A 144179-nucleotide genomic window follows, 5' to 3' on the forward strand; every position below is an offset into this window, starting at 1 on the left:
AGGGGAACCAGAGCTGGCTTGATACCAAACTTGGTCAGTTTGGCTGGACTTATTCTCCTTATATTCTGGGCACAGACACCCTAGGGACTTAAACAGTGGTGTGCACAGTTTGGAGAATTCTGGATCCTGGCCATCTCTCCATTTCTTTCTACCATGAAACATGAACTATCAAAACAAATCCCTCTTTATTATTAGGAAATCAACACAAAGCCTATGCCACACCATTTCTAACTCAGAATTGTTCCTCTTTTTCCATCCTTCTCACCAATGTCCTGTTTCAGGTCCTCACATCCCTTGCCTGGGCTGCGCTGTCTCCCAATGGTCCACATGCCTTCCTCTCTTCCTCCACCCTGCCTGCTTGGGTCAAGCCCTTTTCTGTAATTTTAAAAATATTTTCTTTGTGTATTTTATCTTTAATAATAGAGGTTGTACCTGCTCATTGTAAAAATACAGACAATAAATATTTAGAGAGAAAAAGTGAAAGTCCTTGTGACCTGGCTCCAATCATTCCCTAGAGGTAACCACAGTCAATAGTTTATTTTGTGTCCTTCCATACATTTTCCTATGTATGTACAAACACATGCACACACATATGTATATATACATGCACACTTTGGTACACAGTTTTCTGCAACTTGACCTTTTCACTTAAGAATATATGGAGAGATCTTTCTATGTCAATACACATCAACCTACCCTTTATTTTCAAAGGCTGTGATATAGTCCATTTATTTTATGGATTTACTGATATTTATTTAACCAATCCCCTATTGATGAACATTTAAGTGGTTAATAGTTTTCCCTGTTACAGATTTTGTTCTTCAGTGAATAGTCTTATATCTATCTATGTATTTTTTAGATTTTTAAATGCCTTCTAACCCTTGCTTTCAGACCCATAGTATTTTCAAAAATTAAAATTATTTTCTGTTATAAGTGTACAGTTTAAAATATCAAATAACACTATGAGATTTATAACAAAAGAGAGCAGTCCCTTGCCCCTCCCCAGTCTGCATTCCCAATTTCAACTCCCCATATGCAATTTCCTTCAAATCCTTTACCTGTACTATGATCACGTTTCTTTTCTCATACAATTTATTATTTTCTCTGAATTATTACCTTGTTTTCTCATTTTCTTAATTTTCCAGGTATATATCACTTATTCACCCCAAATATGTCAACAGAAGTGAAAATCTTATTTCTATACTTTCAAACTCTTTGGACATCCCAATAATATATCATTTTTTAATGAAATATTATTTCATTATTCATCCATCTATGGACACTTAGCTTGTTTCCCCAACAGTTTAGTTTAATTTTATTTTTCTTGGAGGTCTTTCTCTACAGATTTCTGCCTTTTCTCCTAATCAGGTATCATTTTTTTTCTAGAACTGCTGCACAGCTGTCTGTTGTTATCCTGGGACTTGCATTCACATCAACCTGGTACTCCCTCTGTTTCTGTCTTGTGTTGAATTTCCTGTTTCTTCAGGGATAGATGTTCCTTTTCCTTGTGGACCACTGTATCCAGAGCAGCTAACCCAATACCTCCACCGAGGAAGCATTCAAATCTTTGTTGACTGACAGAATGAATAAAGGCGTGAATGAATAATGTCTTATTGCTAGGCTAGACCACTGCTTGAGACTCCAAAAAAATAGCATATCTCTACATTTGCTAAGGATTCAGTGAAATTTCCAGAGAGTAAACTTGAGGTAACAAGTAAACACATGTGTGTGAGCTGCATGGTCCAGCTTAGTGGTGGAATCCACAGCAGTGGAAAAGTATAAATCTAGCTGGTCTGTGCAGGAATTCAGCCTCCCAGGCCTTATTAATGCCCTACTCTATCCGACAGAGCCAACCAGCCATAGGCAAGCAGCTTGTGAAACAGCCTGGTAAGCTGGCCTCCATATCATAGTCCCTGGCTTTCTGGCCCTAATGAGGATTGCTATTGTCCTTGAATTTAGCCCAATTCCTCCCAGCAGGTTTCCCTTTAAGGATGCTGTCTAATCAGCAGCCCCTGGCCCAACAAGGTGAGGAGGGTTTCCTTCTCTCATAATGACTTTCTACGTGTTTTGTCCAGACCAATTTACCACTGCAACCCACCTTCACTCAGTAGAGCTTTGCTCTAAGCTCCAGAGGTTAAGGTCAAGCTTTCTTCAAATGTCTTTCTTCCAAAACCTTAAATCATTTATTTGTTTGCCTTCCCTGTACTTTTTCAAGCACAGTTGGCACTACCCTTTCTTTGCCCGCAGTTCAGAATTGCAGGGCCCTTGGTGAACACAGACTGTTGATGCCTTTTAGACCCTCTTTGACTCTCAGATTTTCACAAGAGCAGACAGCCCCCACGTAAAAGCCATTCTCTTCTGGCTGCCACTGAGTATTTCAGAATTTGGGGTTGTCAGAGCCTGTTGCTTTCATCTGATTGCACAGACCTGGAAACTATCCAGTGAGCAGGTAAAGGTGAGAGGTCACCTTTAAAAAGGGGATTAAGGGCAGGTGTGAGGAGGCAGGAGGCTAACCAGAGTGGGGGGCTGCTTGAGGTAGTCTTCTCTCCCAATTACCAAGGTGGGAGACTTTCCACCAAAGATAATGTTGACTCATCCCTACCAAGTATGTACTCTGTGCCAATAAAACAAATGTGTCATCTCATTGAATCTTTACAATAATTTCACAAGATGGGAAACAGGTTTCAGAGGTTGACTTGCCCAAGGCCACATAACTAATGAACAGTTATGGGCTCCCTGAATGTGGGTTCTTATAGTGCTGAAAAAGGGAAAGTCTTGTGCAGGCCAGGACAAATTGATCACCCTATGACAACACTGATGGACAATATTGACTCCACAGTTCCCTACTGGGTTGGCCAAGGCTTTATCTGACCTCTGACCTGAATCATGGTTCTATTTTTCCAACTGTCCAATCTGTTTCTTCCCCTACCTTCCATAGGTGTTGATCTCTGATAAGCATCATGCACATCAGATTCTTAGCTTTTGCTCCTGGAGACCCCCCTGCCAACTCGCACAGCCACAGAACATCAGTGCCTTGGAGGAATACAAAAGAACCCCAACTAGCCAAAGCCCCAGACACAAATGGGTACCATATGTGGGAGGGCATTGAGGTAGAGGATCTGACATTTCCACTCTCAGACACAGAGACTATCCAATTGCAAAAGTCAAAGTACACAGGACCAGGCTGATGATATTCTGACTTGCTCAGCTTTCATTGGTTAGGAGACAGGAGGAAACAGCCTGCAGGTAACTAGAGACATCTGGAAGAGTGTAAGGGGTGATGGGCAACACCAATTTGCACAAACATTTATACAACTATTCCTCCTTCCCTTTGCAGACATGTTCTTATTACTCTCTGGCCTCAGCTGCCTGTTTAATTGTGGTTGCATTTTAGTGTGGATGTTTTTTAACTGACTGAAGGGCTTTCTAGGTGCAGGTTTCTTAATTTAAAAATAGATTTTGGTTTGGATGTACTTTTTTATTCCTACTCCTAGAAGTGATCTTTGTCTTCCTAACTATAAGTCAGAGATGATTGATGCCTTTCCTCTAGGAAAAACCACCCCCATGTCCCAATGTATTCATGTATGTTCACCCTACTAAGGTGTGCCTCAAGATGGGACATTCTTCTTTGCACTTCAGGGTCCTAAGGCCCCTGAAGTTGCCCAGACAGGATGATTTGGGACAGGTGTTTGGACAGGAAGATAGACAGTAGTTGAGGAGTCATTTCCTCTAATAGTCAAAGTCCTCTCTATGTGACAGCTCTGCCACATCCACATCCCATACTTCTTTACACTTCGTCACACCTGTTCACACTTAGGGGCATTGACAAATCAATTAACAGCATCCTCTTGGTGCTCAAACATCACTTTGCATCAAGCTGGCCATTCTTTTGACAAGGGCTGACATTTACCTTCCTTGTTGGAAACTTTCCAAAGAATGAATCAAAACACAACCAAACTTGATTGCAAAATCATTGAGAGGATTAGTAAGAGCCACAGACATTTCACGTTGTAAGTGGGAGTGAAATCTCTGTTATTTTAATGTGATAGCCGTTGCAATGTGTGGAGTGCCAACTGCCACTTGCTATGCATTTGACCTTGGGGAAAGAGGATTCCCGAAAGAGGATTCCCTCTGAACTGAATTGATAATTAGGAAAATGCAGATAATAATACCTATCATGATTTTCACCTCATAGGGTTGTTGAGCTTCTGATGAAATATTGTGTGTGAAAGCACTCTTGGCAAACAGCAAATAGCATAAGCTGATATGCTACAAAAACATAAATTATAAAACAATCAATTGAACAATAGTAGATTGATGAAGAAACTCATCAGAAAGACTGGCAAATAAACAAGCAAATAAACAAAACAGTGGTAATGGCCATTATGGGTAGCACAGCCAGATAGAATTAAGTCATACAAAGAGATCATTCTGTTGAAAATATTTTTTACTTGGTTTGCTACAATTCAGACACCAAAACTTTGATTAAAACAGTCATACAGGAAGTTGTTCCTAAAGACTGGTCTGAAAAAGGCACAGAGAGATTAAGTGACTTATTTGAAGTCACACAATACCCAAACTGCCTCTGTGAGAGAGAAGGAAAGAAGGTGAAAGTAAGGTGGGTGATTGACAGGCTCTGAGTGGGGCAAGGAGAAAAAAAGTATTTTGTGCAGAATGTACTGTGATATGAAGCTCTGAGCACTGTGGCAGGAAGCTGTGGAAGGGGAGACCAGGGCAGCTGCCAGTTCAATTTGGTAGGCAGCAGAGTGAAGAAGTGCAGCTTATTTTTAGCAAGAAAAGCTCAGCAGCAGCATAGACAGCCTGAGAAATGCTAAAGTTGATCCTCAGACATGAGATCTACGCACATTTGGTGGAGTGACAGGCTGAGATCATGGGTGTCTGGAAGTAAGAGGGCCTCTGGGCAAGTTTCAGATTTTCAAGACACAGCTTCACACATATAATAGCAATGACCACAGCAGCATCACCAAATGGGAGACACCAGTAATCTTGCACTGGTATTCCTGTGTAAAATCCTAAGACTTTCTAGAGAGCTCTGAGCAAGCCCTGAGTCCTCACCAAGGCACATGTGTGCCACAAAGACCAGAGAGGATAAAAGCCACTAGTGTGCAAAATCCATGTCACCCCTTGACAGTACAATGCCTGCCCCAGGCACCCACACAGGGGGTAAAGCCTTCTCCTGTATTCAGTGTCCGTGCTTTAATTGAATTTAATCCTTTGTCTGAATTTGAGGGAAACATGCAAATGGATCCTTCATTCTGTTGCTGCTTTGGGGTTTCCCTGCCAATCTTTTCTCCCATCCTAGGGAATTGGCATGGGAGTTGGACTGTAGACTGACTATCTATCATTCTATTCCAAGAATGGATTTCTGGGATAAGAAGGATTTCTCATCCCTTAATATAGACCTTACTCTTCTCCTGAATTAGGGATTCTGCTAGGCCCACTGGACAGGAAATTGGTTAGCTTGCTAACATTCTGCAAAAGCACCATGAAGGGGTCCCTGTTCTCCCTGGTGGATGAAGTTTTGAATAGTTGGATGAGCTACTGTGGTTCTTTTCTTTTCTTTTACCACCAGCCTTTTCATTCCTTAATCCCTGTACTTTGCCTTTATCCAGCCACAGGAAGAGATTGCCTCAAGATCACTGGTGACCTCCCAATCCATCTTCCTCCCCTTAATCCACATGCCTCATAATATCCAGGCTGCATTCACCACAGTTCCCCACCAGCTCTTCCTTAAACTGTCTTCCCCCTTGGCATCCGTGATTCCACTTGGTCAAGGTTTTTCTCTTTTGTCCTTGGCCGTGGCTGCTCTCCCTTCCCTATGCCCTTCTCCTTACCACACACAAGGCCTAGCCCTCAGGTGAGCGCTGGGCCTTGCTTTGAAGCACTGAGAAAAACAGGCTGCTTCAAGGAAGGTTTCTCAGTATCTGGAGCAGAGAATTGGGGGAGGAAATACAGGGACAGAAGTACAGGGACATGCAGAATAATTTTGGCCTCTAGCAGAATTTTACTTTTAATTGGGGGATCAGCCTCATTGAGAAACAATTTTACTTTTGCTTTTTTTTCAAAAGAAACTGCATCTTCTGACAGTTTGATACAGTGTATGAAATCGCTGATTTATCTTGTTGTGAGAACAGATCTGGCAGCAAAAGGCCTATGGTGCTTATTTTTATAAATATAAATATATCAGTCAAGTCACTTTAAAGCACTGGTATCAAGGGACAAAAAGCCTCCATCCTTATTGGTGACCACTTTATATGAAGTTATGTTTTAAGAGATGGTGCTGCCTTATGGTAAATCTGAATCAACATAATAACGGGGCATGTTATAACACTGTTCTTCAGCTGGATAATAAAATACGGTATGTTCAGTTTAAGATACACCAGGGTGATTTTAAGTATCATTTTCTCCATGAATGCTGTTAACGTTAACTATTACCATCCCTCTCCATCTCTCCTATGAGGTTTCCCACAGTTGCATCAAGAATGAAAGCAAATGAAATTTGTGTTAAGACTCAGTAACCTTTTGATTAGCTTGAATTAAGGATTTCTCAATTAGAGGCAAAAGCCAGATCTAGGAAACGAAATGTGTGAGTATTTACTTTCTGTTTAAAGACTTTTTGTATTAAAAGATATAAACAGATAACACTACAAAATTAGTTTTTTCTGTGATGACAAGGTAAAGACTTCTGCTGTTGCTAGGATATACCTCCCTATCACAGCTGATCTTGATGGTGAAAATTGGTGCCTTAATTTCCCAGTGGTCCGTGCTACTTCTGACTTAGGCCTCATTCTGGTTAATCACGCTGTCATTCTCACTGCAGATTGCCTTTTGACATCTTCATCTGCACAGGGGTCCTGTAGCCAAGTCTCAGTGTGTAGAGTCAATTCTGCAGTCTTCGGTGGTCAAGGCCTGGTCTCTGGGACCTAGTACAGATGAGGGAGGAAAGGGGGAAGAACAAATGTGTGCCATTGCTGGAAGCAAGGTTGGAAGGAAAACAGTATTTCTCTTTGTGTACATGCAGCTATAATGGGGAGCCATATGCAAATGAAATTATGGAGAGAATCTTAATGTGCAAAGTTAAAGTCTGAAAAAATCAGACCCAATAATTTCTAGTGACATAATAGTAATAAAACAAAATCTATCATTTACATTTTAGAATCCAAGGAAGATGGGAAAATAAGGTTTATTGTATTTGAAGATCTAGCTTTTATCAACTCCTTTTAATGTCTTTAACCAGTTAGTACGTAAATAAAAAAACTTTGATCCAGGACCTCATTTCCATGTCTATCAATACAATGGCTTATCCAAAGTATGTCCATGTTGCCAGTTATGTCAATATTCAAAAATGTCAGTGATAGATATTTTTCATTAGAATGTTATCCCAGTAGAAAGCCCCAACTTAAATTATCACTGGCATTTATTTAGCATCCAATTTTAGGTCCAATGTGTACCAGATAGACCTCTTAAACTCACACAAGTCTATAAGGAAAGTATGGAGGAACTAAAGCTTGGTGATGTTAAGTCATTTGCCTGAGGACTCAGAGATGGTAAGGGCAGAACCAATCTGAATCCTTGTCTCTTAGGTCCCCAAGCCCATAGTCTTTTCATTACAATACATTAAACTGCCTCCTTACCACATTGGAAGTTGTATCATACATTTCTGGAACCATATGTCTTACAAATTATGTTATAAATAGTAATTATGGTAAAAATAGACTCAGGGTGTATTTATGCCTGTGTTTCCATTGCAATTTTTATGTGTATGATTATGTTATAGAGAGAATCCTGGGCTGGGGCCTCCAAAAGAACCCATACCCTGTTAGTAAGAGGTTGCAAGTAGGAAGGGGCAATAGGAGGTAATTGTGCAATTTTGTCCATCACCAAGAGTAGGGCTGTAAATGACATCCCTCCTTCTGATACACAACTCCCACATGGATATTGCTTGCTGAAGAATTTTTTCTTCTAGAATACTCACTGTTGTGTGGACATTCTGCTGGGGAAAGGAAATCCAGTACTTAGAGTCTACCAGGGTTTCTATGGGTGACCCACACAACTCTTACGCACAGGGAACTTGGGGTATGTGGCAGAGAGTATCATTCTGATTGAACCCCACAGTCACTTCACTGGATGTAAAGGCAACAGAGATCACTGTGGGACAAACCAGGGAATCCTGAGGCTGCAGCCTGGCCAAAGGATAAACTGCAGAGACCTGAATAAGGAACACAAGCTTGAGTGTTAGGGGAGAATTCTAATAGGTTCTTGGTCATATTTCTCAAATGAGGAACCATAGACTATATACTTTTTCTTTAAGATATTTGAATATTCCTGTAGTTGCTTGAAATACCATGCAATTTCTTCTTAATATTTATATACTTTTTTATAAAGAGTTCTGGAAAATTACCTAGAGTGAAAGAGAGATAGGACTCAATCCACTAACTCAACATGTGACCTTGGACAAGTCACTTAACCTCCCTTAGAGTTTCCATTAAATGAGTAGGTGAGGCTGTGTGTGCTCTAGAGTTCTGTTCCCGTCAAAAATTATGTGATGAAAACACTGGAGATTCACCATGGTGATATTTAGTTCTTCACATACTGGCATGTCATTTCCATCCTGATTATACTTCACTCTTCATGAAGAGGGAGGCCTCACAATTCAGGAAACGGTGCTTCCTCAAAGAAAGTGCAGATACATACACTGATATGACAGAGCCTTATCCGTTCTCATAGAGTGGCCCGTTTCCTTTCCCCTAACTTATAGCAGCTCAGGTTCCATACAATAACACTAACAAGAGCTCACATTTTTGAGTACTTACTCTCTGTGTCTGTGTTTAATGTGAATGGTCCTTTATCATTCTCCCAACACGCTCTATGAGTCTGTTCTCATCCCAGTGTGCAGATGAGGAAACTGAAGGACAGAGAAGCAAAGGGACTGTACAATTTGGAAGAGCTGGTAAGAGGCAAAGGCCAGACTGTAACCCCAATCTGCCTGACTCCTCCTGGTCTGTGACTGCCCTCCACAGCACTGCCTCCTGCTAGAGGGCTGCCGTATACCAGTTCTGATTTCAATAACACCAGATGTTAATCTGATGTGTTCATTTTACTCTGCAGATGCTAGCATGAAAATACTCACTGTTCTTTTTAATAGAGAGCTAATTTGAAAAACAAACTGCTGGTTTTCCTCTCCGGAGTACTAATGAGTCACACCCCTGGGATGGAGTATGCATAGGGCCCTGGCTGTGACTAGACCTCACCGCATAGTGGGGCCCTCCCAGCTACTTGTCCTCCTTCCTTATTGCCCTATTGATTGGCCTCTTTCATTTACAAAGAAGGCGGCACTTGAAGAACAAGATAAATGGCTGTGAGTGTCTGCCCTGATCCCCTTCCTTCTTTCTAATGAGGGGAAAAAACCTGAAATACTGGGTTTTGGGGCCAGTGGGTAGACACACCTTCCAATACACAAAAGTGAGGAGTCAAAATCAACAGAGAAGAAGCAAAAGCAAACCTGAAGCAGCTGCCTCCTCTTCCTTTGCCTTCAGTTAAGGAAATACCTCCTTATGGTCTTATCACTTTTATAGGCTAAATGGATTTCTCAGTTATAGAGAAAGGTAGACAGCTATGTTGCTTGCCCAACTTTTTTTGTTAAAATTAGCAGATTGGCAAGTCAAAAGAGTACTACAGGGCATATTTTTTTGTTGAATTAAAGAAAATATTCCCCTAGAACAGACCATCTCCATCTTCTTTATTAACCTTATCTTTCTGAAAATGTCCGTTAGGTCCTTAGAATATACAAGGGGAATTGACCTCTTTCCTCTGCAGGGCCATGTGCAGCATTTAGCATGTGCAGCTCAGAGATAAAGGTTAACTCATCTGTAATAACCCCTAAAATAACATACACGATGTGCTGATGAGGGCTAACATACAGCGAAGAGACCCTTTTAAAGGATGATGGGAATCAGTCCCTTCACAAACAGTATGTAGGGTGGAAACAGCTGAGATCATTAAAGAACTTTCAGAAGAGGATGCAAGCTGGTCCTCATCCCAGGCAGTCAGTCCACTTTCGTTTGTGTGTTGAGTTTGTCTTTGCTTGGACACCTTGACTGAATGAATACCCCACCACCAAAATAAATCTGTTTTTCACTGACACACATTTTGTAAGCCAGATCCAGTCCCTTCTGGGTGTGGGAAATTCAGAGGCTGCTTCCAGCTAACCTCGTGTTACCATGGTCAGTGCCAATCAGGTGGACAGAATCCATTTTTCCACTACATCCCACCCATGTGCGCTCCAGTTTTTAATCCATGGATCCCCACAGAACAAGCTCCTTTAACAGTTTACAAACCACACACTCTGAATAGATGTAAAAATCAGCATTGATTTTTTTATTTGATGCTTAGAGAGGGTTCACTTGCTCTTTCTGAAGTGGATGCTGCCAATAATTATACTTGCGGCAGAACTGTGCCAAGTATTCCAGATCAACCAAGGCATCTCAAATAGCAGGAATTACCTAGAATGGAAATGAGCAGTTTATTTTTCCCTCACTCTTTAGTACAGATTTCAACATTTATATTCACCTTTCTACACCTTTATAGTAATGTATGTAGCATAGAGATTTTCTTCTGTGCCTTTCTTTCCTTTATAAAATATTTGACTATAGTACCAATACTAATGACCTCTTATATAGCACTTTTTGGCACATAAATTACATAGGATTTTTTAAATAATCTTGAGAGGTAGAGATTTATTCTTTTTTCCCTACTTGCAAAAAGGAAAACTGAGGCCCAGAGAGGTTGAATGATTTACCCAAGGCTACACAGATAGTAAAGGGCAGACCTAAAACATGAAATCAGGCCACTTAATTTCAGAGTCAGGGCTTTTTCCATTTTTCTGTGCTGCCTCCTGAGAATGCCTTCCTGGAAGGAATTTTTGCTTCTAAAATCCTTTCCAACATTCTGAAGTCCGAGTCAGAGGATCTGGGGGCATATACTACCCAGGCCACGTCCACAAAAAGCAGACAGTCACAGAGGGATGCAGAGCATACAAATGGCTGCTCTAAAGCCCAGCCATCAATATGGATTACTGCACAGCTGATGGCGTCCAAGGAGAGCCGCATCAAGTTAGCAACGGGCAGTGATGAACAGTGTGAGCTCTGCCGCCGTCCATTTTTCACGTGCCTAGAGATGGGCAAACCTGCCATTTGAAAAACAGCGGGGTACACAACCCAGGCAGCTCCCCAACAGCACACAGAATCCTCTGTTCTGGTCTGTTCTATTGTGGCTCTGTGAGAGGGTCTGGACAAGGCTCGGATCATTATTGCCTCCCTTTGGAAGGGGATATGCCTCAGCAGACCCGGCTCAGCAAGGGCCAGCCTCTATTTACGAGTTCTGAACCTTCCTGCCCTCTCTGTCCTTCGCCTTCCCATCCCCCACAGCTGCCGTGGCGCTGACAATAAAAAAACGATGCCCGAGGCTGTCCTGTTTTTATTATTAGTTATATGGCATCATAAATGTACATAGAGATGTTCAGTAAATGAAATTGTGCCAAACACCAACCAGGGCCACTGCCCCAAAGATCTGTTGGCCTTAGGGCAATGGCAGAACAATCTAAGAGGAACAAAGGGAGCTGAGAGCCAGATGAGGTGGGGTTTTAGTACTGTTTGGCTTTTCAGAGTGGGAGGAACAGGCAGTCCGGCAGGCTGATGGAGAAGTACAGCGTGCAAAATGCATTGCAGCCGCAAAGGGACTTTGAGGCCAGCAGCCCATGCTCCCAGGAATGGGCTGGGGATGATATCAGAAAGTCAAGGGAATCAGGCCCTTCTGTTATTTAATAAGATAAATACAAGAGGAGGAGAAAAGGTGCGATTATTTGCTTTTGATCATGAGCAATCTGACTTTGTTAGGAGAGGCATAAGCTGTGGGCTCGCCCTCTTTGTAAGTACCCCTTCGGATTCCACACAGTATTAAATTGCACACACTTCTCCGGCAGATGCGATGTGTAAATATAGGACAATAACTGGAAATTTATGAGGTTAAATACTGAGGAATTGCTGAGTAGTAAAATGAAGAGACATAAATTACAGGAAATGCTGTCCTTCAATGAATGTATTATACATAATACTGAAACTTTTAAAGGCAACAGTAACCAAATATCAGAAGAGGGTCTGAAAGGAGGAAAGCCAAGTAAGAAACTAGGACTAGGACAGTCCAAAGTCAGAGCTGCTTTATCACTGTTAAATGGTCATACCAGTTGCCTTAGATTTCTGTGGCTCTTTATCCTCAGAAAGGTGAAGTTATTTGGTATAGTGAAAAGAGTACAGGTAGTGAGGTCTGAAGAGATACTGTTCCTCATTACCTGTATGATCTTGGCCAAGTTAATTAATCTACATGATCCTCAATTTTCCCATCTGTAAAAACCCATTTTATAGAATTACTATGAAAATTAAAAAGGACAAACATATAAACCACTTAGTTCAGCATATAGTGATGTTTTAAAAAATGAGTTCCTTCTATGACCTCTATCAAATAATAACCAAAGTGTTAGCAAAATACAGAGGAGGAAGATGAGTTCTGTCCAGAGAGCTTGGAAAAAACTTCTTAGGTGGGGAAGCATTTGAAAACTAGGTTAGGTTTTGATGAAGAGATGGGAAGGGAATGCATCAAGGCAAGAGAGAGAGAAAAGACAAGGAGGATTGTGGGACTGGAAGGCAGGTGGAATGGAGGGGAGTAAGCAAGATGGGCACAGGATCAAATCCCAGAGGGTCCTGACTGGCATACTTAGTCATCTGGCCATTGTTCTGTAAGCACTGAGGATATATTAGAGATATCAGAACAGGGAGTGACATGAGCAGAGAGGTATTTCAGGAAGATGAGTCTGGCACAGTGTGAAAACTATATTGGAGTGGGGAAAGACCAGAAGCAGGGAGGCCAACTGGTAGACATGGCAGTGGTCCAGGCAAGCACTAATGAGGACCTGAGTTAGGACAGTGGCAGTGGGAATGGAAACAAGGGGCCAACTGTGGGACACTAAGGAGGCCAATGTGGCAGGGTTTGGCTATTGACGGATTGTGGAGTAAAGGACAGCAAGGAGCATAAAAAGGCTCTGAGGTTCCAAGTATAGGGGACTAGGGATTTAATTATGTCATTACCAAAAATGAGGATTGAGGAAATCAGTAAAAGTGAGTTAGTTTTAGATTTCTTGAGTCTGGGCTACCCACAGCATTTCCAAGAAGAACTGGAAATGATAAAGCTTCTGGCAGCGCTGACCTCTGGCTTGGGTCTGGACTAATACCCAGAGTTAGGATCGTTGACACTGTAGTCCAAGTTGAAGTCATAGCAGTGATTGGGTCCACCAAGGGAGAGAGAAAGGGGAGGAGAGGTCAGAGCAAGTGCTAGAAAATGTATCTGTTTCGGGGCAGGACAAGGAGGCTGCAAAGGAGTTGGAGACAGAGAGAGAGATGAGAGACACAGGGCCGAGGAGGGCATCTCTGGGTGACAGAACTAAGAGCCTCAGAAATCAGAGAAGAGCTGAGGTGGGTAAGAGCTAAGAAGCCATAGGTCTTGGTGACCTTAGTAACGAGGATTTCTTCCCTGCCTTCTTTCAAAAGGCATTTGAAGAAACTTAAAACATTAGGACACACTTCAAACAGTACAAATGAAATAGGTATTTTAAGAAGACAACTCAAAAGCCAACCAGAAGGAGGCACTAGGGGTGTGGTAAGTACCGAAGCTGCACACATATAATAATAATAAACATAATAAATAATAATAATATAACAAATTTAGCACAGAACTCCTTGGCACATATGTAGATTTTGAGGTCATAGTATGCCTTTAAGAGTTGGGTTTCATCACAGGTAGGAGACACACCTGGGTAGGTAGAATGCAAAGGGGTGTGGGGCAAGGTGGGGAGGAAGGAGGTGGAAGAGCAAGTCCAGACACCCTCCCAGAGTGGTTTTGTGGTGCAGAGGAGGGGAGAGGAGAACAGTATTGGAGTCTAAAACCAAAACAGTTATTGTTACTGCTTTCTTTCAACTGGAGCCCCTGGTCATTTTTTCTTTTTTAAAGAAAAAGGGGTTATAGGAAACTGAGAGATAACAGAAATGACCATATTTAGAATACCTTCTATGTGTTGGGCACTTTGCCTCTATTAATATTTTTCAATCTTCAAACAACCCTTGAAGGTAGGGTAAGTATGAGGCTCAGGAAAGTTAAGTGACTTGCTCCAAATCCAGCAATAGGGTCAGGAATGGAGTCCAGGAACATCTGACTTGAGAATCTGTCTTCCTTCCATGATATCACACTCACTCTCACAGCAGAAGACATCTAGTCAGGGTTGGAGACGTGAATTGGGCTTCTTCACCCTTAAGTTCCCAGAATGGTTCCTGCTGTGGTTCCAAGTGCCCATCAGCTTACCTATGCCTCAAACAAACTGTATATGTGTATCTCCAATGGGAATTCTTGTCACCCAAAAAGTGTTATGTAGAAGAGGGAGTTGACTTGTTCTGAGCTATTCAACAGATAGACCTTGGATTAATGGATGACGTTGAAAGGGGACAGATTGTAGAGGAGCACAGGATGAGCTTGCTGACAGAGTAGCCCATTATATGTGAAGGCATGAAAGAAAAAAATCACATAAAATGTGTCCAGAAATGAGGTAAACAATAATAGGTAATATTATACTCCCATTTTACAGATGAGGAAACTGAGCAATGGTGCTAAAGTAACTTGCCAAAGATGGAGCAGGGATTTTTCCCAGTTTGTCTAAAGGCCCTTGCGGGTGATGGAAATAGGGCAAGTGAGATGGGGCAGAGGATCTGTTGCACATCAGTCAGTTTTCTCCCATCCCATGCCTGAATTCTAACTTCCAAACAAAATGGTTGACTGGGGCAAAAGGCAAATGGGCAAGGATAACTTTCTCTACTTTTTCACAGTAGTCTTTTCACCAAGAAATTGCATGAAGTACCTTTGAACCATGACCTATATAGTTCACCTGGCTATTTCTTCATGACAATTTAGTTACCTAATTACTCATCTGACAAACATTTATTGAGTATTTCACATTCTAAAAATGATGCTAAACCCTGGAGATACAATGATGATTAAGACATGGTTCCTGCCCTCAAAGGGCTCGCATTTCTCCCGAGAGGAAGCTAGTCAGACCCACACGTAATTATCACAAATCAGAATGTGATGAAATACCCTCAGAGAGGCAGGCACAAGCAAAGTGTTATGGGATTTGAAGAGGGGAAGAAGAGGTAATTTTTAATGGAGGTGGGGGATCTAAAAAGACTTCATGAAAATAAAACCACCAAAAACCTGTTTTGAAAAGTAGATCAAATTTCAACAGAGACTGGAAGGAAAGGTCTAAACCAAGGTCTTAATAATTAAAAAGCAAAGGGTGTGCTGGAAAGCTGAGAGTAAAGATATTCGAATAGGGATGGAGAGAGGTGAGGATGAGAAGTCATGCTGGAACTGAAATCTTAAGTATGGTGGACTTTTGACTTGGAGGATAGCTGGAGGTATTTGCAAATGAGACCCCTCAGGCTAAGAGAGTCACAGGCTGATAAACAGCATACAGATGAAAAGCACGGAAAGAAGGCCATGGTACCTGGGAACAGAGTGAGCATTTAAGCGGGCTTGGGAGTCAGCCAGACCCCACTCTGAATCTTGACCTTCCCTGCTAGTTCTGCAGCTGTGAGCAAGTTATTTCTTCTCTCTGGCCCTCAGTTTTTACACTTGTAAAATGGAAAACAATTACACCTCCTTTTAAGTTTGTTGGGTGGACAGAATGAAATACTATGTATACATCTCTTAGTAGATAATAAGCATCAATTAATGGTAGCAAAACCAAACTTAGGAACAGCCCGTTGAATTGATATGTCTGACTCACTTCATCAGTTTCTCTGGAAAACCTGTTAACTGTTTTGTGCCTGGGTTTTTATAATCTTCCACATGTTTGGCATACTCTGAGGAAAACCACCATCACATCAGAAGATTTTGCTTCTGTTTTGCCATGGTGAGCATCAGGGCATTGTGTGTCTCTGTGGTAAGCTTTCTCTTCGGGCTTTCTGAACTTTTACCCAGGAACAACCATACCACACAGTCCGGATGATTACACAGGACTGATCCCAAGGCCTCACCCAAGACCCAGAACAAACTCTGTGGGAGAGGAAAAGCAATTAACTGCTTTGTGTCTACAGGGCAAAAATAATGGGAAGAAAGCCATCTTAAGTGACTGTCCATGAGTTGGCCTGAGACACACTGACCAAGGTGCCATGCCTTCATGAGAGAGTGATACTTCTGTGAAGTTATGCCTTTTTCAGATTTGATGTGGCTTATAAATGCACAGCACAGCCCGTGCTTTCCTTCATATGCTGTGATTGTGTGTTCAGTAAATAGCATGGAGACTATGAAGACTTTGTTGTGAAATGAAGCAACATTAACTCATTAAGTCAATAATTCATGGACTCTTTTATCTAAAGTGGCAACATCACACCATCAGTTCACAAAACAGCCACTTCTCTGAAGTGTATGTGATGATAATAATGGATTTTTTAACAGTACCCTCTCAAAGCAAGGTCACTGCGCCCAGATGCTGTGGACATGCCAGTCTGACCTAGGTCAGCAAAACAAGCTTTATTATTGAACCTAATTATGAACTATCAAGATAATGGTCTAGACTAAACTGTTTCCTAGGGGATTATTTAGAAACTAGTAAGCCATTTTAGTTTTAAATCGACTGTACTTGGCAGTACCTGTGATCACACAAGAAATGTGTTTGCTTTGTAGAATGGACTACAACTGGTGCAAATACTTTGGAATCTTAGGAATATTAGTGACATTATACAATGTTATATTGTACTTGTACATAATTTGCAGGTTACTGTCTATACTGTTATATACCCATCCTACAAACAAATAGCTGTATAGGTATAGCTCAGATAATCAAAGCTCATAATGAAGTATGCAATTCTGAGTATTTATAGTCCATTCTGTGACACATAGGGACACATAGTTTGCTGTGGCAGCTTTTGTATCTTAACTTGGAAACTGCTTGTAAGGATATTTATTTCTGATATTTACTGAGAGGTTTTCTTCTGCCCTCAGATTGGTGATTAATATATATGTTTTATTCAGATTCACAAACTACACTTCATGATTGTCTGACACTGGCTTACTTTGCCATAAGAGTTAACATTGGGGATGACATTCTGGCAGCAGGAGCCAAAAAACACAATGTTTCCTGGATCGCAAACTTACCAGTAGGTTTTTAACAGCTTTTGAAGGAAAATCCCAATTAACAGTAGGCAGTGATTATAAGATAAACCACCAAATCAGAAATGTTAAATTGAGAAAAAAAATGCATCTTAGAATTGAGGAAATAAGATATGTCCTATTTGACTGGCGACATCCTGCTAAAACTATTCATCTCACATGAATGAAGACTGCATTTTCAAGTATAACAATAATACCATGACCAATGAAACCAGTGTTTTGTGATTTCATCCCAACATCTTCATCTCCTCACCAATTCTTTAAAACACTTCAAGGTCATTCCAAGTCGTCTTTGATGATGTACAAAGAGTATGTCTTTTTTTTTTTTTTTTGCCTTTTTGGCATTTTAAACGCAAGTCTGAGAGGTTACCTGAGAAAACGTTTTCACACATTACTACAACTAAGAGCCATATCAACCTATAGAATTTCTACTTCATAATTTTTGCATGGAATTTTGCAGTAATCTTTGAATCTCTAAAACTAGGAAAGAGGTAAGCAGTGTGGTAGTTGATAATACAGTGTCTTTAATTAAAGTGATGGGTTTCTATTCTGCCTTTCCCACTTTCTAGAAGTGATTTGTGGACAAATTACCTTAGCATCTATAAGCCTCCGTATTCTTAGCTCTAAAATGGTGAGAATAAGAGTCCCTGTATTATAGGCTGGTTGGGAAGATAAAATAAATATCCATAAAGTGCCTGACACTTAGTAAGCACCACTAAATATAAATTATCATTATTCAATATAAATTGCCTGAAATTACCACTTATAGGATTTTTCCCTTGGGTTGTTTCAAAATTTTTCTTTCTTGGTCTAGATCAAGGAGCAGGATTCCCACTACACTTATTTTTTCCTTACAGTCTTAGCAGCTTAAACCTTATGAAGCTGGACTTTGATCAGACTGCAATGATTTGTTTTACCTTGCTTTTTTCTTTTTGCTTCTCTGTATTTCCAACACTTTTTACAGTAAACATGTTATTGAATAATGGATAATTGGGGCAGGGGTTAGAAAGTAAACTTTTCATGCATAGATACATGCACACACACACAGACACACCCCAAATTTAGAGCTATTTCAATGACAATGATTCTGCTGAATTTGGTCAATAAATTTGCCCAGAATAAATAAATAGATTAAAAACTGGCTAGTGGACACATGTAGAAACAGACAATAGACATTGTTAAAATATTTGCTTGCCAGGCATATTATTTTTTCCTGTCTCATGGCACTTGTTTCTTCATTTCATTTGATTTTGAAATTTAACAGTAGTTAATTTGGTACAGGAAAAAAATTGTAATGGAACTTTCACAAGAACTCAGACAATGACCCCACCTAAAGTCTTGGCCCCTGCTCAGGTCATAATGAAATGGTTTTACATAATTAGGACATTTACTATAGATGTTGTCACCACAAAGGTAGTTAAATTATATTAAGTATGTTGAGATAGGAAAAATATCATATTTAAGTAAAACCATTTCATTTATTTTCTATTCTAATTTTAAAAGGATAAAATTAATATCTGAAACTTTGTTAGTAGAAATATGCCTCTGTTTCTAATGTAAAATAATTTTGCTGTATTCTTTTTATTCCCTTTGTCTGAGTTTTCAACAGTAATGATAAAAATAACAACTGCTGTTGAAAAATGTCAATTTGCTTAATGGTTGGGAATTCTTTATTTAACTGCAAGTAATCTTCTTATGATTCAATTAGTATAAAAAGACCCAGGATCAAGAGAATTCTTAATAAATGGGCTTCCCCCAAATAAACAGATGTTTCTATGTTAAGAACTAATCAACCCTATGGGAGTTAATCACGAAATTCCAAAATAGTGCCAGACCATAATTAGCCACTTGCTTCTGTGAGAGACCCATTATGGTGAGGGTGCAGGGTTTGATTAGCACCACTTCACTCAGAAGGTAGCTTCCAGGCTGCATTTAAACAACTAATCTGCACCATCGCTCTTGGCTTTGGTGGCAGTTGACCACATGTAAGGGCTTCAGGATGGAGAAGATTAATTACTCTGACACGTAATTCACAGGAGCGCAGGGCCCTGCAGCCTTGATAACAGGGCGGTGTGAGATTGATTAGTGGTGGCTCTGGCAGAGAGGTCTGGGCGTTGATAGTGCCATTGTCAAAATGGCATGATGGGGTGGAGCCAACGAGAGTTTTGAAAACCACATGGATGCAGAAGACCACAGACCCACAGGCACACATTCCTTGAGTGAGAATTTCCTAGTTCTCACCTCCTGTGCTCTGGACAGTTTTTCTTCTATGACTTGTGGATCACTTTGAGTTTACCTTTCTCATCAGCCAAAGTAGGTGGAGACCAGTTAGAATATTAATAATAATTATCCCTTATAGCTGGTGCTTAAAAGCACCAAAAGTGAATGAATGAATGAATAAGTGAGCAAATTAATGGATTAAATGTATCAAATGCTTGTAATTTACAGAATTTACATATATTAACTTAGCTGAGACTTTTAGCTGATGAGTTTGGTATCAGTATCTTCACTTTTAAAGGTAAATTCCTATTTCTTCTACTCTCAACACTTCTGACAGCAAATGTATGGGTTATCCACACTAAGCAATTCTGACACTAGCTACATGGAGTTAGTGCAAATCCCACAATTTAAGGACACAGTCCCACAAGACTGCCCCACTTCAGATGCCAATTTCAAGTCCCAGGCTATCCCCTGCACTTCTGACAAACCAGCTATAAATCAGGGGTTCCCGTGCCCCCTTCCTTAATAACTTGTTAGAATGACGGCTCAGGAAGGCTCTTTACTTACAATTACTTTTTTATGGTAAAAGATACAACTCGGGAGCAACCAAATGGAAGAAATGCATAGGGCAAGGTTATGTGGGAAGGCTCTCAGAACTTCCAGGCCCTCTTCAAGCATACCACTCTTTCAGCACCTTGATGTGTTCACCAACCTGAATGCTCTCCGAACCCCATCATTTAGGGGTTTTAATGGAGGCTTTATTACACAGGTGTGATTGATTAAGTCACTGACTGTTGGTGAACAAAGTCAATTTCAGCTCCTCTCTCCTCAGAGGTCTGGTGGTGGGACTGAAAATTTTAACTCTTCTCAGTGGTTGGTTTCTCTAGCAACCAGCCTCCATCCTCCAAGTGTCACTTAATTAACAAAAACTCAAGTATGGTGAAAGGGGCTCATGATGAATATCAAAGATGCTTTTCTCACTCTTACCACTGAGGAAGTTACAAGGGTTTTAGAACTCTGTGCGAGGATCAGGGGCAAAGACCAAATATCACAACTTTGAATGTGGGAAAACTAAAATTCCAAGCGGTACAATGCCTTGTTCAGACAGGTGTTGATTGGATTTAGCAAAGCCAAGTCCAGAACCCAGAAATTCTAAATACTAATATGGTGCTCTTTCTAGTCTACCAGACCAGGGTGGCTGGGAAGAGAAGACATGGATTGGGGGCAGCAGAGGAGGTTAAAATGAGGAAAAAGGAGAAGGTCAGAGGAAAATTAGATGAGGAGCTGGGTGAGGTGTTTCTCTGTTTGACTCAGTATATAATGCGTAATGAAACTATAATAAGGCAGATTTTAAACCAAACACTGGAAAGTTCACTTGCAAATGTGTGGGGGGGTTCCCTTCTGAATTTCACCCTGGAAGGGGAGAAGATCATGGTTGAACCTGCAATTCAGAGAAGGAAGGCAGCCTGTGATCTCCAAAAGAGTATGGCCATGCCCTCTGACTGCCAATCTGCTGTGGCTTCTAAGGCACTGCTGAGTTGCTGGGGGGAGCCTTCTTAGGGCTAAGGCATTCTGTCACTTTTATGACACAATTGCAATAACTCTTTTTGAATTTGTGGTGTACATTTTTGACAGTCTTCCTGATCAGACAAAACATTGCAATAAAACACTACTTCTTTTAATGCTTGAATAGTCCTGTAAAGTATGTACATATTATTTTTATTCTCGCTTTATAGGTCATAAAATAAGATTCAGAGAAGCTGTATAACTTATCCAAGATCACACAGCTAATAACAGACAGGGTGATGATTTAATTGATTGATTCATTTATTCAATAAATAAATATGTACAGTATTGAATACCTTCTATACACCAGACTCTATCTTAGGGGATATAGAGGTAAACAAGACCAACAAATTCTCTGCCCCCATGGAGCTTACATTTCAAACTTTTTTTTTTTTTCTTTTTTTTTTTTTTTGCGGTATGTGGGCCTCTCACTGTTGTGGCCTCTCCCGTTGCGGAGCACAGGCTCCAGACGCGCAGGCTCAGCGGCCATGGCTCACGGGCCCAGCCGCTCCGCTGCATGTGGGATCTTCCCGGACCGGGGCACGAACCCGTGTCCCCTGCATCGGCAAGCGGACTCTCAACCACTGCGCCACCAGGGAAGCCCACATTTCAAACTTTTGATGATAAATCCAGTGTTTTTCCCAAAAGCCACAACTGTCCAAGAGTTCTAGGAATTCATTCCAGAGCATAAATTCTCTCTATGCTGTATCTTCCTCCAGATGTGTTCTCTTCCTTCATTCCTCTTTCCCTTGGAAGGAAGGCTTTCTTCCCTCTGTGTTCATGGGATGTGGGAACTGCTCCCATCCCTCTTGCATTGGTCCCTGACCAAAGACTTAGCAGCTGCCCATAGTAGAAGCCTGAGGCCCATCTCCCTGGGTACAGATGTTGGCGCTAAGTGTACCTTCCATCTAGGCCAGATGTGACCCTGAATGATAACCTAACCACAACACCGTTTCTCAGGTACTGACAATATCCAAGCACTGTGCTCAGCATGTGGATTAATGCATTTACTCCTCACAACAACTTTATGAGGCAGGCACTGCATTTTCCACTTGAGATATCTGAGTTGCCAAATATCTATCCCAAGTCACAGAGTAGGATTGAAAACCAGTTCTTTGACTTTGGAGCTGGGCCTCAACCATCATCTCTGGAATGTGGAGCTGCCACAGTACCTAGGCCTCACTGCAACCTGACTGGCTAGACTAAAAGTAGTTTTTCTGCTGTCAGACATGTCTCTCGAGTTACATGAAGAGATATAGCACTCTACAAATGATCGTTGATAAATATTCATTAAAGCAGTTTTGTAATATACAAGTTTCCCAATTAACTATCTATTAGTAAGGCATAAATGTAATTATTTCAGAACTTAAAATTTTTTGCTATGGGACTTTTAAGGAATACCAGATTACACAACTTTGACTCAGCAGAGAATTTGCATTCTCTTATGTGTAATATTAATGTCTTCTTGACATAGAAAGACTACAGATTCCTTGAGAACATCATTCCCTTGGATGCAAGGGAGAACTGAGTACAGGGTAATGGAGGGTCAAAGCAAATTTGTGGAGAATTTTACTATAATGATGCTCATTTTCTGGATAAGAAAAATGAATGAGTCCTTTGGGTGGCAGTGAGAAATCTTTCATTGATACAGGGAATTGAAGGATTCTGGGTATTCAGTGACATTATTTCTTTAGGTTCTTTTCAAAGAATTTTAATTTCAGAACAGAACAATACACTTATAAAAATTATAGCTTTTGTTGAATTTTTTTTCCCTTGGAATATTTGTTGTTCTTATGTGATTCAGTTCTCCAAGGAATTTTATATAACTTTACACAACATGGACATTTTCAGGCAATGGGATGGTGTATACCAATCTTGCTGAGGTATGTACGAGGATGCATGAAGGCAAAAGTTACATGATCTGAGTATATTTCAATTGATTTGAAGGGAGGGAGGAAACTAATGGCACCACCAGGTTATTTAAATCTCATCTGTTATGAAGAAATAGATACATTTGAACAAATCATATTAATTTTATCTCTGACTTAGCTTGCCTAGCATGATCTGCTGTACCTGGTTCACTATCTTGGCTTCTTTTCTAGAAATGGGGGAAGAGGGGAATCCACAAGAAAATCTCAGAGCCTCTTTTATAGGCAGGGACAATTATGATCATTTCCTGACAACAGAGAACAGTGAAATATGTATTTTTTTCAGTTGTTAAGAAAAACTATCTATCAACCTTTCCCCTTATTTACCTTCAGTATTTCAACCATCACCTCTAGGTGCTCAAATGATAAAGCCTCTAAAGACCCAGGATCTATAGAAGGAAAGGGCTGGAAGGGCATGGAAATATCAGCTAAAGGAAAGCATAAATCAAGTCTCCAATCTGAAAATGAGATGACCCTTTCTGAGTAGCAATGGCATCTATGCCCAGGTGCTCCTCTGGACCTCTGCTCCCCACTATCATCAGACAGGTTGGACTTCAGGGCATTCACTGTGTTGCATGTGCTTCTGGAACTTCAAGGATGTTACTCTCTATGCGTGGCATCCAGTCATTGTAGAGACTGAGTAGTTGATTTAGATTTAGGTATTTCTGCAACAACAGTGGTAACACTCACTGAGAACTCATGATGTTCTTGTTACTTAATACGCGCCATGTCATTGATTCCAACAATAACCCTATAAGGTTGATACTACTGTCATCATAATTCTTCAGATAATTAAGTTGAAGTACAGAAAGTTTAGTAGTTTACTCACTAACATACAAAGAGTAAATGATCAGGCCAGGACTCAAACGCAGACATTCTAATGCCTAAATCTGGGTTTATAACCACTATAGTTTACAGTCCTATGACAGATGTTATCTGAATGATGTTTTAAAATGTGAGTTTAGAAGCAAAGATATTATTTAGAAAAACACTCAGAATACCAAGGATAAATATTGAACAGATTTTCTGAGATTTTTACAGTAAGCATTTCAGCTAATTACAGATATTTAATGAAAGTTTCATTTTGTCGTCATGATTTTTGCAATTATATTCATTGTTTGCTAACTTCTTCTAGTTATATTAATAATTTTCTAGTCACATGTGTGGCTCTATTTCTGTTCCTTTATATATAAGTTTGCTGTTTACTTCTATTTACTTCTTCACTCTCATATGTATGTTCTGAGGGATTTACAGATTCTGTCTGCACTTTCTTAGTACCCCATAATTATATTTAGGGTTCTCACTACCCTATCTATAAATACTCTGATAGGGTATTTACATCTGTTAATGCATCTGTTAGCCTATTTTTCTTCTTTGTTCTTTTTTAGTCTTTGAATTTAACCTCTCTGTGTGTAATATCACACTGTATCAGGCAAATCTTCTTACATGGTTCTTTCTCAGGCTGAGTTGTCTGCTTATTTGCTCTCAGGATATCCCTGGTTCTGACCACTTATCCTCAGTATCATAATGCAATAAGCTACAAGAAATAGAAAATCTAACTAGCTAAAGCTTAAAAAGGGGGTGGGGTGTTCTCTTACATGGCACAAGTCCAAAGGTAGTAACTGTTAATATTGGTCCAGCAGGCCATGAATGTCAGGATAGATTTTTCTGCCATTCCTTTGTCCTTTCCTCATGGACATACAGCTTCAACTATCACATCTGCATTCCAGGCAAGAAGAATTAGGAAAGGCAGCACTAGCTGTACCTATCCTCCTTTATCAGTGAAATAAAAGCTTTATCTAAAACCTCCAGACGACTTCTGTTTTTGTTCTTCTTGGCCAAAACTATGCCATATGGCATCTCCTAACTGCAGTGGAAGCTGCAAAAGAAGCATGATTGCTTCTTTAGACAATATCGGGCTTCTATTAACTACAAAGGGGGAATGCAGAATGGGCAAACAGTTTGGGTATATAGAAAGCTATTTCACAGTATCTGTTCTTGCTGTCTGCCATGGTAATAGAATATTACTTGGGCATATGGCCACCCAACAAAAGACTATATTTTCCAGCTTCTCTTGCAGCTAGGTGTGGCCATGTGACTACGTTCAGGCTGGTGGTGTTTGGGTAGAAATGATGTGTGCTTTGTTCAGGTCTTGCTCATAAAATGATGGCTGTGCTCTTACCTAGATCCACACCAGATCTCATTCCATTGCATGCCTTGTGAAATTCTACCCTGGCCACTTGCTCAGGTCATGATCTCTTTGCTCATGCTGTTCACCATGGCTTCTGTGGCCAGTGATTACGCTGGACCCAACAGATAACCAACTCTCTAGTCTTACACATGGGTTTCTTTCAGTCTGGCCAGTTTAAGGGAAAATGTACTTCCTTGGTTTGGGGAAGAGAAAAATAGTCACTAGGAGCCATTGTTCCTCCCACCCCCTGCCCCCACCTCCAACCTGAGTGCAGGAAGCAAGGAGACAAGGCTTCTAAGAGATTTCTTGTTTCCTACTTTCAAAACTATCCTTTATTGAGAAGAAAGAGGAGGGAACAAAAGATAGTGCTTCAACAGCTACCAACTCAATCAAAGGGCTGTCATCTTGATGAACAATCTTTTGGCACTTGTAACCTTCAAACTCCTTCCTGTTGGTCATCTCAAGTCACTTTTGTCTTTCTTAGTCCTAAATTTTATTGAGTTTTATTTTTTGGCTTGATATTTGCCTTTTTTTTCTTTTGAACTATTCTAGGCATCAGTTTAGGAGAAAGTGATATGATTTGATATAAATGAGTGATGTAAATTTTTAAAATGTGGTTTGCATCCATCTTTTCCATACATATATTCCACAAAATTAGTTTATGGTCAGGGTTGATCTTGTAAAACTGAACAGTCAATAAACTTTTTTTCCTGCCTTTATATTTTCTTACATTTTTCTGTCCTTTCAAACTTTCTTCATCTTCTTTCTATCCAGAAGATGTCTGGTTTCATTATGCTTCCCTGTTCTCTCTTGCTGTTAAAAAGCACCTTCCTCAAAACTATCAAGGTCATCAAAATCTAGGAAACTCTGAGAAATTGTTGCAGGCCAGAGGAGACTAAAGAGACATGATGACTAAATGGTATCCTAGATGGGATATAGAAAAAGGACATTAGGGAAGAACTAGTGAAGTCCAAAAAATGTGTGGAGTTGAGTTAATAGTAATGAACTAGTATTGGTTTCTTAGTGGTGACGAATGTATCACAGGAATGTATGATGTTATCAATAGGAGAAACCGGTTGTGGGCTCTAGGAGAACTCTGTAATATCTTTGTAATTTTTTAAAAAAATTAATTTCCAAAACTTACAAGCAGCTCATGTAGCTCAATATCAAAAAAGCAAACAACCCAATCCAAAATGGGCAGAAGACCTAAATAGGCATTTCTCCAAAGAAGATATACAGATTGCCAACAAACACATGAAAGAATGCTCAACATCATTAATCATTAGAGATATATAAATCAAAACTACAATAAGGTATCACCTCACACCAGTCAGAATGGCCATCATCAAAAAATCTACAAACAATAAATGCTGGAGAGGGTGTGGAGAAAAGGAAACCCTCTTGCACTGTTGGTGGGAATGTAAATTGATACAGACACTATGGAGAACAGTATGGAGGTTCCTTAAAAAACTAAAAATAGAATTACCATACGACCCAGCAATCCCACTACTGGGCATATACCCTGAGAAAACCATAATTCAAAAAGAGTTCATGTACCACAATATTCATTGCAGCTCTATTTACAATAACCAGGACATGGAAGAAACCTAAGTGTCCATCAACAGATGAATGGATAAAGAAGATGTGACACATATATAAAATGGAATATTACTCAGCCATAAAAAGAAATGAAATTGAGTTATTTGTAATGAGGTAGATGGACCTAGAGTCTGTCATACAGAGTGAAGTAAGTCAGAAAGAGAAAAACAAATACTGTATGCTAACACATATATATGGAATTAAAAAAAATTGGTTATGAAGAACCTAGGGGCAGGACAGGAATAAAGACGTGGATGTAGAGAATGGACTTGAGGACACGCGGAGGGGGAAGGGTAAGCTGGGATGAAGTGAGAGAGTGGCATGGACTTATATATACTACCAAATGTAAAATAGATAGCTAGTGGGAAGTAGCCACATAGCACAAGGAGATTAGCTCGGTGCTTTGTGACCACCTAGAGGGTTGGGTTAGGGAAGGTGGGAGGGGCACACAAGAGGGAGGAGATATGGGGACATATGTATATGTATAGCTGATTCACTTTGTTATAAAGCAGAAACTAACACACCATTGTAAAGCAATTATACTCCAATAAAGATGTTAAAAAAATACTATTCTAAAATGAAAAGTTAATTAAGGAAACTTTAAAAGCTAAAAAATATGGGTGGAAAGCACTTTTCAAACTGCTTCACAGTAGGGATTTGGGGACACGATGTGAAGCCATCCCTGGAGTGTTCCCTAAGTCAGAATTTCCCAAAGGATGTCGTCAGAATGTAATCCACTAGTAGCTTCATGACCAAATGGTCAGTGGTGAAATGTTTTGTTAACATTATTATTCCTCCCTTAGAAATTCCTAATATATATACACATAATTCATGGTACATAATTAACTCAGAAATGTCCTGAAGTCAAGAGACTTCATCTATTAGAGGATTTCCCACATTTATTTGGCCATGTGAACTTTTTTTGCTCAAATAATATATCACTTCCTATGGAAATAATATGGTACAGATACACCCTGGGAAAGCTGGCTCAGAGAAAGCAATCCTTAGCTTGGAAGCTTGAATGGTAGAAAGGGATGGCATTAAACCTCAGGGGGCAGTAACTTCATGGTACTGTGTTGCTCATGTCATCCCTCACTACTCGACCAAGCTGTAAATGTGACTCCTCAGGGAATGATCAAGCTACAGGAAAATCATTAAAGTTTTATTATAGATACAAAGGATGCAAATTATACTTAGAAACACACAATGTCAGTCTCCTGACTCTGATAATTGACTCCAACTTTAATGGTGCTAGGCTCATTATTCCCCTTTTAGCAGTGTCCAGCATCAGCATTTGGGAGCCTTTGAAACCATATGCATCTTGAATAGGTTGCAGTTTGATCACCTAAAGCAGCAAAGATCAATTGTCCAGGCTCTAGCTATATGGGGTTGGCAAACCAGACTGCAGGATGGCTGATCCTCTTACTTCAGCTGCCATCCAATTGATACTGATGGCTGCATCCACATCTATCAGTCAGTGATCCACATCTATTAAAGCCTCTCAAAGGTGCAGAGAGAAGTTGCTTTATCCAACTTCACATCAGAAATATAGGAGCAGCTAAAGCGGGAGAAGGTTTTTGTGTGACTTTCAACAGAATATGAAGTATGCTGATCCATAATCTGTCGTTTCACTATGAAGAGGATTCTAATGAGCCGCTTTCTGACTTACTAGGAAAAGGAGTGGATTTTTGCTACTTGGTCCCCATTCCTCACTCTCTCCTCCTTGGGCTGCATTATGGTGAGTGGCTGCACTTAGTCATACCTCATTTGACATAAATGAGTTTATTAAGCAGTATTTGATTTAAATAATACTAATTGAGTACACTTACTCTTTGTCAGCACTATGCTATGATATATCAGTGAAGGAGATATGCTCTCTGCCCTCAAGGAATTCTGGGACTGGCAGCAAAGACAAACAAGAAAATAGATTACATTATAAAATGTGGGAGCTTTGATAAGGGGAGGTTCGAGGTGCTTTAGTAACACTGAGGAGGAACTGTGACCTGCCTTGGAGCAGGGTAAGGGTTGTGGGGTGCTCAGGGAAGACTTCCTGAGAGAGGTGACATCTGATTTAACAAAATATGGGGAGAGGATATATACCATTAGGACACCTACTGAGCCATGGACTTCCTACATGAAACAAAAGTTATACACCATGGGGAAACTCTTGAATTTTATTTTGTTTAAGTACCAAATGGTCTTTAACCTATTTGACAAACATTTGTATGTCATCTCAAGCCAGAGTCTCACATACATGTGTGACAATATGTTGATCAGCATAATTTCTGATGTAATCAAAAGATTACTGCTTTCTTTTCCCACTGTATTACGTATACTTAACTCAATGTGAGGAGCCAGTCCCTGCCCCCAAAAGAAACCCAGGCAGTGTCTAGATTTTGAAGCTCAGTCTAAAGTAATAGAGAGACCCAGAGTCCCTTCAAGTCACAAACACTGCCTCAGTTCAGAAAATCAGATGTCCAGAACCATGTAGTAATAATATCTCCTAATGCAAGTTATGGTCCCTGCACAGGGGTCAGCTGCAGCCTGAACACCTGAAGTGGGTGAGGAGAGAGTGGGCTCCCCACTCTGCTCACTTTATTCCTAGCTCTAGCTGGTGATATTTTGCACCCTGTCTGTGTGGACAGAGGGGATGGGCGGGGAGAAGAACTGGGTGGGAGAGTTTGTACAAGGCTAGATGACTTCTCACCTTCTGGGCTGGGGAGGAGATTGAAGCTGACTCTCTTTGGAAAGAGTGATGGTAGGCTCTTGAAGATGCCCTGTTTACTTTCTCACAGTTTCTGACTGTGGTAGATGCAACTCTGTTCCAGGCTGTGGCTCCTTTCTCAGCCCCCGGGAATCTGGTGCTATTTTCTCCCTTTTTCCTACTGAAGCCAAGTCACCTCATGTAGGTGACTTTCTTGAGTGAGAATTAGTTCACCCCACATTTGCACCTTAGGAAACACTCTCATACACCATGCCCTAGCGAATTCTGGGAAAGCAGTTCCCAGTGTTTCCATGGAAACTTCTTCACCGGGCAAGAGGTGAAAGGACAGTCCCCTCCTCACCTCCCACACACATAAACATACGTTCCTGGGATGGGGGCAGGGTTGATGGGGCTTATTGCCATAAAGGGCCAGATAGTAAATATTTTAGGTTTGTGAGCCATATGGTACTGTTGCAACTATTCAACTCTGCCATTGTAGCACAAAAACAGCCATAGACAGTAAGTATACAAATGAGTATAGTTGTGTTCCAGTAGAATTTTATTTACAAAAACAAGCAGCAGATAACCCAGTTAAAAAGTAGGTGAGGGGGCTTCCCTGGTGGCACAGTGGTTGAGAGTCCGCCTGCCGCTGCAGGGGACACGGGTTTGTGCCCCAGTCCGGGAAGATCCCACATGCTGCGGAGCGGCTGGGCCCGTGAGCCAGGGCCACTGAGCCTGTGCGTCCGGAGCCTGTGCTCCACAACGGGAGAGGCCACAACAGTGAGAGGCCCGCGTACCGCAAAAAAAAAAAAAAAAGTAGGTGAAGGATTTAAATAGACGTATCTCCAAAGAAGACATACAAATGGCTAATAAGCACATGAACTGATGATCAACATCATTAGTCATTAGGAAAATGAAAACCAAAACCACAATGAGATATCACTTCACACTCACTAGAATGGCTGTAATAAAAAAGACAGACAATAACAAGTGTTGTCAAGGAAGTGGAGAAATTAGAATCTTCATGTCTTGCTGGTGGGAATGTAAAATTGTGCAGCCAATTTGAAAAATAGTCTGGCAATTCCTCAAAATGTTAAACATAGAATTACCATATGAACCAGCAATTCTACTCCAAGGTATCTACCCAAGAGAAATAAAAACATATGTCCATGAAATTGGTACAGCTTCTATGGAAAACAGTATGGAGGTTCCTCAAAAATTTTAAATAAAACTACTATATGATCCAGCAATCCACGTCTGGATATACATCCAAGGGAAATGAAAACAGGATCTCAAAGAAACACCTGTATTCCCATATTCATTGCAGTATTATTAAAAATGCCCAAGATATGGAAACAACAAATGAAATGTCCATCAAATGTTCATCAACAAATGAAATGTCCATATCTTCAATGGATAAAGAAGTTGTGGTATATGTATACAATGGGATATTATTCAGCCATGAGAAAGAAAGATCCTGCCATTTGAGGGCATTACGCTAAGTGAAATAGGTGTGGCAGAGAAAGAGAAAAACTATATCATATCACGTACATGTGTAATCGAAAAAAGCCAAAATTGTAGAAACAACAAGTAGAATGGTAGCTATCAAGGGCTGGGGGTAGGGAAAATCTGGCGTTGTCTTATAACTTCCAGTTATACAACAAATAAGTCATGGGGATCTAATGTACAGCATGATAAGTATAGTTAATAATGCTGTATTATACTCTTGAAAGTTGCTAAGAGAGTAGATCTTGAATATTCTCACCACAAAAAAGAAATGATAATTATGTGATGTGATGGAGGTGTTGGCTAACACTACTGTGATAATAATTTTGCAATATATTTGTATTCAATCAACATATTGTACACCTTAAACGTACCCAATATTATACATCAATTATATCTAAATAAAACTAGGGGAAAAAGGAAAGAACACATATGTCCATGCAAAAACTTGGGCACAACTGTTCATAGCATCATTATTTCTATCCAAAAAGTGGAAATAACCTAAATGCCCATCAACTGGTGAATAGATAAACAAAAGATGATATATTCATGCAAAGGAATATTATTCAGCCATAAAAAGAAATAAAATACTTATATATGCTGCAACATGGATGAAAGACCATGTAATGCATCATCTAATTTATATAAAATGTTCAGAATAAGCAAATCCATAGAGACAAAGTAGATTAGTGGTTGCCTTGGGCTGGGGGCAGATGAGGAGGCAGTGAAGAGTGACAGCTAATGGGTGCAACTCTCTTTTTAGTGTGATGAAAATGCTCTAAAATTAGATTATGGTTATGGCTACACAGCTCTGTAAATATGCTAAAAATTTTACACTTTAAATAGGTGAAATTTACAGTATGTAAATTATACCACAATAAAGTTAACAAAAAGTACCGAGCTGGATTTGTTTTGAGAGTCCAATTTGCTGACCCCTGGTCTACAATGTCTGTGCTCTACCCACATCCCTTCGAATGCAGTTTTTACCTTTTGTTTCTGGCTTTGCTCCCCTTCAGTGTGTGAACAGTGTACTTGCAGCTTACTTTGGAGGCCTGTCCTTGGGCTATGGAGCTGCCTTGCCCTGGGCACAGTTTAGAGCCAAAAGTGCCTGCAAGTTTTCATCCCAGGGGAATGGTTAACCAATAACTGTCAAGTTGGGGATTATGAAAGGCCAGACTTCTTGCCTCAGGATGGAACAGTCTGAGATAAAACTTACACTGAGTTCCCCTGGGGGAATCAACCCTCCTCAGGACCTTTTGCCTGAGATGACAGCTTTGCTTGGTTTACTCCCATCTCTGTTCCAACTCCCTCACTCCCTTTATAAATAATTTTCTGAATAATTGCTTGCATATCCTTGTCTTAGCATCAGCTGCTGAGGACTTAGTCAAGGAAGCTCTCTCTGAAGAGGTGAATTTAAGAGGTGAATTTAATTGCCTGCGCACCGCAAAAAAAAAAAAAAAAAAGAGTAGCCTAAGGAGACACAACAACTAAATGTAATGCCGTATCCTAGATGGAATCTTGGAAGAGTAAAAGGATGTTTGGAAAAACTATGAAAATCTTAATAAATTATAGACCTTACTAATAATATGTCAATATTAGATCACTGACTGTAACAAATATACCATGCTAATGTAAGATGTTAATAATAATGGATACTAGGTACAAGATGTGTGAGAACTCTCTGTCCTATGCTTGCATTTTCTTTTCTGTGAATCTGAAACTGTTCTAAAGAATAAGGTTTATTTTTTAAAAAGTTGAAGGAGGAAGATGCACATCACATCTTCCTTAAACCGCCTTCTCAGATCCCATCCAAGCTAAGTCAGTTAGCTTCTGGATTGGCAGACCACCTGGGTTTTAATCCAGCTCTCTCCTGTATTCTATCATGGTATAATCATCTGTTTCTTCCCCCACTAGACAACCATCTCCTTCAAGAATGGAATCAGGCTATATTTATTTTTATATCTCCAGTACTCAGCACTGCTTCTGTTGATAAAAATTGCTCAATATGTGTATATTATATTGAAACATACTGTTCAATATTAGTTGATGTAAATACTTTATGTAACTTATAGTTTCCCTTGTTAGTATTCCAAAGAATCAGATGAATGTTAAATATGGTGACATCATCCTCTTTTTGATTCTTCAAAGTACTTTCTTTTGTTGGGACCTAAGAAAAAAGAGAGAGCAAAAGAGTAAGCAATATTTCCCCATCCTAAAACCCTCTGTATTTTTTTTATCTCCTACTGAGCAATAGGTTTCTGATTTTGACACTTTCATCTGCCTTTTCATCTGCATTTGTGTCTGTCTTCTGTAACAGCATGTCAATCTAAGAAATCAAAGTGGTTCTAAATAATCCGTATGCCCAACATCTAAGTACTTCTTCCTTGAACTGATGTGTTCCATTTCCAATGTCTCTTAGGTGACCCTTCAGGCAGGGAGCTCTAGTAGTGTGCTGTTTGCAAATGATCACTTTAGCTCCTCTCTGGACACAAGACTTGTCTTCTGGTTTATCTGTATTGCTTATCCCTAATCCAAACTTCCCTCAGGACGTAATAAGTTGACCAGACTGCCTGACTGATGGAGGTCAGTGTGGGTTCAAACATCAGTGCTCACTTTCTCATCAAAGCAGTTAATTTCAGGGAGAAAATATTGGCAGTGGGACACTTTTCATTTTAGAACAGCTGCCAAAACCAGGAAACCATATGAAGACAGGTAGCTGGAAAGAAACTGTGATTCCTCTCTCATTTAAGAAGAGAGAGAGACTTCATAATGATGTCATTTGGAAAAAAAGAGAGTTTGTATCTTTGTTAGGTTTCATGTTCAGTTGAAATATCAGATCGTAATGATGATTTTCCATAAGTATACATAAATAATCTCCAAGTGACCTAATAGGCTGACATAACACAGAGGATTCAACCATAAGATGAGAAGTTGGACCCAGTGGTCTTTAAAATAGGTCTCTTCCAACAAGAGCAGACCTGATTCTAAGATTCTGTATATAGTCAGGATATGATAGAGTATATCTGAATCAAAATTTGAGGCAAGATTGGTAGAAGGTAATATTTTGAAACTAGTAAAATATATACACATAGGTAAGAAAATCAGGAGTCAACAGAGGTGACCTTCATTGGAAGACTGTAGATATGACCCTAATGGAACCAGAAACCAACATGTATCCAATCACTGCCCTGAAACTTGCAAAGGAACTGTGTATGTGACACAGAAATGTGTGTCCTGGTCAATAGATAATGTGTTCTTAGGTAGACTATATCTTGGATAAAATACAACAGCTTTAATTTAATAGACATTTATTCATATTGGACAAGGCACTGTAGGGATTAAAATAACTTTGTGCCATCCAATTATACTTGCCCTGATCCCATAATGTAGAAACAGTGTTCCTGTTAATTGTTCGGTCAGTAGAGTACTTTAACACAGAAAATAGGACACTGTTCCAGTTCCCCACACTGGAAAAATGTTCCACATTGTAAGCAACTTGGCATTTTGGTTTACAAACCAACCTCTTATGAGTTTGGTTAACATGAGTCAGGCATTGAGCGTATGGTCATTCCTAATGGAACAAATTAAAACAAGTTTTTGAACCTGACAAGCTTAGGTGAGACCTTGAACCCATGGTGATCCTATGAAGGATATAGGCACATCCAAAGCTCACTTTAGAGTAGGAAAGTCACCTCACTCTTTAATATCACTGTAGTACAGCATAATCAGCTTCATCTTCAGTGGTGTCATTACCCCAAAACACACTCTCTCTCTCAAATATATCTGTATTTGACTTTGGAACATAATAACATTCTGGGGAGTTCACTTTTCATTGTGGTTTAAATCTATAATGAAATTATTTTTCCATAATGACTATTATTTCATTAGTAATCAGAGAGAATGAGGAAACAAAATAGGAAATGGTAGAACAGAGGACATTGTATTAAAATAAAAATTCATTCCAGAAAATCTGCAAACCTAGTAACACTCACAGTGAGGGACAATGGGTACCTGTATGTATGTATTGTCTATTGTGCCTGAGTGTACTTTATTTAAGCACATTTCTTTTAGACTTCATAGACTTCAAATTATAGTTCAGAGTCTCCTAGATCAATAACTAAAACAAAAGAGTCAAGAGGCAGATATTATTTGGATAAAGGGATGTATGCTTCCTATCTTTCAGATCAGAGCCCACAACTCTTGAGTTCTTAACCTCATGACAGTATTCAACATACTACAGAGGAGAAGAATAAATCCTAAACCTATGTGATATCACTCCTTCCAGCTGCTCTCTTCATCTTTCTGTACCTACATTATTTATCAAGGGAAAGGCTCTCTGAGGATTCAATGCAAGTTTTTTTTTTGTGTGTGATGATCTGGACACTGGTTCAGGAAAGAAAAATAATTTCCTTGTTGATTCAATCTGGGATGGATGAGTCGCTTTGAAATATGTCTGTCTCTGACTACTAGTCATTTTCTTCAAAGATCCTCACCATCAATCAGAATTACAACCTCTGAAGTGCTTTTCCCTAATGAAAAAGTATTTTCATTTTGATAATGTAACGTGATTAGAAAGACTCTTTAATTGACTTACTTTCTGGAGGTTTTGAAATGGTTCTGAAATTTTTCTCAGAGAGGAAAATTTCATTCATCAAAATAAAAGCTGGGTTGACCCTTCCTGTGCAGGTTCAAGCAGTTAAGCCAGTCACCAGTGGCTTCCTTTTGTTGTTCTTTTGGGCAGAACCCCTTTGGGCAGCTGCCCTGAAAACAGCCTGTGAGTGGGGTTACATTGCAGATTGCAGGCAATTATATTAGCTCTCAATCCCTGAGTATTTATTATGCTCCAGGTGTTCTGTAAGCACTTCATATGAATTATCTACCTCAGTTATCGCCCCAACCCTATGAATATTATCCCTGTTTTATAGGAGAGGAAATTGAGTCTCAGAGAGATTCAATGATTTGTCCAAAGCCCATAGCTAACTAATGCTAGGGCCAGGATTTGAACTGAGGTTAATTAGTATCTAAAACATATACCTTCAGCCAATGTGCTGTACTTTCTTCTAGTATACTGCAATGTGATAGGAGCATTTTGAAACCTAGAAAACTTGTTTTTCTTCTCTAAGAATTTTCATTTTTCCTTCTCTGACCCTGCACATTTTCCCCTTGAAACTGACCAAAGCAGGAAGCTACCGTTCTGTAAAAGTTGAACCTTTTCTAAAAACAAAGTGTCCTTGGCAAAGACAAGAACCTGACAAGCAGGGGCTAATGCTTATGTGAATTATTGTATTTCATCAAACTAAGAAGCATCGATTTTGTGATGTACCATTATTTCATTCACACTAGGAAGGAGAAATGGCTGCCAATTAAACTGACACTATGTTTTCTTATCTCTTAGAATTTTAATTTTAAACTTATTGAAAAAGCTTATTTAAACTCCACTGAACATTATTTTTATAGTTTATCATCCGTATGTATACATGGAAAGAAAAATACTGTAAAATGTCGATATGTCTCAAACTTGCTTAGTTAAGAGTCTTACTCTCCTAAATTTCTTTTTTTACTCAGTCAGCTATGACTATGCTTTTCCATACAATATCATACTCTATGCCGTCAAGTACATTGATGATATAGCATCTCTGAAGGAAATCCATAAATAAAATAAAAGCCATTTGTTCAGGGCTCCTAGGCTGGCTTTGCAATTATGTAGAGCTAGCTTAGCTTTGGGAATGCTCCTAAACATGTCTGATGCATCCTCTTTCCCACCACACAACCATTTGGGTTTTAGGGTGCTTATTATTGTCCCCTGGATTTTCTTCCAAGCTCTGATACCTGTTCTATAGGTTTGGTGTTAGTGCTTTTATGTTCTTTCAGCCATGCAACCCAGTGGTTCTAAAACCTGAGTGTGCTTTGGAATCACCTGGAGGGCTTATTCAAACACAGATTCCTGAATCAGATTTTCTGCTGCAGTTAAGTCTGGGGTGGGGCCTATGAATTTGCATTTCTAACAGGTTCCCAGGTGATGCTGATGTTGCTGGTGGGACACACTTTTAGAACCGTTGGTATAAGCAATGTCAGCCAAACCACTGCCATGTTGACAGTTATGGTAAGACTTTCTTGATTTTAAGAAGCAGTCTGATTTCAGAGGTAATAAAGTTTGAAAAAAATACACATATTTAAATTGATAAAATATGGTAAATTCCTTTTTCCCTTTAACTTGAGCTATAATATCATTTTCATTCTAGTTTATTGTCAACTGAGTTATATTTAATATATTCCACTTTTTCATAATATTTGCCACTTGTTCCAAAGATGAATTGAAATGGCTTTTATGATTTTAGCTAAAGTTTTTTCCTCCTAACCTTCTAGGTAAGAAATGGTCTGTAAATATCTATATCATCTGTATTTTAGGTGTGTTTATATATGGTTATATGATATATATGTTTATATGTATTATGTATGTTTATACATGTATAAATAAACATATATAGAAGAGCTCACGCTGTGTGCCAAACCCTAGAGGCTGACATGAACTGTCTCTGATAGGGAACTCACTGCTTCATAATGGAGTCCTCTTTATTTCTTATTACTAGAAAGTACCCTTTATATGTATGACCTAAAGGGCCAAGTAACCAACCCACATTATGAGGTGATTTAATAAAGAGTCCTATGAGATACATGACTATACCTGGTCATCATATACTTCTCTCATTTTGAGAAAACACACGAGAAATACTTCTGTTTAGTCTTAGTATTAGGAACATTTGTGTTTGTCCTAAATAACTTTTTTTTGGTCCTTATAGGTAAATTTGTAATTGATGTTTTCCTTTTTCCTTTTGCTCCCTGGTAACTTAGAGTCAAGTTTCTTGCCAGCTTTTAGCAACTGGCTGGACTGTGCTCTCCCTCTGTCCCTGGACCACTATGACCACTCAGCTCTTTACTCTACCCTCTGATCAGGATGGTCACTACTGAATAGATGTCAGTTCCTCTGAGTGAGGCTGAGGCTCTCTTGCTGGGACTCAGTCGGTCCTAGAAGAAAGACTGAAGTTACTTTATCCCGCTGATCCTGAGACCTTCTTAGAGTACAATATTTGCAATCTGCATATGACTCCTGGGATGCCTGGATGCCCACTGTCCACCAAAGATGTGGTGACTGCACTCATTCTGTTGGCGACCTTGAGCTGGTTGCACCCACTATGTTCCACATTTCTGAATAACAGGTAGCTACCCTGAGCACAGGTCTTCTGGCTACCCATCTTCTCCAGAACCTCCCGTGTTTCATCTGCATCCAATCTTCTTCCATCTCAGTCTTCTCACTGTGATTTCAGGAACCTTGTTCTCTGATTAAGGAGTTCCTTTGCCATCTTCACTGAACATTTCTTTCGCCTCCTTTCCCATCAAAAAACCTGACTTCTCCTTGAGGACTTGGCTCCCATCAGCCTCTCAAGGAGAGGCTGCTTTTTCTCCCACTCCCAAGTGCCTCAGAATTAGGAGGTAGGCTCAGCATTCTCCTGGTAAAAACCCCTGCTCATTGTTATGTGTATTATCAGCTTAACCACTCTCTATATCTCCCATTACTATCACCTACCAATATTCCATTACTCCTTTTTTACTGAAAATAGGGGCACCTAACTTACAGACTTCTTCCCCCCTCCCTTTCCTGCTGTTTTTCTGGGTGACTTCAATTTGATATTGATGTTGTACTCAACACATTTGCTGCCTAATTTTCTGACTGGACAGAATGAAGTAGTAGAGACTGGATTTATTCTTCTACATGAAAAAATTAAAAATAGTGGTTTTCAACACATTAGCCCATAGGCAGCAAAGGACAGGGATCCATGAAGGATGGAAAGCAAATGAGGTAAGCTGTATAATTTCCCCTACTAACTTCCTGGAGAATGCTTCCAGGTTGTAGTTCAGGGAGAGGGGACCTAGGTAGAGCCCAGTAATCTCTCTGAGTTGAGAAGGTGTAGCTGGGAATCCAAGTAGGCCAAGGTAGCTAGAGGTCATAAGACAGAATACCAAAGGGGAGGGAGTTTTACAGAGAAAGAGTTCTGGAGATCTAAAGGGGTCCCCCATCAAATCTTTAGCTGAGTACTAATTAGCATGTACAAATCACAAAACTACCTGAGGCTTGGAAAAGAACCAGCTGAAAGGACTAGAAGAAATAATCTTCAGAGTGCATATGGGGTAGCAATAGTTTCTGATTCCATTCCCATGAGCCAGAAAAGAAAATTTCACAACTCATGAGGCATTAGTGAGAATGCTCAGAAGGAAAAATTAGTCTTAGACTAAACTCTACTCTGGTTCTGCTTAACAAAGTTTAAAAGCAAGATCCCAAAGGATCAAACTGTTTACAAGAAACTGCACTGTATCCCAGAATAAATTTCAAATATATTTTTAGCAACATAAAAATATCTAGCACTTAAAATATAAAATTCATAATGTTTGCATTCTGATCAAACATTAACAGGTATGCAAATGAAAAGGAAAATATAACCCATAGTGAGGAGAGGAAATCAATAAAAAAATCCTAGAAAAAACTTAGCTGATGAAATTATATTCAAGGACATGAAAATAGTTACTATAACTGTATTTCGTATGATCAAGTAACTAGAGGAAAGATAGAACATGTTAAGTAGAGACATGAAAGATGTAAAAAAGATCCATATAGAATGTTGAAAGATAAAACCCCCAATGCCTGATTTCAAAAAAAGGCACTGGAGGAAATTAACAAGCAGATAACACATGAGAAAAGGGGAACGTTATGAACTTTAAAACAGCAATAGAAACTACCCAAAATACAGACAGAGAAAATTTCAACATAACATTTTTGGGGGACACAATTCAACACGTAACACAAGATCTCAGGATATAAGGACAATACACAATAATCAAATATATTTCTATATACTAGTAATAGAAATTAGAAATTGAAATAATAAATACATTTACAACAGCATCAAAAATATGAAATAGGTATAATTATAACAAAATATGTATAAGACCTCTACACTGAAAACTTCAGAATACTGCTGAGAGAAGTTAAGGAAAACCTAAATAAATGGCAAGATACACCCTATTCATGGATTAGAAAGCTAATTATTGTAAACATGTCAATTCTCCCCCAATTGACCTGCAGAGTCTATATCCCGCTTCTTTCCTTTTCCTCAACACTTACATCCAATTGATCAACAATTTCTGTCAATTCTACCTTCCACTCTAGCGTACTCTCCTTTTCCTCATCTTCACTGCTACTCTCCTAGTTTAGACCACCATTGCCTACCTTCTGGATCAACCCCAACAGACTTCCAACTGGTTTCCTTACCTTGAACCTTTCCCTTTTTCTAATTCAGCCTGGTTTCTGAAAAATTATAGATTAAGATCAGGGCACTCATCCTTGAGTGTTACTTATCAACTCCCTTCACTGACCTTGGGACTTCATTGTTTCCACTTACGAAAGTGAGAACTTGAAGATCATAATCACTAGGAACATGAAATGTACTAAAAATAATAACTAATAATAAAAAATAATATTAACTCTTCCTTTCTATAGAATGTTAAGCTTTAGAATGCATTGTCACCTACATATTTAATCCTCAAAGATGTTCTTATCCACATTTCGAAGATGAAGGAACTGAGGCTCAGAGACCTTGAATCACATTTGATGTTCCTGTATTAGTAAGGAGATCAGGGATTTAAATTCTTCTATTTCCCAATCCAATGTCCTTTCCTGTGCTCCAAGCTATACCACAACAGAGATTGTGTTTTACATTCAAAATGCCAATGACTTAGTTCTTAAATGGAGAAAACCATAGAAGCAATCAGAATCTGTCCTGCACAAAGCTGCACATATGTCCATTGGAATGAATGGAGTAGAGGAGCCTTTCTCTGATGGATTGGCCACTTAGATAGATGTGATGGGAGTGTTAATGCAGCACCAGGAATGCAGTTTCACACATGGGAAAACCAGAACATCAGTTATGCCTATCACAACAATATTTAGAAAAAACAATAGTGGCCATCTTTGCTTCTTAGCATTTTTTTCTCATTTTCTTTGAGTGTTAAGGAAAAAAAAAATCAACGAGGTCTATCTCATTTGTTTGAGAGAGAAGTTGCTTTATTTTTGAAGTTGCAATCAATAATCTTGAAAATAGAAACAATACTCGTAAGTGACTAACACATCACATTTTTTTATACAAGTAAAGAAATCCAATGAATGCACTCAAAGTTTAGTCCAGAAGCAAGAGTGATATTTATTTATCCCTTTATTTGAGAGGCCTGGACTGTACCACTACCTGAGGTACATTATGAAGCTGGAATGGAAAGATTGTCTGTGCTTAATTGAGGGAGAAAAAGTAACCTATACCCTGATCTGCTATAGGTGACATTTGCCCTGTTCACTAGGGAACAGCTCTTTAAAGCGTTTCAAGAAATAGCCGCCAACAGCCTTAATTTAATATCTGTGCTGAACTACTAGGGAGCATCCAGATGCAGAGCCATCTGTGGGAAATAAAATCTAGCCAGTGAAGGAAGCTAATAGTTACCCTTTGGGCCCAAGATTCCTGGGCTTAAGAGAACTCAGTGTGTCCTCTTGTCTTTGTTTAGGGAGGTTATCCTCCTAATTACTCATACACAGGCCAGCAGATGTTTTCCCAATCGGGTCATCTTATACTACATTGTCTCCTTCAAACTGCAGTTATTTGTCATATTATAGAAAATATTGAGAGGCAGGAGTGTTTGTAGGTGTAAACTTAAACCTCATGTAACACTGAAGCTTGGTAATTTGATGAACGGAATTTTGTTTCAATATTCTCTTTCTTTCTCTCTGTTCTTCCTCACTTCAGCTATTACCTTCACCATAGTGAAGGTAATAGCTGGATTCTAATTATACAGACTTATATTATTTTGCTAGAGCATCTAAAAACCAGTTTAGCTATTAAAATAGCTCTATTCCCTAAGCCATATTTTCCTCCCCTGCAATAGCTTCAATACCAGAGTAAATAATCAATGAGTAAACACAAAGTGGTGGCAACTATCTCTGTGCACTTTGCTGGTGTGCATCGAATCTCAGAGAAAGGCTGAATTCCCCCACCAATTAAAATGATCCTGAAGTACTTCAGACTTCCCCTTCAGAACTACCAATTGTATTAATTGTCCAATTTGAAATTCAAAGGCAGTACTGCTCTGCCTAGAAATTCAAGGCAAACTCAAGGAATAACTAACTTAGCAAAATATACATCATATTTTTTGCATAAAACATGAATGTTTTAAAGTGTGTTTTCTTCTGCAACTGCATAAAGAAACTAAACCTCTCACTCCAGATCAGAAGCAAATTTTCAGAGATACTTTCAGATTTGCCAGCATGGGTTATACTTTCTCATGTTTGTCTAACAGACTCTAAACCATAAAGTGATTATTTCAATGCACATTACTTTCTGCAAACAAGTTGCTGGGACAAGACTTGGGAAGGGTGGGAGGGATTTAAGAGAAAAATAAATGTAACCATGATGTGAGAGGCAAATACAGAGGTCCGAGGACCTGGAGAAATGGGCTCCAGTCCTAGCTCTATCACTAACATTGAGGCAGTTTGCTTCATCTCTCCAGGTCTCAGTTTCTCCATTTCCTAAATGAAGGGTTTGGACCAGATGAGCAGTCAGGTCCTACCGGCTATGACATTCTACATTTTTGTGGGAAATGATCAATTCTATAAAAGCAGGTAATGATTACAACCAAGGATTCCCTCAAACACAAGTCTGTTTTCATGAGTGAAACTAGGAGAACAAGTAGCTAACCCCAGAGAGCGTCAGAGCCTGGGGAGGTGACCATCTCAGTAGACAGGCAGCTGGACTCTAGGGAATCATCATTGCCTTCAGACAAGCAGTGGAACTCTGGGGAAGAGATCTAATCAGAAGAGGCAGCTCAGGCAGCTTGTGAGGAAGTCATGGCCAAGGAAGTGACAAGTCTGTACAAGGGACAGACACACACACATATACACACACGCCCGCACACACAGAGAGCAAGATTTCAAGCAGGCTTCTTTTCATGTAGCTCAAGCTTGGAAATCAAACTTATTGTTCCCCAGAACAGATTTTTTTTTCTCTCCTTCAATAATTAGGAAAGCAGTTTGCTAGTCTATACTGCTTATTTCTTTACTACACCCCACTTACAGCCTGAAACTATTAAATGGCAGTTATGACTGGTAAGAAATCACACCCAGTGAGTTTCTAATTAGCATAGACACCCATTGTTGGGTTAGAGAGGAGATGTTCAGGAAAAAAACTACACAGTAAATTTCCATATCCACCCTCATTTATTTTCTTGGGTGGAAGGCTCACTGGAGAATCATTTTCATTTGCTCTCATCAAACTTCCATGTACCATATTTGTCCCAGTCTCTCTTCCTCCACTATTTTAAAAAGCTTATTCACAATATTTTCCTTGGAAGATTCTTCTCCTTTCTCCACCTGTTCAAATCCAGGAACATTTATTTCTTTTTTCTTTTTTCTTTTTCTTTTTTTGGAAATAGCAGCAGCAGTTACAGCATCTTTTTCAGGAGTTTTATGCACAAGTGGTCATGCATGTTTGTCTTTGCAAAAGTTGAGTTTAAAAAAATTTATTGAGGGATAATTGACATATGATATTATATTGGTTTCAGTTATACAACACAATGATTAGATATTTGTATTCATTGCAAAATGTTCACCACAGTAAGTCTGGTTACCATCCATTCCCGTATAAAGTTAGCTTTTAGGATTTATTCTCTGGGCAATTTTCAAGTATGTTCTACAATGTACAGTCATCATGCTGTACATTACATCCCTGTGACTTATTTTATTTATTTATTTATTTATTTATTTATTTTTTTAAATAAATGGGGATGATAATCACACTGATCTGTATGGCTGTTGTGAGGCTGCAGTGAGATAAATGCATCTCAAGTACTTATACCAGGGCCTTCAAATAAACTTGATGATATTGTAGCTGATAGTTTCTAAGCATTTTTTCTTTTCTTTTTTTTTTTTTTTTAGATGCTGGGGATAGGAGTTTATTAATTAATTAATTTATTTTTGCTGTGTTGGGTCTTCGTTTCTGTGCGAGGGCTTTCTCTAGTTGTGGCAAGCGGGGGCCACTCTTCATCGCGGTGCGCAGGCCTCTCACCATCGTGGCCTCTCCCGTTGCGGAGCACAGGCTCCAGACGCGCAGGCTCAGTAGTTGTGGCTCATGGGCCTAGTTGCTCCGCGGCATGTGGGATCTTCCCAGACCAGGGCTCGAACCCGTGTCCCCTGCATTAGCAGGCAGACTCCCAAACACTGCGCCACCAGGGAAGCCCCCCTGTGACTTATTTTATAACTGTAAGTTTGTACCTCTTGACCCCATTCACCCATTTTGTCCACTCCCCAATCCCCCTCCCTTTTGGCAACCACCATTTTGTTCTCTGTTTCTATGATTTTTGTTTTGTTTTGTGTGTTTGTTTTTTAGATTCCACATATAAGTGAAGTCATACAGTATTTGTCTTTCTTTATATGACTTATTTTGCTTAGCATAATTCCCTCAAGGTCCATCCATGTTGTTACAAATGACAAGATTTCATTCATTTTTAACAGCTGAATGGTATTCCATTGTGCATATATACTACATCTTCTTTAACCATTCATCCATCAGTGTACACTTAGGTTGTTTCCTTATCTTGGCTATTGTAAATAGTGGTGCTATGAACATAAGGGTGCATATATATTTTCAAATTAGTGTTCTCCTTTCCTTGGATATAAACCAGAAGAATTGCTGGATCATATTGTATCTTTATTTTTAATTTTTTGAGGAACCTCCTTACTGTTTTCCATAGTAGCTGTACCAGTTTACATTCCCAGTCATGAGGGTCCCCTATAAAAGTCAGGTTAAATTAAATAGTCAGATATTTGCTTCTGTTTGGTTTGTGCAGTGAGGTGAGTGATCAGTACTCTCAGCTGTCTGCTTCATGAATTCCCTTTCCCTCCTCCCTGTCCTTCCTTAAGTCCCCTAACCCTCAACATTTCTTGAACAGGCACTTCATAAAAACAGTTATCTATATCGATAATTTGCAAATGCAAATGGATAAACTTTATTATTTATAAGAGAAATATAAACTAAAATCATAATGAGATAACTATCACTAATTAGAATGGCTAAAATCAAAAGAATTGACAATAGCAAGTGTTAGCAAGTTAGCAAGTTGATGGAGAATGAGGGGACTCTCGTATAATACTAGAGGGAGTGTAAAGTGATAAAAATTACTTTGAAAAACTGCTTGGTAGTATCTGCATATATATATGTGTGTGTATGTATATATATATATGAATTAACTACAGCTACATGCAACAATATGAATGAATCTCACAGACAACATTGAATGGAAGAAGCTAGGTGAAAGAGTACATATTGTTAATTCATTCATATAAATTAAAGACAAATCTAATTTATGGTGATGAGTCAGAATAGTGGTTATCTTTTTAGGGGAGGGGTGGTTACTGACTGTGAAGGAACATAAGAAGCCCTTCTACAATCTTGGAAATATTCTCCATCTTGATTAGGGTCATAGTTACATGTGTATATTCATATGTAAAAGTTCATCCAGTTACACACTTAAGGATAGTGCATTCTACCATTTATTGCCAATTATAGAAAAGGCAAAAAAAAATAGTTTGCCCTAGGCAGTGAATGCAGAAGAACCTGATCATTTTACTTATGTATCATGCTGTCTAAATCAAGTGTTTCATAATTGTCTCAACAGCACTGTTTTAAATGCACTGGATTTTACCTTTTGATAACTCTACTTCTTCTGATGTCTTGTGGATTATATTTAGAAGATCATAATACACTGTAAAGAAAATCTAGGAATAGCTGCTCTACACATTAAGATACGCCTTTAGCTTGAGGACTCAACTAGGTACCTAAGAGAATCTTTCCAAAGGATTTGACAGCAGGCTGGCACCTACTCCCTAACTGTGAGCACACTGGTTCCACTTACAAAATGAAAGAAAAATTAATAAAAAGAAGAGTGTCAGATGGTGAACATCAGTTCAGTCAAATCAACTACTTACTTTTACAGAAGGCAGTGTTTTAGGAGTTAAGTAATTCAGAGATGAATAGGACACGCTCCTGTTCTCAAGGTGCTTACACTTGTTGGTCATGGGAAACAGGTGTGCACAGAACTCAGTATCATTTAAAGAAGAGAGGGTAAGAGCTATGAGAGAAGCATAAAATATTACAGAGGCATAACTGATAAGATGGGGGAAGCCTTTCAGGATGTGTAGCATTCTCCCTGAGCCTTGAAGGATGGGAAGTGAGACCCTGACACTGATGTAAGTGAGAAAATGGATGGGGAGAAAGATACATTGCTATAGAAGGAAAATGAAGCCAAGTTTGATAGGACTATCCTTCAGCTACTCTCAGTTTGAAGGTCTCCGTCTCATGTATTGAAATGTTTGAGCTGACAAGTGTTCTAGTCTGAACCTGGTAGCTGCCTTTCCAGCAGAAACATCTGACCTCACTGCTTCTGCTCCAGATGTTGATATACGAGAGTCTGTGACATGGGCAGTGATGGGTGCTCTGTAATGCCACTTCAAGACCTACAACAGATTAGTGAAAAGGAGACCTTTGAACATGGACCCCTGGCACCTCTGCAGCACTTAAGAGCCCTCACTCTTCTGACTTGGAGATAACTTACCAAAAGGCCAAGCATGGGATTAATTTATTGCCAAACTGGTTTAAAAGTGAGAGCAAAAACAGACTTTAGCATTTGTTTTTTCTAATTTGCCATGAGGTTGAAGTCCACCTCTTGCAATAAGAAATCACTCTTATGGACAACTGGGGTGAGAGTTGCATCCTGTGTCACATTTTATGGGCTCAAAAGCATGAAGATAAGAGTAGGTCTTTCACCTTATCTTACTTGACTGAAAAGATATTTGATCTTTTATCAATCTCAAAGACTCTGCATTTCTTATTTTCCTTTTTTCAAAAAAGATCATGAAAATTCACATGGATAAAGTTTCCCCTGAGTTATACAGGGTGATTGTTTATCCCTGAGACAGCGATACTTTTGATAAGAGTGTTGGGTGCTCAGTTTGGGTGAGATGTCAGGACATAGGCATAATGCAGGATGCCAGGATATATAGGCATCCTAATTACCATAAAGAGAAAAAAATTGAGGAAGTAAAGTAAATTTTCAAATTGTGCCTTAAAATAAACAATAGATTTGGGAATGACCGTTGAACATCACTAATGCTGTTAGGCATGGTATTTCTGTACAGTCATGGAAGAGGAGGGAGCAAGTTTCATCTCTCACACTATATAGTTCATTAGAGAATTAGAATCTTATTTCCTATCCTTAGCATATTTCAGTATCTTTGTGACAGTGAAATATGGGTGAAGCTCTGAAATTGTGATTTCTGCTGCTTTCCCTTTGCACCCTGAAAAAGATCTCCTATCAGTCAGATGCTTCTCATTACCAGAAGTTTTGGTTGGGAGGTGAAAAATACAGGGCATCACACATAAAAGGTTTTCCTAGTACAAAATTCATTATTTAGAAATTTGGAATCATGAATGCTTGACTAAATTTACTGTTATATACTAACCATGTGTTTGATGCTTTATACTCTTCTTATTAAAAAAAAGTGCACTCTATATGTGGATGCATTCACCAGCTGACAACACATACTAGCTCATGCACACACACACACACACACTCGCACACACACACATACACACACGTGTCATTTGTTGTAGAGAGCATGTGGGTCACTGTGGATCACTGTAGATCACTCTGTATCCACAGTAGTATGAACTTGAGCCCAGACTTCATGGATCATCTGACCTCCATAAGCGCCTACTTTGACTGGTGTCCTATAGACAGGCATTTTGAGTCTTCAGGAATTAGTGTCAGTTCAGAGCTATTGTCCGGTAATCCCCTTGCTCAATGCACAGTCACTCTGGTAAATGGCCACAGCCCCTTTGGAGAAGACTGAAGGGGAAGATACACAGTATAAATTGTTATGGTTTAATACGGTCCTTCCTCCAGGGGATCAAGCTCTCATCATACAAGGGGCTTTGTATTTGTGAACTGCTCCAGTCCTGGGAATTCATGACTCTATTTGGTAATACAAGTCAGACTTCCTTTTTACCAGACTTAGAGCTTTCCCACTTACACCAATCAAATAAAGCTTTAGTTGTTTAGTAGCTCAAGGTAAGAAGAAAATTTTAAAAATCATAAATGCTTAAATAAAATAATAATAAATAATAAAATAATAAATATTTAAATAAGTAACAAATGAAATTTGAAACAGATAAGCAATTGAGAAAATCAAGAAATGAGTACTATGCAGCTGTAAAAATGAATGAAGACTATCATTACATACTACAATGAAATAATATTTAAGATACATTAGTAGTTAGAATAAATGAATGTCAAAAATGTGTATATATTATGCTATCATTTATTTAATAGGGAGGGGTTTATAAAAATATACATGTATTTTATTATGTTTTATAAAACAATGGAAAGAAAAACCATTAAAATTGGGAAAGGACAGAATAAGGTGCAACAGACAGGAATAGAAGGTAGACTTTTTGGAATATACCTTGCTTTAGGGATTTGACTTTAGAATCTTGAAAATAATTTATGTAATTATAAAATATAATTAAGTTAAAAGAAATCCCTTTTAAAAATGTTTTAATGATTGTACTTTTATTGATAGTGTTGATGCTTTTATTATTCATGCTTTTATTATGCTTTTATTATATATGTATACATATATATATGTGGATAAACCAAATGAGTAGTTTTCTTGGTGTCACTAAGAACTATGATTTTTGTTATGGGACAAAAGGAGATACAGATATAAGATTGATGAAGCTAAGTAAAAATACCATGCTTCTGAATTTGAATTGGAAGTATCAATATGAATTTATTATGTTTTCAGCTTTAGTAAAAAATACAGGTTTCTAAAAGACTTCCACTAATGGTGGAATCACTTTTCGTAAACCAAACTTCTTATCAATTACAACAAGAAAAGTTGGAAAAAATTCTAAGAGCATCAATTTGAAGACATCAGAGAGCTCCCGAGGCTGCCAGGATTTAAGAGGAAAATATTTCAGAAACCAGAAAAACACATGACATGAGATATTCTACAGTACTGATCCCTTTGGGAAATTTGCTCATTTGTAGTGGGTTTGGGACTGAGAGCAAACCAGAGCAAAAATGTAGTAGCTCAGTGGTTGGGAAGCTGAGATGCAGTTTTTTTCAGCATTGTGGTCCTGGGGAAACACAAATTAGAATTCAGCGTGGGCCAAGGAGGAGGAATGCTCTTAATAATTTCAGATTTCTATTTAGAGAGCTATGCCCTAGAAGTAAGGGTGAACCAGAAATAGACCAGGACACAGAAAAGAGTACAACCAAATTTCAAAGAAACTCAGTCCAAATTGTGGACTAAAGTGAACTGTTCTTATTTTACCACCTGAACGAAAGCAAAGCAAAAATCTCTGGAGAAGGATAACACCAACCAGAACCTCTAATTAGCTCTATAATTTTTTATAAACAATGTCTGGCATTCAATGAAAAATTAATTGGCATAGAAGAATACAATATCAAATGGCTGAAACTAAGAGAAAATACCAGATAGTAGAATTAGACCCACAGGTAATGGAGAGATTAGAGAAATCACACATGACTTTAAAATAACTCATTAATACATCAAGAAAAGAAAAGACAAAATAGAGAAATTTTCCAGAGAACTTGAGTCGAAAAGTTAGAGAGACCTTCAAGATGGCAGAGGAGTAAGGCATGGAGATCACCTTCCTCCTCACAAATACATCAAAAATACATCTACACGTGGAACAACTCCTATAGAACACCAAATGAACACTGGCAGAAGACCTCAGACTTCCCAAAAGGCAAGAAACTCCACACATACCTAGGTAGGGTAAAAGAAAAAAGAAAAAACAGAGACAAAAGAATAGGGATAGGACCTGCACCTCTGGGAGGGAGATGTGAAGGAGGAAGAGTTTCCACACACTAGAAACCCCTTCACTGGCGGAGACTGGGGGGTGGTCAGGGGGAAGCTTCGGAGCCACAGAGGAGAGCGCAGCCACAGGGGTGCAGAGGGCAAAGCGGAGAGATTCCCGCAGAGGATCAGTGCCGACCAGCACTCACCAGCCTGAGAGGCTTGTCTGCTTACCCGCTGGGGCGGGCGGGGCCTGGGAGCTGAGGCTCGGGCTTCGGAGGTCAGATACCAGGGAGAGGACTGGGGTTGGCTGCCTGAACACAGCCTGAAGGGACTAGTGCGCCACAGCTTGCCGGAAGGGAGTCCGGGAAAAAGTCTGGACCTGCCTAAGAGGCAAGAGACCATCGTTTGGGGGTGCGCGAAGAGAGGAGATTCAGAACACTGCCTAAACGAGCTCCAGAGATGGGCGTGAGCCACGGCTATCAGCGCAGACCCCGGAGACAGGCATGAGACGCTAATGCTGCTGCTGCAGCCACCAAGAAGCCTGTGTGCAAGCACAGGTCACTATCCATACCTCCCCTCCTGGGAGCCTGTGCAGCCCGCCGCCACTGCCAGGGTCCCGTGGTCCAGGGACAACTTCTCCAGGAGAACAAAAGGCACACCTCAGGCTGTTGCAATGTCACCCCAGCCTCTGCCGTAGCAGGCTCACCCCGCATTCTGTACCCCTCCCTCCCCCATGGCCTGAGTGAGCCAGAGCCCCCTAATCAGCCACTCCTTTAACCCTCTCCTATCTGGGCGAAGAACAGATGCCAGAGTGTGACATACATGCACAGACAGGGCCAAATCCAAACCTGAACCCCAGGACATGTGCAAACAAAGAAGAGAAAGGGAAATCTCTCCCAGCAGCCTCAGAAGCAGCGGATTAAATCTCCACAGTCAACTTGGTGTACCCTGCATCTGTGGAATACCTGAATAGACAATGAATCATCCCAAAATTGAGGCAGTGGACTTTGGGAGCAACAGTAGACTTGGGGTTTGCTGTATGCACCTGACTAGTTTCTGATTTTTATGTTTATCTTTATAGTTTTTAGTGCTTGTTATCACTGGTGGATTTGTTTATTGGTTTGGTTGCTCTCTTCTTTCTTTTTTAAGTACTTAAAATTTTTTTTATTTTAATAATATGTAAAAAATTTTTATTTTAATAACTTTCTTTTCTTTTCTTTTTCTTTTCTTTCTTTTTTTTCTGCCTTTTCTTCTGAGCTGTGTGGCTGACAGGGTCTTGGAGCTCTGGCCTGGTGTCAGGCCTGAGCCTCTGGGGTGGGATGAGCTGAGTTCAGGACATTGGACCACCAGAGACCTCCTAACCCAATGTAAAATCACTTGGCGAGAGCTCTCCCAGAGATCTCCGTCTCAACACAAAGACCCAGTTCCACCCAACGGCCAGCAAGCTCCAGTGCTGGATGCCCCATGCCAAATAACTAGCAAGCCAGGAACACAACCCCATGCCTTTGCAGAGAGGCTGCCTAAAATTATGCTAAGTTCATAGACATCCCAAAACACACCAACGAACGCGGCCCTGCCCACCAGAAAAACAAGATCTAGCCCCACCCACCAGAACACAGGTCCCAGTCCCCTCCACCAGGAAGCCTACACAGGCCACTGAACCAATCTCACCACTGGGGGCAGACACCAAAAACAATGGGAACTATGAACTTTCAGCTGGTGAAAAGGAGAACTCAAACACAGTAAGTAAAACAAAATGAGAAGACAGAGAAATAAACAGCAGATGAAGGAACAAGGTAAAAACCCACCAGACCAAAGAAATGAAGAGGAAATAGGGAGTCTAACTGAAAAAGAATTCAGAGTAATGAGAGTAAAGATGATCCAAATCTTGGAATTAGAATGGAGAAAATACAAGAAACATTTAACAAGGACCTAGAAGAACTAAAGAGGAAGCAAACAATGATGAACAACACAATAAATGAAATTTAAAATTCTCTAGAAGGAATCAATAGCAGAATAACTGAGAGAGAAGAACGGATAAGTTACCTGGAAGATAAAAGAGTGGAAATAACTACCACAGAACAGAATAAAGAAAAAAGAATGAAAAGAATTGAGGACAGTCTCAGAGTCCTCTGGGATAACATTAAATGCACCAACATTCGAATTATAGGGGTCCCAGAAGAAGAAGAGAAAAAGAAATGCTCAGAAAATATTTAAAAACATTATAGTTGAAAACTTCCCTAATATGGGAAAGGAAATAGTCAATCAAGTCTAGGAAGCACAGAGAGTCCCATACAGGATAAAGCCAAGGAGAAACACACCAAGACACATATTAATCAAACTATCAAAAATTAAATCCATGGAAAAAATATTAAAAGCAGCAAGGGAAAAGCAACAAATAACATAGAAGGGAATCCCCGTAAGGTTAAGAGCTGATCTTTCAGCAGAAACTCCACAAACCAGAAGGGTGTGGCAGGATATTTAAAGTGATGAAAGGGAGAAACCTACAACCAAGATTACTTTACCCAGCAAGTATCTTGTTCAGATTTGACAGAGAAATTAAATTTTTTACAGACGAGCAAAAGTTAAGAAAATTCAGCACCACCAAACCAGCTTTACAACAAATACTAAAGGAACTTCTCTAGGTAGGAAACATGAGAGAAGGAAAAGAGCTACAAAAGCAAACCCAAAACAATTAAGAAAATGGTAATAGGAAAATATATATCGATAATTACCTTAAATCTAAATGAATTAAATGCTCCAACCTAAGACTGGCTGAATGGATACAAAAACAAGACCCATAAATATGCTGTCTACAAGAGACCCACATCAGACCTAGGGACACATACAGACTGAAAGTGATGGGGTGTAAAAAGGTATTCTATGCAAATGGAAAAAAAAAAGGAAGCTAGAGTAGAAATTTTCATATCAGAAAAAATACACTTTAAAATAAAGAGTATTACAAGAGACAAAGGACACTACTTAATGATTAAGGGGTCAATCCAACAAGAAGATGTAACAATTGTAAATATTTATGCACCCAACATAGGAGCACCTCAATACATAAGGCAAATGCTAACAGCCATAAAAGGGTAAATCGATAATAACACAATCATAAGAGGGGACCTTAACACCCTACTTTCACCAATGAGCAGATCATCCACAATGAAAATAAATAAGGAAACACAAGCTTTAAATGACACATTAAACAAGATGGACTTAACTGATATTTATAGGACCTTCCATTCAGAATAACAGAATACACTTTCTTCTCAATGCTCATGGAACATTCTCCAGGATAGATCATATGTTGGGTCACAAATCAAGCCTTGGTAAATTTAAGAAAATTGAAAGTGTATCACATATCTTTTCTGACCACAATGCTATTTTAAGACTAGATATCAATTACAGGAAAAAAAACTAAAAAATACAAACCCATGGAGGCCAAACAATACGCTACTAAATAACCAAGAGATCACTGAAGAAATCAAAGACGAAATCAAAAAATACGTAGAAAAAAAATGACAATGAAAACATGACAACCCAAAACCTATGGGATGAAGCAAAAGCAGTTGTAAGGGGGAAGTTTATAGCAATACACTCCTACCTCAAGAAACAAGAAAAATCTCAAATAAACAACCTAACCTTACACTTAAAGCAATTAGAGAAAGAAGAAAAAAAAAAACCCCAAAGTTAGCAGAAGGAAAGAAATCATATATATCAGATCACAATAAATGAAAAAGAAATGAAGGAAACAATAGCAAAGATCAATAAAACTAAAAGCTGGTTCTGGGCTTCCCTGGTGGCGCAGTGGTTGAGAGTCCGCCTGCCGATGCAGGGGGCACAGGTTGGTGCCCCGGTCCGGGAGGATCCTGCATGCCGCGGAGCGGCTGGGCCCGTGGGCCATGGCCACTGAGCCTGCGCGTCCGGAGCCTGTGCTCCGCAGCGGGAGAGGCCACAACAGTGAGAGGCCGGCTACTGCAAAAAAAAAAAAGCTGGTTCTTTCACAAGATAAACAAAATTGATAAACCATTATCCAGACCCATATAGAAAAAAAGGAGAAGACTCAAATCAACAGAATTAGAAATGAAAAAGAAGTAACAACTGACCCTGCAGCAATACAAAGGATCATAAAGGATTACTACAAGCAACTATATACCAATAAAATGGACAACCTGGAAGAAACGGACAAATTCTTAGAAAAGCACAACCTTCTGAGACTGAACAACGAAGAAATAGAAACTATAAACAGACGAATCAAAAGCACTGAAATTGAAACTGTGATTAAAAATCTTCCAACAAACAAAAGCCCAGGACCAGATGGCTTCACAGGTGAATTTTATCAAATATTTAGAGAAGAGCTAACACCTATCCTTCTCAAACTCTTCCAAACTATAGCAGAGGGAGGAACACTCCCAAACTCATTCTACGAGGCCACCATCACCCTGATAACAAAACCACACAAAGATGTCACAAAAAAAGAAAACTACAGGCCAATATCACTGATGAACATAGATGCAAAAATCCTCAACAAAGTAGTAGCAAATAGAATGCAACAGCACATTAAAAGGATGATACCCCATGATCAAGTGGGGTTTATCTCAGGAATGCAAGGATTCTTCAATATACACAAATCAATCAATGTGATACACCATATTAACAAATTGATGGATAAAAACCATATGATAATGTGAATAGATGCAGAAAAAGCTTTTGACAAAATTCAACACCCATTTATGATAAAAACTCTCCAGAAAGTATGCATAGAAGGAACCTACCTCGACAAAATAAAGGCCACATGTGACAAACCCATAGGCAACATCATTCTCAATGGTGAAAAACTGAAACCATTTCCTCTAAGATCAGGAATAAGACAAGGTTACCCACTCTCACCACTATTATTCAGCATAGTTTGGAAGTTTTAGCCACAGCAATCAGAGAAGAAAAAGAAATAAAAAGAATACAAATTAGAAAAGAAGAAGTAAAACTGTCACTCTTTGCAGATGACATGATACTATACATAGAGAATCCTAAAGATGCTACCAGAAAACTACTAGAGCTAATCAATGAATTTGGTAAAGTAGCAGGAAACAAAATTAATGCACTGAAATCTCTTGCATTCCTATACACTAATGATGAAAAATCTGAAAGAGAAATTAAGGAAACACTCCCATTTACCATTGCAACAAAAAGTATAAAATACCTAGGAATAAACCTACCCAAGGAGACAAAAAACCTGTATGCAGAAAACTGTGAAACTGATGAAAGAAATTAAAGATGATACAAACAGATGGAGAGATGTACCATGTTCTTGGATTGGAAGATTCAACACTGTGATAATGACTATACTACCCAAAGCAATCTACAGATTCAATGTAATACCTATTTAACTACCAATGGCATTTTTCACAGAACTAGAACTAAAAAATTGCACAATTTGTATGGAAATACAAAAGACCCCGAATAGCCAAAGCAATCTTGAGAAAGAAAAACAGAGCTGGAGGAATCAGGCTCCCAGACTTCAGACTATACTACAAAGCTACAGTAATCAAGACAGTATGGTACTGGCACAAAAACAGAAATATAGATCAATGGAACAGGATAGAAAGCCCAGAGATAAACCCACGGACATATGATCACCTTATCTTTGAAAAGGGAGGCAAGAATATACAATGGAGAAAAGACAGCCCCCCCAATAAGTGGTGCTGGGAAAACTGGACAGCTACATGTAAAAGAATGAAATTAGAACACTTCCTGACACCATACAAAAAAATAAACTCAAAATGGATTAAAGACCTAAATGTAAGGCCAGACACTATAAAACTCTTAGAGGAAAACATAGGCAGAACACTCTATGACATAAATCACAGCAAGATCCTTTTTGACCCACCTCCTAGAGAAATGGAAATAAAAACAAAAATAAATGGGACCTAATGAAACTTAAAAGCTTTTGCACAGCAAAGGAAACCATAAACAAGATGAAAAGACAACCTTCAGAATGGGAGAAAATATTTGCAAATGAAGCAACTGACAAAGGATTAATCTCCAAAATATACAAGCAGCTCATGCAGCTCAATATTAAAAAAACCAAGAATCCAATCCCCAAATGGGCAGAAGTCCTTAATAGACATTTCTCAAAAGAAGATATACAAATTTCCAACAAACACATGGAAGAATGCTCAACATCACTAATCATTAGAGAAATGCAAATCAAAACTACAGAGATGTATCACCTTGCACCAGTCGGAATGGCTGTCATCAAAATTCTAAAAACAATAAATGCTGGAGGTGGTGTGCAGAAAATGGGACCCTCTTGCACTATTGTTAGGAATTTCAATTGGTACAGCCACTATGGAGAACAGTGTGGAGGTTCCTTAGAAAACTAAAAATAGAACTACCAGATGACCCAGCGATCCCACTCCTGGGCATATACCTTGGGAAAACCATAATTCAAAGAGAGTCATGTGCTACAACGTTCATTGCAGCACTATGTACAATAGTCAGGACATGGAAGCAACCTAAATGTCCATCGACAGATGAATGGATAAAGAAGATGTGGCACATATATACAATGGAATATTACTCAGCTATAAAAGGATATGAAATTGAGTTATTTGTAGTGAGGTGGATGGACCTAGAGTCTGTCATACAGAGTGAAGTAAGTCAGAAAGAGAAAAACAAGTACCGTATGCTAACACATATATATGGAATCTAAAAACAAAAACAAAAAGGTTCTGAAGAACCTAGGGGCAGGATAGGAATAAAGATGCAGATGAAGATAATGGACTTCAGGACACAGAGAGGGGGAAGGGTAAGCTGGGACGAAGTAAGAGAGTAGCATTGACATATATATACTACCAAATGTAAAATAGATAGCTAGTGGGAAGCAGCTGCATTGCACAGGGAGATCAGCTCGGCGCTTTGTGACTACCTAGAAGGGTGGGTTATGGAGGGTGGGAGGGAAACACAAGAGGCAGGGCTTATGGGGATATATGTATACATATAGCTGATTCACTTCGTTATACAACAGAAAATAACACAACATTTTAAAGCAATTATACTCCAATAAAGATGTTAAAAAAAAGTCAAATGAAAATCATAGTTCCACAATAAAATGTATAATAATGAAATTAAGGATTCAATAGATGGGCTTAACAGAAGATAAGACACAGAAGAGGACAGATTAGTGAAATCAGAAGGTAGAGCAATAGAAAATATCCAGACTCAAGTCCAAAGCGAAAAACATCAATAGAGAAAATGGAAAAGAGTGTAGAATACATATGACACAGTATCTTTTGTCTAAAAAGGGTATTTTCAGAATGGTGTCTGAGAATAAGAGGAAAGTAGGATGGTGCAGAAACAATATTAGTGGAGATGTTAGCCATAATTTTTCCAAAACCTGAATGACATCAGTTCCCAGATTCAAGAAGCTATAAAAACTCCAAGCAGCATAAATATAAGAGAAACATACCAAGACACCTGATAGTTAAACAGCTGGAAAGAAATACAAAGAGAAAAAATAGTTTAAGCTATCAGGGAAAGAAAGACATTCCTTTTAAAGAACGGGTAATAAAACTTTTAGCTGATATCTCAAAAGAAATCATGGAAGCAAGAAAAGTTTGTTGTTTTGAAAGTAACTACCAACCAAAAGTCTATATCTATGAAAAATTCTTCAGATATAAATGTGAAATAAAAATAATTTTGCAAAACAAAAATTTGAGAGAATTTATCATTTTGGAAAAAAAATACACAAAGTTGGTAAAACATTGTATGTAAATTACACATCAATAAAGCTAATTTAAAAATGAAAATAAATACTAAGGGGAATTATTTAGGCAGAAATAAAATGATCCCAGAGGAAAACATGGAAACGTTGGAAGAAATAAAGAACACTAGAAAGGATGAATCTGGGGGTAAATCTAAATGAATATTAATTGTATAAAACAATAATTCTAATGTCTTCCAGAGTTTAAAATATAAGGAAATTGAAATATATGTCAGATACAGAACAGCAAGTTCAAGAGTTAATGTGTTCAAGTTGTTTGTATTTTCACAGATATGGTGAGAGTAGTAACTTACATTCATCCCTATTAAGTCAAGGGTACATGTTATATGCTTAGTAGTAACCACTAAGAGCAGAGTAGAGAAACACATAACTAACATGCTAACATTTTTAAATAAAATACTATTATTGCACTAATAAAGGATTCGGACATCTTTTTAATATTTATTCCTAGGTAGTTCATATTTTTGTTACTATTAGAAGTGACATATAAATGTATTATTTCTAACATATTGTTGCTAGTAGATAGACATATAATTGTTTTTATATACTTATTCATATCTAACCAACTAGCTAAATTCTCTTATTCATAATAATAATTTTTTTGAGTTTCTATTTGGCCATCATATTGTCTGTGAAAAATGACAGTTTTTTTTTTTCTTATGTCCTATTTCTCTTGTTTTATTGTGTTTGCTGGGATATTTATTTATTTATTTATTTATTTATTTATTTATGGCTGTGTTGGGTCTTCATTTCTGTGCGAGGGCTTTCTCTACTTGCGGCGAGCAGGGGCCACTGTTCATCGCAGTGCACAGGCCTCTCACTGTCGCGGCCTCTCTTGTTGCGGAGCACAAGCTCCAGACGCGCAGGCTCGGTAGTTGTGGCTCACGGGCCTAGCTGCACCGCGGCATGTGGGATCTTCCCAGACCAGGGCTCAAACCCGTGTCCCCTGCATTGGCAGGCAGATTCTCAACCACTGCGCCACCAGGGAAGCCCCTGTTGGGATCTTTAGTATACAATATTGAATAGAAGCAGGGACTCTGGACTTTGATGTCTTGTTTCTAATGTTTAAGGGAATCTGATATCTACAGTTATTTTTTGTGAGATAATCCTTATGAGGTTAATGAAGTTCTCTTCTATTCCTAATTTACTAAAAATAATTTTATTATGAGTATTATAAAATAATTTTTATACATCTACTCAAATCATTTCTTTTTTTCTTATTCATCTGTTAATATAGTGAATTACATTAATATATTTATCTGAAGTTAAACCCTCATTATCAGGATCCCCACCAGAGTGGAACATTTATTACAATTGATGAATCTACATCATTATCACCTAGAGTCCACAGTTTACCTTGGGTTTATTCTTGGTGTTGTGCATTCTGTGGGTTTTGACAAATGTATTATGACATGTATCCACCACTATGGTATCATATAGAGTAGTTTCTCTGCCCTAAAAATCCACTGTGCTTTGCCTATTTATTTGTCCCTCTCCCCAACCCTTGACAACCTTTGATCTTTTCACTATCTCCATAGTTTTGCCTTTTCCAGAATGTCATATAGTTGGAATCATACAGTATGTGTTTTTCAGATTGGTTTCTTTCCCTTTATAGTAATGTGCATTTAAGATTCCTCCATGTTCTTTCATGGCTTGATAGCTCATTTCTTTTTAGCACTGAATAATAGTTCATTGTCCGGGATGTATCACAGTTTATTTATCCATATACCTATTGGACATCTTGGTTGTTTCCAAGTTTTGGCAATTATGAATAAAGCTTCTATAAACATCTATGTGCAGGTTTTTATGTGAACATTAGTTTTCAAGTTATTTGGTTCAAAACCATGGAGCGCAATTGCTGGTTTGTATGGTAAGAGTATCTTTTGCTTTGTAAGAAACTGCCAAACTGTCTTCCAATGTGGTTGTACCATTTTGCATTTCCTCCAGCAAAGAATGAGGATTCCTTGCCAGCTTTTGGTGTCAGTGTTTTGGATTTTCACCATTCTAATAGATGTGTAATGATATCTTGTTCTATTTTGTAATTTCCTAATGATGTATGATGTTGAACATCTTTTCATAGGCTTGTTTTCCATCTGTATATTTTCTTTGGTGAGGTGTTTATTCATATCTTTTGCCCATTTTAAAATCAGGTTGTTTTATTACTGATGAGTTTTAAAAGTTCTTTGTACGTTTTGGATAATAGTCCTTTATCAGATATGTCTTTTGCAAATATTTTCTCCCAGTTTGTGGTTTGTCTTCTCATTTCTTGATAGTGACTTAACAGAAATATTGAGAGGGAGATAGAGAAGTTTAAAATATTAATGATGTCTATCTTATCAATTATTTTTTTCATGGATCATGCCTTTTGTGCTATATCTAAAGAAATCATCACCAAACCCAAGGTTATCTAGATTTTTTTCTATCTTATCTTCTAGGAATTTTATATTTTTGTGTTTTGGTCTATGATCAATTTTGAGCTAATTTTTGTGAAGTGTGTAATATTTGTGTCTAGATTCATTTCTATTTGCATGTGGGTGTCCAGTTGTTCCACCACCATCACAATCTGGTTTTTAAGCTATTCAATGAGTTTTAACTCTCAAAGATTCTGTTTTTCATTGTTGGAAGCTAATTTGGTTTATTTACAAGTCATTTAACCATTTTTTATCATCTTTTTTCCTTGTTCATATCTTGTTCATACCAACTTAAAAATTTTTATGCACAGTCATGTTATAGTCTGATCATTCCAATATTTGAGATTCGTCAGAGCCTGACTTTTGTGGTTGGTTGGTTCTGCTGACTCAGTTGTGGTGGCTCACCTCCTTAAGTTTATGAAATTATTTTTTATGGTGAGCTTATATTTGACTGAACTTAATTGATATCTCAAAGGGCCTGGGTTGACAATGCATTCTTCAAGGAAAATTAGTCTTTACTTCTGTCAAGTGTTAGGGACATTATTAAACTGGGATCAGTTGTTTGATTTCTTGGTATGCTATTTCCATGACTGAATACGTCGTAGAAATTTGAGTCTGAAACCCATTTGAAAGCTGGGTTATGGTTAAAAATTCTCAGGAGATACTATTATTACTGTCATTACTTTATTTTCCATTTAGACCTGTGGTGAAGACAAGTTTCCTCGTTGTCTTACTTCACACCAAGCAAATTTCTACCTAACTATCATTGAGTCTGCAGCACCTTCACTTGTACTGGCTTTATGTGGAGTTTTCAGATTCAGCTCCAACTTTGTACTGGTCTAAGATACAGTCTTCCATTCTATGTTATTACCATTAGCCCCCAAGTTCTAGGTTCTGGTTGACAGTACTTGCCATTAGGTTGACCTCTACTCACTTAACATTCTAGTTTCTAGATCTATTCACTTAAAATTCTGGTTTCAACTCCTGTTTAGGGATTTCCCCCCTTTTTAGGGAGCTCAGCGATGTGTAAGTATATGTATTGCCATTTATTCTTCATCTAGGGGATTTGCAGAGGGAAGGTTTTTCAAATGATTCCATCTAACATACTTCTAGAAGCTGAAGCTGGATTGTTCTGTTTTTTTTTTTTTTTTTTTTTGTGGTACATGGGCCTCTCACTGCCGTGGCCTCTCCCGCCACGGAGCACAGGCTCCGGACGCACAGGCCCAGCAGCCACGGCCCACGGGCCCAGCCGCTCCACGGCATGCGGGATCCTCCCGCACCGGGGCACGAACCCGCGTCCCCTGCATTGGCAGGCGGACCCCCAACCACTGCGCCACCAGGGAAGCCCTGTTCTGTTTTTATATCATTTATGGATTCATTGCCTTCTCAAATCTCTCTGAGGGTACTGATTAGAGTTGTGTGGTTGTTGTTTTTTAAAGTTTCCTCTGTCTCCAAAATTATTTTATCATTTCAGAGGCCATTTTTCCTATTATTTATTTTTGTATCTTTTTAACATTCTAGGCAGTTTCCTCAAATATCTGGTGATCTTAGCTTGTTTGCTTATATTTCAAAGTGAGATAATTAAAAATCTGACTGAGAATTTGTGTTATATTAGCAGAGCTATTTAACTCTTGAGTGACAAGGTGCAAAACTCACAGCAACGGGGGGAGCCCTAAAAAACTAAACTCCCAAAAACCTAAAGGTCTTCTCTTGAAAAATTCTTGAGAAAGGAAATTTCTGATATCTTTGCCTACAGGATAGATGCCTGACTGTTTTGAAGGTGCTACATATAAGAGACGAGGAGGAATTTGAGGTGGTGATTCACTATTGCATTGACCGATTTTCAGTTAATTACAATGTTTTCAGTTCCACACCTTACTCTAGCTCTCACTGTTGCCTTTTGGTATTCTTGATGTTTCTGAAACTCAACCTTTCTGTAGTTTTGCCAGAGTGTTGGTGCCCTCCTTAGCTGTAACCCCCTGTGCTTATTCTGAACTATGACTTTCTCCTTCTGCACCATCAAATACCACTCCTTCATCTGCTTAACTTGTAGAAAACTTCTTCTCACTAATGGACCCTCCCATTTTCTTAGATGTTAAAGTTTTATTTTTTCCTGTATTACTTTTATATGAGATTTGAGGAAGAAGAGGAGATAAATTTACAGGGTCAATCCAGGTTGTGTGTTTTTTTTTAACATTTTTAAATTGAGATATAGTTGATTTACCATATTATGTCAGCTTCAGGTATACAGCTAAGTGATTCAGTCATATATGTATATAAATATATGTATATATATTTCAGATTATTTTCCATTATAGGTTATTACAAAATAATGAATATAGTTCCCTGAGCTATACAGTAAATCCTCGTTGCTTATCTATTTTATAGATAGTAGTTTGTATTTGTTAATGTTAATCCCATACTCCTAATTTATCCCTCCCCATCTCCCTTTCCCCTTTGGTAAACATAAGTTTGTTTTATATGTCTGTGACTCTGTTTCTGTTTTGTATCTAGATTAGTTTGTATTATTTTTTAGATTCCACATAGAAGTGATATTGTATAATATTTATCTTTCTCTGTCTGACTCACTTCACTTAGTATGATAAACTCTAGGTCATCCATGTTGCTGCAAATGGCAATATTTCATTCTTCTTTATGGCTGAGAAATATTCCATTGTATATATACATCTTCTTAAATAATTTTATTTTTAAATTAGAATGTCTATATACCTGAACTCTGACTACAGTAATTGGGTAGAGTGTCTTAGTCCATTCAGCCTGCTATAACAAAATACCATAGACTGGATATGAACAACAACAGAAATTTATTGCTCACAGTTCTGGCAGCTAAAGTCCAAGATCCAGGCACTGGCAGATTCAGTGTCTAGTCGGGGCTTGCTTCCTGGTTTATATATGGTGGTCTTATTGTGTATTCATGTGGCAGAAAGGGTGAAGAAACGCTCTTGGGCCTTTATTTAAAAGGTACTAATCCCATTAATGAGGGATCCACCCACATGACCTAATCACCTATCAAAATCCTCACCTCCAAACAGCATCACATTGGGGATTAAGTCTCAACATATGAATTTTGAGGGGGCACAAATATTCAGTCTCTTTCATAGACTTTCCAGTTCAGGTAGCTACCTATAGCTATATATGAAAGAAGTCTTTAGCGTGAGGCTTTCTGAACTTGAAAATAAAATAGGTTGGAAATAGCTGACATTATACTCTGCAGATCAATTCCATAACAATTAAGAACATTGGCTCTGAAGTCAGAAATATCTAATGTCAAACCCCAGCATTAACATTTATCCATTTCATTTATTGTGTGACCGTAAGTCACTTCACCTCCCCTAGCCTCACTTTACTGATCTTTAAAATGGACATACCCATATTTAACTCCTAGACTGGATGGCAGAATTAAAGGAACATCACATAGTGAACATTGAGTAAAGGCTACTCCTATAATTAATGTTACCTATAATAAGAACTATGTATGCTTTGTTCTGCATGGTTATATACAATCTTGTCCATGATGCCTTGTGTCTTAGACATCACTTTTGCATTCGCTCAGACTTTAGGTGAGAAATTCTTCTTGCTTTCTATAGAAGGCCATGTTTCGTTTCAGCACACCCTGAAAAATGCCAGGATTTAAGCCTCCTTCACCTGAGAGTCTCCGTCCATGTGGGTTGGTCACTGGGTCCTCTCAAATATAATCAGCACTCTTTTGTACAACATTGTGATAGAAAAGAGCTGAAGGACTTTCTTCTCGGATTCCACACTGAAGATGTGTTATGCACCACTGTTCAGGACCAGGACAGTTGTTACTTAACATTTAACAAGCCTATGAGGTACCTGCAGAAGTAATCTTACTCTCATTTAACAAATGAAAAAATTGAGGTGCAGAGAAATTAAGTTGTGTACCTTGGGCCCTTAGATTTAAAAACTTTACCTCCTTCTGGCCCTCATGTGTTGTTGAGGGAACATCTCCGGTTTAAGTCAGGATCTCCCTTTTCCCCTGAAGTTCCCAGCTCTATTTCCCATACTTTGGCTTTGCAACTATAATGGATTTGCTGAAAATTGGATGGCTGGAGAGAGGGGCGTTTGGACAGTATATGAGGTGTATGCAAATCTCTAAGTGCACAAATGTTGATTGATGGAAACTGTTCTAATATGTGAATTAGCTGTGAATTTATTTTTGTGATTCAGTTTAGGTTGGAGTATCTAACCTTAGAGGTTTTAAGGAATGAGGCAATAACTTCACTTCTATTTTTTCAAACTACCACAAAATATTAGCCCATGTCCAAAAAATGAATCAGATGATGATAGCTGTTTTATAGGTGGTATTTTTGTTTGTTTGTTTTTGTTTGTTTGTTTTTGCAGTACACGGGCCTCTCACTGTTGTGGCCTCTCCCGTTGCGGAGCACAGGCTCCGGACGCGCAGGCTCAGCGGCCATGGCTCACGGGCCCAGCCGCTCTGCGGCATGTGGGATCTTCCCGGACCGGGGCACGAACCCGTGTCCCCTGCATCAGTAGGCGGAGTCTCAACCACTGCGCCACCAGGGAAGCCCTATAGGTGGTATTTTTAATGTCATTACTGCCGTCGCAAACCCAAGCAAAACAAATCTGGTCATTTCAGCAAAATCCCCAGTGAACAATAGTGTCCATTCAGAGGCAAGGCTCACATCTTGGTAGGTTTGTCCACAGCTGCTCAAATGGGGTCCAAGGCTCTGTAGGTTATCTTTCCTTGGTTGAGGAGGGCTCTTCTGAGTTAAGATTTCTGATTTGACCATTCAGAGTTAATGCATAAAGGAAACTCAATTTGTTTATAGGATCCAGGGTGTTCTTGTACTTTTTCTTCCTTAGGAGAGTTGTTAGTTCTACTATATCAAGGGCCACTCTAAGCTTCTTTTATTATCTGCCTTACTTGGCTTTATTTCTGGGTTCTCTCTCTCTCTCTTTCCAGCTCTGTATACACTTGTGACCTGATCTTACACAGCCTTCCTGCTTCTGATCTTGCACTCCCATAGGATCCTGCTCCTAGTAACTATCCCCTGGAACCTCCCACTAAAACAGTCAATAGCCTGCTACCCATCAACTCTGTTTTGGTAGGTCCATCTAAGTCTCAACCTCTGTCTGCTAGGGTATGTGGTGCAGGCCAGAAGAATCCTTTCCTTCTCTCTGGTTTAGTATGTAATCAGCCCTTTCTTCCTTCCCCCATACACACCTGCTGCCCTCAGAAACACCATTTCCTCTCAGGTCCACTTGACTGATAACTCCAAGTGGTGTTTTGTAACCTTTTTAACCTTACTTTCATCTCTATAGATGCTTTGTTTTGAAAAATTTTTATCTACAAAACTTTATTATTAATATCTTTTCAGATTTCTTTGTTCATCAAATACATATACAAATGTCTACAATATAAATGTATTGTAGTCAGAACACTTAACATGACACCTATCCCATAACAAAATTTTAAGTGGACAGTGCAGTGTTGTTGACTACAGATACAATGCTGTACAGCAGATCTCTAGAGCTTGTTCATCTGACTTAAGCGCCCCAGCCCCTGGCAACCACCATTCCACTCTTTGATTCTATGAATTTGGCTCTTTTAGATATTTAAGTGGAATCTTGCCCTATTTGTCTTTCTGTGACTGGCTTATTTCACTTTGCTTAATGTCCTCAAGATTCATCCTTGTTGTCTCATTGCAGAATTTTCTTTTTTGTTAAGACTTAATTACTATTAAGTCTTACTGTCCCATTGTATGCATATGCCATATTTTCCTTATCTATTCATCTGTCAATGAACATGTAGGTTGTTTCCACATCTTGGCTATTGTGAATAATGCTAATATCTCTTCAGGATCCTGATTTCAGTTCTTTCGGATAAATACTCAGAAGTGGGATTACTGGATCACATGGTAGTTCTATTTTTGTTTTTTTGAGGAAACTCCATACTCATCTGTATGGTTGCCGCACCATTTTGCATTCCCACCAACAGTGTACAATGGTTCTAATTTCTCCACAGCTTCATCAACGCTTGTTGTCTTTTGTTTTTTTGATAACAGCCATCTTGACAGGTGTGAGGTGATATCTCTTTGTGGTTTGAATTTGCATTTCCCTGATGATAAGTAAGTGGCATTTGTGGAATTGTGGTGAGCAGAGCTGTTTTCCAGTCAGATTTTATCAGTACGAGATAACCAGTCTTACCACACTGACTTGCTATCATTCCAACCAAAAACAAAAAAAAACTTAAATTGTAGTTAGCCTTTGTAGCCTTATTAATATTTTCCATTCAGCTCTTTTATATTGGAATCTTTACTTGTAAGTTGCAATTACTGATTTTCGTTTTTTTCTCTTTAAGGAGTCCATCTGGACCAGGGGAAAAAATCTTCAAGCTAGAGAGATAAAACTCAAAAGGGAAAATCAGGTAGTTGCTCAGGAAAGACCTCTAGGGATATTTGAACTTCTTGGGCACCTGAAATACTTTTTATAAAATTAGACCTTCAATTCGACTGTGAGCTAGAAATAAAAGCTCATTTAAGAAAAATTTAATAGAACAAATTTCAGGAAGATCATTGGACATCATAATGTTGTCAGTGGCATCTCCAGCACAGTCATAGTTAAGACAAAAGCCAGATAAACGAAAAAGTGATTAAAGAGGGTGCTAATAAATAGAGATTCTGCTCAATTGGTAGGGGGAGATATGCATCAAGTGAATCTAATATGCATTCAGGCAGCATTGCAAACCACTTCTTGTAATCTCAAACTGTAATTTAGGAATAGAGGTTCTCAAATTTTACTGTGCACCAGAATCACCTGAAGGGCTTGCTAAACTAAAAATTGCCCTACTCCAGAGATTCTGACTCAGCAAGGCGGGGTAAGGGCTATCTTTGCATTTTCAGCAGGCTCCCAGGTAATGTTGATGCTGCTGGTCTGGGAACTACACGTTGAGAACCTAAATAAGGTTCTAGACTTGCAGACTAGACTGCAAGTCCTGAGGAAGATAAAGACCTTGTTTTGGCCAATTGGCAGCAAAAAGGCTGGCATATACCGAATGCTTAAAAGATGTGGTATTGTAGACTAGTACATTAAATTTCTGACACAAATCACCATTATGTGAGTTTGAGGATGGAAAACCACAAGTTCCAAAACTCAGTTATTCCCATCATGGTCCCAGCATGAAGTTTCTAGATCTCCATTTCAGACGCTGAGCCACCGTCATGTCACAAGCTTTCCAAGCCGAATCTCATGGCTCAAGGATTCAGCCTGAAAACCTAAAAGCTCATCTCTTTTCATCAACTGCACTATACTCTCCATTTTTAAGACAGCAAATATACCTCTCCTGGCACTAATTTTTGTTTGATAAACACTTATTTCAGGCAAATTATTTATCTCTTAGATTTTTATTAATTATTGGAAAATGATGTTTTACATTTTTTGATCTGTGGATGGAAAAAAAATTATCCTGATCTAAAAAATAAAATTATGCTGTCTAATGGGTATCATAAACATTTCTGCTTTCCTGTTTTCCAGGTTCAGTAAACACATTTTTGGGAGATAACTGGAATCTTTCTTCATTTAGCAAAGCATTACTGACCATGCAGCATCTGTGTCCTACATTCATGGGACACATGGATGAGCAAGATCCAGCCCTGGCCCTCCAGAGGCCCACAGGCCACTGAGCCTAAGGCAGCGTGGTGAGGGCTGGAGGTGGTTATCAATCCCCTGTGTGCTCCCAAGCAGCTTGAAGGGAGACCTGTGGTCCTGGCCAGGAGAGAGCTGGGTGGGGAAGGAGGAGGGGGAGTCAACCCTTAGCGAAGAGACATTTTTAACCTTCACTTGGTGAATCCTTCTGAGGCTGCTTTTAATAAAGAAAAAAAAAAGGGGGGCTTCTTAGGACACAAGTGATGAGCAAGTTCCATTTCAGAGATACAGGGCACAAACAGGTTTCCTTCATAAAATTTAACTATTGTTATCACAGGGTAAAAACTGAGACTCCGGGATCCTCAGGATTTTGCTTGGTTGGTTGGTGCCTGTATCCCTCCAACTCAAACCATCACACAAAGCAACCCCTATTCCCCATGCACACATATGTGCAAACACACACTCTTCTAATCTTCTCCTGTAATTTTTTCAAGTGGATCCTTTGTTTGCTCTGCTATATATTCCGGTGTCAGCCTCTCTGACTCCCTGGCAGACATTAAGGATAAGGAAGCAATTACACTCTTGAAAAAGCACATTTATGTACACTTTCCATGTCCATTCAAACCCTTTCCCCTAGCAAGTTTTGCCTTTGGCTGCCTCTAGATAGGGAGGCCATTTTAAAGCCATTATGCGTGTGTGTGTGTGTGTGTGTACAATTGTAGCTTCAAAAAGCATTTACACATTTAAAATCCTTTCTTACATTTGCCCTCCATTAAAACAAACAAGGATTATGATACTTGATCTTTAAGTGTGGGACATTACTTTTGAAAAAAAGATTTCTCAAACCCCCCAAATATAACTCCTTGGGTTTTCATGGCTTGCAGAGAATACATTCTCTTATAAAACAAGTTTTTTTTAAAAAGCTCATTGATTTTTAGATGGGCTTATGGTTATGCTGTGCACATTGATTTCTATTCCGGAATACCTCTGGAGTTCTCTTTAGATGGGCCAGTGTGTGTGTCTTACTACAGAACTATGATGAGATGATTTTAATCTGAACAGGATATTTTTTCTTTACTCTTGAATATGTTTTATATTTTGTTTTTCTCAATTATTTTTAATCTTAAATGAAAAGAAAATGTGCATTTCTACTACTCTTTTCTTGTTTTCCTGGCTGAATATTTTATTTTGCACATCTTTTTTTTTCCCCATAAGAAACTATACTTGAGAAAAAGTACATTTTTTCTTGCTTCTCTGTGTTTTGGAACTTTCCTATCTTTTCTTTACATCTGTAGTATCTTTGTAGAGGCCTGACTTAAGCTTGGCTTTCATCTCAAAAAGCATTCCACTTTAAAATAACCATTCATTTACCCCATCAACAAAAACATGGAATAGCAATATGCATAGCTTAAAATGTTAACTCAAGAAGAATAAGATGTACGAAGAGAGAAAAAAGAGACACAAGATGAACAGAGACATTATCTCACATATTTTGTTTGGAGCAGTACAATTTAGGATAATTGTATCTCTGTCCAAGGGTTGTTGTGAGGGTTAAATTAATTAATACGCATAAAGCAATTATGAGTGCCCTACCCTATAACACTCAATAATGGTTAGTGTTATTATTATCTGAAAAAAATAAAATATATAACTTAAAATAGCACTTATACTCAGTGTTTTGTGGTGAAAGAATCTGTTCAAGGATTATAAATATCCAATTTTAAGTTTATTTTAAATGCCCCACTCCCTTTTTAAGTTTCCATCATTCTAGATAAAAGTCAATATATTTTCCACGTGGGAAATAAAACAGCCTCTCCTCCTGACTGCCCACCCTATTAAAGAGATGGTCTCTAAGGCACACACAAAACAAATAATAATAATAAAAATAACAACAACAACAGTTTGTTGTTGACTGGTCACTGGTTCATCGGTCAGAGGTTCCTGGGTTTGGGGCTCCATAATCAGCTCTCTCTCCAACAGTATGACTCTCCACTAATGGGAATGAGAAGTTAATCTCTCTCCAACTGAACCCAGCTGAGTCTCTGAAAGCAATGATGTATTTAAAAGATCTGTGGCAGTCCAGGGCATGTGGCACTAACCGGATTTAGCTCATTAGCAAATCCGTAAGGCCCTGCTGACACTACACCCAGAATAAAATACATGAGGCCAGCCTGTGCCCTGTGGGCACCTACAGCATGACTACATAATAAAAAGGCATTTATTAATAATTTCATTGGTCACATAATACAAAGGAAGGCAACAAGAAGTCAAACGCTGTCATTTGTCGTGACTAGAGAGGCATAATTAAAATAAGTGTCATGTGATTAACCTTCGAAAAATTAATCTGGAATGAAAAAAAGGCCCCAAAACAAGGAAGATAGGCTCTTAACATGAATTTAATACAATAGACAGCTGTTTTATGCACTTGGATCAAATTGCACATGCTTGTGAAACATTAGTGCCATTGATAGCAAAGAGCAATTCGCAAAATTTAACAAGTGAGGTGTGTATTATTAAAAATAACAGCAGACCACAGGGAGGCAGTGGTAAAGACTATAGAACTTTGGTGTCATCCATCTGGGTTTGAGTTCAGTTTCATCCATTTACCACCTGTGTGTCCTTGGGCAATTTTCGCAACTTTTTAGTAACTCAGTTTCCACATCTGTAAAATGGAGGTATTCATACATCTTACGTGATTCTTGTGATGACCAAATAAAATCATATATGTACAGCTCTTAGCACAGAGTGAGGCACAATGGAGGCACATTGTAGCTCAAAAAGTCTTAGTGTTGATAAAAAGGATTTGTTAGCTTAAGTCCTGGATGTGGAAAAAGAAGTTTGCCCTGCGTGGAAAACATGCGAAGTGCACAATCACATGTGATCTGTGATGCTTCAATACTAGTCAATGGAATTTTCCCCAGGGTCTTGCTGGCAGTGATCTTATCTTGTGATTTAATGTCAAGGGTGGCACATCAGTAATTCTGAGAGAATGTTATAGGCTATGGCACAACCAGAAGGCTCAAGAATAACATTTGAACATTTGGTCTAGCTCCAGAATGCTCGACTCACATCCTACAGGGCCAGGCAGTAATGAACTGGCCAGGCAGTGGTGGGGGCTATAGAACACTTACTCCCCACTGGAGGCAGCTGCCACTCAGATAAAGCCACTTTTTGTCATCAGGAAATGCAAGTCCAATGTTGCCAATTTTTACAAGGGATGCTAGAAATATTGATTTTCATGGGAAATATCCCATTAAAAAAACACTCTGCTGGACACCCCCAGCCCTTCATCCAGGGCTGGGACTAGGGTGAGATAAGTGAGGCGTTCATCTCAAGTACAAACTTTAAGGGAGCACCCCCAAATTTAAAAGAAACCAAAATAATACCTTAGCACAATATTTTAAAAATCAAAATTAAAGCAAAAAAAAATGTAATGAAGAAAATATCAAAATCTTAAATTAAGACAGGATCCATAGTACTGATTTTTCCTTTTGCCTCAGTCTCTGACATAGCTCTACATGGCACTGCCTTGCCTCTGTCTGAACTCTAAATGTCACTGCCACCTGACTGCCAGGCAGTTGCCAGTTTACATTGGATCAATTCATGAAACAACCAAAATATTGCCCAAAATAAAACAGTTGGATAAATTATCAATTAGTTAAAGATCTATTCAACTCCATCTTTTTTCAACAAAATTTCATTAACATCAACTAAGGAGGAATTAGTGAAAAGTCAGAATTAGTCTATTTGTAAATAAAAGTCTTATGCTGCTTTTGAATACAGTTATCTAAAAAAATACTCTAACAAAATGGCTTCAGGTGGATGACCTGCTTTTATGAACAGAAAAGAAGAGATTTACAAATAGGCAGTAGGAGAGGCATTCTTGAGTCAAAAATTCTCCTTTAAATTATATACAACATTTTGTTTCTCACCTTTCATCAGATTCTTATAAGGCCCAGGACACCCACAAAGACCAGGAATTATTGCAGTAAAGCATGACAATGAGAACATGGGCTTTGAAACCAGCAAGGCCTGGGTATGAATTTTTACTCTTTCTTGGCCTTGATACCTTGGACCAGTCATATAATCTCTCTTAGTTCTCTTATCTGTAAAAGAGACCATCTCATAGACTTGCTGTAGAGACCAAAGTGGATAATACATCATGTTATCACTTGATTCTTGGTCTGGCAAGAGGTTCTGGATATATAGCTGTCGTTGTTATCATTTATCATATTTACTGCAAACCATCCCCTGCCAACGTCCTTAAATATATGTGATTATACTTAAGTAAGTTAAATATGTCCTTTATTTATGCTATTAATTTTCTTGGTTCATCTTTTCTCTAAAAACAGTGCAAAATTTAGCTTCAGTTTGGGTGGAATTACACAAATCCTGTATTTAACGGGGCCTAAATTTAAAAAATTTAGCTATACTTGATACAGCAATTTTTTTCCCTTTGAATTAAAAAGAAAAAAACCCCGTAGCATTAAAACAACAAACTACATGTAAACGAAACTAAAAATAAACTAAAAGTAAAAATAAATGGTGGTAGCCTTATTGAACATTCTGTGAGGAGAATGACTACTGACCAGTTAGCAGTGCAGCCTAGTAGACCATTGGGTGCTATGGGATGTGGCCCAGTAGAATTACGGTGGAATTCAACCTTAGCAGCCAGGTTTTCTGGTGTTAAGTTTTGATAATGTTCCTGATATCTCTGAATAATATGGATGCTCTCAAGATGAGCAACAGTGTTGTTACTCAGTGGCTCTGGGTTCAGATCCCATTCCCACCACAGATTTGCAAAGTGACTTAGGGTAGGTTCAATTAACTTATTCGAGCCTTAGTGTCACCCACTGTAAATTATTTCCCCAGAGGGCTTTCCATGGGAGCCCTGTCACGTGCATTTAAGAAAAATGTGAAACTTGCATAGCTTTGCTATCTTCTGCAATACATCTTTATTTTACATTCCATTTCCTCCCAACTGTTCTCCTAAGAAGCAGCTAGAATTTCTCATTTAATCAGGAAGCCATTTTTTATCATCAAGGAAAGTGTAAAACCGCCATCAGTTAGAATTGGATATTTATGTCAGGTTCATCTGATTGGAACTTAACTCTATTTCATTAACACAGAGAAACGTCACCCTTTTAACTAATGAAATGCATCCATAAGAGAGCTATATTTTTAAAGGTATATAATCAGAAATAGCCATATGCAAAATGCCTTTCAGGGCACATGCAAGTTTTTCAACAGCAGTCTCTCTTCTCTCTTGTGTGCATCTCTGACCCAAGTGAAAATTCCTTTCGACTGGAAGAGGAATGTTTCATTGTGGAGAAAACCGATTTCCATTGCTTCCCAATCTGAGGAAAATATTCCTGTGTTAGCCTCTCACCTAAGGTATATTTTAAGGACAGTATAAACCCTTTTATTTAAAACATTCAATGCCACAGATGGCAACCGTGACTATGCCCTGGAGAAGAGCTGAGGATTTGTAAAAACATTTGAAGCCAGTTAATTTTGAAGCTGTTTGGCTCCCTACTAGCAGTTTTTTTGTTTGTTTGTTTGTTTTTTGCGGTACACGGGCCTCTCACTGTTGTGGCCTCTCCCGTTGCGGAGCACAGGCTCCGGACATGCAGGCTCAGCGACCACAGCTCACAGGCCCAGCCGCTCCGCGGCATGTGGTATCCTCCCGGACCGGGGCACAAACCCGTGTCCCCTGCATCGGCAGGCGGACTCTCAACCACTGCGCCACCAGGGAGGCCCCCTACTAGCAGTTTTTTATGCTTCTCTCCTTCATCACACTACCAAGTCTGTGATTGGAAGCAACCAAAGGATTTTAAAACATCACCCCAAGTCTGATTAGGACTCATCCCTTCTTCCTCTTGGCAGCATCTTCAAGAAGACTTTGTAGAAGCCAAGAGTAGAGTCTTCAGAAGAAATCACTGAACACATAGTATCTCTGGTGCTACACTCTTAGCTTCACAATACAGAGCTGGCTAGTTTAGCAATGTAACACTGAACTGTGAGCACAGGACAGCAGACTCCATGGGAGAGGTTGGCTTTTCATTTTCTCTTCTCTGTCTTTCTGTCCTTCCCTCTTTCCCTTCTCTCCTCTCTGGCCCCCTTCCTCCCTTGCTTCCGTTACTTCTTTCCCTACCCATCTATTTATTCAAAAAATAGTTAGTTAGGGTCTGGTATTCCAAGTACAGCATTAGGCTCTGGAAATACAAAATGAATCCCCTTGGGGAGCCTCCAATTCAGTGACAGGAGGTCTTCATGAATTAAATGACCCCAACAATGGAGTGCTCTGTAAGAGAGCTCAGTGGTGAAGGGGATCACCTCTGCTTACCTGGATGAGGGAAGAGGAGACAACTTGGAAGTGGCTTGTGAAAGAGCAATCATGAGCTTGCCAGGCCAATGTGGAGGGAGAAGGGTATTGCAGGCAGAGGAGGAAATAGGGGCAAGGGTGTGTTGCATGGCAGTACACAGGTGCCATGGTGTACTTGGACTGCTTAAGTGGGTGGTATACAGGAACCTAGGTGTTGGGGCAGGAGGGGTTAAAGCTGGACGGGTAAGCCAGAGAGGACACTGGTGCCAGAACAAGGAAAGCTACCCACACAGATTGTAGAGATATCTTTGGAGCCCCTACTGTGGGTCGGACACTGTTCTTTGTGCTTGAGATGCTCCCTACACTCTCAGGAAGCTCATAGTATTTGACGAAAAGGTAGACAGTAAAGAAGTAAACGAACTCTAATCTGTCAGATCCTGATAAGTGCTATTAAGAAAATAAAACAGGGTAATAGGGTTTAATAGGACACAGCATTGGGGGCATTCTCCTTCAGATAGGACAGATAGGGAAGGCCTCTCTAAGGAGGTGACATGTACTTTTCAGATTGAATACTTTTGAGATGAGATCTTCCTAAGCATGTATACATATTGGGCACCTGTGGTTTTAAAAAGCATCCCAAGATCCCGAGGCATGGCTGGGGTGGTACAGACTTACCCCAGGCGGAAGGCCACTGGAATATTTTACATGGGAAGGGTGGCCCGACTGGGTGTGTGTCCTGGAGAGTGAGCTCATAGTGAGAAGCACTGGCAGCTGCAGGGGATGCAGCTTGGAGCTTTAGACTGGAGGCAGGGAGGCCTGCTGGGAACCCACTGGGTAGTGAGGTGCTGGCAGGTGGAATTGTATCTATTGGCTTCTGCCTGCATAGGTAGAAAAGACCTGGGTTGAACTGCCATCAAATGATCTCAAAAGTTAGGATCAGAAGAGGTGGAGAACCACAACTAGCTGTGCCTACATACTCTAGGCCAGGCATCCCCTTGGATGGCTTTCCTAGAAAACCCTCCCCAGGGAGGTGGAATTCATTTTAGCTTTGCATAAAACTAAAATGCTCAAATCCAGGGTTCAGAAAACTTCTCCTGTAAAAGAACAGATAGTAAATATTTTAGATTTTGCAAGTCATACAGCCTCTATCACAACTGTTCAACTCTGCCGTTGTAGCTCAAGAGCAGCCATAGACAATATGTAAAGGAATGGGCATTGCTCTGTTTTAATAAGACTTTATTTATAAAAATAAGCTGCTGGTTGGTTTGGCCCATGGGTGGTAGTTTCTCACCTTCTGCTCTAATCTGTCTAGCAGATTCTTTGTATTGTTGTCCTAAGCTGTAAAGGAAGGAGGTCAATGAGCATCTTCCCAGGTATGTATACATATTGTAAAGAATTTTATTTTTTTACTTTTATTAAGCAGCAAGTTTAGATTTTATTTCCAGCTCTGCAGGTCCTGCTTTTGTGCTTTCTTGGCTACTGGAATTTTCATATCCCAAAATCATACTGGCAGCAATATAGCATGGTGTGAGAGCACCCACAAGGATCAGGAGGCCTGGGTTTAAAGTTCATCTACTTTCCAGTGTGGCTTTACTTCTGAGAGCCTCAGTTTCCTCTTTAATAAATTGAAAGAGTTGGACTAGATGACTTTTAACACCCTGTCTGGCACTAATACTCTAATTCTGGGTGCTTTGTATGTGAGCTGGAATGCTAGTGATGTTTGACAAATAGAGGCCCAAAGAGAAGAGGCGGAAGTCAACCAGATGAGAAATCACTTGGGACTAGATGACGGGTTTGGCAGCATTGATGGAGACGACAGCACGCAGATGACAGATGCTTGTAATATGATGCCAACACACTATTAACATTAAATGAATGAGCAAGGTTGTCAGTGTGAATGGCAATTGGATGGATGTGGATACCGTGGCATAGGAAAGAGTAGAAGATGATCCTGAAATCTTGAGTCTGAAGGGCAAAGGCTTGGATGAAGGATGGGGAGTTGATGGATGCAGACCCCAAAATGATGACTTGGAATCAAGTTGTAAATTCAGGACTAAAGGAGTCTGGCTGAAGATCTTTGAAATGTGGGCACATTCACTACTTGTAGTTGGCCTCTACTTCCCCACCCAATTCTATCTGGTGTATGACTTCCAGTTAAATATTCCCCAGTGCATAGCTTTTATCTTGTTATTTGACAGCTCAGGCTCCCCCTCATCTATCTCCTTGAACCAGCATTCTAGATCACTTATAATCTGGTCACCTGAACTTTTAAGTACTATGGTTTCCTTAAACCTCTTCACAAATCCTACACCCTGCACCCTGACATCTTACTGACCCCTGAGCATAGCCAGGCTTTTTCACCTCCATGTCTACCTTGAATTACATGCTTTCCTTACCTGCAGAGTACTTCTCCCTTTCCTTTATGTGTCTGAAACCCATGTCCCTTCAAGCCTCACATATATATGGAATCTCACTATTATTTTGAACTTTCTATGCTACCAAGTCCATAGTGTCTTTGTTCTTCCCCAAACTCCCCAACACCTAATGCTTGTGGCCACTTATTTGGTATCGTCCACCTGCTGCCTGATGCAGGAACCCCACTCCTGCAGCACACCTCTCCTTTACATAAATGCATACCCTGTGTGGAATTATATAGCCTTTGGGTGACTCTGACAATTGCAATTTCAGTTCCCATTTGGGATGACTGAAGCTCACAGAGTGGGTACCAGATGACTTGAGAGAGGAGTTAAGACAGGAAAGAACTAGCTTTGACTGAGCACCTACCATGCATCAAGTGCTATTTTGATACTTTAGAAACATTATTTCATTTTATTTTTCAACAACTCTGCAAAGTAAATTATATAATCCCCATTTTTACAGGTGAGAAAACTGGTTGAGAAGAATTAGGTAACATGTCCAAGATTGCCAGGCAACTAAGTGTTGGATCTGGAGTTAGTAGGGATGTATAAGTCACACATGGTTGTGACTAGAGGAAGCACAGCACAGCCTAGAGTTTTAAAGCCGGGGGGCCCTACATTATTCTAGAGATCATACGTCAAGATGTCTAACCATGCCTGGCACAGTGTAGGTGTTTAATAAATTGTGGTTATTATTAAGTTGTATTTAGAGGATATAGTATTTTTATTTCCTCTTTGAATTTCTCATGTTACTTACCAAGGATACTATATATATATATATATATATATATATATATATATATGTGTGTGTGTGTGTGTGTGTGTGTGTGTGTGTGTATATATATATTTTTTTTTTGGCTGCTTTGGGTCTTCGTTGCTGCATGCGGTCTTTCTCTAGTTGCGGCAAGCGGGGGCTACTCTTCGTTGCAGTGAGTGGGCTTCTCATTGCGGTGGCTTCTCTTGTTGCAGAGCATGGGCTCTAGGCACGCAGGCTTCAGTAGTTGTGGCTCACGGGCTCTAGAGCACAGGCTCAGTAGTTGTGGTGCATGGGCTTAGTTGCTCCGTGGCATGTGGGATCTTCCCGGACCAGGGCTCAAACCCGTGTCCCCTGCATTGGCAGGTGGATTCTTAACCCCGTGCCACCAGGGGAGTTAATATTTGAAATATAATTGATATAAGAGCTATTTCATCTACTTTTTGTCAAACAATTGATTTGATTATTTTCTTTTTCTAATTTGGATGGGTGTGCTGTCACTATGTCTTCACACAAAAGAAGACCAAATTCAAACGTCTTACAATACGTGGTGTCACAGGTAGTCTATAATAAGTGCTCTGAGTAAGGGCTGTGTTTATTTTCATCACTGCTGTTGCTAGCACATGGTAGGTGTTTAATAAAAATATATATTCCATGATGCTGTTGAGTGATTGAACATGTTTAGGAAGGGCCGTCAGGCATCCTAGCATCACTTTGAGCACCTTTATTCCTATTCTGATGATTTTACTGAATGGGTCTAGATTCCATTCCAGTTGTTCTGTCTGATCATCAGAACTTCTTGTTTGCTATTTGTTAAATCACAGATTCTTGGGCTATATCCCAGGAGAATCTGATTAATTGGCTCTGGAAGTTTAAGAAGTGCCCCAGGAAGTTTTGCTCACCAGCCAGGTTGGAGATACCATATATCTAGGTGGTGTTGCCCTCCTCCCAGCCCCACACCTGCCACATACACTCCCCCTTCAGCTGATGAGGCACTCAGTGCCATGAGTCAGATTTCCTCAAGGCTGACCAATCATGAGTGGCAACATTACCCTTCCTTCCACCGCATGCTGATCACAAGCTTACTGAAGACAGTGCCCACCGGAAAGGAGGTGCCACTATTATTCAGGTCTACTTGATGATAGAAGAGCAAAGGAAAGAGGAGGCAGAGGAAAAGGTGAGGGGCCTTGGGTCCCAGAGGCCACCCTGCCAAAAAAGACCTTTGATACTGTTGAGTGTTCATCACAAAGGTACCCTGATACTACACTTTCTGGTCTCAGGCTGGAAATGCTCTTCTCGGACACAGACAGAGCTTCCAACATGCCATGAGGTCACCTTTCACCCCTCTTACCAAACTTTCCATCCTCTACCCCTTGGCCTTAACATTTCAGGTATTGAAAGTTCTCTTCGACCTTCTAATATCCCTCACATGGCCTGATGTCAGGCTTAAGGGCAGCTCTCAGAGAGGTCAGGGTGACAAAAGCCACTTTTTGTGAGACAGTCAGTATGTCAAAGGGGAAGCAGGCAGGGTACATGAAATGGGAACTCCACAGCTATGTACTGGAGCCAGCCAGCCCTTTGCCTGTGTCAGTATCTCGGTCTGCAGCTCTGCCCGTTTCTTCCTGAGCCCAAGCCATGCTTTCCCAGACAGGCACCAACAGACCATCAGCAAAGCACCACCCCAAATTCAGCTTCTGTTCCAGATTGTGGGAAATATAAACCTAGATGAGTCACAAAGAAAATATGATCCAAAGTGTGCTTTGAAAACATTAACTTGCTAAAAAAAAAAAATCAAAATAATTGTAAAAATCCTTTTGAGAACAGTTTAGTTCTTGGGAATGAGAATAAGATATGAAAGAGTCCTAGCAATATCAGTAAAAATTTAGGTGGATATTACCATTACTTGACACAAAAATATTCTAATTAAAAATTTAACAGCATTAAATTTTAACATTAATAAAAATAAATAACACATATTGCTCTACATAGTTTAGAAATTTCCACAGCAGTAGCAATTTTGTTCTTATTTTTTTTTTTTTTGTTTTAATTTTTTTTTAAGTTTTTTGTTTTGGCATTATGACATTAAGATAGTGGACAAATTATTTTTTATTGTGGCAAAATACACAAATAATATACTGTTCTAATCATTTTACAGTTCATTGGTATTGAAAAGATTTTTTTATTTTTTTGTGCATTCTCTTGCCTATAATACTCTTGTTAATTTTTATTTACTTTAAATAGGTATTTAAAGATATTCAGATGTTTTGATGTCATGTAGATACTCACCTTTGACTAAACTCCAAAGCATGTGCCAGTTAATGTATCAAGTGTTTCATATGTTTTGTCTCATTTATTCCTTGTAGCAACCCTCTGAGAAAGGCACTATTTATAAGTCCCATTTTACAGATGAGGAAAATGAGGATTAGAGAGGTTGTATTGTTTGTTCAAAGTCACTTGACTAGCAAGAGGAGATGCTGGGAGGAGTTTTGTCTATTGTGGAGGCTGGATACTAAAACAACAATATCTACTGCCTCTGTGGGTCTGGATACCACAGATTGGTCACTTCGCTGAAGACAAAATTAATGCACATCCTAAATCCAGGCTTATGCCTCTTAGATTCTACTGCTGTTAAAAAAAAAAAAAAAAAAGCCTGAATAAATAGAACAAACAGAGACTGACTGTTTTATAATTTGTTTTCAGCTTCCCTGATAACTCTGAATAACCATCACAACCCAGTATACCTAGTGGTGAGATAAACTGTCCTTACTTAACCCAAAAATGGAACCATTAACTTATTTATATACAAAAGAAGGATGAGCACACCACATCCATTATGATGTGGTGTTGTAGCTAGAACTCAGACACTATAGTCAGACTGAGTGCAGATCCTGACTCAAACCTTGTTAGCTACTACTTCATCTCTCAAAGCCTTAGTTTTTAAATCTGTGCAATGCAGATGAGGGTAATACCTACCTCTTCAGATTGTGATGATTAACTAAAGTGCCTGATATATTGCTAAATTCTAAATAGAGTCTAGCTCTGATTAGTCACTTATTCGGCAAACATTTATTGAATTTGTCTTGTGTGACAGGCTCGGGGCTGAGTTTCACAGATGATTAAAGCCTGGCCCTAGCCCTTCATACTCTCGAAAGGGTAGACCTAGATGAACAACACATTCTATTATGAAGAATATTATAGTGATCTCTACAGAGTGGAAGAACGGACGAGAAGAGAGGGAGTGGCTGGGAGCAGGAGAAAGAAAAGGCTTCAGAGAGGAGGTGCCTTATACTTGCCTAACATCTACTACATTTCTATACTATGCAAAACAAACTGTGCTAATATTTTGTCCAAAAACTATTTTTAATATAAAAATATTTAATGCATAAATTTAAAAAAGTACCTTCATCCTCCCCAGCTAAATTGTAAAAAACTAGCAATAACCACTAGGAAAGGAGAGTACACGGAGCTTTTTGATGATTAAGCAGAACCCTCCTTGCCATTGGTAGTGTTCGGTGCTGTGGAGAACTCAGGATTATCTCTGGGTCCTGGAAAGCAGTTTGGTATGAACAGAGTCTGACATTCTGAGCTAGTTTTGTAAGTCAATATCACCATTGAAAGGAAGGCTTGATCAACCAAGTGAAGCTACTGAAAATGGGTTCCAGTCTGGGAAAAATTCACTGGGAAGCTGTAAATGTGCTTGGCCTGTCTTGGCCAGGCTGGGTTCTTTGTGATTCAACTGGGTAAGAACTGAGGTCTGCTGGCTAGACAAACCCCTAGTAAAGATAACCTGGCTCACCAGGCTCCACATCCCCATTACCCACTTGGGGCAAAATGAAGGGGCAGGAAGGAGAAGCAGGCCTCACTGGAGTAGGCTGGGCTGAGATGGAGTCTGCTGGGGCTCAGTGGCCCTCAACACACTCTGGCTAATTTCAGCTTCCCCAAAGCATGACTCTAGAATGAAGGGTTGGTGGTGACCTTGCCATGTCTCTGCCCTCCTTTCTTGCTTAGTGGCTCATCACACATTGATGGAGATGAACAATGGGGGGGAGGAGCTAGGAGGCCAGTAGGTTAGACAAAGAATGAAACTGTTCCTTGGCCAGATCCATGCCAGTTATGTCTGAATAAACAAATCCACAGTACAAGCCAAAGAGCCTTCCTTCCCCCACTCCCCCAACCCATTTTTGAATTTTTATCTTGGTCTGAAAAGTTGGACATATTCCCTATACTGTCCTGGTACCCAGATGGCCTGTTTGTGTAAGCAGTGGGGAAGAAGGTCAATAATACATCAGCATGCACAGCCTCCAGTAAGGTCAGTCCTGCATAAAATATACCATGACAACCTGAGGGCAAGTTTTAAATGTTGCTCCGCAATGGGGTGGGGGTGGGTGGGTGAGGGAGATACAGATGCTGCCTTCTCACACTGGCTGAGAAATTGACTTCTACCCCCCAAAAAGTATATTTTACTGGCTTTGTGTAGTGGTCCTTTAGGAAAAGTTTTCTTCACACACAAGAGTACTCATGATCCAAGTGAGGAAGATTTTAAGAGGGTCTGTCTTCATATATAAATACCTGTCATGGTAGGGGCTTTTTAAAAAATAATCAGATCCAGTTGCCCCAAACAGGAACACAATGTTTACTGTAGTGTCTCAAATTCTAACCTACTGAATCAGCTCCATATTTTCTTTTTTTTTTTTAACTCCAGATATGGTTGAATAAGATTAGAGTACTGAACTAGACAGTGCCTATGAGTTTTTAGCTAAGATTCATGTTCTTGAGTGGCATTTCTCAAATATATTTGGTTGTGACTAACTAATAAAGATAAAAGCAGATAAATGTGCATAGAGTCTCTCGGGATTTTATAAGTTTCTGCTTCTCTCTTCCTTTTTTAAGATTGGGGAGAAACCCAACAGCACCCTTTAAATGGAAAAAATAGAAGACAAGTCCATTTTAGTTAGGTTATTTATTCAAATTGGAGGTGAATACTGATACACATATTGTTGAAGATTGATCTGCATTGAAGCATGGTGCACATGGGTTTACTGTTCAACTTGCAAGTAATTTGTAAAGCCAGAGTCAGTCTTGACTATGAAACATTGTATCACTGTGATTGGAATCAATAGTTCTTGCACTGTCATTTGTCACATATTTACAAGCTTGAAAAATAGTTCATTTTGTCCTCATCCCATAACTCAAAAGATTGAATCAGAGCCCTGGAGGGATCTGCCAACAGGACACATTCATTACTGATCACCAGTCTTGGTGAGCCTATAATCACAACCACACCAAAAATAGAATATAAATAAAAATTAAAGCACTACTCATTTGGTACACTCTTAAATATTTTCAGCTTCAAATATTTAAAAGTCTGCTGGGAGACTTCAATCACCTTGGTGACCTACCTCAGTGATCACAAACAGAAAATTCATTGAGGCTGATTTTCCCATCACACTCTCAAAACATTCAAAGATATCATTTTTTTTAAATGAAGAAAAATCAAAATCTAGAATTAATGGTCCAAAAACTTCATAAAGTATACTTCTCTCAGTCACCTCGCATATAGTTCATAAATGACCTTCTATTCCCATGAAAGATTTGTAGAAGACATATAAAGGTAATGCTTTCAATTTTAAGATAGAAGATTTATGAATGATAGAACTTGTGTCAATGAAATCACTAATCCCAACTCTCTAATATTTAAGATGGAGAGCTTCATAAAATGAAAAGACTGCCCATAAAGTTGTACTACACCTGCTGTCAGAGACAATCAGTAATAGAATTGCAAAGTGAATATTGAAAAGGCTGTGAGACGTGCATTTTAGGTTATAATGATGTATTTTAAGTTACCTTCACTCCACTGTTGTATTGATAAAGTATTCATGGTTGAGGTGTTGAGGGGTCAATTCAAATTCTTTAAACAAGTCCCCAGATATTAACATGTGAACACATTGTTTATCAAATTTAGTTGTTAAAATAACCCCAAATCCTAGGATTGCAGCTCATTGCTTCAGGCATTTTCCTGACTAAATTCAACCTATGGGAGATCAGCCCATTTCTCATGTCTCAGCTTGAGCTAATCTAAAAATCTCTAGGTTGCCCTCCAAACCTGCAGCTGAGTGCTTCCATATAGCTGTGGCCTGACATTCCTTTTATAAAATAAGACTGAAAATTCGTGTCATATGTCAGTCATTTCCTCACTAATAAATCTCTCTTCATCAACTCTAACCTTAGAGTCAATGAAATCTAGTCTTGTATTCTGACTCTGCCACAAGTCAAGGTCACAAGGCTGTGTGACCTTGAACAAGTTACATAATGTCTCTGAGTCTCAATTGTATTTGTAAAATTGTGCTAAAAAAATAATAACTTTCCTTACTGAGAGGTGGAGATTAAATAAGATAATGTGTGCATAAATATTTATGTTGTTTTCTGAGACCAAACGAAGGGTTTAGTGTCTTTATCATTGAAGCTTATTTCCCTGTCAAAAATCTATTGAGAAACTCATCACACATGGTATTTAAATATTTTTTAATATAGGGAAACTCAAAGAATTTAGTAAGAATCCTCTCTGGCTCACAAGTCATTTCTGAGAGCTGGTTTGGAGACAAATGTTAATACATGCATTTTAATGATGAGGAAGCAGTTTCTCAGGATAAATGAAACTCAAAATCCGGTAGCAGTGACATAGTACTTGAAAATAAAGCTACAGGGAATTTGGGGACTATGCCATATCCACTCAAGTTTACTAAGAGTACCTGTGATTGTTGCAAATCATGACCCCTTATTTAATTGTGTGGCTGTGAGATCTGATAAAGTATTGGTTTATTGTTTTTCATTTTGGCAGCAAGCTAAATGTTCAAGCAATAAACTTCTCATGAGGATATCCTTATATGGTTTTATTATGCAATTTCAAAACTGCATTCACGCTTATCTACTTAAAAAAGGAATTAGGCTGTGATCATTACTAATACTTTAAGCTTATCATGACCATTTCTGATATTAATCTATGTATGTGCTAATTCCTCATCTGTCACTCAGCAGTTGAATCCCTCATTAAGACCTTACCCACTTCATTTGTGAAGACAGGTGGAAGATAATTGCTGAATGTATGTTTTTTTATCCTCTGTATCCTAAATTTCATTGTCATGCTTAAAGATCCAAATTGCCCTTGACATTTAGCTCTCTGCACATGAGAACATTTTTATTAACAGCTGAAATTATACATATATATATGTATGTATGTATAAGGAGATGCTTTTCTGCCTTTCTACCTTGCTGCAGCCTCTTCCTATAATCTGAATAATTTTTCTGGGACAAAAAGTCATGGAGAATTAGTAAGAAAAGAATTCAAAGAAATACAGACTAAAGAAGGAAATAGTCTTATCTTGATTCACATGTCTCTGATTTCTATTAAGGTTAGATACCATATATACAACTTAGCTATTTGTGTGTGTGTGTGTGTGTGTGTGTGTGTGAACATTGCTTATCCTTATATTTTGCTCATTTTTCTACTGTAGTGGAACAATATTTTTTAACATTAATTATGAAATCTACAGCTTTTCCACATTGGCCCATATTAAAAAATTCAATATAAAAGGCCTAGAAACACTGGGGTCTTTATTTTCAAAAGAAATGAAAAGTACAAACACACGTTTGCTCAGTAAAACAGCATCACATTAGTCATTTGATAGTAACAGTGTATTTCCTAAGAATTATTGAATTCTAACATCAAATATCTACCTCAATTCAGTCTTTTATGTTTAGCACAGTATCAACTATTCTAAATCTTGATGGCAAGGTCATAGCAACACTGAAACAGCAGGGAGATGACACCAGTAGTATCTGGAGTGAGATTAAAGAACAGCTCATGTAAGTGGAGAGCACCTGAGATAGCGAAGCTTCAAGGATGCTGTAGTGAAGCCCCTGAGCTACCACATTCCTCAAACATTCCAGACATGCTGGGGGGTTTGTGTGTTGCCAGATATGCCTATCAACTGCCAGGGCAGAAAAGACTCAATTTCTTTCTAAGTGCAGCATTTTGCCAATTTGGGAGCAGTAGCAGTGAAACTTATTTGTGCTGGTCCCATGTGGCTCTGTGTCTGGTATAGATTGTTCAAATCTCTTAGTCCCACCAGAAGACCTATAAGCCTGATGCTGAGTTGTCTCCTGTGTGCCATTTTGGCTCATATCGTTTGCTCAACCTGTCATCCTTCTCTTTCTGTCCTTAGATGAATATATAAAAAGGCCCTCTTGAAGGACACAACACTCCCTATATAGCCCAGCAACATCAAAATCTTGCCATAAAAAGCATTACCCTTTATCCATATTCCTCCTCTCTAACTATATTGAAGAGAGGAGCAATAAACTATGCCTGGAAGCTCACAAGTTTCTGTTCTGTCAGAACCAAATAGGAAGAAAACTTTGGAGCTGAAATCATCCTCCTTTGCTTCTCCTACTACTGTATTTCTTCTCTTCTATGTGTGTCTCATCCATCTCAGGCCCAAAGTCCTGTCACTAAAGGGACGCTTGTCTTCATCTCTACAGCTAGAGTTCCCTGGGATATAGCAATGGAGGTCACCCTCACTTTCTGGAAATGATATTCAGACTTTCCTCCAAATTGCACATTTCCAAATTTGACTAGATTTGTGTGTGGATTTTCCAAATAGAAACTGATATAAGATGCACTGAAAAATTTTTAAATTCTGCTAGCAGTAGATAACTAACAGGGTTTTTTGATGCCTTTAATAAACTGGATCTGAGGGTTTTTTTTTTAATGTGGGCCAAGGAGTCACACCTCACACAATTTCATCCCAGAATTTAGACAGTGAAAGAATGTTTGTTTGTAAATACATTTTTTCATATATACATTAGAAGTTCAAACATATTAAGGGTAAATATTATAAATATGATCAATTTTTCAAAATAGTAGATACACATGCATAAAATATATGTAAGATATCAATATATTGGAATAAGAAGTATACCTATATGTGCTTATTTAATGTTTAATTTATTTAATGAATTAATAAAGCCAACACAAAAGCAGGTTTTTTAGCTTCTTATTCAATATAGTTAATGTCCATTCCCCCCACCCAATTTGACTACTTTTTCCCTGAAACAGTAAAGCTCTTTAGGGTTTTACTTGTCATCATTTCAAGACAGTACAGGCATCTGTTCCAGAGCTATTATTAAAATTGCTGAAGATGTCTTCTAGCATCCTCTTGCAGATTCAAAGGCTCATTTCCCTTTCCTGTAGACTCGTGTTCCTTATTTGGAAGCACTCAATAATAAACAAAGCAGGAAGTGGCAAATTCAGGCCTCCTCTGAAATGGCTGAGCCGCATTCAATCTGTTAGCAAAAAAATAAAATAAAATTATGCTGGTGAAGAGACATCACTTACATATACACTCAGGAAGCAAAGAAAGGCCATCCACTCTGGGACTTTATAATAAGGCACATATAATGTGTCATTCCATTTAAAAGGAAGGGGTAACCCCACTTAACAAGTAGACTTGAAATAGGGAGCCATGGCCTGAAGAGTATCATGCATGGTTCCATGTGAAGGTTGGATGTCTTCATGGTGGTTGGGACTATGGGGTGAGTCTTTTAAACATCACAACAGCGAGGCCCGGAAGATTCTCTCTGAGACTCACAGCTGGTGTCTATACCAGACTCCTCCCCTCATCTCTGCCACTGGTCTGGAGTCACCTTCTCAGTCCTTCTGGAGAGGTACTCTTGCTTCCTCTTCAACATTTCTGGCTCAGAAAGTGTAAACCTTTTTTACCCTTGTGGTGTGTGCCTGGCACCATCAGTCTCCATGTCTGCCCCAAACTGATGAGTCTCCATCCTGTTTCTAAAGAGTGGCTTCCACAGGAATATAAGGGGGAAATGGATAATATTCACATTAGCTATGTCTGAACAACGGAATTATGAGAGGTTTATTTTTATTTTTCCTTATTTTAATTTTTTACTTATTTTTCTTTTTTATTTTTCTGTAAAGGTTCAAACAGTAAATATTATTTTAGGCTTTCCAGGACATATAGTTGCAACTATTCAACTCTACTCAACTAATAGTATGAAAGAAGCCACAGATAATACTAAACAATGGGTGTGACTGTATTTCAGTAAAACTTTATTCACAAAAATAGGTGGAGGACCAAATTTAACCTGCAGGTTATAGTAGTCTTTCAATTCCTGCTCTAATGTTTCTATACTTAAAGTCTTTGATTTGCATGATTAAGAAATATAAACGTTTATAAAAATGGAAAAATTGAGGCACACTGGTAATCTTAATTAAGACTTAATGGTTAGCTCTTTTGGGATAAAATGAGCCTCTCCTTATCTATGGTTTCCTAAAAGAGCTGGTTTACTTCTAAGCAGGGAAGTCTTAGAGTCTAGATTGGTCCACCCCTCCCCCATGAGATGCCTCTATACTGGCTCCCTGACCCTGCCAAGATTAATAACTGCTACAGTGTTGCACTTTATAATCTAGAATGAAAATGCACATCCTAAAAGAAAGTAATTGCTACCAGCCCTCTAGTAGCAATAGAATAACTCTGAGAATCTTGGGGAAACCTTTTGATAAATTCAACATGGTATCACTGAATGACCATGACTTGATTTTCCTCTTCACTGGATTTAGGCTCTCCTGGTTTGTTTCTGCTGACAGGGCTGGGACCTTTTAGGAGAATGGGATGGAGCTGAGCAGCTCCAGAGAATTCTACCTTCTGCCCAGCAAACTCTGAGAAATCCCCACCACAGTTCAGATTTCACTAGCAGAAAAAGACTGACCAGATTTCCAAAATGCTGCTTATGTTCTGGCTACATTCACAGGCCCCAACTGTCTCTTCTAAAGTATGTCTCTCTAATTAGCAGATCTGCTGTGAAGGAAACACCAAGTGTGGCAGAAATTGTCTTCCTATTGAAGAACAGTGGGAGAGCAGGTGCTTGAATGTGGGAATGTCAGAGCCCCGAGTGAAGGCAATTATTCTCCCCCATGTAGCTCAGCATGGAAGAGAAATTAGCAAGGAAAAGGCAGGCAGCTGCTCTCCCCCGGGTGTCATGGCAGCTGCAATGAGAGGGTGCCTCATACACCTGGGCACATGCAGCCTGAGCAGGCCCTGCAGGCCTCATGGGCCAGTACCCAGGATTCTGAGATGCACTGCAGTGGCGCATGCCAGGAAGGAGCTGGAAGGAGACGAATCACTTCCAGACTCTTTGCAGGAGCTGGAAGTGAAGCCAGGGAAGATGATACTTAGGCATCTTCCTCAGCAGGGACATTTTTCAAGATCAAGATTAACTCAGGAATAACACTATACCCCTCCCACCCACTTGACACTCATCCATGCAGGTTCAATTTTACCCAAATCAAGTGACAAAACTGATGGTGGTCTATTCCATTTTCTATTAGCTAAGCCCAAAGATGGGGCCCCGAACAGCTTGTCTAGTGAGAATGGGAAGGGTTTTAACAGGACAACTTTTCCCAGGTTTCCCTCGAGGCAAGGCAGGCTATTAATTCAGACTGCCCAGGAGCATATACGGTCAAACCCAGCTGGACCCTGGTGATCAGGAAGGTTCGGGTTCCTCTTGGAGCACTCCTGTGTGAGCACTCCCCATTCCCCTCTGCCCTTTGCACTATGTGGCATAGGAAGAGTTAAAAGATTCTAGCAGAGGCCTGAGAAGAAGGGCACTATGTTGGCCAAAGGAAATGGGGATTTTTAAAACAGGCAACTGTCATTTCTATTTGACTGGGCAGTCCTATACTGGATGTGAGTTTTCAAGAACTCATTTGTTTCAAAGTCAAAAATGAGAACTCCACCAAGGCCTACCAGGGTTCGGGTCCTAATTATGTTAGTGACTGTATTAGCTCAGTGCTATAGCAAACAAATCCCCAAGTCTCAGAGGTTCAAAACAATATAAATCTTTCTCATACATGCAAAAGTCCAGTGCAGATGTACATGTCTGGCAGGTAGCTTTACTCTACGTGGTCATTCAGGAACCCAGGCTCCTTCTACCTTGTGGTCCCTGCTTCTTCAAAGTCTTCTCCAGTCACTGACAGATGGGGAACAAAGAAAGGGGAAGACATATCTGCTTCTTATCCACTCAGACCCGAAAAGGGCACTCATCACTTCTGACCACATTCCATTCATGAATATTAATTGCACGGTCACACCTAGATGGCAGATAACTGTAACATCAATGCTGACTGGGCAGCCACTTCCCAGCAATAAGCTGACACTGTGAGGAAGGAGCATGGGTCTCGGGTGGTCAGCTGGCTGTGGACGCACTCACAGTCCTTCAGCCCCTCCCAGAACTGCCTGTTAATGCTGTGGCTCACATCCAGGATGACTGTCCCTGAGATACTGCTCCATTTTTCCCTGTCACTATCCCTGTCTTCTTAGATGTCCCTCAGGTAGTGTTTCTGCAAATGCTTCATTCAAAGCTAAAGGCAGATGTGGAGCTGGGGTAGCAGGATTCCTGGTAGGAAGTCCAACCTGGCTGCTTCAACTGAAGTCGATGGGGCCTGCAGTAAGGCCAGGTTTGCTTGGCGCTGGGGAAGTGACAAGGGAGAGTTAATGGTCACCTGCACGAGCAGTGAGTCTTGACAACCTGAGAGATGTGACTGTCAGCTGGGAGGCAGTCCAAGATGGCTTGGTGAACGGAGTTCTGGTCAAAGTCATTGCTCTGAGCGAGACTACCAGATTTTCAGTTTCCTTACACCAAACACGCATGAAAAGGTGAACATTTAAAAAAGAAAACTCTGTAACAATTCAGATTTCATTGGGCCAGACTAATTCCCAGTTTATTCTGATCCATTTTAACACAACTCTTCTGAAAAATTTATCTTTTATGCTTTTTCTTCTCCAAGGCATTATCCAGAGTCTTTACATTTCTAGAGCATTAAAAATTATTTCCAAGTCTTTTACGATCTATTCTCTCCTTGTCCCTCAGATAACTCCTGTAGGCTAGGAAGTGTACAGAAAGCTTGAATGACACAGGATATCGGATGTCACACTCCGGTGTTCTAAATGTCCCAAATTTAACTGGACTGGGCTACCTTTCTCATTCTTCCAAAATTCATCTCACCCAAAGGACCCTCTGGACACCAGGGTCATTTACCTGTCTCTTATCCCATCCCCTCCCTACAAACCCTTTCACAGCAGCGGGTCTTAATCTTCTTCAAACCAATGTGATTAGAAATACTCACAGCTTAGATTTGCACACCTGTATTGTTGTAGAAAGAGAAAGGAGTTTTCACAAATCATCATACTCACCATCCCCATCTCCAAATAAGTCAAGACACCTCAGCATCTCATTATGGATGGGGGCATTGAGCACATGCTAAGAGTACCATGTCTATTAATGGAAAAGAATTACCACTCTCTATTCAAAAGCTAGTGTTTCACTACATGCTTTCCCAAGGGGGAGAGGAAGAGCTTCTGCTCCTAACATTCTTTTCAGTGGCTTTTGTTGTTTTGCTTCTCTAGACTCAAGTGAGTGAGAGGCAGTATAACTGAATATGCAGAATATGGACTCTGAAGCCAATTGGTGTGTTCAAAATCTGTTCTCTGCCATGCACTAGCTATGTAGCTCATCTGTAAAATGGGGATGATAACCCATCTAATAGGGTTGTTGGGAGGATTGAATGTATTGATAATATAAAGCACTTTTAATCATGCCTGGCACATAATTAGTACAACATAAGCATTTGCTATTTTGAAGTGCACATTATTTGCCAGTTCTGATACACCAACTAGTGGTGGAAAATCAGCCAGACTGTCCTCAGCCTTACATGCTTCCTGAAATCAATATCCTTGGTTGGGCTCACTTAGGTTTAGGTCCCTCCAGGGGAAGAGGAGAAACAGGAAGTAGAAACTGTGCTAGCAGTTTACTTCTGTACCTACTGAATGGCTGGTTTGCTCCAATACTGATCCTTTGGTTTCCATAGAACTTATTGTTCAAACAAACAAGGCTACATTTGAGAGTCCAAATGTGTTAAACAAAATGAGACACTATGTCAAGAATGATAAACCAGGAGTGTCCTGGACAAATGAGGACATACATAGACAGTCACCCGAATTACTGCTGATTTGAGGTTGGGCTGCTTGGCCTGCTACAGCACTATGGCAAGAATTCTGACATTTAGTACAGCACTTCACAGTGTGTTAGGTATTTATTCATATTTTTGACTCCTTTCAACATCCTTGTAAAGTAGATTTTATTATTTTCCCCATTTTACAAATGAGGCAATGGAGGTTTATTGATGTGCTAAAATTACACCAACGGTAAACAGCACACTTTTTCTACTCTACCAGGTTGCAGTTCCCCTTATTCCCAGACACCTCCCAGTTTCTGAACATCTTAAAACAACTTTGGGTAACCATTTGGCTCAACTGTCTGGTCCACATGGTTTCAAGATTCTGTTGCATATCTGGTCTCTGACTAGGTTTGTGCCTATGACAAGCCATAAATTTTTTTTAATTGAAAAAAAATTCTTTAAATTCTACAGTGCTTTACAATTTAAAAAAGTTTCACATACATGATTTCATATAATTCCATAATAACCCCTTATTTTAATCCCCTACCCCTGTATTGCCCCCACCTTCCCTCTCCCCAAACTAGTGGTTACTAGCAAACCACTAGTTTGCTCTCTATATCTGTTAGTCTGCTTCTTTTTTGTTTTATGCACTAGTTTATTGTATTTTTTAGATTCCACATATAAGTGATATCATACAGTATTTGTCTTTCTCTGTCTGACTTATTTCACTTAGCGTAATGCCCTCCAAGTGCATCCATATTGCTGCAAATGGCAAAATTTTATTCTTTTTTATGGCTGAGTAGCATTCCATTATATTTATATACCACATTCTCTTTACCCATTCATCTTTTGATGGACACTTAAGTTGCTTCCATATCTTGGCAATTGTAAATAACGCTGCTATGAATATTGGGGTGCATGTATCTTTTCAAATTAGTGCTTTGTTTTTTTTGGTTATATATCCAAGTGTGAAATTTCTAGGTCATATGGTAGTTCTATCTTTAGTTATTTGAGAAATCTCCGTACTGTTTTCCACAGTGGCTGCACCAATTTACCTTCTCACCAACAATGTAGAAGGGTTCCTTTTCCTCCACATCTTTGCCAACATTTGTTATTTGTATTCTTCTTTGATAGCCATTCTGACAGGTGTGAGGTGATATCTCATGGTGGTTTTGATTTGCATTTCCCTGATGATTAGCTATGTTGAACATCTTTTCATGTACCTGTTGGCCACCTGCATTTCCTCTTTGGAAAAATGTCTATTCAGTTCTTCTGTCCATTTTTTAATCAGATTGTTTTCCAAGCCATAAAATTAATTTTAAAAATTATTAAAATAGATGTGTGAGTTTATATTTTCTCTGGGTAATATTATAGGGAAAAATGGGTTTTGGGAGAAGAGGAAAGTTTAAACTCTGGTTCTGTCAATCATTAGCTATGAGATCTGGCTCAAGCCTCTTACATTCTTTATACCACAGATCCTACACCTGTATGTGCTCCTGAAATTATGAGCATTTCCTCTCTGTAAACTGGGAATAATAACACTTGCCTATTTTAAGGATTAAATGAGATACTGTAGGGAAAGTGCTTAGCAAATAGTAAGTGCTAAAATTGCAATGATTGTTATTACAATTTGAATTATTACCATAGACCTAGAAGAATAATCTTTGAGACAGATCAACAACAGGATAAGCAAATAATCAGCAACCTGGAGGCCCTAAAAGAAAATGTTCTATGCCTTCCTGTCAAAAAATGAACACTATGCTTGCACAAGTATGCAAGTTTGCAAAGATGCATACACAAAGATTTTCAACATTTCATTATTTGTAAATGCAGAACACAGAGTATCTTTGACTTTGGCTGATTGGTCATGGTGTCTCGAGCACTGAATGAGATGAGCAGTCTACTTACTTTGTATAAGAGGAAACACTCTGGGTGTGGCAACCAGAATTCAGATTGAATCACCACAATAGAAAGATTCAGCCCCACTAAGCCCTGTACTTGAGCCAGAGTGCAGACCCAGAGCCCCTGGAATGGAGAGAAGTTTGGATCCCCTAGAGGAATAGCTTGCTACACTGCCAAAATTATATACTATAAACCCCCTTCTAGACTTCTCTGTGGTAAAAGTTAATGGGACACTATGACAACTCACTAGAGGCAGGACTGCTAATGGCCGAGTCTCTTCAGAAATGAAGATTTAGGTCACTCCACCAGTCAAGGAACACCTCTAACCAAGGAACAACTCTAGCCAAGATGCTTGCCAAGAGCAAAGAAATATGGAATGGGTAATAGGAGAAGGTAGCTATAAATACTAAGTGTAACCATGTGATAAATTGCAGAAAAAAAAAAGTAATCATTATGAGCATTTCTACCATATTTCGATCTAAATATATTTGCATATATATTAGCCAATTTTGTCTTCCCCTTTCCCATACCTCTAACATAAAATGTGTTAATCTTATCACAAGAAAAAAAAAGTGTGACTATGCGAGGTGATGGATGTTGACTAAAGTTATTGTGGTGATCGTTTTGCAATATATACATATCTCGAGTTACCACGTTATATACCTAGAACTAATACAACGTTATATGTGAATTATATCTCAATAAAACTGGAAGAAAAAGATATGTAAATAGCAGTTAAACTTATAGCCCAGTATGTAAATTACAGGCCATCAAAAAGGGAGTGTTACTCAGAAGAAGAATGAACATCAGCCAAATATGAATAAAATGACTTTATATCATTTTTTTGTGGAGAAGGTTAGCGTTTTTTGTTTAGATGAAGAATAGTTACATCGTGTTAGATATAAGCAAGATTTTGCTATTGTCTTTATCTGGAAATTCTGTGCAGGTAAAGAACTGTGCGTGGAAGCTGCGTGGACAAGGGGTGGACCGTGGTGGCTTTATATTTTGTCTGCTTTGCTAAGTTGGAACTGTGTGTCCCAGAATTCTCTTTCCTGTATGATTTTCAGTTAGGCTTGCCCACAAGAGATATTTACATGAGATGTTGGAGGTGAAGGTAAGCAGCAGCCTTTTACATGCTCTGAAGGTGGCTGTCCAGCACTGTGACAGCTCATGCATCTTGCTGCTGAGCTGCTGACTCGCCTTGTCAGCATGGGGCAGCACTCAGGACCGCAGGTCCTCCAGCTCCCACCAGGTCTCTTCTCTCACCTTCCTGGGGAAGTGTAAGTTCAGCTTCTTGAAGGAAGATGCCAGCTTCTGCAGGTCACCCACCTCATCAAGACTAGAGTAACTGAGAGACATTCACGCTTTCGAGTTTGCCCTTGCTGTCTCTTACTTCACATCCTGTTGTTTTTATCCCACCTGCTATTCCAGCTGACCTGCTGTGAATTCTGCCCAACACCAGGTGCAACAACCTTACAGAGACTTCTTCACCATGTCTCACAATTGTGTTAAATCTAATCCCTGTTAAAGATCGTGTATTCATACCACTTAGAGTGGCTCTGCTTCTGTGATCAAATTCTGACTGAGGAATTAGGATTTTTCTTTTTGTTTAAGACATGATCATCTTGATATTTGGCTTTCCATGACAGAAAATTTTATTATGCTGACCCCAGATTTCCCATGGCCACACTTAACTGAAAGTGAGTGGCTGTTTCCTGGGATGATGCATGCACTGTGCAGCTTGCTGCAGGCCTCATCTGGCCCTCTTCGCTCATCTGTATTTCATGCCTGCTCCCCCAAAGCATTTGGGTTTGTGACTCTTAGACTAGAGACATTCTTAAAAGGTCTGGTCTGATTTCTATTCACTGGACATGAAGCCTTTATGATTTCCTGACACAGACCAAACAACATTTTCTGGTTGGTTGGGTGGCATGTAACAAAAGTTTTACTACCTCCTGAAAATACTTATTTATTCTTTATTAAATTTATTATACCATCCTCAGTATGCATAGCATGACATTCACGTGTTACTGAATTTTATACATGTCAGTCAATAGCATGATAGGAAGTATGCTTTTCACTAGCTTTGGAATTGGAAGAGACTTGAGACAATACCCAGTTGAACTGTTATTCAAACCCATGTCCCAAACTTTGTTCCACCATCATCCATGTTCCTCTGAGATTCCCTGGGCTTAGAGATGGGTCTGTGATCTCCACTCCATTCAACAAGAGAAGCTTCAAGTTACTTGTTTCACACTGAGTTTCTGCTTAACTCTATTTTGCTATAAAATAGGGAACTTATCTCACCCTCTAATTTCACAGATGAGGAAATTCAGGGTTAAAGAGGCCCAAAGCTAACAGCTAGTTACTCAATGAAGTGCAATAAGATCTCAGGACTCCAGACTTCCATCCAAGGATTTGGCCTATACACCCACTGTCTCAACAGGCAGTTATCTTGCTTGAACCAAGAGAAGTCAGATCATACCCCAAGACCAAACAGATGTAGGCAGATTGGCTTCATGACCAGCCCAGAAGGGGCTGAACCTAGAATGCCGCTGGTTCCCTCCCAGCTGTGCAGAGGAGACATAAAACCCTTATTATTAGTCCTTCGATGTTTCCAAACCAGGACTTGAATGAATAAGAAATAGAGAAACATTCAGAAATTATTTATTTCCCTATTTAACTGAGGCAGCTTGTTTTTTTGTTTTTTTTTTTCCTTAAAGAAGAGGCATCTTGTTCCCTTTAAATCCACTTAGACAAAAACTAGATGTTATTGACAGAAGGCCTGTGATATGCATCTCAGGTTTTATATGGGGATTTTCATTTTGTCACATCCAGTTTAAGCCACCAGCCTAATTTAATTACAATTAATGAATCACCATTTACCCTGAGGCAAAACCAAGTTTTCTTGCTGAAGAGGTGTTCAGTGCGTAGCATTCAAATTCATGACCTAGACCTCAAATTAACGGGCTGTCCATTAAGAATGGATGAGTGACTTTGAAGACTGCATTTATCAGTTGTCGACAGTCGTCTCTTGCAGTCCCCAGCGGTCCCTCTGGAAGAGACAATCAGAATGGGAAGATACTACAAAGGGAACATCCAGGGCTACCTAGTGCCAAATGAGGTTTCATTAAAGCATCAGCTTTGCCCTTGTGGGGGTGGAGTCTATGAAGTTGTAGTCAGAAAGAAATCAGCCCGCTGAGAAGTGGGATCCTTCCCACAGCAGGGGATGCTTCCATCCTGTGCCCAACCCCTAAGGTCTTATGGTTTAAAAGAAAGCTAATGGAACCCAAATGGTTCAGTGAGGATTTGGTGAGTACCTACTATGTGCCTAAACCTCAAGATATTTAGATAACAATGCCGAGAATGGTAGTATGGTGTAAATATGAGGGATCCAGATCATCTTGGGCTGGGATAGGAAAGAGGTTCGTCTTGGAGTTGTCAGTCATGCCATGTTTGCCAGGGTTGATTATTCAGCTGGTCTAATTGGCTGGCTTGGTGGCCCTTTCTTCCTTCCATTGCTCCACTGTCCAAAGAGGTCACCATTCCATGAGAGAAAAATGTCATTCTTAGAGGCTATAGTTGTGTGCTTCCCTGCTAGAACTCCGATGGTACAGGATTCAGAGACTGAGATGAGCTGGCTGTTGAGAAGAAGCAGAGAAGAGGTGTCTCAGGAGGTCAAAGACTGCCCGGGAAGGTGAGAGGCCTGAGGGTAGACATTCCTGGCACTGACTTCAGGCTGTACAAAGGCATTTGCAGCCAGACCCAAGGATGAGCAAGGCCTGCTCTGCCTGGAGGCATGGGACCCTGCTGGTGGTGAGCAGGAATGATTGCTGGTCAGCCTCCCCAACGTTCGCACTTCCCATCTGCAGCCTTTGCTGAGTGGATGCTATGGCCGTGGCTGCTTTGAGAGGAACACTGCTCTCCTTTTATCCCTGTTCGGTGCTTGGTGACTCCCTGCAGTTGTGTGCCCTTAAGGCCCCAGTTGTAGGTTCCACAATGGTCTTCTTCAGCTTCCCTCCTGACTCCGGGGTCCCTGGCCTATTCTCATCTCTCCCAAGAAGCTCAAAACTGAGTTTCAACATATCCTTTTCCAATTTCTAACTCTGCTGCTTTCCTATAGTCACTCCCTGATTTGAGCAACTTCCCTTTTCAGGTCGGCAAACCACCCTTCTGCCTCTCTCTCAAATTCTCTGTGGAAGTCCTAACTAGCACATGAGGCTGAAAAGTGGGAGTGATGAGCTATGTAGCTAGGAGGAAATGCTCTAACTCTGAGAAATGAAGTTTGTGAAGACTGAACTTGATCTCCTTTCTGATAGCCCCCCTCTTTCCTCTGACCAGCATCTCTGTTTTCTCTTTCTTATAGCCCGTGGCACATTATGAGCTGAGTCTGAATGTTCTATTTGATACACAGTCATTTGTTTAGAGGACAGAGCAGAGCCTGTGAGATCATATGGAAGCAAACAACCTGCTTCTTGTCCTCAAAGAACTGATCATCTTATTGAGGAAACATGATCATCATTGTTCCCAACACAACAGCACATGCAAACACTCATATTCACTTAAATAGCAAGACAAAAATGACAGGATACAAAAAATATCAAATGAGTGTTCTCAACCTTAAGTGTGGTATGAGTTGGGTGGAGGTAGAGTGTCTGGTTTGTATGGTCAGGACACACTTTATAAAAGTGATTTAAGCTTGTCCACAGAGAGTGTGAGAATTTGATAAGCCGCTTTCAAGTTTGCCATGATACTATAACATATTCTCCACTTATTTAATGTCTGTCTGGGTTGTTTCCTCAGCCAGACTGCAAGTCTTTGTGTGCAGGAGCACTGCCCCATGTTCCATCTGGGTCCTTCTCTCCTACGTCAGCCTCACAGTGAAAAACACAATGTTTTCTTGGACTGTATGCCAGAAACATGCACTGATTTGAATCAGACTAAGCACACCCTGAGACATTCCTGCTGGACTTGTCCACATAGGAGAGAACTTGAGGTCTGAGGCCAGCCTGAGTGAAACGGATCTTCAGGCAGCAAAGTTCACCTAGACCAGTGGTCCCCAACCTTTTTGGCACCAGGAACTGGTTTTGTGGAAGGCAAATTTTTCCACGGAATCGGGGGGCGATGCTTCAGGCGGTAATGCGAGCGATGGGCAGCGATGGGGAGTGGCAGATGAAGTTTCACTCGCTAGCCTGCCACTCACCTCCTGCTGTTCAGCCTGGTTCCTAACAGGCTGTGAACCGGGACCAGTCCATGGCCCGGAGGTTGGAAACCCCTGACCTAGACTCTCACAGGAACCGCATACTTTCCTTTCTCTGAGCAACTGCGGCATGCTCAGAAATTCTCCCTTCTAGCTTGTACCCTTCTAGTAAGACCAAAAGAGTTTGTGCTAACAATTCTTATAATAATCATCTGATTACCCCTTTTATCAAGGTAAAATTGTCATGAAACAAGATTTATGGACTCTCACTTGCACAGACACCTTTTAAAACCTTGTACACAATAAATGGTAAACTCCTTTTCTTAAAGAGAGCCCTCCAAATTGTATTAGCTTCAGTCCCCAGAAAATTTGGATCTGCCCATGCAATTTATCATTCATTAACTAAATGCTGTTCTCATGGAAGTCTCACAACAGTCTCATGAAGTAAAGTCTACATAATTTGGACTTTATCAAGGGTCCCAGAGAGGTTAACTGACTTGCTCAAGATCACACAGCAAGTTAATAAAGATATAACTTCTATAAATGAGTTTAGAGCAGAGATGAGATATTCTTCTAAATTATCTAAGATTGAACATTGGAGTCTTTTCATTTCCTCTCCCAAACAGTGAAAATGAGAACATATCTCTGAGTAACATTATGTCTTTCCAAAGCTACCTTCTGCCTATAACGTGAGAGGCCTGGGGTTGCCATCCTAGGCTGGCAGGACTCATGGAAGCAGAATTTGTGGTTGTGTTTTGGTGCTTAAAGTCTCCCACATTCTCTACTTCGAACTATAGCAGTAAAGGGATAGAAAATAGTTTTGGAGAAGGTGACCTTATTTAAAGACATATCTGGGGCATCCAAACTGTTTATAGTTTCTGAATTTCATTTTGTTTTCTGTCTTTTTCTTTCCTGCAGGGAAGTCACTCATTTCCATAAAATGGTTCTTTCATACAGGAAGGAAGTGTGCCAACCTCTAGTCATTCGTGAATGGTTACTCTTGCGCACATCAAATATTCAGTGAGCATGTACTGTGATCCACGAATTATGCGAGGGGCTGGCCACAGCCTAGTCATGAGTGGTGCAGAGTCACAGGCTATCTAGGCAACTCTGTCTCTTTCTGCAAACCCTTAGTCCTCAGATCCCTTAAACTGAGGCCCCTCAGAGGGCCAGGAACTGGCAGGCAGGGCCTGCATGAGGAGGCCATGTGGCTAAGGCCTCCAAATGTAGATTTCTGACCTTTTTTTTAAAGTGATATTTTAGAGATATCATAATAAGACTGAACAAAGATATTCATAATACATTTTGAAACATGTGTCCCATTTTAGACCACGCAACCTACTAGTCATGGATTTGAATGTTGCCTTTAACCACTATGATCTTTTGCTTCACTCTCTTCTGACACAGATAACAACAGAAATAATAATAATTAATTAATATGGCTATACTTCTTGAATACTATGTAGTTACTTCTGTGCTAACCATTTATAAAAATTATCTTGTTTTTTTCTACCAAACACTTGTGAAATAGGAACTATCGTTTGTCTCCATTTTATAGATGGGGAAACTGAGGCTTACAAAGAGTCAACCAGCCACTTATAAACTGTTTAGATAATGTTGAATATCTAAGGGACAGTCACATTAAATCCACGTAACAATTTTCCTTTTCCAGATTCAAATTATAATGCAAACAGGCCTATGTAAATAATATTCAGAGAAGCAATTTCACACCAGAAGCTTTCTCAGAGGCTGGTATCTTACAAATGAGAGCCCCTCTGTTTCTGGGGACTTCTGCGTTATTTCCAATAATTATTTTTCATTTTCCTTTGCTGAGCAAGCCAATAATTGCTGACTTCTCATCTCACTTCCTTGGATGACAAATTACATTACTCTGAATTCACCATCTCTTTCTAACTCTCTCCAAGGCTGGTGGTCAAAAACAACAAATGAAACTTTGATCACCTGTTTTCATGACAGGAAAACTGAGCTTCTGAGGACCCCTGGTTGCTGGTGACAAGCCCATGGCTTCTGGAGGTCCCAGCTCCCTGGGATTTCTGTGGGGACACAGAGCAGGCAGAAACAAACCTTGAAGGTGTGAGGCTGCATTAGTTTACTGTGGCTGCCATAACATAAAGTGCCAAATTAGTTTTTGTGGCTTAACATAATAGAAATTTATTTTTGAACAGTTCTGGAAATTGATTCTCTCATAGAAGTCCAAGATTAAGGTGTCGGCAGGGCTATTCTCCCTCTGGAGGCTTTATTGGAGAATCCTATCTTGCCTCTTCCTGCTTCTGGTGGCACCAGGTGTTCCTTGGCTGTGACTGCATCACTCCAATCTCTGCCTGTCTTCACATAGACTTCTTCTCTTCTGTCTCTTTTAAGGACACTTATCATTGGATTTAGAGGCCACCCAGGTAATTATCATCTCAAGATTATTAATGATGTCTGGAAAGACCTTTTCCCAAATAAGAGCACATTCACAGGTACTGGGGTAAGGACTTGGGGATCATCATTCAACCCACTACATTCAACCCACTACAAGGTCTATGCAGAGTTCTCTCTGCAAGCTCCAGTTTTTAGCATAGGGGTGGCGAGAGGCTAATATATATCATTAAAGTTGCACAGATACCCAGCTTTTAAATAACTTGGCTATTACTTCCCAGCTTCTATTTTAGCAACAATTATTGAACACCTCCTGTGCTAAGCACTGGGAGCTCAGAGCTAACTTGAACTGCAAGCCTGTCCTCTGCTACTCAGAATCCAATCAGACAGACTGACAAGGGCACAAATACTTAGGATCCAATGTGGCTTGTTCTCTAAAAGAGGTGTGTACAAAAGGTTCATGTACTGTTTCCAGGGAACATGTAAGAAGGCAGGGCAGGCAGTCTATGTTCTCTTATAATCCAGGCACCTAAGTACTGGTGAGACTGAAAGGTCAGAGATTCCACAGCTCAGATATGTTAGAACTAAGGCTTGAACCCAGAGCTTCTGACACTTGCTTAGAGGCCACATGCTTTTGTTTTCAACTGAAAAAAAAAGAGTTTGTCCTCTCAGAAGGCAGATCCCTCATGTTCTTAGTGATTTTTCTTTGGATTTTAGAAACTTTTATTAGATCTGTAGAGCCACTGTGGGGGAAGGTTATATAGATGGGTGGTTATCTAACTTTTCTTTTCTTTTTTTTCTTTAACTCTTCCTTTTCTTTTTTGAGTCAGGAAATGCACTGGATATGGGAACCCAGACTATCTCTTGATGTTTTCAAATAGCAATGAGGCAGAAGAGCAAGATCTTAGGCCAAGAAATAGTATAAACTGTAATTTTACCGTAAACATGTTGCAAATTGACTTTCTTCTCAGCCTTTCCCTCTAGAAGAAGCTCTGTGAAGCCTTTGAGGCGAGCCTTGCTTCAGTCTGCTCCTCTGTCTGCTGTCTCTTATTTGCTCTATTCCTTCATTCAGAGGCTCCATTTGGGAGGAGGCATAGGGATAGACACACAGTGAATTAGCCATGAGTACATAGGGGGTCTTCAGGATTGCGCTCACCCAAGACAGTTCCATTCAGCTCAACAGAGTTACTGAGCACCTACCAAGAGTCAGTAATTGTGCTTGGCAATGGGATGCAAAGACAACTAAGGTAGAGGCTCTGCCTTTAAAGAGTTTATTGTTTGATGGACTCACAGGACAGAGACACTAGTTGATGTGCAGAAGGAGCAAGTACACTGGAGAAAAACCCTCTGCCAAGGTTCCTACCAGTAGGCCTAAGGGGTAGATGGATAAGCCATGGCAGGTAGATGGGCTGCAGATAGGTCATATTTGCAGTGAGACATGGAGACTGAGGGAGAGCACATTTCTATACTGCTTATAGAATAATGGGTTGGATTGAACCTGCATATGGCAAAGTTGGGTCCGGGTAATGGCAAAACAATCCCTGACTTATAAATTCTTTACCAAGCCAGATGATGTGGATCAATTTTGCTGCCTCAGAGAATTTTGACATTGAAAACAGCCACCCACACCTCCTTTAATAGGAGAGTGTCACAAGAATAAAGGTAGATAATAAACTATTCTCCACATTTATTATGCTGCTGATTAAGCTGGGGGAGTCTACTCCTCCAGGCTTGCTGCTTGGCATTTTCTGCCCTGAGACAAATGCCAAAGTGATCCTGTCATGGAGTTTCTCTTGGCCTTGGTTGCTTCTTTCTGGGGATACAGTCTGGTCAATGAGTTGTAGGGAAACTATTTTTAAAAAAATGCACATGATTATTTAGAAATTCCAAAAGGAGTCATTACTAAGATCAGTTCTAAGCTGCAGCTTCTTCCTTGTCAAAAGCTATTGTAGCTATTTTTCAGATCCCCATAGATTGTGTCACAGAGAGAAGAGACTTTGCTCTTTGTTGTTCAGATACCAAAGAAAGCATTAAAAGTAGAAGATGTTTGAGAAGGGGAAAGGGATAGATGAAACATGCAAGGTGTCCTGGTTGGATAGGACTCCTCAGAAGCCCACTGAGGATATTACAGGGGCTCAGGACAGCACAAGCCCACCTACAGTTGTAGGGCCCTGAGATAGATGTAGACTTCTTCCTTACAACTTGGACTTCTCCTATCTGGTTTTAATTTCTGCTGTAGTGCAAAACAGTTTCTTGAACATAGGATGCCTTTCTACTCAGTGGAGAATGAATGTCAAATGTTGACATTTAACAGGCAGCCAGGAAAGAGACAGTACGTTGATCCTGGGATGAGTGACTGTTCTGAAGCTCTCTTATGCACTTCAAGTCCTCTTAGCCTTGCCTGTCTCTTGTGCCAGCTACTGCTGCAGACACAGTTCTCTGCAGGTTCCCGCCAGCTTTGCACAAGTGTGCCCTGGGAGCATCATGCTGAGGCTTGTGCTGCACATGTTGTTCCTGCCCTGGCTCTGCTGTCTTGGGCCACAGGAGCTCACAGGGGCTCAATGAGATGGCCCAACCTATGACTCTCTGTCTTGTAGACTGTCAGAGACTGTAGGGGTTAATGGTGTTGGTGGAGGTTTTGAGAAGACCCAGGAATGAAGAGATAACCTTTCCACTAAGCTCTAGACTTACATATCCAACAGCCTAATTGATTTCTCCACTTGGATATCCAGCAAATATTTCAAATTTTTTAAAAAAATGGCCAAATAAAAATTTTAACTTTTCCTTTTAAGCCTATTCTTTGATGAATTTTTTTATCTCCATAAATGTCACCACCATAAATATACTCACCTCCTCAGGTCAAAGACTTTAATTCATCTTTTGTCTTCACCCATTACATCTCATTTATCTACAAGTCCTGTTGATTCCACTTGCAAAATACATCTCAAGTCTGCCCCAGTTTCTTCATTTTCACTGCAACTACCCTTGTTCAAGACATCACCATCTCTCATTTGGATAACAGGAATAGCCTCTGGACACTGACCTCTTTGGTTCCCACTCTTGCTCCCCAACAGTGCTTTCTTTACACAGTAGCCAAAGGAATATTTTAAAACTATAAATCAGATCATGTCACACTTAAAATTGTTCCCCATCTGGAACACTGAAAATACCAAATGCTGGAAAGGATGTGGATCAACAGAAACTCATTCGCTGTTAGTGGGAATGCACAATGGTACAGCAAAAGACAGTTTGGCAGTTTCTTACAAAACTAAATATACTCTTACCATATAATTCAGGAATCAAGCTTCTTGGTATTTACCCAAAGGAGTTGAAAGCTTATGTCTACACAAAAACCTGCATATGAATGCTTATAGCAGCCTTATTCATAATGGCCAAAACTTGGAAACAGCCAAGATATTCTTCAGTAGGTGAATGGATAAATACAATGTAGTATGTCAAGACAATTAAATATTATTCAGCCTTTAAAAGGAATGAGCTATCAAACCATGAAAAGCATTGAGGAAATCACTAAGTAAAAGAAGCCAATCTGAAAAGGCTATATACTGTATGATTCCAACTATATGACATTCTGGAAAAGGCAAAACCATGGAGACAGTAAAAAGATCAGTGGGTACCAAGAGTTCAGGAAACTGAGGGAGAAAGGAAGGGATTAATAGGTGAAGCATGGGATTTTTAGGGTGGTGAAACTATTCTGAATGATACTGTAATGGTGGATACGTGCCATTATAAATTTGTCCAAACTCATACAATGTACAACACCAAGAATGAACCCTAATGTAAACTGTGGACTCTTGCTGCCTGATCACACTGATCTTTAGTGTCTCCGGAGCACATGCTCATTTTTTACCTCAGGACCTTTGCACTTATTGGACCTTCTGGTGGGAACGTTCTGCCCCAGGTAGTGCCTGATTGACTCTTTGTTGTTGCTCAGGTCTCTGCTTTTTGTCACCTCCTTAAAGAGGCTGTCCCTGATGACTATCCAAACTAGGATATCCCCTTATTCCTGCCCTGTGCTGCTATTGGTTCACTTTGTTTTGTTGTCTTCTTAGCATGCATTCCAATTCAAAAGTATCTTATTTATTCATGTTTGCTTCATCCTTGCCGTAAACCCTGGCATATCATGGAACCTCAATACATATTTGTTGAACTTGTGGCATAGGAAATAAAATAAAGTTTTAGATAAGATTTACCCTAAGGAATCATTCAGAAAATTGCGCAAGTACTTATTTTATTTATGTCTCTATCTCTGTCACATCAAATGGCTCTGATCCATAACATCATGGTGAGGGCAGAGATCAAATTAGTATCATTCATTCAAAATATAGCCCAGTGTCCAGCATTGTGCTTGGTGCACAATAAGTGCTTGGTAATTATCTGATGAAAGAGTAGATAAATGAATAAATAAATGAAGGAAAAACACACAAAATAATAACATCTATTTTCACCTATGATTTCACTAAAGTTAGTTTTTTATGTCATATTTCAAATAAAGGAATGACAACTCAGTTGCATTTTTCAACATTTGACTTAACAGAGGTACACTCAGAAATTTTATAATTAATAGATAGACCATTTCCTCTCCTTTGTACCCTCAGTCGAATCAGTCACCACTTCTGGTAGCTTCTACCTCCTGGATATCCCTGTGCACTGCTCTTGACTCCCATAATCTCTACCTTTGCTTAAGCCTTAGGGCTTCTTGCCTGGGTGATTGATCTCCCTGCTGCCAGTCTTGCTGCTCTCTGATCCCTCCTCTCACAGCTGCACAGAGACACCTTTCCAAATCACAAATCTGATCGTGTCACTCCCCTGATTAAAACACTTCTAGGATGTGTTAGCTTCATCCTTAGCTTCTAGGATGAGGCTCAAACTTCTCCATCTCCCTTTAGCCCCAGCTTCTGTCATACCTCCAGTCACACTGACCTTTAGTTCCCCAAACAGCACACAGCTTCACGCCTCTGTGTGACACTGCTTTGGTTTCCTCAGTGTAGAATTCCTTTCCTTCCCTGCCCATTCTTCCAAACTCTCCATTCAAACTTCTTCCCAGAAGTCCTCCCCAGTGTTCCCTGATCTCCCCACCCCTGTCTTACTGAGATCCCCACTTCTGTCATACACACTATCTTACAAAGAGCAACTTACTCGCTAAGTGGTCTTGTGCAGGTGACTTAATTGCTCCCTCTCTGCCTCAGTTTCTTTATCTGTAAACCGGGAATAATAAAAAGGGCATTGTGAATGACATGTAAAGTGTTTTTTAAAAAAGACTGGACTTTATATATGTAGCACTTTTCATATTGTATATAATTATAAATTTACATTGCCCTCTTCTCTGGAGTCACCCTGTCTACTCCCTGCCTACCAAAACAAATGAGCTTCAAGTTTCTGTATCCTGGTGGTTAGGGTCTTCTCTCGGCCCAGGGAGAATAAATACAGGTTTGCTTTGCAAAGTCTTAGCTTATAGAGGAAATAAGTAAAGCTAGATTTTTCAGGAGAGAGAGACAGTATCCCTAAGACAAGGGATGTCATGTGTCTGTAAAGGTGTTGGTGGGGGGGCTTTGTCTCATTCCCACCTCGAGGAGGTTGGATGGGGAATGGTGCTGGCTACCTGGCCGCCAAGCTGTGGGTGGGAACCATAGTGAAAGAGCCACTGGCCCACTATTGATGCTACGTGAATAGAGCTGCTAACTTGTCTTAGTGATGTGACCCAAGACCAGCGGTCATTCTCCCAGGGGGCACACTATAACTGCCCCAAATTCTTGTATAACCCTAAGGAGGTGAAGGGGTCTCCCTAACATGACTGAAATTTAAAACATCACAAATCTTTGAATAAATGCTCAGAGCCATATTTGATTTCATTTAGAACATATAAAGCTTATTTGAAGTCATTTTTTTCACCTGAGTTATCTGGAACAAATTTATACTCCTCTCATTTATGTGCAGTGTAACTCTCTGTATGTGCATGTGTATATTTGTTAGTCTGTATGTCACGGTACATGTGATATGAGAAGAAATGGCAGGTATTAAGAGTTGCAATATTTATCAAATAAAAATACCAGATGTACAGTTACATTTAAATTCCATATACATATGAATAATTTTTTAGAATAAGAATGTCTCATGCAATATTAGGGATGTACTTATATAAAAAATTATTCATTGTTTATCTGAGTTCAAACATAGCTAGGTTCCTGTATTTCATTTGGCAACCCTAGCAGGTATGTGTGTCTATGTGTGCATGTGTATATATGTGTGTGTGCATGTGCGTGCATGCAGCTGCATGTATGGGGGCTGGGGGACTCTGCTTGCATTATTAGATTAGAAACTTAATTTACTTTTTCTCGTTTAACATGGCTAAAGATTAAAGACCTTATAGAAACATACACAGGGAACAGTGCCTGACATAGTACAATAACTGTGAATGTTTTCAGATTCCCTGAGCTCTCTTAAAACATAGTGAGCCAAGTCAAGCATATAAAAACTTATTTGGCCAACTTCTGTGTCCCATCTCTTTCCCATTTTTTTCTCCTTCTCAATGGAGTCACCTTTACTTTGATTCACAATTTCACGAGGACAACAGCACTTAACAATGGTATCTGTTATTTTGTATTATCAAGCATAGATAGATGCATCTAGAAAAAATGAAGCTCATGCAAGGACAACAAGTGTAAGTCAAAACTGCTCCACATAAACCAGTTGACCCAGTCTTACCAGGACTTCAGTTTTAAGACCTTCCCTGCATCTGCTTACATTCCTGACCTTTCCAGGTTGGGTGTCATTATCCCTAACATAACCCATAGAAAGACAGCTTTGCTAGATTCAAAGGTGCATTTCAATAAAAAGAATAGCCTGTCTCTCTGGATAACTATGATACTCAAGTCAGCTTATATAGAGGAGTCCATTCCCATGATCTAGGGCTATTGTTCAAATTCCTCCTCCTCCTGGGCAATTAGGTAGCATTCTGGGGATGGTATCTGTAGTGTGCCCCAACTTTTCCAGCTTAAATAGCTCAGTCCCCACAGCTGGCCCTACCAGTTGCTTCTGCAGTAGGACAAGGCTTGGACCTGGGCATTTAACAAGGTTTCTTCCACAGACTTGGACTGATCACTGCTTCATTGATCTGTCTCATCCCCACATTATTCTTTCTCTTGACTACCATGCTACTGGAAGAATATTAAAATATCCGTGGATTAATTAGTTCTGCCCTCATAAGCCAATCATTGAATGATTTCAACTGCATATTTGCAAAAGCTAGAGGTCTCTTTGACTTGAATCTCTGTGTTAGGGCCTCTTGTTGTGGTCATAATCCCTCTAGGTTTATGCCGTTGCTACTTCAAAGGGCCAATCATCTTGGATGATTCCACAGTAAAGACTTAAAGTTCATCTGCAAGGCCAGACGGAAAGAGCTCTTTTCCAGCTGACTTGGTTTTATCAACCACAATAACAGCCAGTCAATGAGCTATCTATGGACTCATGCATGGATGATCCAATTCAGTTGTTAAGGTGCCTGAAATAACATCATCCCATTGATTGCTTCGCCATTAATGACAATCAGCTCTTATGATGCCCCCAAATACCTATTAGATTGGGAACTTTTCAATAGAGTCATAATCATGGCAGATATGTAGATATGGCCCAGATGGGTCCCAGGGGATGCTTCCTTGCCTTAATTCCAAAAGATGAGCTTTCCTGATTGTGATTATAATAAGGGAATGCATTGTGTGTAAAGGGGTGGGGAGATGGAGGGTCTCAGCCACTTTAGGACGAACAATCCTTTTCTCAGTGAGGACAGGTGAGGTTCTTCCTTTGGTCAGTGATCACAGCCAAGGGGACTCTCACTATTTCTAATTTTCATAATTACCATAAACTTATAGTAGTCACTTCATTTCCCACAGAGACCTACTTGTTCTCTCAAATCCAGATAAACTAGCAATGGCAGCTGAAATAATCCATAATTTTAACAACTGTATTGAATCAACCACAAAGGAGCTGAGTCAATGAAAAGTGATTGCCCACAATCTGCTCTTTTTTTCCCATTTTGTTTCAAATGGAAGCAAACATGTATATATATTGTTTGTATTCATCTGATTTATGTTCATTTGTTTCTTGTTTGAATAGAAATGAGCAAGTCTGGTCCATTTACTCATTGAGGAAAAGAAAGTGTTTTACACTCAGAGGTCCAAAATATACTTCATATTATTTTTAGAAGCAGGTAGAAAATAAATTATACATTTTTTAAGAATAAAAGGAGTTTCAAACCCTGAGATTACATTGAAACATTAAATTTATAGAAAAAATGTAGGAGAAGGTATCCAAAAAGCCATTTTGTATGAGAAAAGAAAATCTTTGTAAAATGAGTGCAGAATAAGTACAGAAAGCATGAAAATGGAAACATACAAAGTAAAAACATTTAAAAGCATTGAAGTGCAAATACATAAATTATTTTTCCACTTGGAAAACAAAAACTAATGTATTATATTGGTAACATATATATATATATATATATATATACATATATATGTGTGTGTATATATATATATATATATATATATATCTTCAGGCAAAAATATGATTTTCCAATTTGGGCCTTTTGGTTATAGGGAAATTTGATCAGATTCTGGAGGGTGAAGAAACAGAAGCAAAGGAGCTAAATTCTCCCATAGGTAGTTTGTAGTTAGTCTGTCCTGTTAAAGGACATATCCCTGATAAATGCAGGCTCAGAGCTACTTTTTACTATTCCTGGTAGGCTCTGTGCATTTCTCTTGACTCTCCACTTCTCAGTGTACCTACTGAGTTAAACTTGACTACAGAAATCAACTTCATATACTTGAAGAAATGATAACATTTTATTTTACCATAGATGTCACAAATGTTGGTGCTGTCATCAGATAACATTCTCATAGGGGGAAAACTGCTTTGTTTGACCAGACAACAAATTTTCTTTTGAAAATTCAAAGTATATTAAGGAGCAACTGGTATTTATAGTCTTCGGATTATAGAATATTTTTCTTTTAACTAAAAGAAGGACTCCACTGTGCTCTGAAATTGCAAAAACCAACAGGCTCTGGGACAGTTTATGCTGTCCAGAGGAATACTTGTTAAAGGAGAATACTTGAGCTGCAAGATGAGTGGTCCTCATGCAGAACAAGCCACACCTCAGAGGCTTGATTCAAGACGGACTTGTTCCAGTAGCTATGCTTTTGCTTCAACTAACATCCCAAATCCTCTATTCTTGTTCTTTCTTTCCATTCAGCACTAACTTTGTTACTCACTGACTGTATGATCCTGGGGGGAGGAATTTATTTCCTCTGGGACTTAGTTTTTCCATCTGGAAAACAAGGATTTGAGGCTTGCTCAGTGGTTCACAACCATTCATTTTGATGGCATCACCTTAATGGATGCTGTTCATATGGGTACTCACCTTGGTGACCCCAGATGTAACAAAGCTCAGGGTACTACAACAATTTGTCAGTTGCTCTGTGATGGTGAACCAATGTGTTGTTGGCTGTGGAAAAGGTAAGGTGTCAGCTGCAACAACCATTTTTTCCCATTTCACTGTGCAAATGACTAAGAATGAAGTTCCTTTAGGTATAACATAGAATGATCTCTAATTTAAATAAAATTTTTAAGTAAATAATGTCCAACTTTCATACTCTATCTTACTTAACAAACTACTTCTCACATTCCTCCCAACTCTTTAGAAGACATTAGTGTTTGGTGATTTTATAAAGAGGAAATATAGTGCAGTATCTCAGCAATGAGGTTAATAAATTGCTGTTACAACAAGTAAGGGATCTCACAAACATAGTACTGAGAAGGATAAACCAGGTACAGAAGATAAATATGGCATTATTCCTTCTACATAAAGTTAAAAACAGACAAAGTTAGACAGAGACATTGGACTAGTAGTTAGTTATGTTAATGAAGAGTTATGACTGGAGAGGCAGGAGGTGGTTTCTGGAGTTCTGGGAAAGTTCCATTTCTTTATCTGGATAGGGGTATATGTTTGCTTTGTGAAGATTCATCACACTCTAGACTTAAGATTTGAGCACTTTCCACATAGATATATTTACTTAAAATGATTCCATAAATAAAAGCTACACAGGGCTAGATGTCCTAAAAGGGAAAGACAGCAGAGAAAAATAACATTATCTGTTGAGTGTTTACCATGTGCCAGGCACTGGTGAAATGTTTGTGGATACATTATCTCATTTAATTCTCATGACACTATTCAAATGCTATTATCCCCAGTTTAGTGATGAGAAAACCACAGTACAATAAGTTTCCTACATACAAACCTGCAAGTTGCAAACTTTCGAAGATGCAAACGTGCGTTCACATGTCTAATTACACGTCCGTTCACGTGTCTAGCGTACATTGTCACATGCGTGCATCCTCTACAAATGGTTGTGCTTTTGTGTACTTTACTGTACAGTACTCTTGCTGTGCAACACAAGGAGCTTACTAATGAAGACCTGATGGAATTGGAGGCCCAGAGAAAGGATGGAGAGAGACAAGAGGAAGAAGAATTAACTGAAGAACCCAAGAGATTCACGACACGGGAAACGGCAAGGGGATTTTCTTTATTTGAGGTGGCACCTTTAGTTTTTGAGGCACAAGAACTGAATGTAGAACAGTATACAAAGGTTGCAGAAGCCCTTCAGAATGCAATCCAGTGCTACCGTGTTATCTATGACACGAAAAAAAGAACTACTACCCAGACATCATTGGATCGTTTTATCAAGAGGGTAGGTGGAAATGAATCCAGCAAGAAACCAGAACCTGTGCCATCGGCGTCAGGCATGAGTGAAAGTGCAGCTTGCCCTCCATCTCCTGTTGCTGACAATCCTTCAGCTCTACCATCTCTCACCTCCTCTCCCTCCTCCAGTCAGTAACTCTTCTTGCCTGTTCACTTGATAAGCCAGCCCCTGTATGCCAGCTGTTGTACTGTACTACTGTATTTTTCAAGGTAATGTACTGTAAGATTAAAAATATTTTCCTCATTTTTTCGTGTTTGTTTTTTTATGTATTATTTGTGTGAAAAGTATTATAAACCTATTACAGTACAGTACTATATAGCCAATTGTGTTAGCTGGGTACCTAGGCTAACTTTGTTGGACTTACGAACAAGTTGGACTTAACGAACGCGCTCTCGGAATGTAACTCATTCGTGTGTAGGGGACTTACTGTACAGAGAGATAAATTAATATGTCCAAGGTCCATGCAGATAGAGACAGGTGACAAACCTCAGACTTTTGAATGCAGGGCGATTGCTCTGACCACCGCAATGCAGGAAACGATGCACTCATTGTGTCATGGACCCCAGTGTGTGTGTTGGCGGGGGAGGTCATTTACTGTCCTGGAACCTCAGTTTCCTCCACTGCCTCTTTTAGCTCCCACATTCTAGCTCCATCTTGATTTGCTAACAGATTCACTTGTCTCTCAACTTCCCCTTTTGTCCTTGGTCACCTCCCTCAAAAAAACCCTCCAGTTACAGCCCAGTGATTTATTAGCATACAAATAGAACTTTAGCCTTAAAGTACAACTGCAGAATCATTTTTTTCCGTTTGTAGGCCGATGGAGTGCTGCATATGTAGGGATTGCCTGAATGTGTTCTGCTGGAATGTTGTTGTTATCATTTAACACAATTCTGTCAACGTTTTTTTCTTTTTTAACATCTTTATTGGAGTATAATTGCTTTACAATGGTGTGTTAGTTTCTGCTTTATAACAAAGTGAATCAGTTATACATATACATATGTTCCCATATCTCTTCCCTCTTGCATCTCCCTCCCTCCCACCCTCCCTTTCCCACCCCTCTAGGTGGTCACAAACCACCTAGCTGATCTCCCTGTGCTATGCGGCTGCTTCCCACTAGCTATCTATTTCACATTTGGTAGTGTAAATATGTCCATGCCACTCTCTCACTTTGTCACAGCTTACCCTTCCCCCTCCCCATATCTTCAAGTCTTACCCGTAGGTTCTTCATGACCTTTTTTTTTTTCTTAGATTCCATATATATGTGTTAGCATACAGTATTTGTTTTTCTCTTTCTGACTTACTTCACTCTGTATGACAGACTCTAGGTCTATCCACCTCACTACAAATAACTCAATTTCGTTTCTTTTTATGGCTGAGCAATATTCCATTGTATATATGTGCCACATCTTCTTTATCCATTCATCTGTTGATGGCCACTTAGGTTGCTTCCATGTCCTGGCTATTGTAAATAGAGCTGCAATGAACATTTTGGTACATGACTCTTTTTGAATTATGGTTTTCTCAGGGTATATGCCCAGTAGTGGGATTGCTGGGTCGTATGGTAGTTCTATTTGTAGTTTTTTAAGGAACCTCCATACTGTTCTCCATAGTGTCTGTATCAATTTACATTCCCACCAACAGTGCAAGAGTGTTCCCTTTTCTCCACACCCTCTCCAGCATTTATTGTTTCTAGATTTTTTGATGATGGCCATTCTGACCGGTGTGAGATGATATCTCATTGTAGTTTTGATTTGCATTTCTCTAATGATTAATGCTGTTGAGCATTCTTTCATGTGTTTGTTGGCAATCTGTATATCTTCTTTGGAGAAATGTCTATTTAGGTCTTCTGCCCATTTTTGGATTGGGTTGGTTTTTTTTGTTATTGAGCTGCATGAGCTGCTTGTAAATTTTGGAGATTAATCCTTTGTCAGTTGCTTCATTTGCGAATATTTTCTCCCATTCTGAGGGTTGTCTTTTGGTCTTGTTTATGGTTTCCTGGGCTGTGCAAAAGCTTTTAAGTTTCATTAGGTCCCATTTTTTTTATTTTTGTTTTTATTTCCATTTCTCTAGGAGGTGGGTCAAAAAGGATCTTGCTGTGATTTATGTCATAGAGTTCTCTACCTATGTTTTCCTCTAAGAGTTTTATAGTGTCTGGCCTTACATTTAGGTCTTTAATCCATTTTGGGTTTATTTTTGTGTATGGTGTTAGGGAGTGTTCTGATTTCATACTTTTTAATGTAGCTGTCCAGTTTTCCCAGCACCACTTTGCTGCATTCTTGCCACCACCCAAACAGGGGCTGGGTTCCCTAAACAAGTCGCTGCTGGGCTGCATCCTGTTCATTAGATAATGCCTTTTGAGGAATGCATCCCAGCACTTGAGGCAGCTCCCAGCAGAACAACCTGCCATTTGTGATGCCTTCTTCAGGTTAAACATTTTAGATTAATCAATAAGTAAATGGCAAATAAATGGCATGAGCCCCGTGTCCAATATAAATGAGATCAAGGGAAGAAGCAGAAAAGGGCAGTTTCGGCATTGTCCAATACGCCTTGAGCAGCGCTCCCTTCAGCTCTGTCTACTTGAGGTGAAACATCCAGATGAAAAGTGAACAATGCAGTGCATCATCCAGATGTTTTAGAGCATCAGGGTGTCTGGCGTCCTTTACCTTAACACACTGACTTCATTTTGAGGTACCAAAGGTGCTATTGTTCTGAATCTCTGTCACCGAGAAGAAAGGTTGTGACTCTGGTGAGACATTCTCCTTCCTACAATATAAATCTAACCAGCTAGCCCGGGGAATACAGAGGGACGAAAATTCGAGGCCAGCACAGAAGCATCTTAGCTTTGAGAATTTGCCAAACACTGCCAAATACACGTTTCATAAGGAATTCCATTCATTTCTCCCAATTCCTTCTGCTAATTTAACTCAGTTACACTTTTCAGATGTGTAATATCTCATTTTTGAGGAAAAATATGTTATAGCCAAAAGAGCTGACCTTCGTGCATTTTCAGACTCTGTGCTGTGTCCCTGACAAATGAGATACCAAGGCCTTTCCATATTCTGTTTGGGGGTCTATTGGCTGAGGAATCCTTGTTCATCCCACCTTCCTGGCATCTAGGATCATGATGAATTGTCTCCAACTCTAGCCTCAGATTGTTTTTTAACATTTAATTTAGTTTCTTCCTGTGCTTGGATGAACATGGCCATGTTATGGATTTCTGCTCTAATGTACACCAGCAGGCTGGAAGAACAAGCCTCAGCAAGCTGTGGAAATTAGAGAGGCTGGATCAATAGGCAAGGTCACGACCCCCCGGCTCCGATTCTGTACACTGTCCTGAAATTCTCTCCCTTGAAAATCCTCTTTCTGCTTCTAATGTGAAGCCATGTGTATTCCCAGAGAGGAATTCATGTAAACAGCCTACCCCAGCCTCTCACATCTCAGGGAGGGACACCCATAATCACAAACACTGAAAAATTTGTGTAAACAACAGCCCAGGAATATAAACATCTGGGCATTCACTTTATGTGCCGTTTGTTAACTCCATTGTCCAAAGACCCTTTCGGAGGGAGCACAAATAGATGAGGACAAAGAGAAAGCAGACCTGCCAATTCTGGAGCAAACCTCTACGAAATTATCTTTTATCATACACCTACCTCAAACAAAAGACACAATCTTCAGTGCCTATGCCTTGACATTTTTATAGAACACAGAATGGTAAAAAATCAAACTGATTTAAACTCTCAGGAATATCTCTGGTCTCAATGAAATATAGATTGAGGAGAAAATACTTGAAAATATTTTAAAAGATAGCAGATGCCAATAATACTACAAATTTAGATCTTGTCAATATAAAGGACCTGCCTTTTCAAATACAAACCAATATTCCTAAAAGACTAGTTTTCCATCTGGAGATTTAGAAGTTTATGTTGTTCAGACTTATAATTTTCCTGGATGGAAATAACTAATGCATCAAAACTTCAAACCTGCAAAAGCAAACCTGCTACTGGTAATTTATCATATTCACTAATCACTGGTTCCAAAATGACCTGACATCAGAATGATCAATTTAGGGAAAAAAAAATCTTAAAGATCTGTCTTTTGAGGAGAAGGTTAAGGGTGTGAAAAAAAATGGGAGAAGAAGGGAGGTTCAGGTCAGGAAGAGGGAAATGCAGTCCCAAGAGCCCCTTTTCCTCTGAAATGTGGGTGCCCTTTCACTATGTAACTCTGAAGCTGCATAGCCCAGAGAAGGCAGATCTCTTTTATTTGGAGAGTAAATTCAGTATGTGATGAGGCACATCCTTATCTAAACCCCTATGCAGCAACAACAGCAGAAGCACTTTCTGTACAGCCCAGTAATTCTATAGTGTTTGGTAGTTTTGCTTCAGAATTTAGAAAAAGGTTTGTATTCAGAAGAGGTATCCTTCTGTTTCATTTTTGAGAAACCACTTAGTCAATCTCCTGTCTTTCTATTATATCAGAGATCTTAGACAAAATAACATCACACTTTAAGTGTTCGGATGGAAAATTAGTTTATTGAGATATTGCTTTGTACTTGAGAATGTATATCCTTGCTGCCAAAGGATTTTATTTGCAAGAACTCAAGAAAATTAGGAGGTTTTCTTTGCAGCACAAGGATTAAATGCAAAGCGGAGTGAACTTGCATTTTGCTAGCACTTGATTTTAAAGGGGAGATATACACATATATCTTATTTTCTATGGAAGTGCTAAAAGAATCACATTTGTTCCTATCCCATAGGAATAGCCTCAATTAAAGATCTATATATGAACAGGGATTGGGTGACGATTGGCGAAGGAGTGATTTAGAAGACACAAAAAGGCAAGAGGTGAGGATTTACTACTACTGCTACTATGTTTTCTACTCCATTTCTAAGTGGAGGCTTTCAGTTTGAAAATAAAGTTCAAGTTTGATGACAACGGCAGGTCACAAAGAGTATTTTGGATGAATAAGTGGCAATGTGGAATCATAAAGTCTATAGCAGGATCCAGACTAACCTCAAAAGTATCTTCTCTTAGGCGAAATATTTACCCATGTCAGTTTTTCAGATGATGCACCTAAAATCTTGAGACATTTAGATGTCTGGTCCAAAGTCTTCCAGTTGAGGGGTACAGAATAGACTAGAATTTTGTGTTTCTGCCTCTTGATATAGGGCTTAACCTTCATATAAGGCTGTGTCCCATTTCAGGGATCTACGGGATTCTATCCCTTAACGCACATTTAGAACTCTACCACAATAAAGGGTTCTGTCCCAATACAGGGCTCGATTCATAATATTGGGCTATGCCCTCCTGTACAGGGATTTGCCTCTGTTCTGGCAATTTAACACTGCATAACAATTTACCCCTAAAATCAGTGGCTCAAAACATAAACAGACTTTATTTGTTCATGAATCTATGATTCGGACAAAGCTTAATGTATATAGCTTGACTCTGTCTCAACGTGGCATTATCTGGGGCATATTGTATCATCTGGAGCTCCCTTCAATCAAACTGGATGTTGGCCGGAGCCTCAGTTCCTTTCCATGCATCCTTTCCACCTGGGCTAATTTGGGCTTTCTCACAGCATGATGGCAGGCCTTGTCAGAGTGGAGTGGGCAGGAGTCACCCAAAGATCTAGCCTTGGAAGTCACATAGCATCCCTTCTGCCTTAAGCAACTGGTTGAAGCAAACAGAAGCCCCTGCCCAAATCCAAGAGAAGAGAACATAGACCTCACTTCTCAGTGGGAGGATCCTCAATATCACATTGTAAGGTGAGCAAATGGAATGGGTGATATTGTTACTTGTAGGAAAATACAATCTGTCACAATCTGCCTTCTGGTCACAACAATTCAAATCCCACACATGCAAAATTTTCTCATGCCCTCCCTCTGAGCCCCCAAATCTCAACCTATTAAGGCCTCAGCTTTAAGTCCAGGATCTCTTAGTCTAAATTAGGTCCTGATGAGGAGGAGGCTTTTCCAGTGTGGTTACTCACTCTGCTCCTAGAGCACTGGTCCTCTTGATATTAAGCCCTGTGAAGTTATGAAGAGACATAACTCTGCGTGGACGGATAGCTCATTTCTGCTCCACTTGGCCTCAAATAGGGTGGCTCTAAGGCTGGGGACTGGAATCATCTGAAGTGTCACTCACTCACATGTCCAGTAAGTGGATATTGGCAGGAGGCCCTCAGTTTCTCTCCAGATGGGCCTTTCCATGTTGTTTCTTTGCGTGGTGAGCTTGGGCTTCCTCACAGCTTGATGGCTGGCTTTCCCAGAACAAACATCCCAGAGTGAGCTAGCTGGAAGCTATCATCTTTTTGTGAGCTGGCCTCAGATGTCACGGAGCATCACTCTGCTGCACTCTATTGGTTGGAGCAGCCTCAAGTTCTGTCCAGATTCAAGTGGAAGAGCCCTAGGCTCCAGTCTCAGTGGGAGAAGCCTCAAAATTACATTGTAAGAAGAGCAGGTGGGATGGGAGGCATCATTGTTGTCATTTAGGGAAATGCAGTCTGCTGGAATGGGCTGCCTTGCAAATCAGTGAACTCCTTTTCACTGGGGCCATTCACACTGAGACTGAATGACCAGCAGCCAGCAGTGATGTAGAGGGGATTCTGTTATGGGTAGAAGGTTTGACTATATGACCTCTGATGTCTCTTCCAAATCTCAAATTATATGACGCTATGAAAAAGTCAGTTGAACCCAGGTAATTTAAAGATTTCAGGGAATGGAATTGTATAGCCCTGTGACATAAGAAAAGGGACAGGAGAAATGGATGTATAGATAAATAGAACGGGCCAAGAATGCAGTTCTAAGACAGTCTGTGTCCAAATATTAGGACCGTGTCTACTAAAAAGAACAAAATGCCGTGACCTCAGCCAGAGTGCAGGGGGATACTGTCCAGGCTGGTGAGGAAGGTGGCAGCTCATCTAGGAGTTTACATTAAGGACTAAAACCAGAATGAACCTGAAAGCAGAGAAAAGGAATGTACCTTCTGCTGGTCTGGAAGGCAGACACATGCAAAAAGTTGTGAGCCTTTGGATCAATAAGAGTTAAATGTGGGGCTCCCCTGGTGGCGCAGTGGTTGAGAGTCCACCTGCCGATGCAGGGGACACGGGTTCGTGCCCCGGTCCGGGAAGATCCCACATGCCGCGGAGCGGCTGGGCCTGTGAGCCATGGCCGCTGAGCCTGTGCATCTGGAGCCTGTGCTCCGCAACGGGAAAGGCCACAACAGTGAGAGGCCCGCGTACCACCAAAAAAAAAAAAAAAAAAAAGAGTTAAATGTGATTGTGTGTGTGAAAGGACTTTATAAACTGTAAAGTGATGTATCAATTTGTTTATTGTGTTTGGGACTTTCATTCATACAGCAGAGACTTTTGTAAACAAAGCTGAACACTCTCTTGCTCTCTATCCCACGCATGGATTGCTTATCTTCGGTCAGATCATCTTTCCGTGAAGTGGTTTGTCTGTGTACTTCCTGTGAGATCCTTTCTTAGTATTCTCAGTCAATCAATCAGTTTGGTTAAAATATTGGCTCCTAACCAATGGCAGGGGTTGTGTCAGTGGGCACAGCCTCAGAGGATATTGCTCTGGGTCTGCTTGTTGTCTCTTATTGCATCCTCTTCTCATCAGTTTTTCAAAACCAGGCACTTTTTCTGCTGCTCTTCACTGGGCTGGCTTCCAACAGTACCTTGCTCTGGGGCAGAACTGTAAGGGCAAATGCATAATTCAGTGGTTTGTACTTTGCATCTATTAACCATGGGACCAAATGCAGGAATGACACAATGGTGAGACTTTTGCTTAGATAGTGTTTTTTCTGAGTGAGGCTTAACATTCAAACCAATTTATAGTTCCTTTGCATAGTAGATAAGTATCATAATAGTCTTTTAATAGGTGACTCAACGGAAACACTTACATTATAAGGTCGATGTCACTGCAAATTATTACAACAGGTCCAATTCAAGGGTCCTAACTCTATATCTAACTTTTACTACTAGATTATACATAGTATATAGTAGGTATTTAAAAATATGCATTGAACTTTATTATATTATCAATAGGCAATTAAATAAAATGCAATTCAAGGGTTTTTTAAAATCCAAGACTGACTTAAAACAGACCCGTTCAACTGGTTTGAAAATCTGGCAGAATGATAACTATTATGTTTCCATTGGATAAATGATGGCAGTTAGATAAGGTCTCAACTTTATGCTAGGTTTGGAAGTAGAGATAGAGCTATTGTGCTAAACCTTTATTTCTTTTCTATACCTTACACTTAAATATCTTTTACAAAGTACAAATATTCATGATTTTATTAATTCACACAACAAGCCTTGATGATCGGTTGGCATAAATATCATTCCCATTTAAAAGATGGGAGTCAAAAGGCTAGAAGTGATTCACTGGGAATTAGAGCCTAGACCCATACTTTGGTTCAATTTATTTTCCATTGCACTGCGATGTTAGCTAATAAAATAATAATAAAAATAATAATAACAACAACTATTCATTGAATGTTTATTGTGTTCCAGGCCCTGTGTTAAGCATTTCACCCACATTATCTCATGTAATCTTCACAAGAACTCTTAAAGGAGACTATATTATTAGTGTCATTTTACAGATGAATAAACTCAGGTTCAGAGAGTTTGGGTAACTTGTGACAAAGTCTAAAGCTAGCAAGTGAAAGAGATGGGTTTTGAAACTATGCAAAAGTGTTTAACCACACACAGTGCTGTATAATTTCTTGCACCAGATTCAACAGAGAAAACTGGAGATGGTGGTAAAGAGTGTTTGTGAAAGAAATGGATAGGTATTTACTTAAAATAATATTTTAAAATTTAAAGTTAAGACAGTTTTATATGAAGAAAAACCTTTACTCCTGAAAAGTTGAAGCTTCCTCCCTCTCCTCCAATTACTCTGTCACAGACCAGTTGATGCTCAAGTAGGAAGGAATGTTCTCTGGAGTGGATTTATATTTTATAAGATGGAATAGGCCATTTTCATGCCCCATTCACTCAGGCCTGTTCTCTATCTGTATCCTGGTAACACCTAAGCGTCTGTCCATTCAAGGATATCATCTACCTTGGACAGGCCAGCCTGTGTAAACCACACTTTCCAGTTGCCTGGTTATCATTACTAATGTATCAGAATGCTTTCTGTGCATCTTTCAACCCAGTGAGCTGCAATTTTCTTATTCAACATGTTGTCTCTAGAAATTAGGCTTCTTGTTTAATGTGATCCTTCTCCTCTGCCTCAGGCTAGTTCTTCAGGGCCTCCATTGCAGGCTGCACATCAGCCACTCTCGCTGATGTTAAAGGCAGTGATGGGAGGATTTAGATTAAGAAACTTTCCTTAAGAGCTCCTTCATCCTGATCTTCTACAATAAGCTAAAATCTAGGGAAATATCAAATGAGTTCAGGAACTTAACTCAGTCTGACCTTGAGGTATCAAGTTACATGTAAGATATCTTGATGCGGGTGTCAAGTTGGGTCAAGCAAGGCCAGGTTCCTGAGTTCCACTGCTATGATTCTCTGCCCTACTCAACTTCCTATCATAGTGCTGAGGCTCACACAATGACTGATTTCCTAAGCAAGAGACTCAACAATATGTTGGGATCAACATTGCTGCCGGCTTGCACTCAAAAAAAAATCTATGGCCAAAATATCCTTCCACTTTTCCTCTCTGAACCTAAAACTATGACCTGGGTTCAGATACTTCCAATTTTTTCCCTTCTTATTATATCATTAAAATGCATCCCCTTTTCAAGTGCTCATTCTGCCTAATGGGAAAATAGGTTGAAAATTCCCCTAGATTGCTTCTTACCTAAACGCGAAGCTCCGTGGCTTCCAATCACTTGTCATTTCATGTCATGTGTAATCGTATCACACAAATAACTTTATTTAAGAATGTGGACCACGCTGAGCTGAGGTTGCTATGGTCTGACTGTTTGTGTCCCCCAAAAGTCATATGTTGAATTTTAACCCCCCAAAGATGATGTATTAGGAGGTGGGGCCTTTGGTAAGTGCTTAGGTCATGAGGGTGGAACCTTCATCAATGGGATTAGTGTTCTTATAAAAGGGTCCCCACAGAGATCCTTCGCCCCTTCCACCATCTGAAGACAACATGAAAAGTCTGCAACCCAGAAGAGGGCTCTCACCTGACCATGGTGGCGCTTAATCTTGGACTTCCAGCCTCCAGAACTGTGAAAGATAAATTTCTGTTGTTTATAAGTTACTCAGCCTGTGGTATTATATTATGGTTGCCTGAACTAAATCCGGGTATGTTTATATAATACCAGCACTTTCAAGGAACCTAAAGTTTTCTATTACCTGTGGTCCTCAATTACCTGCCATAGTAAATTTTTTCAAGGTATAATGATCTCCTTCTTGCTAAATCCAAGGAATGTCATTTGGCCTTTAGTCTCTTTCTCTTCTCTTTCCAGCTTTTAAACACTGGAGACAATTCATTTGAATCTTGTGACAAAAATTTACCTAACAAATGGTGTCCCCATGTTTCTCTCTCCTGGTTCTCTCCCACCTCTCTGACTTTTTTCTCCTCATGTAGGGACCTCAGTTCTTGATTATCAGCCCTTATTTTTCCCAAATCTCACCGTGAGAGTAGTTACTCAGTCTTGGATTTCAGTACTATCACTGTGTAGATGAGTTTTAAATCTGCCTCACCAACCTAGTCCTATATCCCTTATCCTGCCATTTTCTTAACATCACCAAATACCAAATCTAACCCATCATTTCTCCCCCTGAAATAGTTTTGTCCTGATTTTTCCACTTCTTTGAAAAATTAAGATGTGAAGATTAGGCAGATGTGGACTGATGTGGTAGCAGGCAACTTGAGAAGAAAAGAATACACTTGCAAGAATTTTCTAAGGGATAAACATAGGATTTAATGACTGGTAAGATGTAAGGAATGATTCAAAGACAAAGAAGCTATTATTAGTTGAAGCATCTCCTTGGTGTCCTGGCAACAGTCTCTATGTCACTTTGACTCCCTTCTTTGTTCATGACTTACCTCCTTTCCCCAGCTAGCCAAAGCACTTTTTTTTAAACTACTTTTTCTTATTTTCATCCTCTACCCATAGCTATAGGCTAAATAGATATTTGTTAAAATAAAGAATAAATGCAATGAACATATCTCATTTCCAACCTTTTCTAAGGAAATTGATGTGATCTTCCAGTGGTTGCCAGAAGCTTTGAATGCTCACCCACCCTCTCAGTTCAGTTCTCTGCTGACAACTTTTGGAGGCCATTGTTGTTTTCAATTTGTGGTAGGAATCTGAAATTCACATGATTCTTTCATCAACCACCTGATCTATATCAAAACTCTCTTATAAGCACAGTCATTCCAGGTCTTGGTTAATCCCTGAGGAGAGGCCTGATCCTCTTCTGCCATTTCCAGCTCTACTCATCCTCTTACCAGGGCACTTTGTGGCTCTTGTGGTCGGCAGAATCACAGCTCCTCAAAGATGACCACGTCCTCATTCCGGTAACCGGTGAATATGTTGGTTTTGTGGAAAAAGGACTTCGCAAATGTGATTAACAATTTGAGATGGGGAATATCCTAGATTAACTGGGCACACCTAATGTAAGCACAAGAGTTTTTCTAAGGGAAAGAGGAAGGCAGAAGCGTCAGAGGAGGAGATGTGATGATGGAAGCAGAGGGTGAAGAGAAATTGCTGGAAGGGGACCACAAGCCAAGGAATGAGGGCAAGCTTCTAGAATCTGGAAAAGGCAAGGGATGGATGCTCCCCTGGAGCTTCCAGAAGAAATGCCCTTCTGACACATCGATTTTAACCCTGTCAGTCCCATTTTTAGGACTGTAAGATAATACATTTATGTTGTTTTTAAGCCTCTAAATTTGTGGTAATTTGTTATAGAATCTACTAACGCCCTAAATCAAACATTCATCACCATTTCATTATCCTGGTCATTACCTGAGACTCACCTTTTTGTTCATCCATTTTACCCCAGACTCTCATCCCCAAATGGCTCTGTGCTTCCTCCGTGGACCTAACCTTCCACTGATCTTCTTCTTTTCAATTTCCACTGAGTTCTCAGGGTTTTCTGTTATGTTGCACATAAATTCCCCTGTGTTCTCAATCTTCCTACCAAATGTATCCCCTAACTGCTGACTTTAACTGAAATGCTCTTTCCTGAGGATACCAACATCCTTGAAATTTCCTCAGGAAGATGCCTTTACTTTTCTTATATCCTAAGTATATCGCTCCCAAAAGCAACAGGCTTGCCAAACATTACGCTTCTACCTTTGTATCCCTCTTGACTTCTTGTCACTCTCATCTTCTAGTGGCATGGTAACTTCCCCCTCATTTATTGTAGATTTTAAACTTGGACTGCTTAATTGGATCTCTGCAGCAAGCTCTGTTGTCATCTTGGGGGATTTGAGAATTGTTAGGAACAATCTGTTCTAGCCAATCCATCTCTTAATCTCTTCTACTCTAGTAAACTTCACCTCCACTCCTGCCATTCATTCCCAAGGGTACACTCTAGGGCTTCTCATCAGTTGGAATTTCTCCTCTGAAATCCTGCATTCAAATATACTCTAAGCAATTGAGTTAAAAATTAAAGATAAAAAATACCAGAATGTATTGTGTAGCCCCACCATACCCCATCTTTTTTTTTGTGGTACGCGGGCCTCTCACTGTTGTGGCCTCTCCCATTGTGGAGCACAGGCTCCGGACGCGCAGGCTCAGCGGCCATGGCTCACGGGCCCAGCTGCTCCGTGGCATGTGGGATCCTCCCGGACCGGGACATGAACCCGTGTCCCCTGCATTGGCAGGCGGACTCTCAACCACTGAGCCACCAGGGAAACCCCCATACCCCATCTTGAAGGAGACACCTGCTCTTCCTCTCATGATGCCTCACTCAGTAAACGGCAGTGCCATCCACACATGAACCCAAGAAAGGTACTTGGGTCCCATCTTTAATTCGACTTCTGCAACGACATTTCTGCTTCCAATATATCTATCTCTGAAATTGTCCTTTCTCTCCAGCCCCACCATCACTACCCTAAATAATCCTCCCTCTGAATTACTGCTAATCTCAAATTGTTCTCTCCAGCTGATTCCCTTATACCTACCAAACTCAATTCTTTTCAGGTTCAGGTTGGTCTTTCTTAAATATGTTTTGATCAGGTTATTTTTCTGCTTAAAATTCTTCAAGAGTTTCCCATTGCCTTTGTAATAAAATTCATCTTGTCATATTCTTAATGATTGCTGCCTACCCAAGTAGCTTCACCTGGTTTCCCTGCCACATGCCATCTCTCCTCTCCTACTAACCTATGCACACTCAGCCTAAGGTTGTCCTGAACTGCTTTCAGTTTTCCAAACTATTTTGGCTGTCAGTGTCACCTCCAAGCTTTTCTACCTATTGTTCTCTCTGGCAATAACTCTGCTTCACTCCTTTACTTATCTGATGACACCACACATCCTTCAGATCTTAGCAGGCCTATTACTTTTTCTGAAAAGCCTTGCTTTATTTCCCATTCTGCCCCCTCATCTCATCATTGAGAAAGTCTCCTTTTCCATGGAGCAACCTGTACTTACATCTATTCTAGCACTTGTCACACTCTACTACAAATGTTTCTTTAGTTGTCTCTCTGACCAGTTCATAAACTTGAGGAACTGGCTGTCCTTTTTAGTCTAGAAGCTTCAATGCATGACACAGATGATCAGTAATTTTTACTGAAGTGACAAACTAACTAAATATAGATTTGTGTTCCTAAATATTCTTTCTCCCTTTTATTATCTTTATTAATTTTAGGCATATGTCTATCCTAAATGGAGCTAAACTTTCACATCTAGATTAAATAATGTCTTTATGCGTATTTGCTAGGTGGTTCATTTTGTCTTATCACATTGGCAAATATGCTTCTTTTCATGACCTGTATTTGACCCACACTGTCTTATGGACGTGGTTTTCTAATTCATCTATCCATCTATCATTGGTCCTGTCTTAAACCACCTCCAACCACCCAAGAATTTCCTATGTATCCTGCTCTGGTGCAAGCATCCGGACACAGGTGTCTGTTCATTTCAGGTATTCCTGAAATACCCCAACTCCACCACCATCAACAACCCTATTTACCATCACAGAAGCCAGGAACTAACTCACAATTTGTTCCTTGGTCAGACTGAAACCCCAATCTGCCTGCAGAGTGGCTAGAAATCACCTCTACAGACCACTATGCTCTCAGCTGTTCTAAAAAACACTGATTCAAAGACTTTTTGTCCAATCACAAAGAGAATGGAGATAACCAAGAAACCTGAAGGAAACCATTCTCATTACATAATAATAAGACTAATGTCAGTCTCCTTGTACATAGAATGAAGAGGCTCTAAACCTTTCCAAGTAAGTAAGAGAACTCCCTTTTCCCTGCAAAAATATCATAAGACTCCCATATGATAGGCGTTGTGCTGTTGGTTGGTAGATGACAAAGAAGCTCTTATGAATTTACTAGAACTTTAAAGTAAAATAATTCATTATTAAGCACAGAATCAATTTACATGTTTTTGAAAAATTATAGTATATACATGTGTAAAATGTGTGAGCACATGAATGTGCAATAACTATAAAGTCTCTCAGGCCTGAGAATTGCCCATAGCTTGAGAGTTTTTTTAGTTAGAAAACCATTAAGACCCATTCTACTGCTAACATTCTCTGATTCTATTAGTTGCAGTAATTTCTGCTCACTCGTTAGACAAGAGATTCTCACTTTCTTTAATTCAGCATGTCCTAAATTTTGTACCATGGAAGTCATTGCTGATTGAAAGAAGTATTTCAGGACAAACCAATTTGGGAAATGCACATAATATTGTCCTTTTACAGATGCTTCATGTATATAGCCGTATTAAAGGCTCTGAGAAATAGTACAGTTTTTTTTACATTACTTAACCCAGAATTTCCCAAACTTATTTTTCCATGGGGCAGTTTTATTCCCCATGGAACACCTATTAACATATCATGGAGCACTGATTTGAGAAAACACAGTTTGTAAACACTTCATTGGTGGGCAGGGCACTGTCAACCAAGGGAACAGAAGATCCAAGAAGGCCATGTCCCACTAGTTAATGCAGGCATTATGTATTCATCCTGAGGTGGGTGCTAAGGCTGAGTAGATGTGCATGACAGTCTGAAAGATTTTGATCCAGAGATGTGGCCACCCATGCAAATCACATACTCACTGAACCAAATTCAGGGCGTTGTAGAGATCCTGAAAAATCCCCCTGGCTTCCCAAATTACAGTGTAGTTTCAAATATTTCTGTCCTAAAGACATACCATACTCTGCAGTTTCTCAGATGCTGACCCTTAAGAAGTGCAATTCGAGTAAGGAGGCTGATTCCACACCAGCGACGGAAAGCTCCGCTATTCTAAGAATGGGTGTTTTTGGTGGGTGTGATGAATTTTCTGCACAAACACCTGCATCTTCCTTGGCATTCCAGCATGCACTAATCCACTGCTTTTGCCAGAATAAATGCAAAGGGTCTCAGTCACATTCCTGGTTCGGCACAGACACACTTAGTATACGAGGCAGGCTGGAGAGAAGAGAAAACTCTTCTGGGCATTGTAAGGTCAACAAATTGGAAAAAGCCACAACTCACCCTTGGGAAGGATTAAATTCGTTGACATCCCCCAAATTGATTTACCTAGATCAGACCACATGTTAATGAGGCAGGCAAGTTACTCTAATTCATTGTTATTATTCTAAATGTAGAGACCTTTTCACATTAAAGAGGTGGGACCATGGATTCCAAATGAGCATTACTTATTTATGGCTTGTCACTCATCCTGCCTGGGCCAGTGTCCTCAGAGCCATTTATAATTATCATCTAAACCACACCAAAAAGAACTGGACATTCAAAGAGCATGGCTCTCAGGAAATGAAGTGAGTTTTCTTTCTCTATTACCTATACCTCTGAATAGAAGTGCGTAAATGCTCTTAGCTAGCAAAGTGTAAGAACTTAGATTTCTTCTGGGTGCAAACTTTTCTAAGTACTCTAAAAATTTCTCTTATTTGAAGGATCCCCTAAAAATGTCTCACTCGCTTTTCAAGATTGACTCCTCAGTAACAGTGAAACATTATTTATACCACAGATGTAAGATCTGTAGACCTCAACTCTGTCCAAATTGTGAGTTGGGAAGGGAAGATTTCACAATGGCTTCATACCTATCAAGCTTTATCTGTATCAAAAAATAAAGTTTATGCCTATATGAAAGGAATACTTTTTGGTATGTTTATATGATAACTCAGACACAGTGCTTTGGAATAATCATCTAATAAGTTTCCCCAATAGGTAAAGGAATGCATAATTTGGAGGGCCAGATGTAAATACTTTAGGCTTTGGAGGCCATATGATCTGTTGCAACTTTTTAATTTTTTTTAACATCTTTATTGGAGTATAATTGCTTTACCATGGTGTGTTAGTTTCTGCTTTATAACAAAGTGAATCTGCTATACATATACATATATCCCCATATCTCTTCCCTCTTTGTTGCAACTTTTCAGCTCTGCCATCGTAGTGTGAAAGCAGGCAGAGACTATGTGTAAATGAATGTGTGTGACTGTATTCTGATAAATTTTTATTTATGGTCAACACTGAAATTTGAATTTCATATGATCTTTATGTCACAAAATATTATTCTTTTTAAACATGTTTTTCAACAATTAAAAAATGTAAAAACCATTCCTTGCAGGTGGGGTCATATTGAAACAGGTGACAGCAGCATTTGGCCCCAGCCCAGTGCTTACTGACCCCAGCTTTAACCCATAACTTTGAAAATAAGACATACAACCTCTTTGCTGACATTTCATTTTCAAGTTCTTTATCAACATGAACTCATCCCACTTGATTTGATGAGAAGATCAGTGGAAACATGAAAGCACATGCAGAGCAAATATTGCAGAATGTAAATCCTAGGAATTTCAGATTTTACTTTTATAGAGTTAGAAGAATATCTGGAAGAACAAATCAAGAGACATCAAGACTATTTTCCTTATAATACATACTTTGAGAAAGATCGCTGTGACTTTTATTGTACTTTTGCTCCTCTTAGAGTTAATTTTTTTTCCAGAAGAATGTGCTCCTAGATTTACAATGGATTGTGAATTTTGCTAACAAATAAATATTTATTATTCACAGTTATAGAAAATCCCATAAAGAAAATACTTTTTCTGATTAAAAAAGCTCTTTGTTTATTTTAGACTACATGGGAAATGCATAAGAGGGCAGAATTCTTCTAGTTCAAGAAAGGTTGCTGTTTAAAACCAAGAGATTTTTGAAATCTCTCATATGTTGATAGCCATTATATAAAAATCTTTCTGTTGGCAAATCAAATGTCAAATAAAACACTTGGCTATTTAGCTGGAGAGCTTACAGTTTAACCCTGCGTGTAGATTCGGGGTGAAGCAAAGGTCTCTAATTCTAAATATTTGTTGGTAGATGTTGCTTCATCAGCTACTTGGAAATCAGTTTCCATCAGATTGGGTAAAGCATGCTAAGCAAACAAAGCAGCAATTAGGACACTAGTCAGAAAACAGCCTCTGTTTTTATTCTTTCTATGCTTATGCTGCATCAATTTGTCCCTGGCCTCAAGCCTCCCACCCTCTGCCTTCCTCAGTATAACCTGTCTTTGGCTTGCAAAACAACATTGGTGAGTTTATTAATACATCTTGTGACAGGCTCATTCTGAACTGCAGGCCACACAGGTGTTCATTCTTTGAGAAGGTCCTATCTGTGTGACTGTGGCTTCTTTTAGTACCCTTACTTGTTGGCACATAGCTCAAAGCAGCACCCCTGTAGCTTCCCTTTAATGGGAATATGAACACTTAGAGTGAAGCCGTAGACTTACAGGGCTTTCTTAAAGCAAATTAAGCTCTTTAAAAAAATAACAACAATTCTTTGCCTTCAAATCCCTCTCCCCAGGCCAACCCACACCCCCAAATCAGACAGGCCAGATGTTTGTGAAAACTGCAGTTTCCGCAATTCAAAGTACAACATTTACCATAGCTTTTATCAAAGATTTCAATTCCCCTCATCTTAAGGAAAATGACCCTTTTATTTTGTTGTGGACATAAAATTGTGGCCCTGGGAAAATTGGAAGCATTTCTGTTGAGGGAAATCAATTTTCTCACTGCCATATATGATCAACATGTCACAGCCATCACCCAGATAATAATAGTAAAGTACAAGTAAAATGGCTGGAAATACTGGCTTTAAAGGTAGAAAAAGATAGAAGCAAGATAACACCCACCCCCCTTTTTTAAAAGCATGTTTGCAAAAAGAAGAAAAAGAAGAAAAAACCCTAAGGGTTATTTTTGTTCTTTCATTTTCTTCCTTCCCACCCTGTTTTCTTCCTTTTGCTGCTGTGCTTTCTGGCGTATAAGTATTTTATTTTGTGTACTGATCGGCCAAAGCATTAACGAAACTGTAGAGATATGTGTTCTTCCTGGAAAAGAGTAAGCACTTTACGTGTAAACCACTCTGGCTCCTTTTCAATCATCCTGTTAATGGGTGGCTAATTGTCAAAAGATGTGACCAGAGTGAGATGACCCAAGAGTGTGTTTAGGTGGGAGGCAACAGGGAAAGTACAGAAGGAGCTTCTTCATTTGGATCCTGCAAACAAAAGGAAACATCAAATGTGACCTCGCTGCTGGACTGTTAATGGCTTTCTCCCCATCGCCCCCTGCCACTTAGCATCTTTTGTGCCCCACCCTGGGAAGCTTCCCGGCAGAAGTGTGCATTAGCAGAACTCTACAGTTACAATATGCTGCTTACTACAGACAGGGGCGAAAAACCTTCAGAGTGATTAAATGTTCTTTGGACAAACACATCCACATCCATAAACGAGCCATTTTTATTTCAGGCAGGCCTTTCAGTGATGTCCCTGCTGTGGCCACCAGCGCAAAGGAGTGTTGTACCTAGAATGTCACTGAGGACCTTCAAAGTAGATCCAAACACTATCTCTCTTTGTAGGAAATTTGGCCCTACATGTGAGTATGGGAAGTTAAAACTGCGTTAATTCAGGCCAAGACCATAACCCAGAAAACGGCAGACAAGATTTTTGCAAAACTTTAAATATTTTAAATAATTTAACCGTTTGCAAACAAGCAAACAATGCCCCCCCCCCCCCGCCCCAAATCCAAGTGCTTGCTTTGGAATGAAAATTAGAGAGAGAAGTGAGAATGAGAGGAGAAACAGCAACAAAATCCAGGCTAAGGGAAACTCAAAGATACAGTAAGTGTGTCTGCACAAAGATGTTCATAGAAGTGTTATTTAGAATTGAAAATAACCTATATGTCTAGCAATAAAGGTTTTAAAAAGATAAACTATGGCACATATATTTGGTAACATATTTTGAAGCTATTAGAAATACTGGTTTTAGAACAAATAAAGCTTAAAGAAACATGAAAAAGCTTATGGGTTTAAGTAAAAAATAATAATATGAAGAAGAACTTACAGCTAATGGAGAAAAGCATGCTCAGGAGAACATAACAAAAAGAATGTTATGGTTGGTTGGATGGTGATATAGGTGAAATATGTTTTCCCTTCTATTCTAATTGGTAGTGATTTGGATACTGTATCAATTAAAAACAAAACAAAACAAACTAAACAGAAATAAACCCTGAGAAACTCTGTTTGATGGGCAAGAACATCATTTAAAAAAATAATATTTTCAGATTTATTAGAATTTGTTAATACTTCATTTGTCCAGTGTTTAGGTGGTAAATGAGAATAAAAGGACTCAGTGGGCTATTTCTAGCCCAGAGGAAGCCATTTCACTCTACTCCTAGCAGCAATACTCCCAGTACCTTCCAACTCAGTCTTCAAAATGTTGTATGCCTCTGTGTTGGTGATTTCCACAGAGAAAGTGACATTGAATTAGAGATTCTAGACAATGCCTAATGCTTAATGACTTGTAAGTAGATAACATCTGTATTCAAAGGGATAAAAAATAGCTGATTCTTCTCCCATTCATTTTATAACTTTTTCCCCAAACCTGCCTTTATATACGGGTTATGTGAATAGTTCATTTGCAAGTTTATTTCTAGCTGAATCTCTTTTTTTCACAGGCCAAGAGTTGACTGATGTATCCATATCTCAGCCCATTTCCCATTCGCACATCCCAAAATGGGTGGGTTATCTTCAGGTCAGGATGCAAGTCCTGCATCAGGAAAATACCCATCCTAATGGGGGAGACTTAGGTGCCTGTTGGCCCACTTAGCACTGTGGCTGGTGAAGCTCTCAGCTCTCCAGTCAGCGGGATGGACCATGTGTTGGAAAAGATCAAACTCAGTGGCTTATTGGAGTGGAATGGTTGGGAGAGAGGTGTTCAAAAAACACTTCCTGTCAGTTAGTAAAAGCACATCGATAAAAATAAATCAATGCCCACTTGTTTTCTAGGAATCTGCTTCATATTCAGCAAAGGCTCCCATTGTGCTGCATTTCTCATCTAGTAGCCTAGAAAAGATGTGTTTTAAGCTAGAGTAAAATATCCTGAAGAAAAGCATTACTCTGAGATGCTGAATCGGCCCTTATGCACCAAAATGTAAAGCACAGATAAACTTAGTGTTAAGCAAACAAAAATGTTCCGTGACTTATTTGAGAAGTGGATTGTGAAGGATTGGCATTAAATTGGATAACTAGTTTGATTCTTGATTTATTTATGGACCTTCTGCATGACTTTGATTAAGTCTTCCCCTATTAGGGCCTTAGCTTTATTAACTGTAAAAAAAAAAAAAACATAAGGGTTGAACTAGATCAGGGGACACTACATGGCACACACAACACTGCTCATCTATGCAACACTTGTAACAGACATTGCTAATCAATTGTGGCTCTTTCCTGCTGATCCTGGCTGAGGCCTTGGAATCCTTCATTTGACAGTGCTCCTGGCAGCCATTATTAATTGATAAGTTTAGATACAATGGATAAAACTTTCCCATTATAGGTTAAAATAAATTCCTAGGTCTATGAACCTCCATGACCCTATAAGCTCTTTCTCAACCCACAACAGAACAAAATTAAGACCTCTGCTGTTAGATATCTAGACACACAAGTCCATTGACACTCTATAGGCTTCAGATTAACTTTGCTTCAAAGTTACATCCAAGCGGTTCTGTTTCAAGAATTGTTGTGCTGAAAATGCCAGCTTATCCAAATGCTGTTTCCCTTTCTAGTAGCCAATTTGTACTGATGGCAAGTGTTTGTGTGGCATGAGTTACCTGGAAATCCCCACCACACTTTTCCTACATACTAAGATATGAGGGCATGCATTATTAATTCTTCTAAGTGCAGGGAGATAGTTATTAATTCATAATTTTAATAGTTGACATACAATGTTATCCATAATTTTATTTTCTCCCTAAATCCATAGTAAAACAGAGTAATACTGACCCCTTCTATAGATCTGTCATGCGTTTCAGAATCTAACTGAACTTCTGCATTATATGCTCAGGCCATGAAAACACAATCTACATCCCTTCTCCAAAAGCTGAGGTTGCTCTACTGTCTCACTGGGTCCAGACTCATTGTTTGGTGCTTTATAAGCCTGTTATTAGTTGGCCTTATTACTGTGCCCTCATGTCTGTTTATTTATCTTCAAGATTTTGCTCCATTTAGAGAGAACTGCTTGCTGTCTCTTCGCCCCAGACCTGGAATGAGAATGAGGGAAATGAGGAGACTGGGGTGCAAACTCTAAAGAGGCATGTTCTCAGAGTCATGCTGAGTGTCTCCTTAAATATCACACCCTACGCAGTTCATTTGCCATATTCTAGTTCTGGCTTTGCCTTGTACCATCAACTAAAAACAATTTTTATGTCTTTACTGTTTTTCAGCTCTTCAAAGCCAATTCACATGTATGATTTAATTTTATTCTCTCAGCCCTTGGAAGGGCCGATGTTATCATTTTCCCCATTCTACAAGGATGAGAAAATCTGAGTTTCAAAAAAGTTAAAGTTAAGGAGTGTCAGAGTTAGAACTTGATAGCAGGTCTTCTGAATTGGAGAAGGATATTCTTTCCAGGAGAATGAGACTTAACCTCCTTTTCTGTGCTCTATGACAAGGCATGCCTTTCTCTTCCTTCAAAATCCACATTTTAAGCTTTTCAGTTTGAATTATTTTATTTATTTTAAGATTTTTTCCATATGCATCTATTATTCCTCACTTGTTTTGCACATGTCTATCATAAGTTATTATCTTTTATTCTTTTGGTTTTTTGCCTGTTTCCTTAATATATAGATTAGATACTCTTGAAGTGTGAACAATATATAATAAATAAAATGGTATATTTTTATAAAGCCTGAACTTGTCAATGGACTTTGTGAGGGATACAGACATTTGTTTCACTGCCAAGTTTATAGATGAGGAAACTGAGTGATGAGGAATGATGATGACAGCTAGCATTTGTTGCGGACATCAGGGTTGCAAGGACCATGTCAAGCAGCTAACATGCAACATTTCCATGAATTTCATAACAACCCATTGAGGTAGCTGTTGTTGTCCACCTTTTAAAAATGAGAAAATGAAACTTTAGTGAAAATAGAAAACTGCATAAGGTCATAGCACTTGTGAATGTCAGGGCCAGGATTTAAACCCAGGTATGACTTCAGAATACACACATTGGAGTGATTAACCTAGGGCTGCAGAACCAGCAAGGGGACAAGATGAATCCTGGGTCTGATAGTTCTGGCTCCAATCTTGCTCCTTTTTCATTGTTCTTATCTGCTTCTCACTTTCACAAAATAGTATACCCATTTGATATCTTTTTATTTTATGTGAATTGATATTATATTAAGAATAATTTTGGTCTATGTTTACTTCAGCGATTTAAGGTCTCCTTATGTGAAATTAAAATCTAAGTAGAAACATTGTGAACCTCTATATCTGCTACTTGGTTATGGAACAAACGCAGTTTCTTTGGAGCATACAAGTGTAAAGATGGCTCAGTAGGGTGTGGTCTTCATGTCTATGCCTTGCAGGTTGAGAAGCATAACAAGGCTTGGGATAATTAAATACTGGTGGATCCCCAGGGGTATAAGGGAAGTGGGTTGTGGGAAGAGTAGAGCATAGCGATGGCAAAGAAGTGGCATGGCTAATCTACCTCAGCCTTCTTTCCCGTGGAGCTCTGCAGTGGCGTCGCAATGTGTTTCAGCACAGAACTACGGGCAGCCACTGTCCATTGGCCAGGATTAGCTCTAGAGAGGAAACCTATACGGCATCATTGACTGTGGAGAGGAAGAGACTTATTTCCCAAACTTGGAAATGCTACTCATTGGATGTAGCCCTGAGCAAGTTATTTAACCTTGAAATTCAATCAGGTCACTATTCAATAGAGATAATGATAATACCTCCTTACCAGAGTTGTTGTAAGGGATAAAATAAGACGCATATAGCATAAGACCTGAATCAATATTATCCCTGAAAAGAAAGCAGGGACAATGCCTCTTTAACTCCCCTTTGCAATTGCAAAATCATCCAGAAAATAAAAAATAATGTAGAAGACTCCAATATTCCCCCCAACTTTAAAAAAAATTTCTGATCTTAATCGGAATAATTCTAAGTTTTCACAGAATTTTTTTTCTTTTTAAATGTGTGAGGCCATCAGTTCATGGGATTTGGCATCAACCAGACCTAGGTTTGAGTTACAATTCTGTCATTTACTTGGTAACTAAGAGTAAATTGCTTAACTTTCCTGAGCTTCATCTTCCTTATCTATAAAACAGGGATATAACATTACCTATACCAGAAAATTATTATGAGATTAAAAAACGGCAAAGCATATATGCCATAAATCACTTGGTAAATATTCATTGTAATCATTCCTGCAAGGCAGGTCCCTAAGGGGCACCTGCGCGCATTCCAGTGAAAGGAGACATCTGGCCATGACACTGCACTTTGAGCTTGCCCTGTTTAGTGTGGCCATTGTGCTCGCTGCTGTTTGCCTAACGCTGATGAAGTTACTTAGTTCTTGTCCTTGACTACTTCCTGGCCCTTGTGCAATATCTCCTGATTTGAGGCTGGATTCTACAGATCATGTAACTGGTCACAGCAGAAGTAGTTATGCTTTAACTCCCTTTTGTATTCAATGCTATGAACTATCAAGTGGAAAGAGACTGAAGGGACAGGGGGTCAGGGTGAGGGAATATCAGGGATCCTGCTCTACCTGATCTTTTGCATTTGATTCAATAATTATTGATTACCTACCATAGGCCAAGTTTCGAGGGTATAAACAGGACATGCCCCCTGCCTCAGGGAGCTCAGAGCTTGGTGATGCAGTGAGAATAAGTTTTCACTTTTATGAACAGTTACACAAAAACTAAGTTGGGTATAATGAGAGATTCCTTCAAAAAATGTGTGTAAGTATGCATGTGCCAACTTGAAGGAGAATACAAGTGTGTTTACTCAAAAGATCAATTTGAGCTTAAAAAAAAGAAAATGTATTTTTCTTTAAAGAAAAACAGAACTAAAAGCTATCAAGACTCCTGCAGACCTTAATATGTGTGTATAATTTTATTAAATATATATGAAAATTGAAAATGAAAATTTTTGTCATGCACATGTATACATACTATAACCATAGAGCTCAGTGAATTTTCACAAACTGGACACACTTATGTAAACAGTGTACAGTTTAAGAAACAAAATCTTACTGGACCCCATCAGGTCCCTTCTAGTCACTGCCCCCAGGAGAACCAATATCTTGTATTCTAATAGCATAAAATACATTTTTATATCTTTGTACTTTATATTAATAGAAGCATGTAGTGTGGTATGCAGATTTTTAAAACATTTTCCTGTCAAACTTTAGTTTATTATTTGGTGCTTCTTTATTAATCTAAACCAGCAAAGTTTGATCTACTGTAAAACATAGACTTGGAATAAAGTATTCTCAGGCTTGTGTAAAAATTGCCAACTCTTTCTGCCCAGGATGATGCCTTTGTACCTGGATGTCCTGATCTTGGAAGTTATACTTCAGAATGTGAACTCATTCCATAGAAAATGGTTTAATTTATTGAAGGCCAGGTACTTGCTTCCCAGCAACACAGCTTAAGTAAATGCCCAACTCAGACAGTCAACATTACTGTCTCAAAAATCTTTCATTCTGACATATTATCACACATTTGTCATTAGGGAGCTGCATACCCACATATGTCCATAAATATTTGGTCTTAGCAGACCCAGGTTGACCTGCTTGAGAATCAGAAGGAAAAAAAAAATCTTATCTCTGTCCTTGGAAAAGGTACAATTAAATGAAGGGAAAGTTTGAATGTGGTCTCTGAGAAACTTTGTTTCCCTGAAAACAAGATCATTTTGCTCTAGTCAATCAATAACTCTGCTTGGTAAATGTGAATCTTAGGCTCAGAAAGAGGTTATCAGCCATAACATTTCTTAACACTTTCATAATGTTATCAGAAATTAAAAGGTAACATTTATCAAATATTTACAAGTTGTGTGGGACACAGCACAGTGTAAACATATGAGTCTGATAATATCCAAGCTGCAGTTTTAAAACAGATCCAAAAAAATCTCAAAAATGTTTGCTCTTCAATGATGCATTCGCCATCATGTAAAAATTTAACTATTGAGATGCTCTAATGACATGAGGAATGGGTCACATAAGGAGGAAGGTATCTCAGGTGAAAGGTCAATATCAACACAGACGAAAGAGATTGCATTAAGCAGCTTATGCCAACCAGGAAGGACACACATTTTCTAAATGAACATAGGAAAAAAAAAACGATTACATAATGGAAAATGTGAGACAAATATTAGTTACTTCAGTTGACTACACATGAAAGGTATGTACAAAAACACACAAAAAATAAGTCTTTCATCATCCTGTGGTCACTTCCATTCTCCTTTTTGCTGTCTGTGGTAGCATTTCTCCAGGTTCTATGGGGGAAGAAACTTCATTCATCTTTCTCTTTCCCCAGTCCCCTGGGCGCTTTGCCTTTGTATAGGGCTCGTCCAGTCTAGAGCCTCCATTGCCACCTCCCTCACAGTGGATCCTCTATTCTATTAATTGAAGACGGTCAAGAGAAAAAGGAGGAAGGTGCAGGGAGGAGGAGGAGGTTGAGGAAGAAGAGGAGAGAAGCATAAGCTGGGAGGCAACAATCTTCAAGAAGAAAAAAGGTCATTAACTGGCAAAGGAAAGTCACAAAGCCCCAGTGCCCCAGTCTCTACACTCCCCCTCCTCCTGGTGAATTTGAGGGCCCTGAACACTGCCATTCAGTCCTAACCCATGTCCTGTGTACTGCTGCTCTCTCCACAGTCTTTCACCTCTAGGCCACATGTGATGACTGGAGCTTGGGCAGAACTGCAGTGGGGTTCACTTGGAAAGTAAGGAGTAGATGGAATGGTCTGAATGGTTTAGAACAATGAGATAGCACTTTACAAAACAGAAAATTTCTTAAAGTAGATTTTGTTGGTAGTGTATTTGTTTCTTTGTTTTCAGAGTTGAAAGTGTTTACCTTGCGAATTTTTTAGCCCTTTAAATCTGAGAACTGTACTTAATTCTACGGTGATGGTGGGTAGCAGCTGGAAATTCAAGGCTGCATTGCAAGGGTAACTGGAAATAAAGCCCAGATTGCCGTACAAAAATAGAACCCAAGAAAATGTTTCTTCTTAAAATATAATGAGTGAAGTTTTTTATCAAATATGAGAAGAGGAATTGAGGGGCAAAGAGAACCAGAATTTGAATGTCACGAGACATGGAGCTTCCACAAAACAGGTGTATGTGCATTTTTCATTTCAGCATTTTGCTGTGTGTTAAATACTGCAAGTTGCACAATGTAATTATTTTTATTTATGTGCATGACAAATTAATGAAATAAAAAACATCATACGTTTTTAAAATTCGGCTATAGGACATATATCAGCTACCACTTCATTAAATTGGGCCTTTAATGGATATTCACCCTGTGAATATGAGTGGGGAAAAGGAGAGCCTTATAACTAATTGACTTCCTGCCCCAGGCACCCAAACGTCTTTCTGCAACTCTGGATTTGTCCCTCCAGGATACTACTGCCAAAATGATCAACACAAGTTCCCAAAATAACAATTTATTCTGCCCAGAGGACATTGTGCCCCCAGTCTCCTGGCCAGATGAATTGGCACAATTACATCCTTCTCTCTTGCTTTCCCCCTCAGGATATCCTAGGTGTCAGGGCTTTACATGTTGCGATGATTCAAAGCAAAAAATCTGCTAAGAGGGAAGACAGTGCTACAAGCATCTTCTTAGATTCCTAGGTCCAAACTGATGGAGCGAAACACAAATCCTCCATTGGTTTCTTTCCTTCAAAACTTCACTGCCCCTCAGGCACATGCACAGATCAAGTGGAGAGCTAAATCCTTTCCTGAGTCCTGACACAAATATGTTGGCATTAACCAACAAAGGCCCCAAACTAACCAATTTCAAGCCTTTTTTTCCATCTATCCCTCACCCCACCAAGAGTTAGTGACGTAAAGATCATTGCACAAATGCCAGTTTAATCTGCTGAGCTATATTCCTCTCTCTGAAGCAGTCTAATAGAGAGGAAAATATGCATTCATTTCTGCTTTAGGAAATACAACTCTGGTTAACAAGGTTTCTTGATGATTACCTCTTATTTGCTTTGCCTTTTTGCCTTAATACTCTCTTCTCTCAGTACTTTTCTTTGGTCAGAGCTGGTTTTTATAAAATATTCCTTTCGCTCATTTTTGTTTCTGAATCAGACTCAGTGAGCTCTGTATGAACAAACCCTTTCATCAGGAAACCCCGCAGCTCACACTGAGGATATTGGGGAACAGGTGTGCATCTGTTGCAAAAGCTTTTCCCCATGTAAATAAGCTCAAGGTGAGGCTCTTAACAAAGAGCTGGGAAGTTGAAAGGGGAAGGTGGTCATTTCCTCAGACAGAGGCCCACATCCCATCCCCCTTTGGGTCCCCACTGTTGTGTATTAGGATGAGTGACTCTAGCTCCACTCACAGGTAGCCACTTGACCAGTGCTTCTGACCATCAAGAGCTTCCTGCTACAGAATTATTCACCACCACTATTTAACTGCCATTTAAAAAAGATAATGCTGTTACTTGATGGGAGAAGGTGTGGGGAGAGGAAAACGGTCATTCCCAATGAAAGTGGAAAAGAGGTATTTACGTAAGAACTTCTCAGTTGTTCTTTAAGACTGAAATCATTCACAGAATTTGGCAACAAAACACAGAAATAGGTTGTATCTACTCACTGCCCATTTCATATTTGGGATATTTACCAAGAGGGACAGACATAGCTTTCCATTAAACTTTAAATTTTAATGAGGATTGGGCCTCCCTGGTGACGCAGTGGTTGAGAGTCCGCCTGCCGATGCAGGGGACGTGGGTTCGTGCCCAGGTCTGGGAGGATCCCACATGCCGCGGAGCGGCTGGGCCCGTGAGCCATGGCCGCTGGGCCTGCGTGTCCGGAGCCTGTGCTCCGCAACGGGAGAGGCCGCAACGGGAGAGGCCACAACAGTGAGAGGCCCAAGTACCGCAAAAAAAAAAAAAAAAAAAAAAAAAAAAAATTTAATGAGGATTAATTAGTTAAAAGGATTGCCCTCATGCTCCATTTGCTCATTTGTTCATTCAGTCAAGCACTATTAATTATTGAGTGCCAACTACCTGCCAGGTATGGTGGTAGGTACTGTGGAAACAACAGAGAGCCAAACCAAGCACCTCTGTCATTCCGTGTAGATGATAAAAGAGACATTAATCAACTAATCACACAAATAAATATAAAATTACTAAGCCCTCCAAGGAGAGGGACATGGGACTATGTAAACCTATAATAGGGTTATTTGGCCTAGTCAGGAGGTCAACAAATACTTACCTGAGGAAGTGTCAATTGAGCTTGGATGTGAAGGAGTAGTACTTGAGGAAATGGAGGTGTGACTGAATTGGAGAGAATGAGGATGGATGGGAGGCAAGATAAAGCAGAAACCGACCTTAAGGGACAGGATCATGCAAACCCTCATTAAGGATCATGTGAATGCTTGGAGTTTATCCTAAGAGCAATGGAAAGCCACTGAAAGGTTTTACACAGGAGAAATGATATGATATGATATGATATGATATGATATGATGACATGACATATGAGATGTGATGATATGATGAGATGACATGACATATGATATGGTGAGATGACATGACATATGAGATGAGTTGATGTGCTGTGATGTAATATGAGCAGGTTGGATTTCTCTGGCTGCAGCGTGTTGGTGGTGGTAAGAACAGACTATCAATAGGCGGAAAGAGACCAGAAAGCTGACTGGTAGAGGTTATTTCATTCAGAAATATTTACACATTAATTAAATCAGTCTGATCCTTATGAGGTAAATCAGACCCTGATTTTTGTCTGACACACCATGTAATTCTTCTAGTGGGGCCTATTTACCTTCTCCTGCTCCCCTACTAAGAGCCCTTTCCCTCCATTTATTCAACAGAGCATTTGTTTCTGCCACTTATAAGCCAAGATCACTTAGCCAACCTATCTCAGAATCTTAATTTGTAAAAGGGCTAAGTATAGTCCCCTGGCTTTCCTCATGGCGTTAGTTACTATGAGTATAATCTGAAGTAATAGGTGAGAAAGTGCCTTGTACACTAGAATACATGAGATCAGTGTAGGTTGGCATTATTGTAATGCTCCTAATTATGTGTGATGTCCCTCTTCTCCGAGTGTTGGTCTGAATATTTTGGCTAGAAAAATTTTCAGATGCTTTAATTAGGATACTCATCAAATTCCTAGTCAAGGCAATAATTAATGCAGAAATAAAAGGACGAAACAGAGGCAGGGCTAGAGAAGGAATTGGGGTGACTTCATAGTCATAGCCTCAGGTCTCTGGATGTGATTAGGCTGTACTCCAATCATTTACCAAGGTGGAACGGTATATATGACAGCAGCAGGTGGGACTCATGCCCTCAGAATGGATCCTGTTACAACTATGGTGAGCTAGAAAGTCCCTAAAAACAAAGGGATGGCCTCATACTTCCTTGTGGGACACTTGCAGGGAAGAGCCTCTGGTCACCCCAGAAGGATAAACAGAGCTCTGCTTACACCCCAACTTCTGTTTTTGCAAGCAGGTTCATGCTTTGATCAAAGAAACCTAATGTACCAGGGAATGTCCATGAAGGAATAGGGGTAGGAAGCAGAAGAGCCAGGAGAGAGAAGAAAATGAAAGTATATTAAACTCATAAAGAGGCTTTCCATCCAAATTCTGTGAAAGACCAAGCTTCTGTAGGAATCAGAGCCTCTCAGTTATCTCTGGTCTCTGTCCTCTTGCCCTTTCCTCATGAAATTTTGAGAGCCTCTGATGACTTTTGGGGTGGAAAGAGAGCTACTCATGTTCTGGGGAAGGGGCAGGCAGTCATGAGCTTGTCTGTGCAGAGGAGGAAGGAGGAAAGAAGGAAGGTGTTAGGGACACCCCTTCATCTGTGAGCATTGCCTCCAGTGCTCTGAGGATCAGTTCTAACTTTATAACAATTTGGGTCTCTCCTATGGTCGTTTCAAATGATATTGGAAAAGTTCTCCCCAAATGAAGTAAAGTGAATTCTAATGTATGCTAACCCTGTCTAGATATCTCTATTCTCTCCTGGTAAGGTAGTACTCCCTGGGGAATGTTGTGAGGAGGTGCTCAAGGAATCCAATCATGCTTATAGGAAGGTTCAGTTTGAGGGCAGAGAAGGCTTTTAGGGTCTGAGAAAGTAGGATCCTGAGAATCCCACTCCCTGTTTCCCAAAGAGCCTTCAGGATTGTGTGTTTGTGACTGTGTTGTGTGTGTGTGTGCACATGTGTGGCGGAGGGGGGGTTGTGCATGCACCTTCGTAAGAGGTGAAGTCAGGGTAGCTGAGGGATCTTCTGGAAGTTTGGTGGTCCATTAAATTCAATAAACTTTCACTGACGTGGGTGCAGTTTGAGATAGTCTTGAAGACTATAGGAGGCTGATAGTCTTGAGGACTTAGGAGGCTGTTGGGAATTGGCAAGACTTTGCAAATAGAAGAAATAGCTGGAGGAAGAAAATGAAATGTGAAAATGCAGAACTTAGAGCAAAAAAATATAGTCAGTCTGGGTGGCTGTACATTTCTGAGCTGTTTTAAAGGAAAAATAAGACTGGAGAGCTTGAGTATAGCCAAATTATAGAGGATTCAGAAATCCAGCCAGAAAAGGTGGGAGGACCTTTTACTCAGTCATTCTGGAAGTATTTATTGCATGTCACTACGTGCCAGACACAGTTCCAGGTGCTTGAGGTACATCAGGGAACAAAATAGATGAACATTCCTGCCTTTATGGGTTTTACATTCTAGGGATGACAATCCACTATTGTCTGCCATTGACTCAATGTTCATGAAATAATTTAATCTTTACAACAACCCCATGAGATTGGTACTAGTATTAACCTGCTTTTGCAGGTAGGAAAATTGAGGCACAAGGAGGTTAAGCATATTGCCCAAGGTCACACAGCTAGTAAATGTCTAGAGTCGCTCTTAAATACTGGATTACACTAGTTGCAAGAGCTTAAGAAGGAGAATTTCAAGGTGGTATATTTCGGGGGGGTGGCAGTGAAGAGTCAGCAATTGCAAGATTATACCATCATAAAATACCATAGACTAGGTGGCTTAAATGACAGACATTTATTTCTACAGTCCTGGAGGCTGGAAGCCTGAGATCAGGGTGCCAGTATGGTCACATTCTGTTGAGGGCTCTTTCTGGCTTGTAGATGTTCTCACATGTTCTTTCCTTGGTGCACATACAGGAAGAAGGAGAGATCTCTCTCTCCTAGAGGGGTGGGATAGGGAGGGTGGGAGGGAGGGAGACACAAGAGGGAAGAGATATGGGAACATGTGTATATGTATAACTGATTCACTTTGTTATAAAGCAGAAACTAACACACCATTGTAAAGCAATTATACTCCAGTAAAGATGTTAAAAAAAAAAACAAACAGGTACCATGAACTTCTGCACCACTCATCTGGGTGGACCAACTGAGATAACAGTTATGAAAGGGTTTTCCAATGTGGAAAATTCTCTTCCCACTGCAGAAATGATTACAATAAAATGTTACTCACTGGTGAAAAAAAAAAATAAGAACACATAACTAAAATAGTCAAACTCATACAAGCAGAGAGTGGAATGGTGGTTGCCAGGGGCTGGGAGGAGTGGGAAAGAGGGAGGTATTAGTTAAAGGGTGCAAGATTTTAGTCATGCAAGATGAATAAGTCCTAGAGATCTACTGTGCAGTGTAGTGCCTATAGTTTACAATATTGTATTGTATACTTAACACTTTGCTAAGAGAGTAGATCTTGTGGTAAGTGTTTTCTTCCTCTTCTTATAAAGCAACCAATTCTGTTGGGTTAGGAAACCACCCTTATGATTTTATTTAACCTTAGTTACTACTAAAAGCCTTATCTCCAAATACAGTCACATTGAGGGTTAGGGCTTCAACATATGAATTGGGGGTGGGGACTAACTCAGTCCAACATTAAGGTTCGTATAATTCTCCAGTAATTGTTCATGCTTGCTACCTGCATGTGTTTTCTCAT

This window comes from Hyperoodon ampullatus (assembly GCF_949752795.1).
Source record: "Hyperoodon ampullatus genome assembly, chromosome: 3".
In the NCBI taxonomy this organism is placed as follows: domain Eukaryota; kingdom Metazoa; phylum Chordata; class Mammalia; order Artiodactyla; family Ziphiidae; genus Hyperoodon; species Hyperoodon ampullatus.